The sequence below is a fragment of the Carassius auratus genome, chromosome 27 (assembly GCF_003368295.1).
Source record: "Carassius auratus strain Wakin chromosome 27, ASM336829v1, whole genome shotgun sequence".
Lineage (NCBI taxonomy): Eukaryota > Metazoa > Chordata > Actinopteri > Cypriniformes > Cyprinidae > Carassius > Carassius auratus.
Genome location: NC_039269.1, coordinates 21,471,172 through 21,593,010, shown reverse-complemented (window position 1 = coordinate 21,593,010; position 121,839 = coordinate 21,471,172). Strand labels below are relative to the sequence as shown.

Sequence of the window (121,839 nt, the reverse complement as noted above, 5' to 3'; positions counted from 1 at the left end):
TGAAAAAGATAATGTCAACACATGAGAAATTAAAGGTGCACTGTGTAATTTTTTTTTTGGTGAGGTTGCTAATTGCAACCAAAAGCACAATCCCCCGCTCACCCCTCCCTTAGAGAAGCTACGCTGACCAACACAGGTAAAGATGTCATTGATAAAGACAGCAGAGATCAATGAGATTTCTTTACAAAGGTTAATCAAGGAATTATATTTACTTAATTATTAAATAAATCAATGTTATTGTGAATGTTAGTGTACTAGTTCATCATTGTGTCAGTATTTTATTCGCAAAAACAACAAAGTGACGAAATGCGCTCTGTAGAGTAGTTTGTCCATTTAGGGCTACTGTACAAACATGATGGCGACTTTCATGTTAGGCAACCCATGGTGTATGTAGATATAAATAGCTCAATTTAAGGTAATAAAAACATAAAGGTTCTTTAAGAAAGGTCTTTATACACCTCTAAAAAAAACAAAACATAGTTAAGTATATTATATTGCATTTCTGTAAATAGATTGTTGTAAATATTACACATTACACTGTATTTTATTTACTTTAAATAGGTTTAAAAAATATTATCAGTCAAGGGTAAAATTAAAATATGGTCTTGAGATCAAGTTCAAGTCCGAGTCTGGAGTACTCAACACTGCTATCAGAGTAAAATTTTTGAAGCACTAAATATTTTTATGTTCTTGGATGTAAACCTTGTACCATTTTAGGTAGAACTGTGAATAGGTTTAATGGATCTCCAAGAAAAAAACCATTACTTCCGTGATTGTGTGTGCACATTTATATATCCTGGTGGGGATTTAAACCTGAATACACACAGACTCATGGGGACTTGTGTCTTGGTGGGGACTTAAACTGAGTGGTATGTTAAGTGTAGGGTTGGTGTAGGGTGATAGAAAATACTGTTTGTACAGTATAAAAACCATTACGCCTATGGACAGTCCCAACTAGGATAGCTGATCTGTGTGTGTGTGTGTGTGTGTGTGTGTGTGTGTTACCAATACTCAAAAACAGTATACAAACAGTAATACAATCATTAACAAACAAAAAGGATAGACAATAACAAAATAATAAAACACTTTTTTAAATGCATTAAAAACTACAAAACAAAAATGTGCGACTTACATGTCAGATAAAAATAGTTTTTTAAAGCTTTTTTGTTCTTAGACAATTGGATCAATGGAAGGTATTGCTTTTTCTTTTATTATATTTAAAGATTTAGTTTTGCTCTCCATTTCTACTGAACAGTCCTGAACATTAAACTATGTCCTGGACATTAGTATTGTATTGTAACCACAAAATATTGTTTATACATACCAAAGAATTCTGCCCATGAAAGAATATAAGGAATTTGGGGAATAACTATTCCCTTTACCTTGTAATACCCTAACTACAAGCTTAATATGCCTCTGGTGTTTCACATGAGGCTCTATTTTGAGTTTATTCCCATGGCAAGTTTTCTCATCTTGTGATTTGGAATGACTAATCTCAATAGCTCACAGTTATAGCGTTTGTCCCAGTGCACACTAATATAAAAACACTGTATCCAGAGCTATTTTTTATCTCACCTGCCCTCACATAGGGGTTATATATTTAACATACTTTTTTTGCAATAGGGCTTTCTTAAAAAATACAAAGTTATAAATACTGTAATTTTAAATATGGTTACAAATTGATACTTGTGATTTTTAGCCCAGTCATTTTTTTTTTCTGTCTATGGAATGTGGAATCCTCAATGAAACGAAATAAAAATGACTGGGCTAAAAATCACAAGTATCAATTTGTAACCATATATAAAATCATTTTATTTCATTGCGTATTATGACCATATTGCCAAACAAATATATTTATTTTTATTTTTATTTATTTTTTTAAAAAGATTTTTTTGATTTTTTTTTAAGTAAGAAAGTCCTATTGCTAAAAAAAAAAAAAAGTATGTTAAATATATAACTTTAATCATTTTACCCCTATGTGAGGGCAGGTGAGATAAAAAATAGAAAGAAAAGGCTATAAAGAAGGTAGGAAGGAATCTTAGCCTACATTCCATTTGCCTTTCTCCTCTTTTCTTTGATCTTCTTGAGAAAGAGCAAAAGTATTGTGTAAGTGTCAAGTCAATGTCACACTAGAGATCCTAAAGCTTTAAACAGGGTCAACACACTAGCTCTGTCATGAATGACTTTTCCTCCTAGTCCGAACATCATGACAATCCATCTCTTTCATCCATGGGAAAAAAAGTAGGTGGAACACAGTCCTAAAAATAAGTCACAACTAGCTAAAGAGCATTTTACAGACTAGTGCCAATGGAGAACCTATGTCCCATAAAGAACGTTTTATGTTAAAAATGTGCTGGTGATTTAAACAACCCAGACACAAATACTCTGGAGAACCTGCATTTTGAATCTATAAATGTAACAACAATATAAGAACCTTGTAGGTTAAGTCAAAAGCCCTATGCAATGAAATAGTTCTTAATAAAAGCCTGTTATAAATATGACCATATAAATAATGAATGATGTCTACTTAAATTAAATTAGTTCAATGCATTATGAAAATTTTAACTTTTTTAATTAAAACTTCTTAATCACTTCCTGTCCATATACTGTCCTATCTATTAAAAAAATCTAGAAAAAAAAAACTTTTTCTAGCCAATCTGCTGTAAAAAGACCATGTGACTAATCATTCCAAAGCCACCATTAAACCATGATAAAAACCATGTTATTGAGAAGCAAGAGTCAGAAAGGGCAAATCTTATTTCTCATGTAAAGAGGAAGTTTACATAAATGTTTTAAAGAAACACTGGCAAAGAAAATGGTCTTTTAAAAGGTCAGAGAGAGGGTGGAAAATATAAAACTAAATATGATAGGTTTTTGGCACACATATGCTATTCAGCATAAGTGGACCTCAGGGAGAAAAATGAACATTCTTTGGAAACTGTGTCATGTCAAGTTCTTCAATTGCTCTGATTCAATCAGATGTCTTCAGGATTAAACCAGGCTGTCTTGACTTAATTTCCATTTTAGATTGTAAATCAAGACCACTCTTTCAGATTTATCCACAATCAGTAAGGCACAAGGTCTTCTCCGTGATTATAGACTACATTCTGGGCTTGACTACTGTAATAAATGTTGCATACTGAAAAGTGTGAGGTCAGTATTTTGTGTAATTGACATCCTTACCAGCGCTAGCATTGCCTACGCAGCCTTCATGCAGCTAATACAATCACATCCCACCAAATGAAATTCCTCTCGGGTCACACTGTGTCAGTGTTTCCAGTCCCGTGAATGCAGAGTCTGTTCCCTCTTCTAAACTTATGATATTATTTTGGTTACTATAGCAATAAACAGTGTGGCAGTACACAACATGTCTTAATGTTCAGCTGGCATGCTGAAAAAGTCAGCTAAGTGGTCCAGGTAAGATTGTGATGGTTTGGTGCTACAGATGGACTAGATTCAGTTTAACAATAAAGCTACAGTAGTTGACCATGTAGTCCTGTTCTTTGTGCTAGATGTTTAAGCAGGCTGATACAACATAGAGACATCAGGACAACAGCGTCGCAGTGTTTCTGAAGGTTTCCTTGAGATTATATGTGCAGTTTAGGTTCCATACCATCAGAGAGACGCTGGTTGCATGGAAATAAAAGAAAATAAATCACATAATGCTTCCATAGAGTCTGTTAAAATACATTTCACAGACTTTATCATTTTAAAGTTTGGGTCATTACGTTTTTTTCATGTTTTTGAAAAAAGTATCTTAGTCTCAGCAAAGCTTGCATATATTTGTTCAAAATACACTAATATTGTGAAATATTTCTATTTAAAATAGCTTTTTTCTTTTAATAAATTTGAAAATGTCATGTGATTTTATTTGAGTGTCACGTGATCCTTCAGAACTCATTTTAATATGCTGATTTGCTTCTCAAGAAACATTTCTTATTATCATCAGTGTTGTGCTGCCTATATTTTTGTGTAGTGATACTTTTATTATTATTATTATTAACAAAGTTTAAATGAAAAACATTTGTTTGAAATATAAATCCATTCTAAAATGATAAAACATACTAAAAGCAACTTAATGTCTTGATAAATGATAAACATTTAGTGATAATGGTAAATATATATGATTAGTAGAATTTGTGTGTGTGTTATTGTGTGTCTGTGTGTGTGTGTGTGTGTGTTTGTGTGTGTGTGTGTGTGTGTGTGTGTGTGTTTGTGTGTCTGTGTGTGTGTGATTGTACTCCTTACATTATGGGGACTAGGCCTAAATACCAGTCATTTTTTATATTGTAGGGACATTTTTGGTTTCCATATAAGAAAAACAGCTTATATCATAAAAATGATCTTTTTTGAAAATCTAAATAGCAGAAAGTTTTGCGTGGGAGTAAGGGGATAGAAAATACTGAAAATACAAACCCACTGTATGTGTGTGTTTGTGTGCGTGTGTCAGGAGAATAAGGCATTATGATGTCAACATCAAATACCTAATTATCCCTGGCAGCCGTTTACAAGACTTAATGAGATTTCAATTTCGATGAGTTTCTGAAGGTAATAAATATCATTCTTGAGAACTGAAAAAAAGCCTGTCAAAGCTTTAAATAGCAGCTCAGTCAAGCCAGTCAGTAAAGACTGATGAGAATAAGAGAGGAAGCTGTTTCCCATGTTTAGATGAGAGACTTTGAAGATGTGGAAGTTGATCATAGAAATTTCAACAACATCACGAAACGTTTAAACAATCTCATGTTAGTCTGTTGAGCCATCAGGAGGCTGGGAAACACATCCGGCAGTGTTTGTTTGTATATCTGAGGAAAACAAGACTTTTCTATAACAAGTCCAGGAACTGACCGCTCCTTTGAGACCTACTCTCACATGTTGCTCCACTAACGTATATAATGTTCATGAACTTGGGTAAATACAAATTCAGTATTGTGGATGAATGAACTGTTCCCCACTACTGATCTGATCGCTGGTAAAATCTTGTTAATTCTCAATTTTTGCCCAGATTTTTACTCTGATTTACAGCTGGAAGAGTCGATGCTAGTTGCCTAATGTTAAAATATGCTCCGATTTTAAAAGTCGTGTTGTATATTCCAGTCTTTATTGGTCTACAGTGCATTGGTGTTGCACATTACCTGCAAACTTGACTTTATAAACTGGAGAGCATGAGTTCTCCAATAATGCTATGTCAGGTCAGGGGTATGTCAGGTCATCTGCATTCTCCATCATTTCAGAGTATTTCCCATTAGATAATAATCATTTCAAGACCAGCTAATTGCAGGTTGTTGACAAGAACCACCCATTAATTTCTCGCCTTAACAAAAGGCTTCATCGTGTAGACTTTTTTTGGGCTGAAATATGAGAGCTTAAATGGACCGGGGTGAAGACTCTCATGATGATAACAGGGAGCGCATGCTGATGAAGAATAAGAAGGACTCTTGTGGAGCAGGATCTTTTGTTCAGGACCAAAGACTTCTGAAGACGTTTTGTCTGATCTGTGCCCCTGATTTGTTGCATTGTTTCAGGGAGAAGTATGAATGCCTTAAGGCAGCTCTGCAAGGTCTCTGAAGGGACAGGATGGGGTTTAAAAGCCCCCTGGTGAAAGTCAAACAAGGCTTTTGCCTCCCAGGTGGTCCTTCGTGGATGTTATTCTTCAGTACTTTAAGTAGGTCTCTCAGGAGTTTGCTCAGTGTGGAACATGAATTCTTCATCTTCACAGTCTTTTGTCCCTAAGTCTGTACTCTTGTCTTAAAAAGCACCAGGGAATAATGAGGAAATCATTTTAGCTTAAAAATGGTGGAAAGACAATTGGATTGATAGGACTGTTTACATATCCTTGGTTATTTGTTCTTGCATGTTGACAGTAATATTAACGTTCATAAATCAAAATGGGAGATGTAAAAGGTGAACACAAACGTTAAGCTTGCTAAATCTGATCATGGTGCCCCAGTATTTTCTGAATATTATATTAATATCAGTTAACAGTCCTCAAATTTACCTGGAAGTTAATTATTTTTAAACCATTGGTTCCCATTCCAGTGGATTTTTGGTTGTAGTTTTATTTACGAGATTTATAGATAGATAGATAGATAGATAGATAGATAGATAGATAGATAGATAGATAGATAGATAGATAGATAGATAGATAGATAGATAGATAGATAGATAGATAGATAGATAGATAGATAGATAGATAGACTGCTGATAAGTTTTGCCATCTACAAAACATCTAGAAATATATTAAAATAGAAAACATTTATTTTAACAGAAAAACGGAAATAATACTTCACTATAAAATTTCTTTCTTTCTTTCTTTTGAATGCAAGAAAACTTCGTGTTTTTTACAAGAATACAACATAATTCAAATTTCGTCTCAATAAATAACAGTACAACATAAGAGAATTCGTAGGCAACCCCGGCTTGTGCTGTAACTCACAGCCAATGACGATAAAAAGAGACAAAAAAAAAAACATACTTGTTGAGGGATTGAACAGCCGAGCTGTTTATGGGGTCACTGCACTAAAACGGATTTGAAAGAGTGGAGATCGTCGTTTCTCAGAGATTTTTCGGGGTCGGATTTCAGCAGTCTGTAGCGCTGTTTAGTGCTGAGACTGAGGCAGTCTTTGTTCAGTCAGTCTGAAGTGAGAGACTGGAGAGTCAGTCAGGAGGAGAGAAGTGAGAGAGGACACACAGACAACACTCTGGAGGAAGTGTTGATATCCACGTTTTATATTCCGCTAATCTTATGCCCAGACTGCTGAGGAAAATGAAACTTTGGTAAGTGAATGGGATGAACAGATAATTCATCATGCCATCAGTTATTCATATGTTGTAGTGTATCTGAGTTTTACATCACTGCATTGGTTTAGGCTCCTGTCGTGGCTCGTCGGTGCGCATCTCGCCTTGATTTATCGCTCATCTGCGCTTCATGTGATGGAAGGTAGGTGAATGCTTTTAAATATTTAAAACACTTTTAAGTCAACTATTATTATTGTATTGACATGATGTACGCCACAGGGTTGTACTGAAATGCAAAACGAATTTTGCAAAACTATTTAAAAAGTGAGTAGCCTACAGTACAGTTATATTAGGAGCTATTTCGATGATGTGACCCATACAATATAATTATAACTTTAATTGATCCTGTACAGTTGGTATTTTGGTTGATTTAGTCACATTCAATACCACATTTTACTTAAATTTAAACAGGTTTTTTTTTTTTTTTTTTTTTTTTTTTTTTTTACAATATCTTCTCTAAATTTTATTGACAAAGTAGTTGTATGTGTGAATGGGGAAATATTAGTGCCATTATGCTAGATGTTTACAGGAAAAGCAGCAAATCTGACACCTGTATAAATATATATATTTACCAATGGGCATTTATATGTTGTAAAGAATATGACAGAGTTGTATACAGGTAAGATGATGACTGACGTGTACTGTATGTATGCCACCATGCATGCTTGATTTGATATATTGCTGATTTATAAAAATGAAACCACCCTTTCTTATTCTTTAATGAAGGGCTTTACTTGTAGATCTCATGATCACTTATGGTCACTTGGCAAACTTCTAATTTGATTAAGATAATCTTAAAATACCTTGGAGATGAATAACTTTATTGATGTGATTTCAATTTAGATGCTTTTATCCAAAGCGACTTACAGATGAGGACAGTGGAAGCAATCAAAAACAACAAAAACAGCAATGATATATAAGTGCTATAACAAGTCTCAAATTAGGTTAACAACAGATGAAAAAATAGATGTCTATTTCAGGTATTTGTCCAATATTCAAATGATATTATAAAGCAAAATTTTCAGTTATTTTATTTTTGGTATAAAGTTGGTCTTTTTGATTGTTTAACCCAAAATTACATTTTTGATAAGTGGACGAGTAGAAGAGATGCACTGTGAAATTCGAATGTTCTCTCCTCCAGGCCTAGACATTGTGATTATCTAAACACTGTCTTTGTATTATGAGTTTTGTGTGTAGGTTTAAAGGAACTTTGTGTGTCAGTCCTAAGGAATCGCTTGCAGAGGTTATAGTGCATCTGTTCTACCAACCATTGAACAGCATCCTTATAAAGAGCAAAGTGTGTCTGCTTGTCATCAGGTGTGATCTGGCTGCCTAGAGATTCAGAATTAGGTGACATGCAGTAAACATCATGTTGTGTGATGAGCCCAGTGTTGTCGTTCATTGTTTGTGGGCACCAGCAGAACAGATCGGAGCGGGCAGGCGACCTCTCTTTTAGAAATAATGTTGTGTCTGCTTACATTGCTGTGCAAAGTTTGGAATAGTTTCACGGCCTGCATTTTTCAACACAATTATGTGCTCAGACGTCTTGAGTGGCCAACAATTGAAGGATAAACTGTTCAAATAAAGTCAATCCTTCATATCCTTTCTCTGCTGGTTAGTTAATGAGCTCACTGTCTTTAAAAGGCAATCATCCAAATAGCAAGACAGCCATGTAACTTGAGATGCTCTCCACTGACCTGAAGAGCTCCATCAGTCCAACTTTGTATCTTGTTTTGTGAACACTCATTGGTTGGTCATATTAGTCCATATCATCAACTGGCTGTAATGTTTACAGCTTTTAATGTAAAAAGTATAATTAGTATACGCTGCTGTTAAAAAGTATTTTTATATTACATGTTTCAGGATTCTTTGATGAACAGGAAGATCAAAAGAACAGCATTTCCTTGTTAAATTTGAGCAATTAATTGTATAAATGAATATATATATATATATATATATATATATATATATATATATATATATACATAGAGAGAGCGAGAGAGAGAGATAAATTTATATATAAAATATATAAATATGATATGATCTGGAAAAAAAAGTATATTCAAATAAGCTGCTTATCGTACAATTATTTTGTGAGTGAAAGTAAGTGAACGCTAAGATGCTGTTCAGGATTTTATTCAGGTTTATTTGACCTATTTCTCTTCCCATCTGGTTATGCTGAATAGTGTTTAGCTCTCCTCTTCTGGCAGCCTTTATCCGAAACCTATTTAGTTCTTGTTCAAAAACAAAGAAGTTTGTCTCATTGTAGCCTATGGGCTGATCAATGCCATTTGCCTTATAATGAAAGTGTTAAAAGTAGTTATATAGTAGTAATATAATATTTGTTAGGAACTGTCTACCTTTTTTTAGTTATACTGATAGCCAAATACTGTTTTCTCTTTACCTTTGAAATAACACTGATGTCCCTTAAAGATAAGTTGAGTTGTTTCATATTCTGTATTTATAAAATTGGGAGAGACTTTGAATATCTAATGTGTTGTGTTTGAAGCTCAGCTTCAGAACTGAATCTGTCTGAGGAGCGATCAGACACTCTGAAGGCTCCATCAGCGATCTGAGTGACACATAAACAGATCTCTAGACATTTTCCCACTAATTACCATATTCTTTTCAGCATGAGAGTTGCATCTTTTAGGGAGATTATTGAAGTGAAAGCTGGTTCAGCTGCTGCAGTGATTCATTTCTGCACTGCTCATTGCTCATACGTTACTTTATCTTGTTACTGATTTTATAAGCGGTGCAAAAATGGTCATTTGTATGTTGGGGGGGGGGGCGAGTTGTGCGTGATTTTCTTTGTATTTGATGCACTAATTTATGGATTCATTTTTTCTGCGGTTGTCACTATATTTCTGAATTCTTCATATTGGGAGGAAGGAACCCCCAAAAACCAATTAATGTTCAGCATTAATCAAATTCAGCTTTAATCAAATGCTAACGTTAGTCTAATACCTTCAAGCTCTTCCCTGCTGTGAGAACACCTGTCTGGGAACTCTACATTTAACAAAGCCGTCATATTGAAAGTGTCATTTTTACTCAAGTGGAAAGTGAAATATAATTTTTAGTTTTATTGTTTATCTACCATTTTTGACTGATATGTGATCATTGTTGTGGTCTGTGGCTTATGCATTTCAAGCTTTGCTCTGTGGGCTCCGTTTTTTTCCTCAAAATAAAAATCTCTGGTTAGATCCTTCTTAACACAACATTGCAGTTGACCAGATCACCTAAGATGAGTTAGTTGCATCTGTCCTTTGTTTCATTCATCAAGTCAGATACTGTAATATGCTGAAAAGCACATTGACCTTAAATGTGACATCATCGTTGTACAGGAAGTTCTGCTCCACCGTTTTTCTGATATACAATACATCCATTTAGGCCTTACAGTGATATATTACACACATTGGAAAATCCAATAGCATGGAAAAAACACATCAGCCCCTCCAGCCCCCCAGACCAGACCAGGGTCACACTGAGTTTGAGAATGGTCTGAATGGACAGCCGTTGTCCACTGTTGTGTTTTCGTTCTGTGTCACCTAACTAGTAACTAGGGCTTGTCAACAGTGTGCTTGATTACCTAATTTCTACAGACAGTCAGTCCTGGACACACTATAATCACCATGAAAAGAAAGGTATGCATGTTAGTGTGAGTTTCTAAGTGTGTTTGTATATAAAGTCACAATAAGGAGTACATTCAGTAGCACCAAGTAAATAAATAATTTAATTAGTCTAAATAAGCAGGCGGTGGTATATTCTTTAGTTGTTTGAGTCTAATAATAATGTGATTTTGCAAGTGTGTTTGTAGGTTTAGTCACAGTGGGGAGCAGAATTGCTACAAATACAGTATATATATTTGAAGCAATTCTGTAGCATATACAATTTGTAGCATATACAATTATATATAATTTTTTATTATTATGATATATTTTCATTAATAATTATTATATGTTTGTTTATCTATAAAAATAATTCTTGTTTAATTAAAATTAATTTTTTTAGATTCTGCCTTATACTATTTATTTATTTTGTGTAGATGATGTTACTGTTATTAATAATAATTATTATTTGCTAATTCAAGAATCGTTATTTATTTATATATGTATTTATATAAAGGTTTTCCTCTAACCATATATTGTCTGTCTGTCTGTCTGAAGCCTTAAGTTAAGAGCATTGTTCAAGGGCACAATTGCTTGGTTCTTGAAAGTAACCCTCCACAGCACCCACAAGTATGTTTCTCTATAGTCAGTACTCTGCTCCTCTAATGATGTTAATTCAGTTGGTTGTGAAATCTCATTGGATTTTTCTTTACTCTCACAATAAACCACAAATATCCAAAGTCAGGCACATTTAAACCAACTGTAATATTAAAGGTCATTGCACACTGAGTCCAAAATTTTTGTCTGAAATTTTCGTACGTTAAAAAATAAATACCTTACAATGTGTCAATCACGTTTACACGCTGCCTCTCAAACTTTTGAAAATTCAGATCAGGTTAAATTTTCTGCGTTTTTGCATCTGTAGCAAGCCTTTTGATAGTAAAGGATGATGAATACTAAAAAACGCATACAGACCTTAACTTGGTGTTTTGCAAATGTTATTGACAGTTATACATTTCACATTTGACAAAACGTTTGGTCATGTAATGATGTGCACTCGCTTCTAAAACCTGTTTAAGCCTGGTATTAACATCAGTCTTGGTCAGTCACAAACCCTGTTTCCCATATCAAAACATTATGTTAATTTACTATGGTTTATTTAACATTATTTTAAATCCACAATCACCCCAAAAAACCTTTCGTGGAGCACTTGTACTCTTTCTCTGAAGATTCTTTGCCTAGCTGTCCTCCATGCAGTTTGTAATTACTTTTGGGAGTCTCCTCTTCCATTGTCAGTCAACTGTGACCTCCAGGTGGGTGATTGAATGATTGAGGCTGGACAGAACATGGGGGCCTGGACATTCCTATCATTCTCCGCCCAGGAGTCAAGCCTATCACAGACCCTCAGGGACTCTGCATTACAATGAGCATTGTAAACTCCCTAAAACATTACCTGCAGACTTCACCAGCACTTATGAGAAGTAGTTATAACATATAGTATGTCCCGCTGTTGCCACATTCATGCTGAACTCCTGTTCATATTCAGATAATTGTGTAAAAGCTGTGATGTTTTGATGTTATACCAACAGTTAGTTCTATAGCCGTTCATTAAAGTTATTTATTTCATGGTGAAAATTAAGCAGTCAAATGTAATACAAATAGGCACTGTAAAGATGGATAAAACTGAACATTTCCTGCCCTCTACACACTGCAGAAAGCTGTGCATACTTTCATATCTATCAGAAGAAAAAAGCGGGTGGGGGCTTATGCCATAAAGAAAACATGTTACACAGAAGCAGCATTGAGTATGAGCTTCTCTCTGCTCTTATAGGTGTGTGAGGAGGTTATAATGACCTGAGTAAGAGCAAACACTAAGCTACTGTCTACTCGGACACAGCTCCTCCCTCCCACCCAACTGCTCAATCTGATTGGCTCAAAAAATTTACTTTCTGTGATGTCACACACTGCTTTATGTCATATTACCAAAGAAAACATCCACAAATACATATGGCTGCAAGCCATAGATTACTAGGCCACCAAAATATTTGGCAAGATCTCGCTTTGGTGTGGAGGTGACCGTGTTGCTGGGGTCTAGTTACCTGTGTACCTAATAAAAGGTTCATCTTATATCAAATGATTTAGGTGAAGTAGTTTGCTCAAGGCAATGGGCTCTGGATATTTGGAGGAATTTACTGTAACTGTAATAGATGGGTGGATGTATTGGCTACTTGTTTCCACTACAGTTCATGCTTAAATTTTCCTGTGCTCTGTTTTATGTATATTTACCACATACATACAGTGTCCCCAGAAATTAGTTGTATAAATGTTTTTTTTTTTTTTTTTTTTTTTTGCAAAAGTGCACTTTACAGACAGTGTCCAGTGGTGTAAAATGCATGAACTAGTCTTACAACTTAGACTATCTATCTATCTATCTATCTATCTATCTATCTATCTATCTATCTATCTATCTATCTATCTATCTATCTATCTATCTATCTATCTATCTATCTATCTATCTATCTATCTATCTTTGTTCTTTAAGACTGGTCGTAAATATTTAAAGTCAGTTACATTAAAACATAGATTTGTCTAATTTAAATGACAAAGGCAAAAGTATTTTGGATTGTGCATCATGTTCTTAGTTAATGTCATAATCTACACCCATAATTACTCTCTATGTTAACTTGAGAAGAACCAATTTAATACTTCCATTAAAAATCACCTTGACCAGTTGCTTAAATTCATTGCAAAAATGTTTCAGAAAAGTTAAGTTAATTGTAAGAAAAAATATATACCAAAAAGGATTTGCAAATAGTGGTTTGTTATGCATAACATTTAGCAATTTGAAATGTGACTATAGGTTCACACACTCAAAAAAATGACTCTTTGGCTGAACATGATTCTTTCATGGACAGTGGTTCCACATGTTTGTACCATGTTATTTGGACATGAATAAATCAAGTTATAAGGACTTGTCTACCTTTAGTTGAGTTTACTCAGTTTGCTTTAGTTCATCCTACATGAAATATCTGAGTAGAGATAATATGTTTACATCATGTAGAACCACTGTCCATGCAAGTTTAGCCAAAGTGTTATAAAAACATTAGCAAGTAAGATATAACTTTTCTTTACACATGATGTTAATTGTTTGCAGTTTAAGGATGTTACTATGTGTACATCATACACTAGCACTCTCATTAAAGTTGTTTTTTTTATTAAGTATTTTAGACGTTCTTTTAACCAGGTCCTCAACCCAACCACAAGCTCCACACTTCACCACAATGGTAACTCGCACAAAATACACCAATATAAAGTCTTTTAAAATGCCCACATAATAGAGCATTATACATGAAAAAGTCTCCTTATTATCACATTTTATTAAAAACTGCATAAAATAACACTTTATTTCAACATTTTCTCTCCCCATATCCAGTCCTGTGCAAAGCATGATGGGAAGTGTAAAACTTATTTTGAGGGACTTGATTGAAACATGTTCTTTCAAAATGAAAACATTATGTTAAACCAACGAGAGACAGTTTTAAGTCAGTTTAACATGACACAATCATGTTGAAATGAAAAATAGCCAAAATGGCATTAATTCAACATGAATTGTTCAGGTAAAGTGAACAAAACTAAAAATGCATTTTTTTGAGTGCATAAATTTGAGGTAACTGTACAGAATAAGCATTTATTATAATTTAGCCAGATTTGTATAATGAAGTCTTGTTTTTGTATTCTGTACCTCACAAGCAGCCAGCTCACAAAGTTTGCTTTCCTGAGTTGTAACTGTGGGGTTTCTGCTTTGAAATGTTTGAAGATGAAGATGTAAACAACTAATCAGACTACAGGCTACAAAATATTGTCTGACATCAAGTATGCTACTGCCCTTGAGTAACAGCCCATGGAGTCACTAAAAAAAGGAAAAAGCTGACAAGTGCGGACATTACTGAAGAGCCTTTGGAGTGTGATTTTGATTTAATGTGGCTAAGCACTGTTTTTGTTCACCCACGAAGCCTCCTTCATTTTGCTAATTGATTACTGAAGCCTGGCTACTGTCAGCTCCTGTTCTCTCACTCGGGCTGATGCTAATCCCTCAGTACTAAAGCCCTCACACGAACTCACAACCAATCAGTCGACCACCACACAGATAGTAAAGTCAGTGTAGTGCTCAAACTCATAATATGAGTATTTCAACAGTTTACAAAGAAAGATGTTTTGATTTAAAATTAGCAACAAAGTTTTAGCATGTTGGCTAATCACTTTGTTTACATGTCTTTGCTGGATTTGTGTTGGTGGGGTCCACAAAATAATTTTTGTTGTTGTTGTTGTTTGTCGTTTTTTGTCGTTTTAGTGAGTCTGTTTGAGTGAACAAATGGTAGATTTTTCATTGTGGTAGAGTTTCTGTAACTCACCACTAGGGAGAGCTGGATGATCACTGTAAAATCACAAGTCCTGACACACGTAGTTAGTTAGACTGTTGAAAGGGTTAACATTTTAATCCATTTACCGAATTCTCACAAAATTAGATTTTAGAATCCGTAGTTATTATTTTAAATTTTTTTTTGTTTGTTTTATTAATCAAAATCGCAATGTCTAAGTACTACTTTAAGTGCTCTGAGAGGTTGAATAATTCAATAATTGACTTTTAGACTTTTTTTCTGTATAATACTGGCTTTTTTGGTCAGAGAAACCAAGTGGAAATCAGGTGTCTAGCCTTTATTTTTGAGTCTAGCTCTTAATTCAGGCTTTGGCATTTAGAGGACAGTACTGTCTAATTGCTTTATAAGGCATAATGCCCTTGGGTGGAGGCCATGGCTGCTAATTGAGATTTTCAATAGACAAGAAATCCACAGTATTGCACAACTGATGGATTTTGACAATAAACCAATTATGAATGTTGCTGGGGTACAGAAAAGGGAGTAATGTGGTCAGTTGGATGGGAACATCATCTCTCCTGCTTAACCTTTGGGCCTCAAAGATCTCCTGAACCTAAAACAACAGGATAACAGTTTAGGCTCCTTTTTGTTTACACGAGACTCTATAGCAAGTTGACCCTCTGTCTTCCTTATTTTTTTACCTTTGCACTCTTAAAACTCTTATTTTCAGGGTACTGTAAGAGTTATACTTTAAAGCGCCCACACACAGTAGGAAGTCAAGTGCTTACGGGATGAACAGGAATGTATACAGGCATCCAATTGGTAAATGAAGCAGCATATATTCAGTGTATTTAATGGCTAAAGGGCATTTACAGCAAGTAACAGATATTGAATAAGATGTTTAAAAAAAACATCTTCTAGTTTGACAGATTGAATGCAAAATTAGTAGGACTGTTATTTTGAGTGGGAATGTAACTTTTGGTGCTTCTGTTCTATGTAAAACACAGCCTTTCTTCTCCCAATAAGCCTGTTGTAAATTAAACGCTAAACAATCTGCAACAATCATACTCGAGCACACACTGTCACTCTATGGATCAGAACAGACTCTCTTTGTCAGTATATTGATAATCACTGAGCTGTGGAGTCTTGGCTGATGAATCTGGCTCAGCATTTCTATGCCCTGATTTTTCCCTGTGCTTGCAGAGCACAAACTCCTAGTTTTCCCATGTTCCTGAACATGGAGGCCATCCAGAATATAGTCGGCCCTCTGAGAGTTTTCTGGTAACTCCATAACGTAGGCTAATGTTTTGAAAGTACTTTACTGCTTATAAGTTTGGGGTCATTTGGGGATTATTGTTATTGTTTGTTTTATTGTTTTGTTTTGAAAGAAATAATGCTTTTTTTTTCAGCAAGGGTGCATTAAATTGACCAAAAGTGGCATTAAAGCCATTTATGGCATTACAAACAGTGTTGGTGCTAATGCATTACAAGTAATGTGAGTTACATAATTACCTTTTTCAACTAGTAAAGTAACCCGTTTCTTTTAATTTACAGGAAAATATCTAAGTTTCTTTTTCAGATAAGTAACCATTTATTGACTGACAGCTCTCCTGTCCCCCCACTGAGATAAATCAGGAATAAGTGTTGTGTGTGCTCTGTAAACATTGTTACTGTATTTCTACACTATGAATATGCATTTGCTCATCTCAATCGCACAAAAACAGATCCAGTATTTCTTAAAATTAAAAAAAAATGTGAAAAGCAAACTCTCTATAATATTATGCATTATTATGCATTATTAATGATTATAATGATTAAACGTTAACACAAAAATTCTAAATGTATTTAATCCCATTTTATTTACCTTTGGTGTCTTTGTTGCTGACCTTCAATGAATTCAAGAAAACTAATAAGCAAAAATGACTTTAGATAAACATAACATTTGTGTTTTTTTTTTTGTTGTTGTTGTTTTTTTGTGATTGAGAGGAATGCAATAAACTTTTTTCTTTTGCATCCTATTCTTCATGCATTCCAGAATGGAAGCACAACTGAAAGGTTTGTTTGAGCTTTTTGAATTCCATCAGCCGGAGGCTTATTCATGTCAGTTTTTGATGTAAAAGGGCTTTTATATTTGCCAAAAAAAAAAAAATCTTTATATCAATGCCAGATAAGAATGCCAGATGAGAAAAAAAGTAACATCAAAGTAACATAAAGCATTATTTTCCATTAAAAGTAACTACCACAATTAGTTACTTTTCTAGGGAATAACACAATAGCTCAATGCATATCTTTTAAAAGTAACTTTGCCTTATTACAACACTGATTGCAAAAGATTCATATTTCAAATTAATGCTGCTCAGTGAAACTTTCTCTGTCAAATAATGCTGAAAAAAATGTAAAGGTTTCCACAATTATACTGAGCAGCAACTTTTTTTATTATTATTTGGTAGTAGTAAGAAATGTTTATGAACACCAAATCAGTATGTTAAAATTATTTCTGAAGGATCTTATGACTGAAGTAATGGCTGCTGAAAATTCAGCTTTGTCATCATGGGAATGAATTACATTTGAAAATGTATTGTAACAGAAAGCATAACAATGTAAATAAGATTTCAAAACAGTACAGTTGTTACAGTATTTCTCATCAATAAATGCAGCCTTTGGTGAGCATAAGAGGCATTTTTCAAAAACATTACAAAATCTTACTGACCCCAAACTTTTGCAGTTTGCAGATTTTTGATCCTTCTACTATGCTGATTTGGTGCTCATGCAGCGCTTTTTTTATATAATATCAATGCAGAAAACACTTGTGCTGTTTAATATATTTCTGGAAACTGAGATACTATTTCCAGTATTCTTGATGAATAGAAAGAACAGCATTTATTTGAAATATAATTTATCTGTAATAACTTTACTGTCATTTTTGATCAATTAAATGCATTCTTGCTAAAAAAACATTTAATTTCAGCATCACTTTTACACCTTGCATTGCTGATCTATTACTGTATATTACTTTTCTATCTGTCTGAATTTGAACCAGAACTGATTTGTAGTTGCACTGAAAATGCATCTAGCATCCTTATGCCTTCTTATGGAAATGTGCTGCTCATTGTGTCTTTACTTTGGCTGTACATGTCCTTATAAGCTGAAGAAAAACATTCAGCATGCTTTAAAACTTCATAGCTGCATGCTGTTGTAAAATCAATGCTTTGAATCCTTGTCAGAGGTGGTAACTGGTGGAGGGTATTTAAGAAGGGGGCCGAGGTTGGGGTCAGAGGCTGTGCATTCTCCCTCTGTGTGAGCTCGACAATCCCATTATGATCGGATATTTGGCTGCCCTGCTGAATACCAAAGTCTGCGTGGTGCGTGGGGTAGAGAGGGGGTCCTAGGGGGTACAGAGAGGAGACGTGCAGGAGGAGCGACATAGCGTGTTCTGACGGTATTGCAACAGAGGACGACGTGCGCTTAGCAGCATGGCGGCCCCGGTGCTGTCGCTGACCTTTCTGGTGCTCCTGAGCCTGGTCAATGTCTCCTCTCAGATCCAGTGGTTCAAGTTTCTATGGAAGCCAGAGACGACCTCACCTGCTCCTGCTGTCACTACACCTGCACCCACCACTACAGCACCAGAGGAGAGCACAGCCCCTGTCTTCCCAGCCTCCCCTCCTCAGCCCACTGAGGGATCCAGCAAAGCCAGGGCTAAGAAACCTCTCAGAATGTGGAAGAGTGGTGAGTGTGGGTCAGAATGAGGGATGAGGGAAAGTAGGAGGTTTTGAATTTAATGTCATCATTGCCATCACAGAAATAAATTACATTTTAAAATACATTGTAAAAGAAAACAGTTATTTTAAATTCAAATACGATTTCACAAGATTAATGTTTTTACTGTATTTCTGATTAAATAAATGCAGTCTTGGCGAGTATACGAGACATTTGTTTAAAAATCTTACTGACCCCACACTTTTTTTTTAAGGTTCAGCATGTTGAGTGTCATGATCCTTCAGAAATCATTATAATAAGCTGATTTGGTGTTGTCAATGTTGAAAACAAATAAAAGTTTGAGTATTTTTACTTTGCAATATTTGTGCAATCTGACTTAATTTAGTAACTGAATTTACCATGCTTTTAAAGTGAATGTGACTCAGAAACATCTAGGAAAATAATATAACAGATATCATGTACACATTTTATATACATAATTACTAATGCGGCACTCATCCGATCACAGAGACTTCAATACTTGGTACACAATACACAATGACCGTAACTGTGGTTCATTTGTGAGTATGTGCCGTTTTGAGTAGAAAATAAACTCTAGATGTAACAAAATTGCAAGTTACTAAACCTAACAACAAAAGCAATGGTAAAACAGTGTACATACAGCTGGAAAACGGGGTGGGAAATCAACCGTTTTAATTATTCATACTCCAGTGCATGATGGGAACATTAGTATCAGAAAGGTTGAGTAGGTCTTACTTAATTTTATAATGTTTATATTCATGCTTAAACTTCTACAAACTTTAATTGAGTACCAATATAGAATTTACTTTGTTTTTTTAGTTTTTTTATTGTTTTTATTATTATTATTGGCTGAACTAAATTTTTCATATAGCGTGTTTAAAGTGTTTACTTCACCACAGAATCATTTTTATCAGTGAGTACAGTAAGTTGACATGTAGTTGCAAAGCTTCTTGTCAGCAGAATGTCCAAAGTGAACTACAAAACTGTTTTGCCATATGTTTTTCCAGCAGGAGAGATTTACATATGTAAGATGTGTATAGTTACCATCTTACTTACTTTAATTTATCTAAATGTCATTTGGGTTTTATCTTTGTGTTCGGATCACTGAGATTATGGTTCACCCATGAAGCCAGCCGATATTAAAGTGCTGCTTAACTGAATTGTTTCTAATTGTGCTATGCCATTGTTTGAAAGAGATCAGCCTGGTGGTGTTCGGTGAGCCCACTTTTCTCTGAGAATAATGCTTAATCCCTATCACATGATATTATAATAATAGGATTAGGAGCAGGGACATTTGGGGTCACTGATGGAGCATCAATTGCAGGTCCACCTGCTGATTACAGGCAGAAATATTGTGAAATTAACCCTGGGATCCAAATGTGTTCTTTATCCACATCTCATTCATCCCATTATTTCATGCAGTCACTGAAGTAAATGTCTCTTGAGTGCATATGAATGTGATATGAGTGTTGGTCAGAATGAGAGGATGAAAATATGGCAAAAAGCCATTTTCATTGGTGAAGACACAAACATCATCACTGACTGTTAATGTATTTAGTTTCTTTTTTAATGAACTAACTGGAGAGAGGTATTTTACACGTTTGCACTTTACTGTTTTTCTCTTCATGATATTTGAATGTGATGACACTCTGTGCAGTATATTGTAGTAATTTATTTTTCTAATCTTAAAAAATTTAGTTGTTTTGCACTACTGTGTATTTTCAGCACAAACTTCTGTGACCTGTAATTAATTTTATATGAAGAGAATGTTCTCTCTCGGCTGTAATGAATGTTTGGCTGAGTTATGAAACACTGTTGTCAGAAAGACAGAGAATTTGCTAGAAGCCCTGAAGCCATGTAGAGCAGTTTATTTGGCATTTTACCTCATTATTATCATTATGAATCATGTCAGGTTTAAACAGCAAACATTTCTGAATGTTGTCAATTTGAGGACCCTTTGACATTGACTTTGACATGAACTAATAATACTATCATACTAAGATAAATTCCTAGATTTTAGCTCTTGTAAAAGTAAAAATGTATTTCACAATATTTGCAAAGAGACTGTATGATAATACCTTATTGAAATATATAGGATTAGTTCACCCAAAAAGGAAAATTAGCTCATAAATTAATATCCCTCAAGTCATCCGAGGTCTATATGACTTTGTTCTTTCAGATGAATCCAGTCAGAGTTATATTAAAAACTTTCTAGCTGTTTAATAGCACTCAGCCAGTGTTGCAGTGCATCAATCCAAAAGAAGTTAAATAAAAAGTGCCCATACTTAGTGCTCCGGGGGGTGAACAAAGTCCTCCTGTGGTGAATCGATGCATTTTAAGAAAAATAACCATATTCAAAAAGTAATAATAAATTTAATCTAGCTTGTGCTCACTGTTGTAAAAGGAAGCAGTTCTGGACAGATGACGTATGGAGGTTGGTGTTGTGCAGAAGTAACAAATGCGGAAGAGAAGGGCAGAGATCGAAACAAAACAACAATCACTAATTAGAAGCACAAAATGAGGATTTGTAAAGAAGAATGTCAGAGGATTTCGATATAAGCCAAGAGAAGACTGCTACTTTAAATTAATTATTACATTTTAAATATGGATATTTTTCTTTCAAAAATGCATAATTATTTTTCCAAAAATTGATTTGAATGTAAACAGCGCTAGTCCAGGCAGATGGACTGTTCTGACGATTCTTTTCACACTTATTTGGACCTTGACAGTGTAACTTACTTAGCAGTCTATGGGACAGTCTCAAGCCTCCCTGTTTTAATCCAAAATATTGTGTTCCGAAGACGAACAAAGCTTTTACGAGTTTGGAACAATATGGGGGTATGTGATTAATGGAAAATTTTAAGTTGAACTCTATTTTATTTTTTTATTTTTTTGGAGCACAGTTTCTTTAATAAACATTAATTGAAACAATGGATTATTTATGTTTTATATTCATTTTATATACGTTTCTGATCTTCATTGCAACACAGAAAGTTTTTAGACTTTATGCTCATGTATTGTTAGGAGAGAAATGTTTTAATAAATGTTGGAAGGGATTTATATTGTCCTTCATTTGAATGATTCCCCCCGTTACTGTTTTTTTTTTTTTTTTTAGAGCGAGGGTCCAGGGGTCACCTAGTCCTGACTGAACTAGTTGGTGTTCCTCTTCCTCCATCTGTGTCCTTCATCACTGGCTATGAGGGTTTCCCTGCTTACAGTTTTGGGCCTAATGCTAATGTAGGTCGACTGACCCAATCCTTTGTACCTGAGCCCTTCTTCATGGACTTTGCCATTATTGTGACCGTCAAGCCCTCCAACTCTCGAGGTGGGGTTCTGTTTGCCATCACAGATCCCTCCCAGAGGATTGTCCACTTGGGCTTGGCACTGACGCCTGTGGAGGATAAGACCCAGAGGATTGTACTGTATTACAGTGAATCAGGGCTTGCAGACACCATGGAAGTGGCTTCCTTTAAAGTGCCTGATATGACACAGCAGTGGAACCGCTTTACGCTGACGGTTGAGCATGAGGAGGTTCGGCTTTATATGGATTGTGAGGAGTACCACAGCGCCCCCCTGAAGAGAAGCCAGCAGCCCCTCAGCTTTGAGCAAGGCTCGGGAATCTTCGTGGCAAATGCGGGCAGCACTGGCCTGGAGAGATTTGTGGTAGGTCACTATTTAAAAAAAATTATATCTCAAATATTCATATTTTCCTAATTGGCTTTATCATTATTCAAAGTTTAAACACCTCACAAAAGAGAAGAGCTGAAACCATATTGAAATGTATCATATTTTTATTCATATTTTCCTTATCCATAGTGTTAATTTATTGATGAGATGATTTGTTCCCTTTAACTAGGTCCCTCTCTACGTCTTGTCGGTGACCTATGAATTGGGATCTTGCTTAGAAAGACCAATCTACATTGAGAGTAAACTAAATAAGCCAATGGACATTGGCATGCGATGATTGCAACCAGCTGCTGCTGATCATCACAGTGTGAGCATAAAAAGGCAGCAGGAGCAAAACACATACCAGCTTTTTCACTTCAAAGGCGAGAAATCACATCGTTGTGCTCCTGCCTACTCTACTGAGAGAAGAAGACTGAGCGAGTTCAGCATGCTCTTTGGAGCACTTGGTGTTGGCGGTACGGTGCTTTAGAGGTGGTGGTTTTCCCTTGTCGAGTTGGTTGCACACATCAGGCAGCACTACATCAGAGGGAGAGGGAGAGAGAGATGTTAAGGGTTCGCTGGGCATGCCCACATGTGGTCCTCTGCTAGATGGATGGCCGAGTCCAGTGACGTGGGACGGTGGCACTGGACCCACTCGGCTGTTTTCTTCGGTAGCCGAACGATGAATTGCTCCAGCACCACGTGGTCGATGAGGTGTTCCACGTCACTCCCCTCGGCCAGTAGCCACTTGCGGCAGGAGTCCCGGAGCTGATGGGCCATCGCGAAGGGCCGACTGGATTCCCCCAGGTCCAGGGAACGGAACCGCTGGCGATGCTGCTCTGGGGTCCGGCCGACCTGCTGAATGATGGCCCTCTTTAGGTCGTCGAAGACGTCGAAGAGGTTCGCCACCGGTCGCTATTGTGCGACCAAATGGGACTCGCCCGAGAGCAGGGGGATCATACGGACTTGCCATTGGATCGCGGGGCCAGCCGTGCGCTTCCGCTGATTTTTCAAACAGTTCTAGGAATACTTCTGGGTTGTCTTGTGGTCCCATCTTGTGTAGGAGTAAGTGAGCAGGATCCGCGGGCAGTCCCGTGGCCTCAGCGCGAACCTCCCAGTCGATCCAGCTCCGGAACCTCTCGCGGTCCTCCTGCTGGGCTTGAAGGATGACGTGGAATCGCCACTCCTGATCAGTTCTCAAGTCCAGCAGCGCCAGGTGTTGCTTCTGATGTAGGGTCGCGAGGGATGAAATGACGTCCGCAAATGGCATAGAGGAGGGACTCTGCATAGCGGCGGCACTCCTTCTTCCTTTTCTGGGTTTCGGCACCAGTGTAGTAACTTCGTGAGAGGAAAGGAAGAGGACAAAGGGGTCGGCTGGACTGCTGATGAATTTATTAACTCAAACTTTATAAACACCGATGGTGACTTTTAGTTCCGTTTCCGGTTTGCGTCAGCAGTCGGTCTCTCTCTCGACTGCTTCTGTCTCTCCTGGCGTTTTATACTCTCTCCGTGCCAATTACTGAAACAAGAGACAGGTGTTGATAGTTTTTGCCCAAACCACTCACTTAATGCTCGTCTCCTGATTCTCTCTCCCGCTGCAGACTTCGCTAAACCAAGCCCATTTTCGAATAATTTTCCCAGTGTTATCGAATCTCACTGAGTGGGTAGTGCTATGACAACAGTGACTAGTCTTCTTGGGGAACCTAATTTGTCAGTCAAAAATGTGACATTGAAAGTGACTGACTGAAATGGAATGTCTCTGATGCAGGGAATGAAGACACCACCTCAGCTCCTCAGCAAAAAACCTGGAATGCATTGCACCTGCTGCCTTTTTATGCTCACACTGTGATCTGCAGCAGCTGGATGCAATCATTGCATTCCAATGTCCATTGGCTTGTTTAGTTTACACTCAAAGTAGAATGATCTCGGTAAGCAAGATCCCAATTGGTCAGTCACTGATGTGACATCAATGTTCCCTCCTTCAAGGAAGTTAAGTCAAGTCAATTTGAGCTTTATTGTCATTCTTCTACATGTGTGGACATAGAGTGGAACGAAATGTCTTGCCTCACAGCACCACGGTGCTACATACATACAGACATACAGCAATTTAGTAAAACAGCATACACTTATACACAACTAACCTACTGACAGATTTTGACTATAAATATACTGTATATAAATGTTTACCTAATTAAAAAATACAGGGTTACATATGTAACTAAGACGATTTTATGTGTGCCTGGGGCCTTGAACATATGCCCCTTTAGTAAATTGACTGGCTCACACTGAAATTCACATCCACCTTGACAGCTCTAGCATTTATCATTGATGAATGATTAAAATTTGCTCAAGGTTATTCACAGCTACCTGGATAAAAGAAAGAGTGAACAAGTAAAAACTGTTCAAAAGGGGCAATGTGCTTAGATTGCCTTTACTATAATCTAACGCTTAAAGTGATTGTTTAGAAACATTAATAATCATAGTAAATGTAATCTTTAGAACATTTGGTTAAATATCAGTTTATCATACTATTCATTATAATGTTGTGACAGCTAAATTCACTTTTTGATTTTAGAGTTTTATTTTTATATTTGTTGAATGTTATATTTTATTTAGAAAAAATAGTACAGAATTATTCAACTATATACATACTTTATTGAGTATTATACATACTTTATTCAATAAATAAAAAATGAAATAAAAAGTCTGGTTTAGTACTTAAGAAAAATGCAAAGTTAGGAAACAAAATGTCAAAACTTGTGAGATAAGAAGTCATAATTATGACAAATACATTTCAATCAATTGTTGGTGCATAGGCTACCGATTTTGTCTTGTGTGTTGGTGTGAAGTGTTTAGGGTTGCTTGTTGTCATGGAGAAGACCTTAGGAAGGTTGAATCTTTTGCGTTAAGTGGCATAATGCTAGAAGGGCCTCCTTCAAGGATAGATAAGCAACTAACAATGAAACTCTCACATACAGTATTCTACACATACAGGGTCGCCATGATTTTACTAAGTAAGACATGTTCCTCGATCAGCATCTTTTGATGATCCTGGAACAACATTATTGTCCAAAAATATAGACTTAACTCAATCTCTAGCCCTAAACCTAACCCTACCCATAATTTATTCCTAAAATCAGTGGGCAATTTTAGCTTATTAATTATAGCTTCTACATCTTAGATGTAAAGCGCCTAACCCTGGTTGTAAGCCTAAAACAGATATTTCCTGAAAAGTTATCCCACAATTCTGATTCATTGATTAGAATGATTTTCCAGGATCAATTAGGATGTTGATATAGGAAAATGTTGTACTTGGTGAAATCATGCTCACCACACATACAGAGAGAAATAATGCTACTTATAGACCTGGCTAAAATCCCAAAGGTTCCAGGTTCAGACTTGCAATTACTGTTGTATTCTCTTATAGAGAGTCAGTTTTTTTGTTGAGCTTTTGTTCTTTCACGTCTCCCTTCAGCGGTAATACTGATGAAAGTTATTGTGTTAATATGTGTTATCTGTAATGGTTCTAATTGAGTTTTGTTTGTCATTGTTTTATGGTTGTTTGGATTAGGACATTTCTTAATGCCTTTAATAATGAAAGCAGCTGATGGCCTTCATAAATCCCAGCTGTACGTGAATGAAAGCATGGCTAAAAGAACCCATTAAATCCTAATGAGTAAAACAGGAGGTGCTTCATCTGAAAGCCTGCTGATAATTGTACACAATTTATTACCTTCCCTTAAGCATTTCTGGCACATCACTGAGCGCTGGAAGAATCTGTGCTGCTGTACTCCTGAACGCTGTCTACTGCTGTTAGAATGAAAATAACAGAACAGATCTCCTCCTGACAGTAGTTTCCAGCTCCTGGCAGCACTTGTTTATGAACATGATTGCGGTGTGATTAACCACTTGGCATTCTGCAAATATACACAGCAATCTTCTACAGGAACAATTTGATTTTGTTTTAAATGGCTGAACAACTAAACTTTTTTTCTCTTACTCTTTCTATCTCATTCTGTCAGGGGTCTATTCAACAGCTGGTAATAAAACCGGACCCTAGGGCAGCGGAAGAGCAGTGTGAGGAGGATGACCCCAGCGTGAGTGCATTTTCATTATTCTCTGTCTTGCTTGTGTTGTCTGTCTCAGAGTATTATTACACTGTCCTTGGCTGTTTTATAGAAGCAAATTTGTCATAGGAGATTAAAAGCAAAAAGTATGTTTGGGTATGGTTGTTGTATGGCTGGCACTCCCTCTTGTGGTGGAGTCGCTCCTGACACTCGTGATGCTTTGCAATTGCAGGCCTCCGGGGACAGAAGTGGTGATGGTGATTATGATGATGAAGAAGAACATGGGAGACATGAAGTAATCAGTCAGACAAATGTGAGGGAAGACAAAGAAAAGGTTTGACCAGAGCATTGCACTCATTACATTACATTTCTATTAACCTGATTAAATTAAATAAAAAAAAAATATATATATATCTATCAACCCAGTTACATAGTTTTGCCATGAAAATGTGTCTAATTTTTTTAAAATGTGCCTTTTATTAAAGCCATACATTATCCAGGACCATTACAGATTATAGTGGAGTGAAGTGACGTGACATACAGCCAAAAATATTAGTGTTATACTGATATCTATCTATCTATCTATCTATCTATCTATCTATCTATCTATCTATCTATCTATCTATCTATCTATCTATCTATCTATTATTCATCAAACAATGCTGAAAAAGTCTCCACAATAATTAAGCAGCACAACTGTTTTCAAAATTTATAATAATCAGAAATGTTTCTTAAGCAGTAAATTATCATATTACAATGTTTTCTGAAGGATCATGTGAAGACTGAAGTACTGTATGTCGTCTCAGGAATAAACAGTTTTAAAACAGTACTGATGCCAAACACTTGACTGGTAGTGTATGAATAACTTTATAATGCATGTTTTCTGATCTTGAATAAATTTTTGACAGTTTTTTACGCATATGAACAAATGCATAACATTCACAAATGAATAGATTAGCATGAAAGTAGAAGTAATTTTCATATTTGTTTTTCTCATTATGTGTGTGTGTTTGTAGTCAATGTAATTATTTCTTTGTTGACATTATTGCTCATTTATATATGCCAAACAGGAACAAAGCGATTGATTCTCCCTCTATAGGGAGTTGTGTTTAGTTACAGTATTCAGAGGAATCAAAAGGGTTTAAATAGTTTAAATGTAAAGAGAGGCATTTTTAAATGCTAAAGTGGTAAATCATCCAAGAATGTCTGTATGTTTTGCTTTCTTGCTTGGAATACAGCAATATTTCTGCAGAATGCTCCTTCTAATGGAGTTGCTGCGCTCCAAAAAATACTCTATATATAACACACTGAAGCAATATGATAGCATTGCATTCAAATATATATTCAAACATGGCTCTCTAAAACATGTAATGGAAGGGGTGACATTAATACCCACTGGTCACAAGAGACATAAAAACCAGTTGCAAAGCTACTGTGATGTAATTCATTAAAATGCATGTATATTTTTTTTAAAACAAGTGTTCAGAATTAAAACTACAATATTATTAAAAGATCGAAATTATTAAATAAGTTATTGCAATGATGTTCAGATAGCAATGTGTAAAGCATTACATTTCAGTGTTACTTTAAATATCAGATGGCAGTTCTAGAAAAAAGAATTAGGGCACAAGAGTTCAGTTGACGAACAAATTTGAGAAGTTTTTTAAACCACAGAAACAAATAAAAAATACTAAATAGATTCAGATGTGTAGTTTATATTATTATAGCTAATATGCTGTAAGAATGTTGATGTGTATTGCTTGTAGACACATAGACCCACCTATCCTTTCCAAGCTCCGCCCACTGTGTCCCCTGACATGGACGAAGGGGAGTTTTCAGGACATGTGACCCCTACAGACGAAAGGCTGCTTACAGGTGGAGGTACATTCTTTAATTAAGACCCCCCCAAAAATGCTTTATATGACCTATTTCGTGAACGTTGATTATCGAGATTGTAGTATTTCAGCAATTTAATATTAATATTGGTTTTAGGGACTTACAAAACAGATGAAACAGGGGAGAGTACAGGAGATGTAAGTTTTACACTTTATTTCCTGTTGTAAAAAAAAAAGCATACTTATTTTTGAAATAACTGACTTCTGCTCTTGCAGTATGGTTAAAAAGATGTAATAGTCCTGCATACTCAATTATAGATAATATTACTTCTTGGACTGTATCAGGGTTCTGGCCAGAGGCAAAAAGGGGAGCGTGGAGAACCAGGACCTACAGGCCCACCGGGACCCCCCGGCCCTCCTGGACCATCTCTCCCACCCACACATTCAGGACAGCCTGAACAGAGAGGTCCTCAAGGTCCAATGGGTCCACCAGGAAGACAAGGCAGACCAGGGAAAGATGGACAACCTGTATGATTATTTCCTCATGATGATTCTTTTGTCTTTAAACATAGTACCATTGACCATTTCATGTCCCAGCAGTATTGACTGTGTGAACTAGATTTTTTTTTTATCTCTTGCCTATGTTTTGCAGGGACTCAAAGGTGAAGAAGGAAAACCAGTGAGTAATACTTTGCTTACATATGGACAGTTTTAAAATGCTGGTATGTGTACAGATGAAGGACAGTACATTCAGTACAGTGTTGCACACATTTTAGTTGATGCATCAACATTATTGTGCACATATTACAATTGTCAATTTGATAATTGTTTTTGGCAGAACTCAAAATAAGCAATATATTTGATTATTTAGAATTATAAGAACAAAAAGTTTAGGTAGCACTTTATTTTACAGTACTTCACTTATCTGTACTTACATTGTACTTCCTGTGGGTTAGGGTTAGGCTTACGGTTAAGTTCAGGGTTACCTACAGTTATTACCCAGTTATTGTAATTACTACAAAAAGTACATAGTATGTACAGGCTACATGTTCACGCAGAACAAGACTGTAATAATGTGCTACCAAAAATGACCTTAGCAGTGCTCAGAACACACAGGTTCCTTTTTTGGTCTTCTTACTCTACATTCAATTGATGAAAAGTAAGACTTGATTCCTGCAATTTGTGAACCAAATCAAATTAAATTTGTATAAAAAAAAAAACGTAAGAAACCAATTGTAGGGAAAAAAATGGTACTTCTGTACTTTTTTTTTCATTTACACTACTTTTGTATTCAAACAGCTTTGTGTTATAATATCTTAGTATTCACACCCCATTTTATGTCTAATTTGCAGAATTTGAGTTTAATCCACATTATTTTTAAGAGCAAGCATTGGCCATTTAAAACTTGAATGCAGAGAACTGCACGGGTCCGATTTTGTAAATCCGCACCCGCTCGTACCCGCAGTGCTTAAAACCGCATCCGACCAGTTTTCCGACAGCAACACTAATTAAAATCCGCACCCGACCCGACCTGCTCAAAATAGAACCGAAAACCAACCCGCACTGAAATCAAATCAGTTAAGCCAATCACATTAGACACACTTTTTTTGAATTTTATTACCAGGTCATACAGAAGTTGTTTTTGGAAAACTCTTTTTAAAAGATATTCGTTTTTTTTTTTACATTTTATCTTAATTTTGATGAATGTTTTATCAATCAATTGCCCGTATTTCATAAATAAGAAGCAAATATATAGCAGACAATGTAATAACCTTAGTGTCATTGACAGAATTACTAAAAAATATTTTGCTACCTAAAAGTTAAATATTTTTTGTGTCACGCATGCATATGCATGTCTATTTCCCTAATATTAAATATAAAACGCATGTGGACTGATATTTTTCCAATGTCTGGACTCCTTTATTAATGGAGTGTATAAACAGACGTTTTAATATAGCCTATTGGTATTAAATCCATTTTCTGAGAATTTATATTTCACGTTTTTACTGCAAATGTCGAAATACGTGCTCTTTGGTCCATCAGTGCTTGAGTCACTGATCACATTAGAATAAAATATCTCATAATAAAATACAAAATTGACTGATTTATGAATGTATATGCATACAGTAGTTCTCATCAGTCGGAAATACAGATAAACGCTTCCATTTTTTGCATTTTTGATCCTGAAAGAAAACAGAACAACAAAAGAGCAAATCATACCACCGTCTGAGGTTGTGCTTCAAGTCGAACGCACCCATTTTTAAATCGTTCACAGCTGAGCTTCGCGAGAGGCGGATCTGCTCCAGAGCGTGCATGTGAATGAGCTGCACAAAGTCATTTTCAGAATCAACCACTACCAGTTTTTTTGTTACAAGTACCAAAACAGTCTGTTATGCTGCTTGATGTTTCAGACAGGTATTTGTTATATTATTTCAATTATCACAATCTTAAACACACTTGTTTTTAGCCCTTTACTGCACTTTGTTATTCTATTAGTTATTACTGTACCTACAGAAGCTAAAGAATCAGATTCAGAAGAAACCGTTTACTTTCAAGTTGAAAATAAGGAGGGTAGAATGTAATAGAATTTCACGGCTTCATGTTTAGGTCTGTCTCCATTGATCTTAATACAATGTCTCTTTAATGCAGGGGCAGAAAGGACCTCCAGGACCTCCAGGATTGCCTGGAGAATCTGGAGTCAAAGGAGAAAAGGTGAGGGATAATGCAGTTGAGCTGCCTCCCAAACGTGTGATTATCCACAGTGCCTCAATTCAGCAAGAACTTTTTTTCAAGCTCAAAAGCAAAAGCTTGTATTACATCCTATTGAACTCTTTTAGGGTGATCCTGGGGTTGGTCTGCCTGGTCCACAAGGGCCTCCCGGACCACCGGGGCCATCCAAACCAATTAAAGTTCCAGTAAGTATATTGCACAAACTGTGTGGCTTTAAGTATTATTTCATATTGGAGGAAAATGCATTTGTTTCCAAAGCATGTGATTTGTAACTGCACTGTTTCTCTAGATGATGTCTTTGGCTAAGGTTAAAGTAGGGGGAAATTAATATTGGGCTCAATATACAGCCACTGCATCACACACTTAAAACAATACATTGGACACACACACACACACACACACAAACACATAAAAAACACACATCAATAAAACACTTCTATACAAATTAATTTTAACACTATTTAGTGACTCCATTGCTGATGGAATGAATGAATTCCTGAACCTCTTAAGTCTGCACTTCAGGATTCTTAATCTCTTTTCCAATGGTGAACTTTCAAATTCTGGATTCAAAATGTGTTTTGTATTGTTTAGAATCTTATATGTCTCTCTTAAGCAATGATTTTTCATGCAAAGTCTGGAGATAAGAATGTTCCTTTATAACCACGATCTTCATGACTACTGTAAATCTGATGTATTAAGATGTCAAGTCACATTTATTTATAAAGCAGTTTATACAATACAGCTTCATAGTGATAAACAGGAAAATAACGGGACTGATGTTGCAGTGTGAGATAAATTCAGATTCTGCTGTAAAGCATCTCTGAAAAGAGAGTAGTCATTATTAATCTTGAGTTCAAGGTTGGTTCAGTTATGGAAGATCAATAACCGTGTCGGTGGTCCAAAATTTGTCAGTTATGAAACTAATGTAATTCAGCTCAGACTGTCCATGCTGTGCACTCTGTTTAGTAAGAACATGTCTCAATTTTTAATGACAGTATGGATTTGATGCTCTCGGCTCTGGATTTGAAGATGTTGACATGGATACAGAACGTCTTAGAGTGAGTAAATCTGCCCGTGTTTTGACAATAATCTTAAAGTACACACTATATTTAACGGCATTAAAAATTCAAGTTGTCAATGAATGTCACTATAAATGATAATGGCATTTCCTAGGGTCCACCTGGTCCTCCAGGGCCTCCAGGGAAACCTGGCCCGCCTGGGCCTAATGGGGCTTTGCTGCCTGGACCACCAGGTGCCCCTGGCAAGGATGGCAGAGATGGGCAACCTGGACTTCGTGTGAGTATGGTCTCTCTTCAGTTAAATCAGCTGCTGGAGAGAGACTCAGTTTACATTTCATACATTTCACCTGCTTCTCCTGTTGACCCTGTCATTTCATATTGCATAACATAACTTGAAATGAAGCCACATAAAACTATAAGTAACTCAGACCAGCAGATAAATGATTAATTCCCCATCAAGCACTTGCTAAGGTTTCCCAGTGTTGCTAAGTGATGGTTGTATCACGGCTTTTAAGCTGATGTTGTGTTGTCTTCCTTCCTTCTCTCGATTACCCAGCTATTTGAGGACTGGTTTAGTGGGTCTGGCACTGACTCTGGGTTTGGCTCAGGTTTTGGTAAAGGACAGGCATTGCCCTGGTTCGTTCAGGTCACTGAACCAGTAGGTTGGAAAAGACAGCATTTTCTCTCCAACAATATCTGCTTGTCGACATTTACCTGAATGCAAACTAAGTTATTTTATTTTATTTTTTTTTCAAATACATGCAATGGAATTCTTTACCATTCATACTTTACCCCTGACATTTAGCCTATCGTGGGTTGTTAAATACTTTAGAAGCTGTTAGATATCTTTTTTGATGGGGTTCAGTTCATGTGGGAAGTACAGATTTAATAGTAGCGGAATAATGAGGTATACAAACTAACATCAAAGGTATTTCTCAGTAAAACTGTAACAGTTTTTGCAGTTTGAAAGAAAAACAACAGCAGTACAGAAAGTGACGTGACATACAACCAAGTATGGTGATCCATACTCATAATTCATGCTCTGCATTTAACCCATCAACAGTGCATACACACAGCAGTGAACACACACCCAGAGCAGTGGGCAGCCATTTATGCTGTTGGTGGTTCAGTGCCTTGCTCAAGGGTTATTTTCCAGACCGAGACTTGAACCCACAACCTTAGGGTTAGGAGTCAAACTCTCTAACCACTAGGCCACGACTTGCATTTCAGGACAGCTTGAAACTGTGCTGCCTTTTTCTGAATGTTGGAGAAAATCTGTCTTTTTATTTTGAACTGTCTGCTTGTACTAACATTAATGGCGATTTTATTATGTTTAGACATAACATAATTATATACTGGGATTAGACAAATTAATGTGAATGCCCATTATTATAGGGGTTAATATAATTAGCAACTATCTTTTGTTTTTTGTTTTTTTTTTGTTTTTTCCTTGTCTCTTTTCTAGTTTGTATCTCACCAAAGAAGTTTTGTTCAGAAGTAAAAGGGTGAAATGGACTTTTCAGACATTCAGCTAGAACAAAATCATGGAAGCTTGTTTAGCAAGCGCATTTGTATCCTAGCTTTTTTTTTTTTTTTTGGTGTTTTTTTTTTTTTTTTTGGTGTTTTAAGAGCTAGAGTCTTTTTTATTAAGACGCAGTGCACAAAGCATGGCAAGACTTCATCCATGAAGAAGAAATGTGGGTGAAAACTGAAAGTGAATAACAGGGACATGTAAGCACTGAAGAGGATTGGTCTAAAAAGACCAAAGTGACAGCAAGCTTCAGTATTCAGCCTTTTCCACAACTTCACAAAGCCAGCATCCATGAAAGAGCTGCAATTGCTGAAACTTTAATCACAGATACCAATGCGAAAATGCAAAAAAAAAAAAAAAATCAACAACAACAACAACAACTTTAAATAACTTGTCATAAAATTTTTAATCTGCACGGGCCAGACAAATCACCTGACTTGACTTTTATCAATCCACTGTGAGCAGTTTAGGAGAGAAAAGTGAGAAGCATATTCCATCCTTCAAGATCTCTAAAGCAACTGGCAGTTGACATGTTTTTATAGACAATATTCAGCTAGAGACTATTTTGCTAATGGTGGTAAAACACCATAATAATGAAATATTGCCTATTTCCCATTACTGTTCATATTAAGTTTGTCCAACCCATGTATATAAACATATCACAACACATAGAAAACTTGCATACTACTTGTAATTTAATGTAGTTTGTCTGTATAGACGCTGACTTTTATGATGTGTTATGGTATTGAAACATGTCAGAAGCAAGTATTTTAATGTGTTTGACATTTAAAGGCGCCTCCTGGTCAGGATGGCTTAACTGGACAACAGGGACCCAAAGGAGCAAAGGTACAAAAATGATCTTATCTTGAAGAAAGAACTCTCTCAATTTCATATATATATATATGAAATATATATATATATTATACATATATATATATATATATATTATAATATATATATATTATACATATATATATTGTTATTCTTAAAAATGCTGATTTTCTTTCACAGGGTGAACAAGGAATAAGAGGGCCCTCTGGACCTAAGGTATCATGTTTATAACTGCACATTTATGATGCATAATGGTAGGGTCACCTTTAACATTGTTTGACAAATTTTTCTTGGACGGAATCCAGGCATTTGAACAGAAATCTATGTAAATCAGGCATATCAAATGAGGAATTTCACACAGAATTTGCAACAGAACTAATGCAAATTGTGTGCTTTTATTTTGTTTGTTTGCTTCATTCTTCTTATTAAGGGTGAAAATGGTGACCCTGGCCTTGTCGGTCCTATGGGACCGAGGGGTGTACCTGGTCCCCCTGGCATTCCTGGCCCTCCTGGCCCACCAGGACCTTTAAGCAATAACTTCATGGTGGACACTTTGAAGGTCTGAAAAAAAGTATTTTTCTGTTTTTAGAGACTCATTGGTGGCTAACCACCTTTTTGGGATTTAAAGGCAGGACGTTATGGTCAGCAAGAGAATATGCTAAGGATTCATCTGAAACATAATGGTACATGGATAATCAGATCTCAAATGTTTCTTCAAAACCTATACATAAATACAGGTCAGGTTTGCCCAGGCTTGTAGATCCTGTACTTAGTAAAAGATTATTAGGAAATTTGCTCCAAATCAAAGGCCAAAGCAAAACAGTCTAAATTCACATGATACAAACAGGACAATTCAAGGGTAACATTCAAGTTTTCCAATTTATTCTTGGTTGTGAAATATTTCATTTTCAAAGTGGATCATTTTAGTTTAAAAGGAAATCAAATCCTAAAAGGGGTCATATGACGTTGCTAAAAAGAAAATTATTTTGTAATGTAATGTTTATGTGGTTTAAGGGGGGAAAAAACCCATTATTCTCCACATAATATACATTATTGTTTCTCCTCTATGCCCCGCCTTACTGAAATATGTTGATTTTTACAAAGCTCATTGTTCTGTAAAGCTAGGTGTATGCTGATTAGCCAGCTATCCAGTGCGTTGTGATTGGCCCAATTCCTCAAGTGTCTGACGGAAGTCTTACGCCCCTTAACATATTGTGATGCTATGTGTCCTGGCAAGACAAGACAAAACCAATAAAACCAATAACAAATGAGGCATTTGTTGCATCCAGTGGGGACATAATTACTGATTATAATGACATATACTGTCTGTTTACGTGGTGCATATATTGATGTGTAAACATAAAACCATATCTGGAGAAACAAGAAACAACAAGCGCTATTTTACACTGCTCAAAACTTGGGTTTGAATAATCAGTGGCAAATCCTTTAAATATGAAAATGTACTTATAGTCTGTGAGTCAGAAGCGCCAGACTGTACTTGCAAAATTGAAACTGCCCCACTTCATAAAAAAAAGAAACTGGCATTGTAGGCTACTCTCACAGGAAACAGCCCTCATCCTCCGTAAAATGTGCTGAATATTTGAATATTTGAATATGTTCTGTAACAGTGTTGTAAATACAACTTAACCACTGATTTCTAGCTGTGTCCTGTTTTGGAAGGTCAAGCAAAGTAGTTTAGTATTCACTACGAAACACGAAGCATCTCCAAAATATGGCTGCAACCGCGAGAATAAAATGTACGCCTTCATTCTTTACGTGAACATTTGGGCGGTGTTATGCAAATCTTCCCACATTGTGATGTAGACATGTGGGGGTGTGTTTAAATGAGATGTTTAGGTAGGAGTGGTTGACTATCTCCTTGCAATCTTACAGATCTTCTTTATGCAACAAGAGCTTGTAACACTCCAAAGAGAAAGACCCCTTTAAATGAGAACTGTATTGGTTTTGAGATGATATTGATTCTTTGAGGTAGAAACTCTTTTAACATTATTTTTCAGGGTCAGCACACCATTTTATCCATTCAGAGTCATTATTTTCTCTTAAGCTTTTGAGTGGGTCTTGCTTCTCTATTTATTATTCTAAGGACAGGGGATGTTTTATTCCGACAGGATTTGGAGGGTTCTGGTGAAAGCAGATTGTTTCTCGGAGCTGGAATTTCGAAAGGTTATCATGTAAGTGTACAAAAGCATTACTACTATTATGTCATCCTCAAATTCTATTCACATATCAAGGTCCTAACCGTAATTTCCTTGAATGAGTTCATTTTCTTTGTGCAAACAAAATTTGTTTGTTGAATGGACCTAAACTGAGTTTTTTTTAAGGGGCCTCCTGGTAACCCTGGCCCACCAGGACCTCAGGTGTGTTTATCCTCAAAAATTTTAAGTATGAATTTTATTGTATTTAGTCATTTCATTATATAGAAAAAAGTAGTATTAGAATACAATTAATTTATGGCCAAACTGCTTATATTTCTATTGATTGATTAATTAATTAATTAATTCATACATTCATTCATTCCAGTTTAATGGTTAGGTGTGTTTGTGTGTGGGTAAATTAACAATATATTATATTTTAGTAATATGCCTGTTCTGTTGTTTTTTTTTTTTGTAGGGACCTCCTGGTACTGATGGAGCCCCCGGTTTGTCTGTAAAGGTTTGTCAAATTCCACTATAGTCACGCTAAATAGTTAAATATATACCTTCTAAACTCAAAATGAGTTTTATATCACAATTTTATAACAAATTTTATAGGAAGTGATCCACTGCTGGTTTAATTGTCTGTCATGTTGATGTCTGTAAAATAAATCTGACTGGCTCCTCAGTGATAGAACGTATGAATTTGGATGAAGATACCTTCATGTTCTAGGTGAAAGTTTGTGATTCCACAATGCTCTTCTCAGATGATCAGTCATGTGTTGCTTGGACAATTAATACAATCATATTTAATTAAATAATAGGAAAATAAAATAAAATGTAAGTATCACTTATTTAAATATCCTATTTTAATATAGGAAAGTGGATACACTGTTGGTTTAAATTGTTTTCTGTCATGCATTTCTATCTCAAAATGATAGCTGTCTTTTTTTAAATGTAGAAATGAGTAGAAATAAGTTAATGCATCCTATTATTTATATAAGACCTGGCTAGGCTCATATTTTTTATTTATTTTATTAAAACATATTTTTTATTGGGGGAAAAAAAGACATGGATGATAAAATGAAAATAATCAGGAGAAAATAAATTTGTATTTATATCTGTTGCTGCCATAATAAATGCCTATTTCAAATGTGGTTTACAGTATTTTCATTTCAGTAATGAAGGTGTCTATTTTTAAAACACATTCAAATTCTCACGTTTAACTATATGGTGCTTGTCAGTGGTCAAAAAGGATTTACAAAATGACTTCTGGTTTCCAATGAAAAACATTTACCGTCCGAATAGGAATGAATATGTTTCCCGATCCATGTCTCTTCTCTATCCAGGGTGAACCAGGATCGCCAGGACAGGATGGAATACCAGGATTAGCTGGTTTACCAGGTGCCAGGGTCAGTCTTTGGTTTCTTGCATTCTTGAAGTACTCTGAAAAAAGATTATACTGTATACTCCATGTTTCATAATGGTTTGAACAACTGATGAAATTCTGAATACTAAATAAGTATTTTAGCAAGTGATGGGTAAATTTTTATGCAGCGTGCAAATTATCAAAAATGACTTTAGTAGCTGTGGCACAATAAATGTTTAATGTTTTTGCTGTTGTCACCTTACTGTAAACAGGGGCCAAAGGGGGACAAGGGCAATCCAGGAGAGAAGGTATTGCATCGTTTATCTAAGAATATTTTGAGCAGTAATGTGTAGTTAGGAATAATGTGATGAATAATGCATGATGGCATTCATCTCAAGCTGAAAGCACACTGTATGAAACTAATTTCACTTTGTGTGTAGAATATGCTGTAAACTGCTGTATTAATTGTGACTTAGGGTGAGCGAGGTCGTGATGGACTGAGCATAACAGGGCCTCCTGGTCCCCCTGGCCCACCTGGACCGACCATTAACTTCCAGGATGTAAGTATAAAGTCTGGTAACCTACTTTGTTGCTATGTTTTGCTTGAGAGGCAAAAAACATAATGATTTTTTCCTCCAGTTCCTTCTTAATGATACTGCAGCCAAGTTGAACCTCACTAAGATCAGAGGACCTCCAGGCCCTATGGTACGTAAAGCAACTCACTGTTTTCCCCTGAAAAGTTTTCTAAGATGCAGCATGTTTAACATGGATAGTTCAAACGTCAGCTTTTAATCTAAATTGTGCAAGAAATGTGTCAAGGAGCAATCACAGCTCTAAGGATAAGGAAATCTTCAAGATCTTTCCCAGCCCTCAGCACAATGCTGCTAAGTCTGGCATTTCCACATGATCTGGAATGGGTTTGTTCTTTGATCATGCATCGCATCCATGTCATTGCTGATGATTTTTTGCTTGCTTCTGTATGTATGTGTGTGTGTGTGTGTGTGTGTGTGTGTGTGTGTGTGTGTGTGTGTGTGTGTGTGTGTGTGTTGTGCATGTTGCAGGGCCCTGAAGGCTTGCCTGGCAAAGCAGGATTCCCTGTAAGAATATCATTCATTTTCTGTCTACTTTATTCATTAAAACTATTTCAAGATGATCTACTGATGTTAAAGTTGTGAAGTTCATGAAGCTGTTGCTGAGTGGTCCTACGGAGTTTGCTTGACCATTGTTTTATTTAAAAGACAGACACTCTGAATAACCAAGTAAAATAAAAATGAAAAATCTTGGTTTTGCAATACTGTGAAGCAATAACATTTGCAGTCCCAATATGCATAGGTATGCAATCAATCAAGAAATGGTCAGGCAACCAAGTTGTAGACCACCTGAGATGGATTAACGTAGCTTCATAGTGGTTTTACTAGGTTCAGTCTCATCATATGATCTATCTGTGTATGAATTTGCCAGTTTACCTTTCAGTGTCATTAAATAATAATCCATAATTTGGTGGTTGGAACATTCTTCTTTCCTCAAAATTCTATGGTAAAAAAAAAAATCTTAAATGAAGATTCCACTTTCAATGAAAGTTCAATCATTTCCTTTGTTTCATCGATACACTCACAATGGCAGTGAATAAAATGTTTGGAGTATTAAAAAGCAGAAATATGAAGCTACTAAACCTATAGAAGCACTTATCAATTATTCTGCATTCCATCTGTAATGAGTTGTATAGATGGTTTACAGTGTTGTGTTGATGTGGCAATGAAAAGTGGATATAAACCGAATGAATAAATGAATCCATTTTGCTAATTAGCCCCATTCACATCCATTGTAAGTACCTTACTGTAACCTTGAGTTTTGCTTCTTTTTTTTTAAACAGAAAGAATAAAATTTTTCTGGTAATTAAAATTGCCTCTGGCTAAGCTGAACTTATTCTTTTAAATTCGTTTTATTGATTTTGTGTAGAGCTTTTAATGGGCTTACTCTGGTGTTTGGGTTTATAAAATGGCAAACAAACCGTTATAACAGGGGAAGTAACTTGACTGAATGTTTTAATGCTCAGGGCCCAAGAGGACCAAAAGGTGAAATTGGGTTTCCTGGCATTCAAGGACCTCCAGGACTGAAGGTATGGGTTTAAAACGTGATCAGAAATAACCTGTTGCAAATAATGCAGCACAAATTCTGCCATCATTGCCTCACAACTGATATGACAAATTTCCTAATGAGGGCTCATTTTATTTTCAAGTATTCATAAATCTGAATGCTGTCTTTACCACTGTAATTTAGCTGTCACATCTGATTACTTAATGTAAAGGTGCTCTAAGCTATTTTGAATAGCACACATAAAATGTTCTTTCCAACTCAGAGATCACTGAAATAGGTCTCCTGAGGACTAAGTCTGTGACAGCCCAGAGACACTGCCAAAGAGAGTCCCACGCTCTCCCTTATGTGTTCAGGCTGGCAGAACCTAGTTAAATAGCTGAAATTGCTTACTGCACCTTGCTTACAGGAAGTAGATGTTTCACCCATTGCATATACAGTATATGACATACTACATTAGAGCTACTTGGTCGAGATTGCCATAAAGCAATGTACATTTCATGGAATATCATTTGTTGTATTGTCTGATAGGGAGAAAAGGGGGAGCCAGGTGTATCTATAGCTGCTGATGGCTCTGTAATAACAGGCCTGAAAGGACCCAGAGGACCGAAGGGAATGAAGGTTGAACCAACTACTTTTGATCTTGAACTTTTTGTTGTTCCTTAATGGTCTGACATTGACATCGTTGTACTTTGCAGGGAGACATCGGCCCTTCTGGACGGCCTGGGATATTGGTAAGAAGGGGGGGGGGGGCATTCCCCCGGTGGGAAAAAAAAAGACCATCATCCCTACTAACCATTCTCTTTAGATTAATGATGTTGTGTATTATGTAATATTTATTGTGCAAATTAAAGGTTAAAATCTCTACTTATGATAATTTGCAAGCTAAATAATGGTGATTGGCAAATCAGAAATCGGTACTGTTGTCAGGGAATAAGATCTCGAAATCCAGTTGCAAGTGAAGTGCAATTTATTTGTATCAAACCGTAAACATAAAGCCAAACAAATGGTCAGATGTAATCACGCAGGTGAGCATGTCTCAGAGGCACGGAGACTGTGAGGCACTAACACGGTCCAACACAGACAGAGAAATCCAGCAACAACTCCGTAGTATCCACAACGGTAGATAATCCAAGGCAGGAAGTGAAGCAGGAAACACAGACAATGGGGAAACACACAGAAATGACAGGCATGAAAAAACAACGGTCTAACAACATGCACTGCAAACGCAAGACAGATAAAGGCAGGAGAAAATGCACTACAGATGCTGCCACGATGACAACAACATGCAGACAAGCAGGAATGAACACACATACCCATGAACCGTGAAAACTGTAACAAGCTAAAGCAAGTTTCCATCATTTTTCATGCAAAATGGTTCAAGCGCAACTTTTAATGTTCTTTAAATAGAAGACAACAGACGGTATTATTTTTCCTTGATTAGAATTTAAACACATTCCACTGACATGATGTCATTGTGCTGTATGTGTGACGATAGGAGATCTGGCGAGAACCGACTTTGCAAAAAACAAACAAAAACATATCTTGAGAGTCCAGGGCCTGTTTTACTAAGGAGGTTCAACCAACTCTGAGTTTAAACTTAAACTCTGAGTTGACTTACCCTGAAATGGGAAACTCTGGGTTTTCGGTTACAGAACAGCTGAAATGAGTTGGTTTAATCAACTCTACATTGACTGACTCTGAGGTAAGCGTGTGCTATAAACATCGCAACTATAAAAAGCCATTATCAATGGAGCGCCGATATTACGATTCACCATGGCAACAGCTCCCGCCAAAAAGCCGTCTGCATACTTCAAACTCGATACAGATGTAATTCTTATCAGTGTTATAATATCACAGGTGAAAACTGCCAGAACGTTAGATTAATGAACTGATACCTAATCATTTTATGGTATCTCATGGGCAAAAAAAAATATATATAAAAAATAATAATATTAATAATATTTTAAATGCATTTTTCTTATTTTACAAATGATCTGCCAATAGAGTAAGAAAAATAAGGCAGTGGCTATTTACACTAAGTGGAATTAATATACTTTCTTAGTGATAGATCCTATTTACATTAGGCTAAGTGAAAAGTAGCTCTAGATGCTATTTACAGAAAAAATGTAGTGAAAATCGTGATATATTCTATTTACCATGTAAAAGTAGCAGTTCTTTGCAACAGGCTAAGTGTAAACAATAATTAGATGATAGTTATACTGTATACTGGCAGATACATGTGCACCTCAGTATTGTTATACATTAACAGGATGCAATAATAACAGATTGTAAGTTATTATATTTATTACAATTATTATTATATTATACACTCGTTAGGCACTTTACTTCCACTTTTAGACCATTTTGTTCATTTTTATTGAAAATAAATTCTAATGTAACATGTGATGGGAAAAGTGAGAAGAATGAGCTCGGCAAAAGCCGGACTCTAACCCAATCAATAGTGTTACAAGGCTATTTTCCGTGCCCAAAACATTACTGCCTACACCATTGAAGCCGTTATTCACATGTGTCATTTTTTAACCTTATGTATCAATGGAGGGCGAGCTACAGTAGATTTGCACTTAGTAATAGACACTCAGAATAATTTTGTTTCCATTTGCATTAAGATTATTTTTATTACCACACTGGCATATAATTTTACTTAAGTAAAATGCACTTAATTTAGATCCCCCCCAGGAAATAAGACTAAGTATCTTATATCATTTTCTTCATCAATCAATCTTTATTTTTATTCTTTATATGTGTAATTTGGGGGGGGGGGGGGTTAAAAGAATGGTCTTTTTCCAACGTGCATTAATGAAGTGTTTAAAAAAGGGGAGGTGACCGAAAGAAACTCTGGGTTTATCCAAGAAAACCTGAACCCCAGAAGTGTTCCCTGCGCGATGAAGCCCATTAGAAAGCAGTTAGAATGCCTTGTAATTCAAGCAATGAAAGAAAAAATAGCCATGTATGAGTTTTTTTGTTTTATATTAACTGAACAAGCAAAGTATTTTTCTCAATATTAGCACATAAATATGCCAATAATTTTATACAACAGTGTAGAGCAACAAGGTGTTTTTATTCCTTGAATTAATCTGTTTTTGAACGAATCATTTGAACCAGTTATTCAGCGGTCCATTCACTTCATTCAACATGAATCAGCCGTTTTGAACGAATAGTCTGATTCGAATTATTCAATAAATAATTTATTAAAACAAGGATTTGCTGCCAACTACGGGTGGTTTTATTGTCACCTTATTTATCCATGACAGTCTTAAACCAGCCAAGGTGCCAGCACAAAGCACATCCAGCAAAATATTGTTTAATTAGCAGTACTGACCCGAATTCCTCAATTTCAGGCCCCAGAATGGGGGGGGCTTAAAAATAATAGTTGTTTAATAAGGCAAATTTTTCATTAAATAAAAACCTTTTTAGACAAATTTTGTGATGATTATTTAAACAAACCCTAACCTTTTTTTTTACAGTTCAACCGATGAGAATATGTATGTTTATCTTTAATCTTTAGGGGCCGATTGGACCACCTGGGCAAAAGGGAGAATATGGACTTCCTGGTCGACCGGTAAAAAATAAATAAAACAATGTGTCTGTTTATTTACAGTCTCACTATCTCATGCTTATTTCCATTAACTCCCTTAAATTTATTTCAGGGCAGGGCTGGAATAGCTGGAAGGAAAGGGGACAAGGGAGATTCCAGTGGCCCCCCTGTAAGTTTTTTTTTTTTTTCTTTGTGACATGATGCTTCCATTATGTTTCATGTCTTCATCTAATTAGATAAAATGGCTTACCTGTATTCAAGGGTCCGCCGGGACCACCTGGACCTCCAGGGCCACCAGGACGAGTAATTGGTCTCAATGGAGTAAGTTTATCTTCTTAACAGATTTGCAGCATATGGAAATTAAATTGAGCATCAAAGTGTCCTTTAACCTATGATGCAATTTTCACAAAAGTCATGAAATAATTCTGCTCTAAAGACAGTTTTCCCAGTTCCTCCTAGACCACACTGCAAAATACCAGTAAGTTAATGAGTGAAATTCTCTTATTGGTGGTTTGGCTTCGGGTGCGGCGCATGTCCTTCTGGCTCAGCTCCTCCCCTAATACACTAGCCCCGCCTACATTGCTTTCTAAGGTGCTTTTGGATTGGGTTCATGGTCTTAAAAACAGCATAGAAAAGTTTGATTTGAAAACAGATCTAAATTAAATTTTACTAAAGGGAATATTTTATTTATTTTTATATCTGAATAATGCCTGCGTTATGCTTTTATTTGCAAATTAAGGAATGTGTGTCCATGGTTTTTAACCCAGTATCTCATCTCATCTGAGGCACTCTCCTAAGCTCACCAAAGCATGTTGCATGAGCTCTAACATTTGTTGGGCTCAGCAGTGTAGCATCATGGTATTATGGTATTTTTCATGGTGTGTACGTTTTAAAATGCCACACTAACATAACCGTTTACTCCTGAATATGCTGACATTAGCCAGCCTGGATTAATTTCCTTTTTAATATTTCGTATCATCACTTCTGTTATGTCCAAAATATTGTCAAATTTTATAAAAATAAATAATTTGTCTTACAGGTCAACAACAACAATTCACAACAAGGTATAAGTAGCAGATCTAAAATATAGCAGCTTTTTCAACTATTTTTTTTACATAATATTTTATATTTCATTATATTTTTCCAATTGAAACAGGCAGTGGAAGAGCATCATTAGGAGTCAAAGGGGACAAGGGTGATGTGGGAAATCCTGGGTTGCCAGGAACTGCAGGTATAATAAAAATGCCTTATTTTGGGAAATTACCTATAAAACTGCATTGTAATTGATTATGTAATTGACTGTGAAACTATAATTGATTGATTAAATTACCTAATTTAATGTTGGTTTTTAAGGTTCTTAATGGTTTTGCACTTAGCATATTTAAGGAGTACATAAATCAAATAACAGGAAGGAACATGATTGTTATATACCACTGATAAGAAGTACTTTTAGCCTGTTTTCTTTTGCCTTAAAGGAACCCGTGGAATAGACTCATGTCACAATTAAAATGTATAAAATTATCATTGTGGTTTATCTTTCTTTTTTTTTTTTTTTCACCAATGTGCCGTCGGACTACAGATTAAAATTGGTCACTCTGGCTAGATCTGGCACATTTTGCATTGATTTTTGTGTATTATGAATATAAACAAATTTGCATTACGTGTTTATATGGCACTGACAGACAGTCCAGTGACTAAACCTGAACAATGATCTTTGTTTTCTTTCTTCACAGTGCCTTTGTTTCCTCATGGTCATGTGGTAAGCACTTGTTCAGTATCTCACATATAATTGAAAAATACCTTAAGCATTTGTGTAGATTCTGTAATCACACTTAAAACTTAAAATGGACAAAAATTTGCACAAACTCTTGTTTAATGGTGCATTCATGCTATGCCACAATCAGAGCTGTCCTCTGAGCTGTTGACAGTGTTGAGTGTGTGTCTCTTAAGGGTGCTAAAGGTGATGATGGCTACAAGGGGCAAAAGGGAGAAAAAGGGGATCCTGGTTTGCCTGGCTCACCGGGGCTGCCTGGGAGGCCAGGCCTTGTGGTGAGTCATCTGAAAAAAGACATAAACTGAGACTATCCTTCTTATGATACAGTACATTTTATTAAGTGAAAGTGTGTCTTTTCACATTCCAGCCCCAATGTGACGCTTTGTGTTTTAGGGACCGAAAGGTGACTCTATTGTTGGTCCTCCTGGAGACACTGGTCCCTCGGGCCCTCCAGGACTGCCTGGCTATGGAATTCCAGGACCACAGGGGCCACCAGGACCTCCTGGACCACCAGGCACTCCATCTGCATATGGCTCTGGTAACAACAAATAACTACTTTATCATGACTGCAAAAATATAACTTTTCGTAACTTTAAATGGTTAGGCAGAGCGCATTCTTAAACAGAGTCATTTTGAGGAACTTTATAAGGGCTTAAAACTTCTTATCGACAACTTAATAATGCACCAAAATTCTGTTTTAAAATGAACAGTTCCAGTCCTTGATTCTGATTGGTTGAGCCGTGGTCAAAGCTGTTGTAAATTACACTAAAAAAATACACCTTTGTTTACTTCTGTGTCTTGCCCGGACACCGCTTTGTTGAAACCACAACTGTTTCTGAGGATCTATATTGTCTGGTGGAAGAATACTGTTTTTATTTATATTATTACACATTATTTGCTTGGTTTTGTTCTGTGAAACCTTATTATGTATATGGAATAACCATTTTATAAAAGCAATAAGCCCAGTGAAGCCATGGTTTAGAGTGAATTTATAACAGCTAAGGGGATTTTATAATGCCCCCTAGGTGTTATAAATTCACTGTAAACCATGGCCTCTTGGGGCTTATTGCTTTATTTCACTTGTTTCTGTCTCAGCTGCAAGTCTCCCTGGACCTCCAGGTCCTCAAGGACCGCCTGGTGCTCCTGGCAATGGAAACCCTGTAAGTTAAAAGGGACGAAACTCAGCAAGCTCATAAAAGGATAAATGCGCCTTGCATTTTTTTTATTTGTCTAGTTAATGACTGCTTACTTTGCCACCCAGGTGAGAACATATAAAAACATTCAGACCTTGATAAGAGAGACCAATCAGGCTGCGGAAGGGACTCTGGCATATGTTATAGACAAGAGTGAACTGTATATCAGGGTACGAGGGGGCTGGAAGAAAGTAGAGGTATCTACTCTTTACATTTCTCTTAAAAACCAAATTAAAAGAGCAACTTAGCTCCTTGTTGTCTGCCTATTCAAATGTTTTCTGATGTGTAACTGTGTTGTTAGCTAGGAGAGCTAATCCCAGTTCCTCAAGACAGTTCCTCGTCTGCTTTGTCACAAGGCCTGAGCAGACCCAGCGACCGCAGTGTACCTAGAGTTACTAGCCAGGTTCGTTATGAGTCATACATATACTGCAGTCTGGATATGTACCAATATTCAAATTTTGGGATATACCGATAAACTGGTCATTATTACACAGATAACTAATACACAGCTGATAATAAAATCCTATGCTATTTTAAAATCAGTCATTTTAAATGGTACAAGTGAGTTTAGGCATTGCAACAGTTTAATATACAGTATAAAGAAAATTTACATTTTAAATTCAGTGCTATTTTAGTATAATTTGTATATTATCATTGCATTAATAAATGTTTTGAATTAGCTCTTATTTTTGTAATTTGAGTTTTATTCTAATTTTGGTTTATTGTTATTTTTTAATGCTATTTTGTCATTTTTATTAGGTTTTTATTCTGTTTAGCTTTAAATGATTTCAGTTATTTTTTTCTTCATCTAATATTTACATTTTAACTTGTTTGTATTAGTTTTCTTTTAAGTTAATAATATACATTCTGTTCGAGATTTGCTGAAGATTAAATATATTGTTTTTAAATTAACTTTTTAAGTAAACTTCAAGGAAATGATTATAGAAAGGTTAATCAAACTGATTAAATATTGAATATCGTAATCATAAATGACAAAATATCTGTCCGATATCTGGTACCGATATCCCCAGTATGGTCTTAAAATCTTTGTTCGTTTACTGCCATTCATCAAAACCAAGAGAATTGTTACAGTATTCTAGAATCAAACTCTAATTTCATTTAGAATGTTGTATACTGTATCTTAATATCTGATGTGAATATCTAATGTTTATGTCAGGAGTTGAAGAGCTTACAGCCGGACTACCATGTTTTTCTACAGAATTCGCACTCAGTGCCAGCAGTAAGGGTTGCTTATAACCTTGTTGCTTTCTAAATAATTGATATGAAAAAGTGAGCGCTTTGACATGATCTTTGACCTTTGATCTTCTCAGTTGCACCTGGTGGCACTCAATGCCCCACTCAGAGGGGACATGCATGGAATCCGAGGGGCAGATTATCAGTGTTTCCAGCAAGCCCGTGCCAGGGGCCTGACATCCACTTACAGAGCTTTCCTCTCCTCTCACCTACAAGACATTTCCAGCATCGTCAGGAAAGGGGACCGCTTCAGCTTGCCAGTGGTGAACCTTAAAGTATGTAAAGGAGCTTGCCTGCAACAGTAGATTTTAATCAAGTGTTTTTGGTCAGTGAGCTCTCAATACATGTAGTTTGCCTAGGTTTAGCTGTCTAAATTTAGCTTCTTGTGTTTCCCTCTCTAGGGAGATGTGCTTTTCAGCAGCTGGATGGCTATGTTCTCTGGCGACGGGGCTGTTTTTGATCCACTTACACCGATTTATTCCTTTGATGGACAAAATGTCATGACAGATGAAGCTTGGTAAATAGCTTTTTTCCTTTGTGTGTTAAATTAATTTGTCTGCTAACACTTTGAGTAAGGTTCTAAATGCTACAGTATTAATTAGGTACATTTCAATGAACAATCAAAGAATATGTCACAGCAGTTATTAATCTTAGTCACCCTATTTTCTGAAAATTAAGCACTAGGTCAATGTCACATTGGTGTATAAGTCACATTTTAATGTCACATTTGGAAATAATGTAAATGTAAATTTCAGTGTTATATTTACTGCCGTTATTTTTAGATACGAATTCAAAAATGTAACTTATATTCTGAAAAATATACACATCTACATTTCTACATATATTTTAACCAGAGCAGGGCAAGTTAAAGTGTTATTAACGAGTTAATGCATTAATTGATTAAAGCTGATAATTAACTTTCTCTGCACAGTGGAGTGCATTGTTTTGTTAACTTTGTGGTTTATTATTTTGAGTCATATGGGACGCAGTAATACACGGCCCTCTCACAATATATTGTTTTACACATCTATCTCTGTAGTCCATTAATCGCAGAAAATCATGTGATTAATCACGATTTTAAAACAATTAATCGGTGCCCAACACTAATTTTAACATTTCAAGTTATCTAAATTAATGTTATTTCTTATATTATGAACAAATGTGAATTAATAAATTGCATGTTACTAGGCCTCAGAAACTGGAAAAATGTGACTTATATTCTGAAAAATACACATTTCTACATTTCTATATATTTTAACCTTTCAAGTTATCTACATTAATATTATTTCTTATAATATGAACAAGCATGAATTAATAAATTGTATATTACTCTGACTCAACACCTCAGAAACTGGAAACAATTTATACATTTCTACATTTCTACAGTACATCGATTTTAACCTTTCAGGTTAATCAAATTTAATATTATTTCTTATATTATTAACAAACCTGAATTAACATATGGTATGTTATTATGACTCAAGGCCTCATAAAGTGGTGTGGCACGGCTCGAATAACGCGGGCATCCGAATGACAACTAGCTACTGTGAGGCCTGGCGGACGGGTGACATGGCGGTGACGGGACAGGTGTCTCTTCTGCAGACCGGCAGACTGCTGGGGCAACACACGCGTAGCTGCTCAAACCACTTCATTGTGCTTTGCATTGAGAACAGCTACATCCAGAACCCTGGAAAGAACTAGACAGCTGACAATTTTAAAGTAAAGTAATGCAGATGTAGCGAGCTGCAGTGGCTGGGATAATATCCAATCTACTCTTTTATTAGGGAGAGAGCTCCTATGAGAAGTTACAAGCCAGGGGAAATGGCACTGCAATCATGTTGTTTCACTTCTTCTCTGAGCATGATGTAAATATGTATAAATCACCCACTGATACTGTTCAATCAACGACCCACCGAGTTCTATTAGAATACCAAAGAATACCTCACCCAGACATCAACAAGCAAGAGTAGATCTATTGTATGAATTCACTGCATTGCTCTGTGCCTTCTCAGATGACATTAGCCCCTCCTCACAATAACTAATACAGAGGTTTTGTGTGTGTGTGTGTGTGTGTTTGTGTGTGTGTTACTGTGTGTTTAATGTATTAACTACCAATTTGTAAACACAAATGTTGATAGATAAAAGATGCTTATTTTTAATCAGATTAAATGCCAATATTTAGACATCTGTATTTGGATATGCTGTGTTCATATGAGGGAGTTTCGGAAGTTTTTAAATGCACTGTATTAATAATTTCTTGTTTTGTTTTAGTTTTCACACCCACAAAGCTCCTTTTCGTGAACTTGCATTTACACTAGTATTTAAGAAAGGCAAAAAGTCTAATTTGTTATGTAAAAGCAGCACATAAAACTAAAAACGTACAGAGGCCACAACCACATTATAACTCTTCACTGTTTAATCTTTCTATGACATTTAGAAAGACGTACTAGAAAGTCAGTAACAGCGTTGTTTATCTTCTAGTATGAAACAGTAATAAAGAATTCCCCTTTTTTATTATTTGAATGGTGCTCAGTGAATAAATGTTTTGTTTTATACAGTAAGTGTGCTTGTCTTTTGTTATTGTAGTTTAGAACAATACACACAAACATTTAGAAAGGATTAGAAACTATATATATATATATATATATATATATATATAGACACATTGTGGAGATTTTCTTAAGATTCAATGTACCTGTCTCTTCTCAAAGTAAATAGGACTATGTACAACATTCAAACGTTTTGGGTCTGCACAATTTTTTCAATATTTTTGAAAGAAATCTCTCATGTTCACAAGGCTGAATGTTTCTGATCAGAAATACAGTAAGAATGTGAAATATTGTTACAATTTAAAATAACTGTTTTCTATATGAATATATTTAAAAATGTAATGTATTCCTGTGTTGGTAAAGCTGTATTTTCAGCAGCAATTACTCCAGTCTTCAGGGTCACATAATCTGTCACGAATCATTCTAATGTTGAATTTTTGTGGATTCTTTGATGAATAGAAATTTCTATAGCATTATATGTCTACTGACACTTTAATCAATTTAAAGCTTAATAAATGCATTGATTTCTTTTAAAACTAAATCTTACTGAACCCCCACTTTTGGTAGATATCAGGTCACAAGGGGGCAGAGTGGAGATGCATAAAGCAGGATATGTGGTTGAAGAAAAAACTAAATGTACAGTATAATGATTTTAACAAGATTTAGTGCAAAGCTTGACACAGATAATATTTTACGGTTACTTTTTGCAATGCAGCCTCACTTCCAAGTTTATCTAAAATGCATCTAAACAACTTTTAACGTAGTCTTAATAATAAATCATCATTGGCCTCTTTCTTTTGCATCACATCATGTCATTACCTCTGTTTTGTACATCAGCAGCACAGTCTAATACAGATAGTTCAATTCCACTCTGACCAACAGGAAAGAGACGTTTGCTGCAGTCCACTAACTGCAGATAATAGCTTCTCATCAATCTCTTCCTTCAGGCTGTGTGTCTGGCCTGGCTCATTTCACTCAGAGGTCATATAGTTCTTTCACTTCTGGCCATATAGAGACTCAGTATGTTGACAATAATGATTCAAACCCTTTTTATTTCCTATTTTATGTGTCATGGAAGCACAAATGTTGAATCTAAAGCAGCACATGCATCACAAAAAAATGCATTTAGACTGTGAATGCTGCACAGAGACACCCTAAGGGCTTTCATACAGGAAATATAATTGCATGTTATTATATTATGTAAATGTGGAGACCAAAACCATCTAAGGGATGTTGTTGTTTTCTCAGCTGCGTAGCCTATGTACAATTCCTTCCATGATTATGTCATGATCTCTCTGATCACAAGAACTGCATTTGGGACGATAAGATCAATTTCCAAACAACATTCACGGGACAGATTCGCAGTAGTTTTGAAGCACAGCTGAACTCCCCTGCTGAACTGAGGAAGGGTGAACTTGTGGGTGGGGCATATTTCTCCGCGCTGACCAATCAGAACGCTCTCTTTTTCGAAGCAAAGACCTGACTACATGAATGTGTGAGAAAAAACTGACCAGTCCTAAAGAATGATCTCTACCACGATGGACGTGGGAACATTACTTAGTCGCTCGATATTGCTGGCTTTACTCATACTTACGGTGACCCAGGAGGCGCGAGGTAAGTCTTGGGACTGTAACACCTCGTAGTTTCCCCTCGTTTTACATTTCTCAAGTTCTATTCGTTTCCTTTTTTCAGAATACTAGTTCACTAGGTGTGTTCAAATATGGCGCAGGTCATAGGAAGGTGCGCTGGCATGAGAGTTTATTGATTTTCGTGCTGTGACATCGGTCACATCCACAACAGTTAGCGAGCGGTATCTGACGGGGAGATGAGATGGAGTGGCTCGCGCATGCAATCGGAGCACCGCGCGAGGTTTGGATATCGCGACACAGTATTCTATTTACCATACTTCAAAGCTCCCGTTAATTTATAACAACCTGTAGATCAAATGTTCAGTCATCTGAAACTGTTGACTAGATTTGCTTTCATTCTCGATCAGCAGTTTACCTTCAGTCAGTTTCCATTAAACATCTGTTTCGCACGTGTTTTGTGGCGATAGACGTTTTTCATAATATGACGTTTAAAAACTCCCTGTCGACTCATTTATCAATTCAAAATGTTTTAGGGCAAAGCCCAGACAGGTTCTTATTAATTTCCGATACGCACGAGTGACATCAAAGTCTGCATTTCAATGCATCTGCCATCAAGTTACAGGGCTCTCAAGTTTTGAACTGAGTTCAGAGTGAGATTTTGCCCGCGGTCGCGATGTCGGCAGGGGTTTGATGGGGACGGGTGTCTGATCTCATAAATGACACATATTCTTACAAATAAAATAATATTTATTTAATTCAGCATTTATTTGTGTGTGTGTGTGAGAGAGAGAGAGAGAAAAAATGGTCAGTGCTGTTTATAGTAGGTGTTGGTAGCTGGTTTTGAGGCCAGGGGTTGGTGGCTCCCATTTGAATCACTGTGGTTCCAGGCCAGCCATTTTTCACAGTTCCATCAAGTGCTAAACTGTTCCTGGTTTTGGTCTTGTTTAATCCCACCATGGAGAAAACCCTCTCAGCATAGGTATTTGAATGAGCAAGCACTAACACTAATGCAGCTATTTTAGAAATCCTCCCTGCTTATGTCCCTCACACCTTGATGGACACAGGAGTTATCTTGTCTGCAGACTAAGCACCAGTAAAAAGAGCTGGTGGTTCCCATTGTGATGAATGGCGATCGGGTTGACCACTCCTTCTTAAAGGAACACCTACAGGTGGCTGCTCTACATAACCCTCTCTTTTTCCCTGTTTCCAGTGGGTTCTCCACTGTTTCCTCTATGGTCCTCCACAGTCTCTTCCATGCACCCATCCTCTACTGGCACCCTAACTCCCTCCCCTACTGTATTCTCCACTGCCTCCTCCTCTGACCTAGCCACCTTTTTAGGGAGCTGGGCCCGCATTCATAAAGATTCTAAGAATCCTCTCAGAAAACTCTTAATTTAGCTTAAAAACTTTTACGTAGGAGTCTTAGCTTAAAAGCGATTCGGGACCGATCTGAGAGCAACTCTGAGTAAGGAAAAGACAAAAACGTTTATCTTAGTGAGGAGGCGGGGTTGAACCGGTTGCTATGTATGACACAATCTTTTGAAGACTCTGATTGGCTGGTTGTCCAAGAAGGAAAAAAAAAGAGTGATTTTAAGTATAGGGTCTATTCTAATCCTCACTTTAAATTTACATGCGTAATTTTTCCTATTTGACCGTTCTCTCTCTCTCTCTCTCTCACACACACACACACACACACACACACACACATTATATGTGTGTATATGAATTCTATTTTTTTATTTACCATGCTTTTAATTTCCTATAAGGTATTTGATTGGCTTAGAATGATAAAAATTGTTCCACTCTTTCCAATTACAGTGATTGCCGTCCTATGTAAGTGGCGGTTTGAGTGTTGGTTTTAATGTATCAAACATGGAATCAAAGCCAAGAAGAGCGAGAAAGCCAATCTGGACAGAGGAACAGTGTTTACTGTTAGCCCAGTTAGTGGATGAACACAAGGCCATTCTTAAAGGAAAATTCAGACACAGCAAGGGACAAGAAGCAGACATGGGAGCGTATAGGACAAACTATTAACGGTTCATTCCCCCTGCTTGTGTTCACCTATAAGCCTGCTATATTCATAAATGCAGTTTTTAGAGCCTGCAAGGTGGGAATCTCCAGTGGAAACTAAATGAACTGTGACACAATAAGATGTTCTGAAAGTGCTGTAATTGTTTGTGTGATCACTCTGCTTACAGAAGGTTGTGACAGACCCAAATCATCACTATTGCATTGTTGCATGTTCCCAGTTGCCAAATATCGTAATGTAGTGATTACTTTAATTTATATATTAAATTATATTATATTAAATTATTATATAATCTATACCGTCTTATTAACTCATTGTCATCCATTGTCTGCAACACATTTCTTCTGCCTCTTCATCTTTCTGCCATTTTCTCCTCTGCTAAAGAAACTCTTAAGCCTCTTAAAAGTCCTCGTCTGTGCTCATAACAAATTTTACCTTAAGACCTCTTTTAAGGGATAAGATGCTTTCTGAATTAATTTTTTCTTTACTAGGATTTTTTTCTTTAATTTTAAAAGTAAACGCCCACATTTCTAAGAATTTTCTTAGAATTTTGTCACTAGGAACTACTTTTTGCATTAAGATTCTTTATGAATACGGGCCCAGATCTTTTAGAACAAAGCATGAAAGATTGCTCCTTTGCCTCTTCCCTGACATCTTTGAAATAGACGAATGCAATAATCAATATTATACATTGGATAAAATATAATGAAATAGCCTAGGCAAAACGTTTTGAAAATGGGGACCAGGATGAGGTGCAGTAAAAATAAAAGGAAAGAAAAATTTTTTTTTTTTAAACTATTATGGATACTGCCATACAAGTATTATGGATAGGCCTATTATAGAAGTCTCTTATATAAAACTGTCAGAGTAGCCCCGCATCCTCTTCAACGTGTAACTTTGGCAATAAAAAAATAATAGTGGGCTAATAATAGGCACAAAAGCTACGGCCGACCACGTATAATGGCCAAAATTGCGTGCGTGTCGGGGTCATAATAACCATCAGACCAAAACATATCTTAGACTGTTTTTAAAAAATGTTAAATTAATATATTGATAAAAAAAAACATATAGTGAAAATCTGTGTCATTGTCTTGACAAGTCTGTAACCGTAACGTTACCTACTTCAGCGAGCGTCTGGATCTGTGTTGCGCACGAGCCTGTAAAAATCTTACCCGGATACAGCAATGCTATTTTCTGATTGGCTGATCGGTAGCTATATTTTTTTTATTCGATTAGCAGGTGCGTGTCAGGGCCTTCGGGGAACTCACTTGATTCCTCTACGTTACCTGTTTCACTGTTTAAAAAAATAGCGCCGCAACTTGGTGGGCGTTGTCCTCGTAATGTCTCTGCGTGAGAAATACAAGGTGTGGCGTGTGAGCGTGTGAACGGGTTGAAATGCGTGAGTCTCACGCCCAATGCGTGAGACTTGAGAGCCCTGAGTTATATGGACTGATAGTAAACCTGTTTTACATGTTTACTTGAGGTGTAATAACATATCGGACTATTTCTGTACCTTACCAATATCACAGGGTATTCTTAACATGCGATACAGAACATCAGTTCTGAGATAGCTGATATATTCCATCCATTATTTTTTGTTAAGTACATTTAATATGATTGAACGTCTATGGATGCAACAGTTTGTTTGATTAGAGGCGTTTTCTCAGTACACGCATCTGTCGTGGATACAAATGACACTTCATGCAATTTCAAATCCTCACAGCAATGATTTCAAGGAAAACAACAAGTCCCATTGAGATAATTTGGTGATATATGACGAGATAACATGACGAGGCTTGTTTGTATTTTGACTAGAAAAGCAGCTACATTACTTTTTACACAAACAAATGCCTTTTATGTTTTTCACTCATTAAGAGCATACGTTTTTTCATTGTTTAATGGCATTTCAATTATTCATGTGCATTCAGCTATCAAGCCAAAGCACAGCTTTCTTATTGTCATTCAGATTGTACCTAAATACAAATTAAATTATTGCTTAATGACATTTTTGAATGTAAAATGTGCCAAAAAGCTTAAAGGGTAAGTTCACCCTTAAGTTCAGACCTCAAAGCATCTTAGGTGTATATGACTTTCTTCTTTCAGACGAATCCAATCTGAGTTACATTAAAAATTATCCTTGCACTTCCCAGCTTTAGAATGGGAGTAGGTGGGTGTTTTTTGTTTTCCCAAAGTGCAGAAGAGAGAACAAAACAAAATGCTGGTCACGAGTAAGAAGTACAAAACAAGGATTTGTAAAGAAAACTTTCAATATAAGCCAAGAGGAAACTGGTTTTCTTTTGCTAAAGTAAGGAAATGTTGCTTCCTTTGCTCCTGTAAACAAACTTGTGAGACTAGCATATTATCACAGGCTTGTGCACTGTGCATACAGTACATCCCACATAACAGGGCTCCAGACTGTTTTTACTAGGAGCACTGAAACCTTTTAGGATCACAAGCAGAAAATTTAGGGGCATACCTTAAATCAGCTTGCAATGCAATCATTCACATATTTTCCCCATTTTAACTGTATTACTGATAAGTTATTTGATATCTTTAATATAATGTATATATAAAATGACTATTGTTTTTTTTTCGTGATTGTTTAATTTAGAAATATAAAGGAAAAAGTATAAATGAATGACTAATAAGCCAATAACTGCTCCTCTGCTGCCATCTACAGGTTATAATGGTGATTTCAGGTATTTTTTTAATTTTACGTTAAAGGTCCCATTTTTCATGCTTTTTTGAAGCATTGACAATCTTAGTGCGAATCCGGCATTAAACTGATTGAGATTGAGGGTGCGGTCCTCAGCAAAATGTGCTGCACATAGTTTTACATGTGGATTATAATTTTCGGGAACCGAGTTAAACAAAAATTGTAACCATTGATCTCGAAGTACAGCGTCCCTGGGAAGCCCAAACAAAGGTGATTGGACTCCAAGATGAAAATAACAGCATTTCGACGACATGGGGACAAACACATACGCAATTGTTCCTCTTCTCCGTCGGAACGCACCAAGACCACACCCCCTTTTTTGTGTATTCATGTGGGCGGAGGTTAGTCAAAAAACTGTTTAAGTGACGTCACTGCAGGAACTACGGGGATCTAGTCCAAACGGGTCGTTCGTTGTAGGCAAATTTTGGTCATCCCATTGAACATAACGTTCAAGTTAGATCATTTAGTACTGTTATCATTTGTGTGAAATGCTTTTAAGTCATTGAAAATTGATTGCATTTCTCTCTCAAAAGGCTGTACAAAACCTGAAATGATAATAATAATGTAATAATGTAATAACATTCAACTATTTCTGCCACAACACCATGGTTACAGTAAGTGTTACTGCTTATGGTTTTTTACGTCAGCGCTGTATGATCTGTTTATAACAGAGATTCTGTGCAGAATGTGAATGCATCTCACTAGATCTCACAGCAACCTTTATTCATTGTGCTGCAAATTCAAACACTTTTCACTTGAACTTTTTTTTAATCTTCTCTTTTGCATCTAAGTGATGCTGCGACCTGCCGCTGCCAAGATTTGTGCTAGCTTTCTCTCTCTATTGGCATTGGGGGTGGAACGATACAGAAATGTTGCGGTTCGGTACGTACCTCTGTTCGGGGTCACGGTTCGATACGATTTCAATACAACAGAAAAATATATATACTACGATCAGTTTCTTTTCATTTATTTCAAATATACAGTAGTAAAAATAATAATAATAATTCCACCTAGATGTGAAAGTACTAATATTATTATGTCATGTTAAATATATAATCTGCAGTACATATATACATACAAGAAATACATTCTTGAAATATATTTGATTTAGTTTACAGATAAACAAGGGGGGAAAAAAACTATTTATGCTGAGTTTCAGTTCAATTCTGTGACAGGCTTAATTTGTTCACAGAAAGAACACTCAAATGGCAGAAAGCCACATCCTAATTGTTTTCTTTATTTTACAAAAGCACAGAATTTTGTTTTAATTGTGAGTGTACAAAAATAAAAGCAGACCTTTATACAGTGATGCATTATTAATAAGACAATAAGTGTTTAAAGTTGATTCCGATGGTATAAGGAAACAGTTGAAGTGATTGCGTTGGCACGCACGCATGCATGCACACAGACACACACACAGACACAGAAAACACATCAGTTCCAGCATTGCTAACTTGACAGCACAGTTGGTACTTTATCGAAATAAAATACAGTGAACCGAACATCAGCACGCACGCCTCTGTGTCACCATTGGAACTGAAGTACAAAGCCTATAATTTACATAATAAATAAAAGTTTAGCATTCAGATAGTAAATATAGAAACATTAAATATTTGGATTTGTGCCGAATGAGATAAGTAGGATACATGAGCACAAAGCTCCTTTTCTCAAACAGTTGAATGCATAAGCCTTTAAAGTATACTCCTTTGCCAGTCTGTGAGAAACGCATTCAGAATCAATGTATCTCTTTGATACAAATTAAAATGTATTGTCTTTGTCTATTTATGTGTCATGTGTAATCATTATAAAGTACATGATGGACCACATTAAATCACACACATCTAAAGATTTGTCTTTGTGAGAGACCCTGTTATGAAAGCTGCATTCATATCTGCTCTGGAAGATTATGTTCTAACAACACTACATGAATGGGTTTTGATTACCCCAAACCCATAGGCGGTCTGAAACACATGAGCCACATCGTAGTTCTATTGCTGCTCTCTTGTACCTCAATTATATTTGAGAGCCAGTGAGTTTTTATTCCTGTTTAAACATTGAAAGATACATTGATGTAAAAAGGGTCCCCTTAATAAAATTCAATCACAAGTGGTCTAATACACATGTACCAAATGTAAGCAGTAATGTATGGTGTTAAAATGATGCCTAAAAGATTTGCATGTGCATGGTAAGATTTGTGAAAGTGTACACAAGCGTAAATACATTTTGCATTCGCAAGTGTATATTTGTAAAATTGTAAATCACGTTTCTAGTGCAAGAAAAAAAGATTTACACTTTTACTGTGTTTTTTTTTGTAAGTGTAGTTCATGTATTATGAAACTGCAACCTTATGCTTAGGCAAAATAGATATGATCTTTAATCTTCTGACTTCCATTTTTCCACACTTACACTTTTGGGACTGTTGTTTCGCCCAAATACAGCTAAAAGCATTGTTAGCCAGCATTTTGCAAGCGAAAACATTCGTATCCAGAACTGGAAAACGGACTGACCATGTAAAATCAGTGTGTGTGTGTGTGTGTGTGTGTGTAAAAAATAAACTGTTGCAAATGACTAAATTACTTCTTGTGTGCATGGGGCAAAATGCTCCCCAAATAACCTGATGTATTTATGCAACTTTGCACTTGCACTTTTGGCACGATTCTCTCACTGATTTCAGATGTGCAAGCGTGAGTGGGAGGTGGGACATTCTTCTTGCAGCTAATCAAATGAGGCTCTTGCTGACTCTCGATTGACTCTTATCTGATTGGTTCAGTAAACACTCCAGACGCGAGAACACAAATCTTTATCTTCATTTGACTCAGCATCATTAGTATTGCCGGAATTTTATTGTTAATGCACACATATTGAAGAAGTGTATTAAATAATACAATATATTAATAAAACAAAAAAGCATGACCCTTTATAAGCTGTGATCAGATCACTCAGATGGCCTCATGTATAAAACTTTGCGTAAATTTCATCTAAGTATGCGTATGCAGTTGCAGATTTTGAATAAATGTTTTCAAATGTATAAAAATGTAGTGTATGCCACAAATTGCACAAAATACACTTCATAAATCCATGTGGGAGATTTTGTGCACAAGCTTTATTTCTTACTCCAAAATACCAGAAATTATCATATAGGGAGCTTGCAACAGCTCTTTTTGCATCACATCTGCATATAATTTTCATATGCATGTTGCCATCCATACACAGGATACTGTGTATTGATACAGTTGAAAGTTGCCTTTGCCAATTCAATTCCTCTGCTAAAAAAATATATTTTCTTAATCAGTATTTGAAAATCCATAAAACAAGACTCAAAATGGGATGAAATGTTATTTTTGAGAGATATCTTAATAGATTAGACCTTTTATTGTTCTTATACTATAGCAGATTGTTTTTCCTTTGTTAATGGAGTTTTGCTCTAAGAATGTTTAGATATGTCCTGTTAACAAAATCACTGATGCAGATTATTTGGAGTATTAAAAAGTCATTTTAGACTGAAATGTAAAAAAATTAAATGTGCACAGCATAATTCACTAGGGTCACATGGGTTATCTTTGTTATCAGGATTCGGTGGGACAGTCCTCTGTTTTCTGGGTATTTCAGTCTGGTTTTGTCCTTGCCTCTATTAGCACACCTGCATGGGACAGATCAGTGCATGGGCATCAGAGTCAATCACAAACTAATGGTCCGTTTGACTACCAAATGTGTCTGGCAGTGTCTGTCATTATACAGTCTTGCCAGGCCAACTCTCACAAGTCGAGTGCACATCAGAGACTAGTCTTTATTTAAATGTTTTCTTTAACTCTGTAATAAGATTTCTGAATTTAGAACCCACAGGAATTGAAAGTTGTAGGATCCGAGAAATCCATTAAATACACACCATCCAGACTAAAATCCCATGGGAAACATCTTACAAAACAGCACATCCATCACCAGTCTTCACTTTTTCAAACATAACATTTTAATGCCTTTTCAATTGTTTATATGAATTGCATGTAAAGTTATTTGAGCACAGATTTTTATTTGAAATGTGTGTAAATGTAAAGAACGTCTTACTCATTTTCTTTGGATTGTTTCTACACCTCCAGAGTTACCAAAATGCTTTTACATACACAAGGTCTAGAGGGTGCAGACAGTACACATATTTTTTACTCCCAAGTTTATTTGTATATTTATTCATTTTTTATATCCTTAGTGGGGGAAATAATGTATGCAGTTTTTGGTGCCCTGGGATCAGGTCTCCGGTGTAAACAAGACCTTTGTAGATACTAGAATCATTTTTGGACTGACATTAGGACAGTTGCAGTAACTCTCTAATTATATTTTCTGAGTTTCTTTATTTAGACTGAAGATTTCTGAGTCAGTCCAAGGAACTCATGTCGTGTCCTACTCATTCAGGAAATTTGACCATTTTTTCCTCTTCTTTTTTCCCAAGCCCCTCCCTCTGGGTTAGGAATTCTTTTTTGAGCTAAAGACACACCGCAGTTAAAAGATTAATGAGTAACCTCTGTGGACACTGCCACTGATGGACAGATGTGAACCTTTGCTAAGAGAAAGACATACAGTAGAGAGCCGAGGTTGGTTTGTGGTTTACAGAGAGATCCGTGCATGCCTGAGCATATTCTCTCATGTGGAAATAGCAGAGGGTCAACGTGGATGTTTAAAGAGCAGGTTATTGACTTTAGACAACAGAAAATAAACTGAAATTGAATTCCCAGGAAACATTTCAGTCAACAAATTAACAGCCAATGATTAACAACCAATACATGTGCTCCCTCAGATTTTTGAGCCAAGTGGATATTGAATGCAGCTTCCAAAAGACAAAAATAATTGTGTATATTTGATACAATCACACCGGTGTGATTATAACGCTTCAGCATGTCATACCAGCTGCAAAAGTCAAATCTGCGTTCGCTGGCTGACACTGAACCAGAGACAGACGCGTTTTTACAGCACTGTGCATTAACCAATCACACACAATGCTGTTGAGCTTATGAATGCAATGACCAATCAGATGTGTTTTCTTCATTCACTGACTGTCTGAATAGACTACCTCTTTCTGGCCAAATCTCTTGTCAGAAACGAGAAAGTGCAAATTTGTGTACAAATCTGTAGGATATTAATTTCATAGTGTAAACAGCTTCAGTGATTTTAATGGGGAGTTTTCGAGAGTGCTTGAACTAGAATGTCAGTGAAAATGTTCTTTGATAAAATGTAAATGTTCTTTTGCTCACTTTCTGTACAACGAGAGTGTTATGATTAGTAGCCTAACTCGAAATGTTTTTATTCCCATTAACTTGTTAAATTCACATTAAATATGAACTCAGTCTTATTAAAAATATGTTATGGCATGTCACCCATATGTTAAGTAAATATACAGGTTTTTTATGTGTAGTTAATAGATTACATTATTAGGTTACTTTGACCATTGCCTAATAGATCACCATAATCTTTAAAAGTGAGAATCAAGATATTTCATAAAAATTCAGTTAATGCGTTTGGGAATGTTTTTAATAAAAAAAAAATAATAATAAAAGTGCCGTTGTGGCTGCCGTGTGTCACATTTTCTAAGTAGTATTTTTTTCTGCCCATTTTATGATCGCATTCCTCCAGTCATTGTTTGTTTTGGTTATGTGGTAGAGGATCGAATGTCCGTTTGTTGTGGTAATCTAAATTAAGTTGGTGGCGGTGTGCTGCTGGCCACAGTGTCTTTCTGAGTGTGACTCACAGCAGGCGACTGGCTTGGACGCAGCCTCCTCTGTGTAATGTTCTCCAAACTTGGCAGCTTAGGATGTCTGACTCCGTCCTCCAGACAAGCTCAATGTGCGTATGACTAAGGAAATGTGTTTAGAGCTTTAAACTGTCCTCTGATACTACAAAGCAAAATTTAGTAATTACCACGTTAAAGTAAAGCATATCTGAGTTTTTAATAATAAAACTTTAAATTATTACACACCTTGCTGAAAAAAAATTGCTTAAAGAGGTCATGTACTATAAAAACATCCTGTAAGTTTCAGAACTCAAAATGTTTTTATTGGTCTTAAAACAGCTCATATTGAAGCCAGTCTGGCAAAATTACTATGATTTGTACTGCTTATCGCAGAAGAAAATGTATGCCTGCTTCTACATCGCTGCATGTTTTTAGCCCCGCCCACTGATTCACGCATGTAGTGTAAACAAGAGAGGTGGACGCGGGTCTACACAGAAACCAAACAATCTATATTGGATCTGACATTAATGTTGCACCACACAAGTGTAAGTAACTATTTTTATTATATGGTCACTGTTGCTTTGTCTCTTATTACAGATGGTTTGATATGTACTGAGTATTTATGCTTTTGACCTAAGTCTCCTCGGCGTCCATCTACGAAGGATGTATGCAATCAAACATACATAACTGTTAGCCAGTCATAGTGGCGGACGTGTACTTCAGGGTCTACAATCTGCCATGTCTATTCAAACAGAGGGTTCTGATGAGGGCAATTATAAACAGGACAGAAAATATCCTGTTCTAAATTATGATGTTTTTTGATGTATCAAACCATCAGGAACATGTCCCCTTTAAACCAGCCTTACTAGAGATGAAGAAGATCTTTGCACGAACCCGATGGGACCCGACGCGTTCGGGCTTAATTTATATCATCTTACGCGGGCTCGGTCTTGCGCTCCAGTTTGCGAGGTAAACGAGCGGTCATGTGATGTGTTTCGATTAGCGCGAGAAAGATGCGAAAATGTAGCCTTATGCTGAGTAGGTGAAACGGAGGCTTGCCTCTGGCGATTATGTTTTGGTTGCACAAGCAACTAAAGAAAAGTCTGAGGTGTTGAAATGTTTTGACCGTGTTAATAATGAGTATAATGAGCCAGTGGGTTATATTGCTGGACGCACCATAAGTGAGTGCAGGAACGTGCTGAAGCCATCTACTGTGGATTCAATAATTTTCCTCCACAAAAACATGTAAGCTTATCCTAATCTCTGTGAGTAAAGGTTTTTCAAATGATAACTCAATATTCATTGAGTCTTAAATGACTTATTTTATTTCTTTATTCCTACTTCCAAGGGGTCTAGTCTACAAATCTGATCAGATCTTTCCAGTCATTCAAAACAAAAGCATGTTTGAATTTAGTATTAAGTAGGCCGCTAATAGAAATGCCAGCTTACTCGTTTATTACTCATTGCACTGACATGGATGTGGTCTAGTCTGTGCTGTCTGGACATACCCACTTCCTTTTTTCTAGCCTGAAGAATTTCCAGTGTTACTCCAGTGAGTAAAGAGACACCCAGCCATAACATGAGCTCTTCATCTTGTGTTGTCTTTTAGTAAATTTGAATAATCATCACTGCTGATCCAATGAACAGAGTGAAAATAGGGCAGACCAGATATTACAAATATAAGATATGATATTAAACATTTTAATAAATTACATACATACATTAATATACAAATTTGATCATGCTTCATTTCTGTGGTACATTGAGGTGAGGTGGCTGTATGGGTGGAGGCTCTGAGTGCGTAATGGGATTTTTAAAGGTAACTGAAAGCAGTGGGTTCAGCAATGTGCTGTAACTAGTTGCTAAGAGACAGAAGTAATTATTTCCCTTTTTTCTGTGGATGCGTTGTATGGAGATGGACAAAAAACTATTTAATGTCATGGGTTTATCAGTAACAAGTAAACCCAATATAATTTTTTGAAATTGGTTACACTTACAACTTCATTCAGAGGAATGACTGTGACTACTCGCAGCATATACTGCATACATAATGAGCCCAGTGGGCACAGAGTGAAACACTTTGTTCGACTTTCTGCTCCTTATCTCTTCTCTGAGGGAATCATTTAATTGGAACTTTGCTTGATGTAAAATCTCTAAGTTAGAAACATTACATGGGTTTTTTGCAGTAAGGTCAACAAAACTGCTTTGTCAGATGAGGTGCGATTTAGATTTTTATTTTTAATTAGGCAAACTGGTACTTCCTTGTAAGACTTGTGTGTGTGTGTGTGAGAGAGATTGATGTCCTTCACAAATAAGGCTAGTAGACTTTTTTTTTTTTTACTAAAACTAAACAGCGTGTATATATTTTTTTCAAATTGAAATATTTTCTTGAGAATGTTTGTTCTGTGACTTGCTGTAGTAAACATGCCAAATACTGCTGTTTCTGTGTCAATACCAGTATCTTCTCAGAACTTTAAGAGTTCAAGTTTGATTTAAAGGGATTTAAAGGGATGGAATATTACTTTAATATTTTTATATATTAATATTAAATAATACAGAAAAACTAATTTAATTTCTACATTAAATAATTTCCACAAAGTCCACAATGGTCATGTAAAACAACACACTTTTTCCTGAACAAAAGTTACCCATTTCGGAGCATGACTCTATAAATGAAAATGAGCTATTTCTTTTAGTGCCGAGTGCGGGACCTGAGCAGTATGACATCATTGATAATTGGGACTGTTTAGCTTTTTTTGGGGATTAAAAAAAAGAGTGAATGCATTTTTAAGGTGGTTGTGTCCACAAACTGCTCAGACTTATTTGCAAACACTATGTAAAAGTAAAAATTTAGCATCTGATGTCCCCTTTAAGAGGCGGGGCATAAACTTTTTGAACAGGATGATTTGGGATAAATTCTGCTTATTTTGTCTTTTTGGAAAATGTTAGTTTCTTCTATGGCTTCTGAAGGGCAGTACTAAATGGACAAATATGATATTGCAAAAACGTAATTAACAAAATCGGTTACAAGTAGGGACAACAATGAAGGGAGTCACTAACAAAGTTCACAGACTTTTTCCACAGCACTGTGAATGTTAAATGGGATGTGTTAAAGACAAGAAAGATCATAACTGTATGTTGTTAGCTTGAGCACATTGTGTTTTATGACCAGTTTATGCAGATAAACCACTAATCCTTTTCTTACCACTGTAACTTAATTGTTTATGTGGTAACTGTCCCTTTAGAGTTTCTATGTCCATTGGATATTTTCCTATCTCTCTTAAATGCCAGTCTGTGTCTATTTTTCCATTTCATGAAATTTTAGGATGGTGGTCCAATTACCACTGATGTATTTGTATTCTCTCCTGCTGTTTTTCTTTCTAAACATGCTATTATCTGCATCTCGATTCTTTTTAGCAAGCAGAAGAGATATTGTCAACAAAATTGCACTGTAATAAACCAAAAGGTTTATAAACACTAGAGAAGTGCAAGATATTCCTAAAAACATTGAGAACACGACTCTCTCAAGGATAATCTACAGGTGGATTTTCTTTTTTAATAAAAAGGTTATTACAAGGTACGGTTCAAGTTAGTTTAATGACATGACCTTCGGTAAAAATGATTAATTTCAACATTAACCAGAGACCACATTTGTCATAATAGTGAACATCATATGAAATACACCAATGAGGAACGTACATTCTTACATTCTCATGAATAAAACAGCAGGCGTCAAAGATGACACTAGATGTTAATACTGTATACAGCCTATGCAAAGACTTTAACATTGATTTTTAACTGCATTTGTCTCAAGAGACCATTGTGCTTTTATCCAGCTCGGCCTGTGATTTTTATCTACATGGTCTTTGTTGCCCTGGGTTAAGGAACTTATCAGCCATTTTAGAGGCATGGAAAATTGCATCAAGAGATAAAGTTGATGAAAGCAACAGTCTATGGGGAAGTGCGAAAGAGGAGGGATATATATGTGATATGATTCAAGCCAGTCTCTAAATGTAATGTTAGTTCTCTGACTGTTCTACAATGCAAACTGTAAAAATCAAAATCTCTTATTGTTTACTTACCCTCAAGTCCAAACAGCATTGGACCCCATTGACTTCTTCTGTGTGAACAAAAATAAATAAATAAACTGAGATTTCTCCACAAAAGAAAGTCATACAGGTTTGGAACAACAAACCGTGAAACAAACCAAACCCAACGGTTCACCCCTACTGTATGCATATATTCTCCCTGAAATCATGTGTTTTCCTTTAAAGAAAAGAGGTTTATTGCATCTCTCAGCTTATTTCAGTCTGAATTCACACACTGGTTTAATTGAGGCCTGTGGCTGCTCGAGGTTTGGCCGCTGCTGTCTCTGCAGGTTTGTGTCCTTGAATCTCCACAGCACTAGGCTTCAGACGGCGTCTGGGAGCTACGCTGACCGTCTTTTCTTCCTGTGTAACCCGGTTAACAGGACATGCTCAGTGATTTGAACTGATGTTGAGTTTAGGTCATGTTTACAGTTTGGCAACATCGATTTGTGTAGGCAACAACGTATATTAATTGAATACATTGCTAAATGTGGTTTCAAACTTTAGATGTGCAAGCTGCACCATTAGCAATTCTGGATAACTTGTGTCTGTACTGATTTAGCTCTTTGTGTAGTTGATAATGGAAAACGTTCTTTGGAAGTTTTGATAATGGCATGATAGATTTTATGAAAAACTGCAGTTGGCAGCCTAACTATTTAGAACATTTTTCTATTTATTATGCCCAATGTTTTTATGACCTTGTGTTGAGTTTGAAATGTAATATTTTATTGGCATGACAAACAATGTACAATCTTACTGAATTATTGAGAGACTTGAAAAAAAATAAATAAAATAAATGAAATATCTGTACTTCAAAAGATTAATTGATCACAGTATAGAACTGTATATTTGAGTGAATGAGGTGACAAGTGACCAGTCCCAGTGTTATGTTAAACATTCAACTTCACTTTTGCTCAAATGTTTAGGGTTGGTAAGATTTTTCTGTGTTTTTGAAAGAAGTCTCTTATGCTTAAGAACATAATTTCTTTGATCATGCCCCCGCCCACGACGATTTTTACAAAGCTCATCGTTCTGAAAAGCAAGGTGTACGCTAATTGGCCAGCTATCCAGTGCGTTCTGATTGGCTGTATGCCTCAAGTGCGTGCACTCAATCGCTGTAGCGCCTGGAGCCACCATGCTAGCCTTTAGCTTAGCACCATTCATTCCTTAGGATCCAAACAGGAATTAATTTAGAAGCTACCAAACACTTCCATGTTTTACCTATTTAAAGATGGTTACATGAGTAGTTACACAAGTAAGTATGGTAACACAAAATAAACGAAGGGATTCTTATCATTAGGAATTCATTCCTAACTAAGCTAAATGACAGCATATTGGTGCCACGTGCTCCAGTGATTGGGTGCACACACTGAGATCAGAGAGGTACGTATTCTTTTAAGTTGAGGGAAGAACATAGTGGAATATGGAAAAATGGTGGCGTTTTCCTTTAACAAGATAACTATTTAAATGTCTCCTAAACTAGGATCTCTTTATCTCTCTTTTCTGAATCAGGATTGCTGTGCTATTGTGAGCGATGTGTAAATCGGACATGCAACACAACTGGCCTGTGTTTTGCTGTCATTGCAAAGTCTGCCGGACAATTTGTGGCCCAGGAGAGTCAGTGCATTCAGCTGGATGATCTATACCCACGGGACAGGCCTTTCCAATGCGCCCCCTCCAACAACGGCAAACATCCGTTTTGCTGTGACACACACATGTGCAACAAGAACCCAAAGGTCAACCCAGGTGAGAGAACAATATGATCTTCAAAGATTGAGTCTCTATAACTTCATACTTGAATTATAGTGTGTGTTGCAGTATAATGCTTTTATAATGTCTTCAGATCTGGTGTCTCGTTGACTGTACAATGCTTGATTCAAATTTGTTTTTTTTTTTTGTTTTTTTTTTACCTTGAGCTCACAGATGCAAGACCCAATGTGTCAATACATTTTCCATGTCACTTGAATGAAAGATGCAGACCTTGGAGTGCACACTGGCTCTTGCGTCACAGATAGAGACATTTGGTAAAGAATATATAGCTCTCATGCTCTCCACTTCGCAATGATGATAGAGACATAAGTGCTTTGCTCTTTCAAGCCAGCTCTGTTGCTTAATTTGTTTCATTAGTTTGAGCCATGTTTCGATTAAAATCAATTGTGATTTGAAACTTAGCCTGCAGTAGTGCACCAGAGATGAATGACCGAATTACTAATATGTGACGCTGGACAACAAAACCAGTCTTAAGTTGCTGGGGTATATTTTTAGCAATAGCCAAAAAAACATTGTGTGGACCAAAATTGTAGGTTTTTCTTTTATGCCAAAAATCATTAGTGTAACGGGGCTGACGAGATGGGAGACATGCAGATCCATGTGCAAGCTTTTATTGGACATAGGCATGGTCATAACAAGCATGGGTCAAACAATGGCAAACAGGTATATAGAGGGCAAGACAAGAATAATCCTAGGACAAGCGAACAATATCCAGAGAAGTAGACAACAGGTGCAATCCAGTAACCAGAGCAAACATGTCAAATCACGAGAAGGAGGGCAGAGCAAGGAAAAGACTAGACTATGAAAACTATAAACTGACACAAGACTATGAAAACAAGAAACTAAAACAAGACAATCAATACAAACACGGAATGGCTTGGAATCACCGCTATCGCAATGAGAAGAATATATGCAGAACAATGCAGTGTTGTGTTCTTTTCTCATCCCAGATATGTAACATTGCAAGTTGTAAGGAGATTTTGTCTCTTATAGCCCAACTTTTTGCTCTTTCAGTTGCATAAATTGTGCATTTACATTCCATCTCCGTTATCACGAAACCCAAAACAGACAACAAAAACAGCTCCGATCATGGTGTTCTCCATTCACCTGTTGTTGACATATGTAAATTACGCAAATTAAAGATGCAGCTGTAAGCTGCCTCAATGGTCCTGTCCCAAAGGGCACCTCCGCTGTCTTCCTCTGAGTCCACACTTTCGTGACGTAATGCCACTTTGACTGTCGAGTAGAAGTTTGCTGTGGCGCTCGCTTCAGTGCGGGCTTGGCAGAAGTGCGTATTGAGGGCCCATAGCAGCCACAAAGGGGACGAAAGCACTATTCTGGAAGCTAAAATGATAAATGGGACACCCTTCAGTCTTGTGGAATTAACGGACACATATATGCGGCAGCCATTGTAAGTCTGCAAAACTAAAAGTGCACATGAAGTGTTCCATTTGGGACAGGGCCAAAGTTCCTGCTCCCGGTGTGAATGCAAGCAGGAAAATGGCCAGAGGGAGAAATATTTTCTCAAGGAACCACCCTGCTGGAGAGTCCCAGAACTAAGTTCCTAGAACTATGCGATGCAAAAGTCAAAAGAACATCTTTTAAAGTCTCTATCTTGTGGTGCCTATTAAAATGTAGCAAGGTTAATTTTTTTTTTTCGTGTGTGTGTGTGTGTGTATTGTCTAGAAAATGGTTTGAGTGGGACCAGTGCTGTAGTGTGAGCGATAGCTTTTATTACAAGGTAGATATTTTGTTGCATCGTGTTTAACAGCAATAATCAAAAAGCCTTCCTTTGTCCCAGAAAATATTTGAAGGCCCTTGTATGTAAGTAGATATGTCTGGAACTTAATACTTTTATTAAAAACTAAAATATGTCAATCCCGTATATCTTCTCCTTGATTGGGAACCACAAGTTTGCAGTCTACAAAGCATGTGTTTTGCTTCTTCCGGTTTCAGAGTTGCCTGATGCTGAAATTGACACTCTGAGTCCCATAGCCTTGGCCGCGGTTATTGCCATCCCCATCTGCGTGCTGAGCTTCATGCTGGTGCTTCTCTTCTACATGTGCCATAATCGCTTCACCATCCACCATCGTGTGCCAAGTGAGGAAGACCCCACTAAGGACCACCCGTTCCTCGCTGACGGCACCACACTGAAGGACCTCATCTATGACATGACCACTTCTGGATCAGGCTCAGGTATTTTACAGACCATACTATTAATAACATCTTGTTGTTCCCCTGTTATCTAAGATTTGGGCTGACCATTTTTCTATGTCACTTACTATGCAAAGATTCTCATATGTGTTCACAGGTTGTTTTGTTGTAATACCCGTCATAAACCCCAAAGTACGCTCAAGCCAATTTCATTTTCCATAACTTTGTTTTCAAAGCCCCTTGGGAACAATTGAGGATGTGTAAATTGACAGTTTAATGCTTTCTGTGTGCTATGAGCCTCAAGCCAAGCTAGTAATTTGGAATGACTAAAGCCTTTATCTTTAGTCAAGGATTTGAGTCCAGAAGCTGTGATGATTTTGTTTTGTACAAGCCAAGAAACACTGTACATTTGGCAGTGCGTCAGATGGAATATTTGTTTTTTAGCTTCTGGATGACTATCATGATCTCATATCAAACATTGTGTGTTGTATATTTCAAAGGTTCAAGGTTTGGCTGCTCTGTATGGCTCTGTTACCCCCCTACTGGCAGGGGCCGTAATTACACCACTATAGGGGCAAAAAGCATCTTTCTCCTCGTACAAGTAGACATTGTTGTGTATTCTGAAAAAAAATAATTACCAAGCAGTGTATGAAGTATGATTTGTCAGACTGAAATGGAATTACCTCACTGCCGTTTCTTGTCTTCTATAGGTTTGCCACTGCTAGTGCAGAGGACCATTGCCAGGACCATCATCCTCCAGGAGAGCATAGGGAAGGGCCGTTTTGGAGAGGTGTGGAGGGGCCGTTGGCGTGGAGAGGAGGTGGCAGTGAAGATCTTCTCCTCCAGAGAGGAGCGCTCTTGGTTCCGTGAGGCGGAAATCTACCAGACTGTCATGCTTCGTCATGAGAACATCCTGGGCTTCATTGCTGCAGACAACAAAGGTCAGACACCGCTGAAAGCAGTTCAGTTCCATTAAGTTGAACTTTGCTTTCCAATGTGTGTGTGTGTTTAGGTGGGTAGTGTTACACATCTCTATTTGTGGCGCCTTCAGTCAATTCTACAATATATAGTGATTTTAACAGTCAGGGGATCTAAAAGGATAACATGGAATTTTAAAAAGTTGTGATTTCCAGGCCTGGAAAAGTTGTGCAGTTAATTATTTCTAAAAATCATGTAAAATTTTCTGTACAATTTTCTATAAAAATATTTGTAGCATTGATTTCAATTATTATTAGTCTTTATTTTTTAGGTAATTTTTTTAATACTTCATATGCGCAAAAAGAAAAAAAAAAGACTTTATTCAACAAATTATTTTCTTCCATGCCTTTTTTCGACATGCATTCACGAGTAACACATTTAAGTTTTGTTTTCTTTGCACGCAAAAATTTCTCATGAATTCATAAAATATGATATGATTAAACCACTGACGTCTCATGGCATCACATTTTAACAATGTCTTTACCACCTTTCTGGGCCTCGAATGTGGTAGTTGCATTGCTGTATATGAAGGTTCAGAAAGTTCTCGGATTTCATCAAAAATATCTTAATTTGTGTTTTGAAGATGAACGAAGGTCTTATGGGTTTGGAATGACATGAAGGTTCGTAAATAATGAAATCATAAATAATTGTCGGGTGAACTAATCCTTTAAAAGTATTTGTTAAACTCCCTTAACAGTAATTAGAAACAATGGAAGATAATGAAAAAAGTCACTTAAATGTTTTGGTCAAATGGACCAGAAAAGTGTTAAGACTACCTGCTTAGCCAATTAAAAGGATAGTTCACCCAAAAACTACAATTCTGTCAGCATTTTCTCATCCCTCAAGTTCTTCTAAACCTGTATGAATTTATAACATAAAAAAATGAAAAGATATTTAAAAAAATATGGGTAAACAAACAGGTACAGTAGTGGTAGCCATTGACTTCCATACAGTAGTACAGAAAAGAATACAAAGGAAGTCAGAGGCTACTGTCAACTGTTTGGTTCCAAACATTCTTTAGAATAACTCTGTGTTCAACAGAAGAAAGATTTCATACATGATTGGAACAACATGAGCGTGAGTAAACGATGAAAGAAATGTCATTTTTGAGTGAACTGTCCTTTATATCAGTGATGGCTGTATCCATTCACAAATCTGATAGTTTTGCTAGTAAATAATAAGCATCTTTAAGCAACTTTAATCAAATAATAATTCGTAACCATTTTAGTTATGCCATTTATGCAATTAAAAGCATCAAAAAAGCCACGCAAAAAAGTATTCAGCCAAATTCTTGAAAATATTTTCCTATAAAGAAACTTAAAAGCTGCCAGATGTTGATAGAAGTTAAAAGCACATGTGCTTACACTCTCTTATCCCTCAAAGCGCAGAGCATTCAGTGGTTTCTCTCTCTGTGCATCTTAGATAACGGCACGTGGACTCAGCTCTGGCTGGTTTCTGATTACCATGAGCACGGCTCGCTCTTTGACTACCTGAACAGGTACACGGTCACAGTAGAGGGCATGATCAAGCTGTCTCTCTCCACCGCCAGTGGTCTGGTTCATCTACATATGGAGATTGTAGGCACTCAGGGTGAGTATCAATACACAGATCACTTTTCTTTTATCCTTCCTGAAACATAGCCATATTTACATAAAAATGCACAGATTTTAATAGAAATACTCTGTTCTAACACAAGTTCCCACAAAAATAATTGTGATGTTTTAAATGCAGTCAAGTAGATGGAAATAAAGGGACCAACAAAATGTATTGCTGTTAAAGAAAACTCCAGATGAAAGAGACCGCCCACAATCAAATAGAAGTCGTGTTTCATCCTGTACTGTTTTATGTTTAACCCTCAGGTAAGCCTGCAATTGCCCATCGTGATCTGAAATCCAAAAACATCTTAGTGAAGAAGAATGGTACCTGCTGCATTGCTGACCTTGGAATGGCTGTGCGCCACGACTCAGCCACAGACACAATTGATATTGCACCCAACCATAGAGTGGGCACTAAAAGGTCAGTAATTCGTCACTCTGCAGCATTCACAGCGACATGTCTCGATCCAGTCGACAGACACACGCTCTCCCACATTTGTATTCCATTGCACAGCGATACGGCTCCTAACTAGAGTGTTTGCTTGAGCTGAGGGCTTTGTGTTCCTGGGAATATTGATTTTGTGAAACACCCAATGATTACAGCTTGTGTGTGATCTGAAAGAGAGGGAGTCAGGCGCTAATGTGAGCCGTTTCGTATGAAAGCACTTTGCGCCTGTTTGTTGCTCTCACACCTTCTTCCCTGTCTACTCTGGATTGTTCTGTGAAGTAGAGGGTAAGAAAAGTCCAGAAATAAAAAAGGAAGTGACATAACAAGCACCCTTTATCCCTTTACCCACTCACAACTAAATAGAAGCTGTTGTAGACAGGTCAATAAGGTTTTTTTTTTTGCTACATTTGTTCAAAATGCAATTAAAACTTGATTACACATAATCTATGATAAACCTTCAATGACAAAACAATAAATTTCTTGGAAAAGAAGACCTTATTTAAGCAGTATGCTTTAAATATTAATATAATAAATATTTTTTGATTTTATTTATTATTATCTTTTGATTTCTTTTATGTAAAGTTATATATTTGTATTTATTTTTTGGTTTATTCATATTACAAATTAATACAAAAATGACTTGTTTACAACATTCTTTAATAAAAGTATAATGAAATCTCAAAAGGAATCTAGAAAATAATGGCAAAAAACTGCTTTCCTGCTTAATATTTAGAAATGAAGAACAAAACGACATAAAATAATACATAAATATATCATAAATATACAGTATCATGACTGTTTTTCAAGGTCATATATATATATATATATATATATATATATATATATATATATATATATATATATATATATATATATATATAGTAACACTTTGACTATTGCTAGCATATTTGATGTTTATTAGCATTCGAAAGCACATATTAATGCCTTATTCTGCATGATCATATTTTAGATCAGCCAGGGATCCAGACTTTTACCAAAAATATAAATTTGCGAGTGACATTTTTGCTGAGATTGCCACTGGCAGCTATATAAATTTACATGTTATGATTTAAAACTTCAATTTAATGCCTTTTCCCCTGATTGTTTGGTGACCACAATTTTTATGTTGGTATAACAGAACTGAGACAATGTTCATCAAAGTTTAGTGGAAAAACAGTTTCATCTCTTCTGAAAACCAGCGCTGGCGACACATCAGTTGTGGCATCACGCGAACCCTTCATATCATTTTCTTTACTTTTATAGTATGAAATAAATATGAATGGACATCAAAAGCTAGGCTGTTTTATAATATAGCATAGAGTACAACATACTGAAATGTCTTTGTTCATTCATTGTTTCAGACCGTGGAAAATGTGTAAAAATTTAATTATGGCAAATAACAATCCATTTACCACAGAATAACCATTAGGTGTCCATAAACTCATTAGTCACCTAGAAGAAAAAAAAAGCTATAAAGAGAAGCATTTTGCTAAATATGCGCTAAATTATGCGCTTTATTTTTACTTAACCTGTGGTGTGCATGATAGAGATAAAATTCAACACCTCCTATAAAATAGCATTTTACTAATAAAAAACAGACTGGAAGTTTGAAAAACATGTGACAACATTTAAAGGATGCATTGATGAGGAGCGCAAACTACACTCAATGGCCAAGTGATGCTGACATAGTTATGGTAAAGTAAATTCTCTGTAATAAACAATTCTTTGTGACTATATATAGTTTAGTTTACAGACATTCAGTTTCCACTTTAAGTGAACATTATTTTTCTAGACATCTACAAGATGGAATAAAATGCTGATAAGGACAAGAAAAGATGATACATAAATATGACATTATGACTGAAATGTTCAAGTGTTTAAAAAAATAATCATGTTTATTCTGTGGCACCTATTAAAATAATTCGGTACCTAATTTTGTTTCTCATAGGAGCCAATGGCTACTTAATTTATTTATTTTTTGTCTGGAGCCCTGGTTAAACAAGATAAATGCTGTGTGCTCAATTTCATGATATGTGTGCTATTAATTGCAATTAATCACACAAAAATGGCGTGATTCATCCAAATAAAATTTTTATCTACTTAAATACTCATTTTCATACCTATATACACATATATTTAAAGTAATAGACACATTTAAGAGGTCTGATAAAAAACATCCTGCAAGTTTCAGAACTCAAAAGTTTCTCATTAGTCTAAAAACAGCTTCTACCGAAACTTTGAGAGTGGAAGCACACTTCTCGGACCCCCTCAACAGGCCTGAGATCTTGAGATGTGTGCTGTGAAGGACAGTGCTGTAGGGACGCTACTCCTCCTGTGGTTACCACAAGAGTGTGTCACATCGAATCTACTGCTAGAAGCTCTCAGCGGTGCACCCATTCTCTTCTATACCCCCTGGACACTACATGCACACACACAAACACACACTTACCTTGACTACTGCTAAGTGTGACAGACTGTGACACCCACACACCGACATTCATATATTCCCGTATACAACTCCCACTACCATGTCCTGTTTTGATGATAACGGAATGTGATTTTTGAATGTCAAAGTGCTTCCTCACAGTCTTCTGTCCCCCTAGGACTCACTTGAGTGATGTCGTCTAGCTCCGTCTTAATGGTTTTCAAAGGAAGCCTGTGTTTTAGGCCACTGTACAACCCACAATACACCCACAGCAGCTGAACCGTTAAAGCTCCGCCTTCAGCATGCCTACCTTAGCAACTGTTGCCATCTGCCATATTATCCAACAAGTTTATATGTTTATATTTTATATGGCCCCCCTAGAAATTATTTTGAGTAAAATATCTCTTGAAGTATATTACCATTGATATTTTTTTTACAAATGAACACACCAGGGTGACTAGGAGCATCAAATTGTCCAGCCATGATTTCCTGTTCCACAGGATTATAAATATGAAGAACACAAAGGCCCAATAGCCCTTAATCATCCATCGCAAGGAGTAAAACCAAATAATATTGTTCTGATGTGCAGAACAAGATTATTGAGCTTCACAAAATAGAAAGTGACTGTAAGAAAAGAGCTAAAGCATTGAAAATCCCTATTTCCACTATCATTACAATAAATAAGGGGTTCCAATCAACTAAAGATGTTACAAATCTACCTGGAAGAGGACGTGTGTCTATATCATCCTGATGCAGGCCGAGGAGGAGAGTTTGAGTCGCTAAAGACTCTCCAAAGATCACAGCTGGAGAATTGCAGAGATTAGTTGAGCCTTGGAGTAAAAAAAAATAATCAAACAACCCCTACATCACCACATGTTGTTCAGGAGGGTTTCAAGAAAAATGATCCAAACTCCAAACTCCAGCATGTTCAGTTTCAGACACGACTGGAACTTCAAATGCCACTGGCTTCTATGGTCAGACGAAACTAAAAAAAGAGTTTTTCAGCAGCAAACCCACCAGATGGGTTTAGTTCAAACAGGGATAAAAAGTACCCCATGTCTAGGGTTAAATATACTGCTGGATCTTTAATGTTGTGGGCCAGTTTTTCTGCCGGAGGTCCTGGACATCTTGTTCAGATACATTGCATCATGGATTCTATCGAACACCAAAAGATCAAAAATCTAAACCTGACTGCCTCTGTTAGAAATCGCATAATGTGTCTGTGGTTGGATGTTACAACAGGAAAACAAACATCAAAATCAACACAAAAATGGGTCACTGTGCACAAAATGAACTGCCATGGCCGTCCCAGTCCTCTGACCTGAACCCTGTAGAAAATGAGTGTGGTGAACTGAAGAGAAGAAGCACCAACATGGAGCTGTGAATCTGACGGATCTGGAGAGATTCTGGATGAAGGAATGATCTCTGATCTCTTGTCAGATGTTCTCTAAACTCTTCAGGCATTGTAGTAGAAAACTCAGAGCTGTTATCTTAGGGAATGGACATTGTAATAATTGGCTGTCAATAATTTTGGCCAACATGAACTTGTTGAAAGATCAAAAGGATTTTTGAAAAAATGCAGATTTATTTTCACAGCCATCTTTTTTCTTTTTCTTTTCTTTTTTGCTGAAACTATCTCTTGTAACCACTATCTAATGAGATTTATCTCTCTATTCATTTGACTGTAATACTTAATTTTCTTGATTATGTTTCCCAGAAAATTGTTGCATATTTCACCAAAAGTCACGCTTCACAGAAAATGTGTAGTTCATTCCTGCAGGTTTTGTAAAGTTTGTGAAAATGAGCAAGTGCAGAAATCGAGTTAAGGGTGTAAATAATATTCTAATATCATCTGTCATGTTCACAGGTATATGGCCCCTGAGGTGCTGGATGACACTATTAACATGAAGCACTTCGAGTCTTTTAAAAGGGCAGACATCTATGCCTTGGGTCTGGTGTTTTGGGAAATTGCTCGCAGGTGTTCAATTGGAGGTACGACGCTGTGATAAATTATGATAATGACTGGATTTTTTTTTTAATGTAGTTTAATTTAAAAACAATTGCATTACAACATTTCTCGTTATTATTATTATCTGATTAGAATATAATTCATGTGTAATATGTTATATTGTATTATAATTAGAGCTGTCAAATGATTAATCGCATCCAAAATAAGTTTTTGTTTACATAATATGTGTGCATACTGTGTATATTATGTATAAATAAATACATATATTTGAGAATTTTTTTGTATATATTACATATATTTATATATAATATATAATATAAGAATAAAAATGTATATACATTTCAATATTTTTTAAATATATACAAATGTGTGTGTATTTATATGTACACAATAAATATACACAGCACACACACATATATTATGTAAACAAACTCTTTTATTTTGAATGCGATTAATTGTTTGACATCACTAATTATAATTCATCCCAGATTGATTTCAGGTTTTTGGATTTACTTTCTGTTACATATTAGATACAATACTCTTTTATTATAACAGTGTATATAAATATGCTCTTGTGGGCTACATTCTCTGTTCAGGCATCCATGAGGACTACCAGCTGCCCTACTATGACCTTGTACCATCTGATCCATCAATAGAGGACATGAAGCAGGTAGTGTGTGACCAAAAGCTTCGTGCCAACATCCCTAACAGGTGGCAGAGCTGCGAGGTGAGTGCTTCTTCAGCTTTATTCCTTTTTCTGTGGATGGTTTTGTTTGTAGATGATCTATTTGCCCCAAAGTGCCCATTTTCATCTTGTTGATCCATATTAAATTGCTTTTCCTCTGATTTCTTTCAAGCATTTGTTCTACACAATCATCTTAATTGGAGGTGGCACTCTGTTTTCACTCTATCTTGAAGCGTTTTTCACTGCTGTGAAAGGGAAGATTCGATTACATCCAATTTGCAGTCGTAAAAAGCCTCTAATCTAACTAAGCGTCTGCAGAGCTATCACAGCTTGCAAATGTAAAAGACACATTTCATGATAGCGCTGCCCAATATTAAAAGGCTGTTTTCTGATTTTCACATTTTGTGAGTGTTTTTTTGGGTGGGGGAGCAGATGCAGAGCTACAAGCTTATTAGATCAGACCTAAAATGACATGCTGGATTAAATACTGGGACCCGTGCTGTGAAAAAAATGTTTGGTCCCTATCTGATCATCTTAATTGTTATCAAATGTTTACATTGAATGTCATCAGACCTTCAACCAACCCACTTTTTTTATTGTTTATATATTTTGAAAAAAAAAATCCTTTAAATTTTATAGGCTTTTGTGATTTTTATTAGTTTTTATTTCCTTTTAGCTTTAATTTGGTTTTATTTCAGGTTTTATCATTTTAGTACTCCAGTTTAAACTAATTTAACTTAGCTGCCAAGGCAACGTTTATAATTTCCAGCAAGTTTTTCATCTAATTCTTATCTTGTTTCAGATTGATTTCAGTTAATAAAAACCTAGTTTTAGTTTAAGGGGACATATTATTAAGTCTCAGGTGTCCCTGCAATGCGTCTGTGAAGTCACAGCTCAAAATACCATACTGATCATTTATTATACCATTGAATTACCCTTTTAGGTGCAAAAACATGTTGTTTTTGAGTGTGTCTCTTTAAATGCAAATGAACTGCTAACCCTCTTCCTGAAGAGGGCGGAGCCTTTACAGCTCATGCTTCAGATATTCGAAATGGATCGATACCAACTGTTTGTGTTCCAACTTCATATCCAAAACATGCAAGTACCGCACTGAATTTTTGTGAAAGTTTTTAAATGGCCTTTCTGAAAGTGCTTGTTAGCTCACTGTACGGCTAATATGCTAAAGCTACCATTGCCTCTAACTGTATTCAGAGACTAGAGCTATGTCGTTACTTACTTTAAAGAAGCAATTAAGGTGTTTATGAATTATACAGATGGTAAGCTTTTTTGTGTTCAAAATTAAAATAACAACATGGCACTTGTGTTAACAAGCACATTCAGAAAGGTGATTTGAAAACATGAACAAAATAGAAAGTGAGGTTCTTGTGTGTGCTGAATATGGAGTTGGACCACGACAGTTGGTATTGATCCATTTCTGAGAATCAACTTCTGTGCAAGTCCTGCATTTTAATGGCATCGTTTGCAAAGCAGGGTCTATGCTAGGGCAGATTGTGCCCAGTCATGGACAGGTCTTGTCCCCATAAATATGTATAGGTAGATTACCTATTAGCGGCTGTTTCTATGGGTCGATACGTAAGCTGTCCACCATATCGGAGGACATATCGAGAGCAACATTCATGAGCAAGTTGCTGGTGCGTCTGCACTGCAACTGTATTTATATGCATGTATGAATATTTATATCTTCAGTAGACTTGAGTTAGTAAACAGGACAAAGCCATTAGCTAACAAGGAAAAGGCACTTTAGTTTAAAAACCTTTAATATTGAGTTCATATATTAAAAACACAAACCAATACATTCTTACATATGAAAAAAGTTAAAAGTATCGTTTACATAAGCTGTGGATACACATCAGTGTGCAAATACCTCATAAAAGTCAATTTTGCATAATAGGTCTGCTTTAACAGTAACAACACTGAAATTAATGCATAAATGTGACCCTTTGAGAATGAAAAAACAGTACATTTGTCATTTATGAAGAAAGTTCTATTACACCCTGTGTGGAAAAGGTAATTACCCCACAGAGTTAATAATTGTTTACGCTTCCATTAGCTGCAGTAACACGCTTCTTGTAGTTAGTGCTCAACACATACATTGATGTTTATATTTGACCATTTGGGAGCGTGCCTGAAACCCCAAGTATATTTTACTTTTCCTTGTTCTGTTCCGTCTTTAAGCTTACTAAAAGCTCCTTAGGGAACAGTCATGATCCACATATACACTCTTATATGACTGGCACTTTTCATGGTTTCACTGATTCTGATTTTAGGGAGCACACCGATTTACAGTAAAGGAACTTAATGCGGCACAATGATCAGTTTAGCTTGATTAGCATTTTCAGAATTTCGAGAATTAAAATGTTAGAATTAACTGCAATTAAAATTTGATTCATGGCGTGATAGCCTAGTGGGCAAGTACACCGAAATATAATGCTGTTGAGTTACACACGTTCACAGTTCGAATCTTTGATTGAGGACCTTTCCCGATCCGCACCTCCACCCCCAACTCTCTCTCTCTTCCTGCTTTGCTTCTTGTTGTATCATAATAAAAGCAAAACACCAAAAGTAAATCTTTAATATATATACAAGAAATTAAAAAAAATATATATATATTTTTTAAATTTCTAACTAGTCAGCTCGAAAATTTAACTACAACATGATTTAACCCTTTAAATGCCACCTCCAATTTTTAAATATAGAAGTGAAAGTGCACTAATCAGACTTAAGTAATTATAATTCATGGACTCTTTGGAATACAGACCTAATGTTGGACTCTTTTTAAAGAAGGAAATCTGCAGATTATTGCAGAAGTGAATTGCTCATCTCAAAATATGTTAAAATATTATTTGATTTCCTCAGAAAAAAAAGAAGGAAGCACTTAATTCAGCAGAGATAATAAACATGAGTAAGTCTCTTATTATTTATTTATATACTTGTACTAGTTTTCACATAACGTGTAAACATTTTACTAGTTAGACTTTTTCCAAATTATAATTCCTGACTAAATGTATAATCAAGTGAAACATTATGAAGTTTCAATAACAATTGAAATACTATACCATTTAAAAGCTTGATCTAAATAATATAAATGTAACAAATAAATGTAACTGTAACATATGTAACAGACAAAGCTGTTCTTTCAATTTATCCCCCCGAAAAAACAATATAAAAAAAAAATATATAAAATAAAATAAAAATATTCTCCACTCTTTTCAACATTAATAATAATCTATTGATATGAGCACAGAGATGTTTAGTTCTCTGGTGACAAGAAAAGTCATGATTGCCTCCAAAGGCAGCATTTGTTACAAAGAGACTTTCACTGATTCACTACTTAAAAAAGCCAAATCTGCAACCTTTAACACATTAAAAAATGCAAAAGTTTAAACACTATGCATGAAAAAAGTTTGTTTTTAGCAAACTCATTTTGATATTGATAACTGCTGATTTTGCACATTTATTTAATGTTTTGATTTATTAATTTAGAAAGAATGTCCTCAGTTTACTCTTATTTCTGAGAATATTTTCAGGTGGAAGAAGTTTCCATGGGCTATGCCTTCTGTACAAAATGTTCGGAGTGATTGCAGTAATTGTATAACATTTATGGTCTACTTGTATATGTTATGGAGTAACTAATAAATCTTAATTGGCGAAAGGATATTTTGAGTATAATACGTATTATAGTGTTAGGTATCTCATAGGTTTCTCACAGGTGTGTGTGCAATGGTGGAGCATATAATGGCGGTGTGTTGTCAGGTTCTAGTACTCATAAAATTTCTTCAAGATTAGCAGGTATGCCATCTCCAACTTTGAGAATGATTACAATATAAAATCATCAGATCACCTACTCCTACTTTAGAGGAACTTTATTTTCATGTTTCTGAAGTAGACTTGCTTTGGTTTGCAAGGATGAATGCTGTGCCCAGTCAAAAAAATATAATTAATTACCCTTTTTTTGACTTTGGATGTGACTTACATGTTGCTGATTGCTCATCGTTTTTGTTAAATACTGACAGTGTAATTAAGATGACACTCTGACATTCAGTCCTGATGAGACCCAAAGAACCTGCGCGCCTCGCTCTTTCTAAGTGCTGATTCACATGAATTTCCTTCTGAAGGTTCATCTGTTTCTAAAGCTTGTCAAACTGAGAGTTCACCTGAGTTAAAGTTTGTTTGGAGCGTTTTCTGTGTGCGCAGGTGTGTTTAATAGAAAGAGCTGTCTAGACGTTAATGTGTGATAAAAAGGACGAGAGAAGGCCATAGCAGATGCTTCATGCTCTCCGCATTAAAGACACAACTGAATGTCTAGCATTTTCAAAAGCAGCTATATACAATGTTTTTCAGATGATAAAAAAGAAAGAAAGAAAGAGATGGTTCTTTAAAGATGGTTCTTTGTGGAACCAAAAATGATTCTTCTGTGGCATCACTTGAAGAACCTATATTTTTAAGAGTGTATAGGGTCATAAAATTGACAAGCGAGACAATGGCTCTTGAATTAAAGAGTTTGAGGAGCCAAATGACTTGAGTTGAGAAATTACAACATTGCTTTATAAAGAGGGTTGTTCAGAAGTGCTTTAGTTCATTGAGGTCATAGCTTCTTACTTTAGCTTTTACCTAAAGTGACTGCTATGTTGAAGGGACATTTTGTTTTATTCAGTATGAAAATGTAATTTACATCAACTAGAGTGCTTTTTTAGTTGTATTTAGAATAGTGGTGTCAAACAATTAATCGCATCCAAAATAAGCGTGTTCTGTGTATATTTATTATTTACATATATATATATATATATATATATATATATATATATATGTATATATATATATATATATATATATATATATATATATATATATATACGTCTATATTTATATTCACATAATTTATATTATAAATATATTTCATATCTAAAAATACACATTTTCTGAATGATATACATTCATGTGTTTGTATTTATATATACATGATAAATGTATAGAATACACATACATATATTATGTAAAGTAAAACTTTTATTTTGGATGTGATTAATCGTTTGAAAGCATTAATTTAGAATAATTTTGTTCCAGTTTCATGCTGTCACTGTATTGATTGTAAGTGTATTTTTGTCATATAAATATCACTGTTTTGTAATACGTTTGTCAGTTGGAACATAAAAAATATTTATGCCTGCTGGAAAAAGGTTAAATATGTTGTTTAGCGTATGGTTCCAACACATTTCCCTTACAATCAATTCAACCTCATGTTAACCAATAATACATGTTTGTAGTGCCATTATTAATTTTTTTACAACAAAACTATGGTGATAATATAAACATTTTTATTTATATACTATTATCGCATTTAATAATATTTTAAATTAGACTTCAAATTTTATATTTTTAGTGATTTCTTTCAATTTCGTTATTCTAATGTGCTTTCGCCATTTTTAGTAGTTTTTCTATTTTTTCATTCTATTAAAATTTTGATCATTTTAGTACTTCAGCTTATTTTATTTTAATTAGCTTTATTCAGTTACCAAGGCAATTTTATTTTCTTATTTGAATGTTTATATTAATTCCAGCTTTATATCAATTGACAAAAATAACTGTTTATATAGTTTGCGTATTCGTTATCAGTACTCTCGTGAATATTTATCTTTAAAAACATGCAGTCATATCAACAACAGTAAATAGGCTGATGTAAATTTCAAAATTGTAATTATAGTAACAATTCCCAGTTCATTTTGATGTCACAATCACAAAAAAAATTATTTTTGCGATGACTTGCTCACTCAAGACAAATTCTTTTTCAATGCATATGGACGCACACAAAGATTACCCAGCTTTCACCAATGCCAAATGATGAAATGATTGGTAACTGCAATATATATATGGCCGGTAAAGCTCAGTAGTTTTAGCAGTCATTCTCTCTGTGCATGTACGCAAGAGATGCAAAAGAAGATTAGGGAATGTGTTTAGCATAGTAATTATACCTGTGATAGCATCTGTCTCCTCCTGCCTGCAGGCCCTGCGTGTGATGGCAAAGATCATGAGGGAATGCTGGTATGCCAACGGAGGTGCTCGCCTCACGGCGCTCCGTGTGAAAAAGTCTCTATCCCAGCTCAGTCAACAAGAAGGAATCAAGATCTAAAGCACAACTCTCATCATCTTTACACTGCCTGTCCTCTCCCTCCACGCATCTAGAGAGGACAGCGCGTGACCTACATCCGGTCTGGAGGTTTACTTCAATCAGGAATATCGAGGGACCAGAAAGGATTGGTGCTGTTTCACTGTTGTAAGACCATGAACAGATACCTCCTCATCATGCAAGAGCACCTCAGATAAACTTTACCAGCCATGCTTCATCTGGTGAGTCACCAAACAACAACCACAGATGGCCATTCGGTGTCATTGATGTGCTTTTCAAACTGGACTTGAGCCTTTTGGACTTGTTTCTGTATATAGCCTGTTGTCTGTAGATGTACATATCTGATTTGCTTGTATGCTCGTATATTCACGTCTAGATTAACACAGAAACAAATACTGTACATAATGACACGCTGCAGTGTTTGTCCCAGGAAGTGCCACTGCTCTGAATCAGTCCTGTTTACCATATTTGGTAAAAAAAAAAAAAAAAGGTATCTTTGTAGGTGCCAAGTCACTACGTCTCTTTACAACCGACATTGGATTTACACCAAGCACTTGTTTGCAAACAACTCATCAGTTGAAGAAAACACTGAAAGTAAAAAATGCTGATTGCTGTCGCAGCAACTCCAAAGAGTCACCTGATTATGTGGAAGTGGTTTCATAATGTGGATTGCGACTTCACCGTACTCTCTTTCCAGAGACCAAGAGCGAGCCTGAAGGGACCAGCCAGAAAACTGGGTTAGTCATCAAAAGCCATTTGTACAAAGGCCGCCTTAGCTACAGCACATCTATGTAACTGTAATAAGAATGTGTATGATTTAATGCATATTTGAATGGACGGTGCTTGGTTGCAATTCGATTATATTTTTCTGTAGCATTTACAGTTTTCATTCATGCACGTTCAGGGTTAGTTAACCCAAAAATGTCAATGATTGCTTACCCTCATAAGACCCATAACACCTTCGTTCCTCTTCAGAACACAAATTAAGACATTTTAGATGAAAACCAAGAGCTTTCTGTACATGCATAGACAGCAAGGGTCCTGCCACAATCAAGGCACGTAAGGACATCGTTGGACATGTGGTTCCATTAGTGGTTCCATAATTTAATAAAGAATATTTCTGTGTGCAAAGAAAACAAATGATGACTTTATTCAAGGATTTCTTCTCTTCTGGGACAGTCTTCTACCATTATCGACACATGCGCATTGTTTACCTCTGCTTATGAACAAGGTGAGGTGCGCGTCAGCAGCAACACGCGCATGCGTCGATAATGGCGGAGGACTGTCCCGACTGATGTGACGTGAACCGTTTTAACAATGTCCTTACTGCATTTCTGTGGTTTAATCGTGGTAGGACCCTTGCTGTCAGGGTCAGAGAGCTCTCAGATTTCATCAAAAATATCTTAATTTGTGTTCTGAAGATGAACAAAGCATAAGGAGTAATTATTGACTGAATCTTTCGGTGAACTATCTCTTTAAGAAAACATGGATATATGTAGCTCAGAAAGACACTAACTATGACCTATCTAATGTATTTAGCTCTGTGTATATAACCTGTACATGTTCCTCTGATTGACTTATCCAGTTTTGCGGTAAATGCTGTTTTTATGGAGCCGGATTCATTCAGATCAGCATATTGATTGTGTCCTCCTGCATATAGTTAAGCACTAGTCTTTGAGCCGCGTGAATCTCGTGGATGTATCATGTAACTCTGTGTGTCTGTATTTGGTCAAGCTAAGCAATAAGTGCTCCTTTAATTATTATTATTATTTTTTTCATTGCTGGAAGGTACGAGTGCTAAAAGTCAATGAATGTGATCTCAAAACTTTTTAGACAGTCAGTAGACATTTGAAAGAAATCTGTTATTATTTGGACAGCCAGATATAAAACCGAAAAACATCTTCTGGGGTGTTTTTAACAGTCCAGTCAGGAGGAAATCTCTGTGTACCAAAGACACTGTTTGAAGATGAGGATCTGAAGATGTTAACCAGGCTACTTTAAAGGGATCCTTCACCCAGAAATGAAAATTGTCATCAATTACTCACCCTCATGTAATTTCAAACTAATAAGATGTAAATACTTAAAGACTAACAATAAGACATATTACGATCTTTTTAATGAAATCTGAGAGATTCCAGTGCCTCCTTTGAAAGTCCATGAAACCAAAAGTTGAAAGGGTTAATGACCAGATTTAAAAGAAATGCATTGTGTTGTTCTTCATATTTTGAAGACATGAATTATGAGCATTTTTTACAAAGTCATTGAGCTTTGTGAAGTGTCATAGTTGCAGCAAAATGGACTAAATAGAATTTAGTTTTAATAAACATATCCTTATTTGTGTCAAAGATGAATAATTGATGACAGATTTTTTTCATAACTCCCCATCACTCTGGATTTCTGTTAAAAACACAATGCCAACAACCACCAGCAGCCTTCAGAACATTAGTCAAAGAATGAAACAAATGTCTAGATATTCACAACCTCACCAGCTCAGACATTTTCTAAAGAATCAGTTTTCTTAGTGTTTTGTTGTTGTTGTTGTTGTTGTTGTTTGTGGTCATTTACTTCAACTAAAGAGTCAGTTTACACATTTTATATACAGCGAGTGAAATAAGTATTAAACACATCACCATTTTTCTCAGTAAATATATTTCTAAAAGTGACATGAAAGATGTTGGTAACAATCCAAGTAATTCATCCATACAAAGGAAGCAAAGCATATAAATTCAGAAATTAAGTTCTGTGTAATGACCCAGGGGGAAAGTAATGAGCGCATGGAGAAAGGGAGGTGCAAAATGCATCGAAAGCCAAAAAACCAGCAGAAATCTACAGTATCAGTAATTAGAAAGCAATTTCCATTCAGTATTTTCAATTTGAGCTTAAAAGGGGGTCACACTACAATAGCACCAAACTGTTCTGCCACCCACAGTGGCATGAACTCGATGAATGAACGAGTTCCTGCTCAGAAAGGCAGGAAATGATGTGGGATGCAGCCAGGAACACTTACACTATGATATGCAATCTCACTGTGTTCTCCAGTGCATGATGCGAAACAAGTGCCTCGGTTTTATAAAGATTTCTGCAAAGTCACAAATGATTGGTGTTTCCAGTCCCCGAAAACCAGAATGAATCTGTATTTGCAACTATCTTCTGCATTTTAAACGTCATACCTTTGTTCTTCTTTGTTCATTCCAGGGTTATGGTTCATCAGCAGACAAATTTTGTTATTCACAGTCAGTTTCCTTTGTGTTTTAGTCATTCCAGACAGTCATTCTAGCCTTTTTATATCAAGTCCCTACTCTGTGGTTGGTGTAAATGCAGTGTGGGATTTTGATGACATTGAAGCTTCTAACAAGAGCTGGAACATCATTTAAAAAAAAAAACAGTGCAAAACAAAAAAAAAAACTCATGTCAGAGCATACCTCTTTGGACAAATATGATCATTTACCTCAGTGTACATAAGGGTTTGTTCATTTAGACGCGACGTTGATTTGTAAAAAGTGCTTGCAATGAGAAATGTTTGTATGTTTTATTTGTTTCATTGAAGAAATTGCAGATGATGATCGTATTCCAGTGCTCTAACTAATGTTTGAAACGCTTGGCAATCTCTGTAAATGCGAAAGATGTTTGAGTCTTATGTTATCATTTAGAGTGGAGCGTTCGCCAGACTGATCGAGGAAGTGTCCGATAAATCACTGTTAATGGATGAAGAGATGAACGCTCAAATGGTACTGAATATCTCTTTCTGTTTTTCAGTGTTAAACTTGTACATTTGAAATTCATAAATAGGTACTTATTTTACGTTGGATAATTTGGTGTGTTTTGAATGCTTCAGTGCACCACGTTGTCTCTTCAGTGTTCTTGTATGTACAGTATATCTGTAGTTTTATTTCAACAACTGAAAAGGGGAACAAATGATTTCCAAAGATGCCGATTTGGATTATGCATAAAAGCCCACATAGAAAAAGTCAGTACTTTTATTCAGCAAGGCTCCCTTAAACTGATCAATCTTTAATTTTTTTTAACACGAAATCTTATTGAAATATATGCAGCTATTTTAGACTTTAGAATCTTGAAAGGTTTATCAAGTGCCAAATCAGCATATTAAAATGATTTCTGAAGGATAATGTGGGGTTCACTGGCTGCTGCAAGTCTACGAACTCATTTGTTCTTTCTTTCACTATTTGTTAAAAGTCCACCTGCTGCTTTTTTCACAGCCATGGGCTTAATATACAGATGTGTTTTTAAAAAAATCTTACTCGTAATTTTCAGGCCGAGTGTGTTCAAATAGGGGTTTTCAAGGACCAGTGTGAATAAATCTGAATTTAAATTCAAGGAGACAAGGTAGTCTGTGCATGACCTGACGTTTTATTCACCTCTGAAACGAGGCGATTTGATCATTATGAAGCTCGAACACTCTCGTGCAGTGTAAGGTTCATTCATTCTTGAAGTAAGGTGAAAGAATAAATAAAAAAATGATTGGTTATTGCAAAGCAGTGTAGGCCTATTTGATTTCTCAGCCAATTAAAAGTAAGAGATAAGAAAAATAAAACTTGGTATTATATTTGATATTTCTTTCCCCCTCACTTCTGAATTGATGGCTACGCCCCTGACCTTCAACACAATACAACAATCAGGTGAAGGGAAGATTCAGGAGCAGAACAGATGGATCTCACGGCCAAAAGAAACAGCAGGTTTTATCCTTGAGAACACTGCTTCACATACCGTGCTTACACTTGGTTACAGTGTACACTTACATGACACTTCTTGAAAATTGTTCTTTGCAAACTTAAAAAAAAAAATATATATATATATATATATATATATATATATATATAATCTAATTAACTTGAATGAAGTATTACAGTTGTAGTGACAAGCAGGTACTGTAAGCAAGAATCAGACAAAGTGCTGAATACAAAACTTCCCTTGGTTGCTTCATCTAGAACATTTGTAGATTGAAAACACATTTCACGTCGTGTCTGTTCTCGGAGCCCACTTTACATTTATTGTTCGCTGTGTTTGTTTAGAAAGTGAAGAGACTGAACTCATCCACATTCTGGACCGTGGACAACTCTGCACTCGGTTGTGCTCAAATTTTTTATGAAGTCTGCATTATAAATAAGTGAGAGGACCCGATGGTCAAACAAAGGTTGCACTGTCTGCTTCAGAGGGCACAAGTGATGCGACCTGCAGGAAATGTGGTTCGAAGCACGTTTCATACTTTCTTCACTCCCATGCATCTGAAGATACATGTCTGTACTGAAAAGCAACCTGTATGCTTGAACTCTTGGGCCACAGAGTTTAAGAACATGACATCCTTGTCCTTTTTTTATGATTCAATGGAAGCTATCAGGGACAAATTGGATGAGATGGTTTCTTTATTTTTCGTTTAGTGGCATTCACAAGGCCTTTCCATGAGTTACTGAATTATTGTTGTGAAAGAACATATTTTAATATTTATGTCACGACTGAAAAGTTGAATATGGACAGGGCTGCCATGCTTGATCTCACCTCAGAAGAGACTCTCTCTCACTGCTGCTACAAAATGCACAGCTGCGTTAAGGAATGATTTTTTCAAGCATAACTTCAGTAATGTCGAGAGGCTGAAAAATGCAGCTCTCGATCAAATACAATCTCAGATCTGATCCTTCAGGACATTGTTCACATGCAGAATTTTTCTTTAGCTTTTTGTTTTACCTTGAACACCCTCAGGTATTTTTGTAAATCTTTCCTGGACCCAGTAGGGCAGTATTCAGAACTGCTCTGTATATAACGGTCTGACAGACTCAAGGTTTGACTTCGATTACTTGAAGAGAATGAAAATTCGTGTTATGTCCTTTTCCAAACAAGGCCAACTGAGGAACAAATGATGACTTCACGACGATTTTCCTCAACGCACAGCGGGCAAGTGCTAGTAATGCTTAGAAGTGAATAAACTGGAGAGTGTTGCTTTACAGCGCCACCTTGTGGTGGTAACGAGCGGTTACCAATGCAACGTAAACAAAAATGTTGACATGAATGACATGAATAAAGATAGAAAATAGGTTGAAAATAATAATAGTTATATATGAAATAAATTATTTATATTAAGTTATAATATTGTACGTATTTTTATGAATAGTATGTATTAATAATACTTATGATTAGTTAATACTTATAATTAGTTAATGCATTAATAATATTATGTTATTAATATTATTTCTAAAAAATACCAATGTATCGAACAAAGCTGTTCCATACCTTTTTCTAAATATGTACTTTATGAATGAGCCAAGCAGCCAACCAAACTATATATCTGCTAAACCACTGAATAAATTAACAACAAAAAAATAAATAAATTGGACAACAGAGGACTGGAATTTGGTTTAAGCAAAGCATGGATCCATCCTGTCTTGTATCAATGGTTCAGGCTGGTGCTGGTGGTGAAGAAATGGAGGATATTTTCTTGTTTCAGTTTCAGCCTCTATAAAAATATGTAAAACAGGCAGAGATAAAAATAAGTTTTAAAATTTTTTAAAACTTTATTAGGGTTATGGGTGATGATGAGTGGGATATAAAAAATGCATGCAGTGTATTTCAATCAATAACATTTTAATAAGCATTCAGGCCCTTTATATGGAACAAATACACATATTTATCAATGTCAGAACACTCTGTTTCTGTATCAAAATAAATCTCTTTAGAAGTGAACGATATAAAAGTATAAAATATAAAGTAGTTTGTTGAGTCTATTGTTACTATTGTTAAACTGATCTGCTCTGCCTTTAATGTGAAAGCTATTGTTTAACCCGTTATGCCTATAAACATATTCTTAAGTCCTGACATTGAAAACTAAGCGCACTTTTACTGGAGCCACAGATGAGGAACCTCAAACCTCCAGCAGTCTTGTGTACTGAGAAAAACTTCTTGTTTTTGTACTTGTACTTGTTCTCCTGCAGTCATGCCTGAGTTGTTGAGCTTCTTCTGTTTCTTTCACCTCACAGATAGAGTCAGAAAAAGTCACTGTGCTAAGGGTCTGTTTATTTCTTCTGCGAGTCCTGCATGACCTGCTCATAGGAAGGAGGGGGCTGTCTGTAGTGGGACGGAACGGCTGAATACACTGCAGTCACGTGACCAGGGTGGGTCTGCACTTGGTAGACGGTGGAAATGACTGCAGTCTCTGAGTCTCCATAATTGTGAAAGCCAGCCTGATGCAATCCTACCCACACACAGAAACAGTACACACACAGCGGGTGAGACCACGTGAATGCTGTATGTCATTTATGCATGGCGAAGGCGTAGGGCGAGATTACCTGGTGATATGATGGGCTGTCTGGTGAAGGCCACGTTAAACTCCGGTCTGTCGGGAGGAGGGTAAGGGTGGACACGTCTGCGAATGAAGTACCCAGTACTGCAGCAGCACAAAATGCCAATTATCAGCAGCAGCCTACAGACCAATTAAAAACAGCCCTTAAAATCACTTTAATTCCAATCCAGGTCAGCACAGTTACTCAGCATCGCCTCACAGTGAGAATATTATATGCAAACTTGCATAGGACAAACGGTTTGGGAAATAAACTGATGTTAAAGTCCACCCTTTGAGCCAAGTACAACTTGAATGAAAAATTAATAATACTGACCAGAAATACCATATTCTCTGAACAGAAAGAGCTCGAACACAGCATTGTGTGCCACAGCAGTCTTCATATGTCTTGCATCTAGGACAGACATAATCGTCCTTCAGAAATTCAGGGTCAGCAAGGAAGGATGTGGTAAATTTATCAGAAGCGTCAGTGAAGACTTTTTTTGATGGTACAAAAGTTGTCTATTTTGAATAAATTCTGTTCTTTTGAACTTTCTATTCATCAACGCATCACGAAAAATAAAAGCATCAAAGTTTCCATAAAAATGTTTAGCAGCTCAACTGTTTTCAACATTGATAACAACACGAAATGTTTCTTGAGCGCCGAATCAGTATGTTCGAATTTCTGAAAGATCATGTGACTCTAAGGTCTGGAGTAATAGCTGCTGAAAATTCAGCTTTGTCATCACAGGAATAAATGAATGCTTTAAAATATGTTAATTTAAATTTTAAAACCAGTTCATGATATTACTGTTTTTACTGTATTTTTAATCAAATAAAAGCAGCCTTAGTGAGCATAAGAGACTTTTTAAAAAATCAAGATTAAAAAAAAAAGGATTAATTTAGCTACAATTAAAAAAAGAAGTCTTATATCCCAATAAGGCAAGTGACCACCATCTACAGATTTATAGTTAGTTTGACATTTTCAATCAGATAATATTTTAAGATAAAGCCTAGTATTTGTTAATGCACAAATGCCTTGTGAGTAAAAGCAAAGTTGATGATGAATGTGTTCATTTGAATGAAATGTGATTAAGAAGGGTGACGTACTGTCTGCTGCGGCTGCAGGAGAATTCATCTGTGCTTTTGGTGTGAAGACGAAATTGTTCGTACCTCACCTCCTGTGGCGTATGTCAGTGGCTGGCTGTACGGGAGTGCTTGTGATTAATTACTCTTATTGAAACCATTAAAAGGGGGGAAAGTTTCCTAGCTAAGGAATTCTCTTTTTTTCCTCTGTGCATTTGAATGAATCCTTTAACCGCTGTTCTGTTGAAACTATTAAGAGTAGCGTGGAAAGGTGTAAGCTTAGGAAAGATCAGGGTAGCTAGTCTGGGACCTATAGTTTTCTAGCTTCTAGTTTCTTCTTTAAATACACAACGGCCCAGTTTAATTCTATTTTATCTACTATACTTACACAAAGTACACAGGGTAATCTCCTTCAAAGTACCAACAGTACTTTTTTTCAGCAACTGTCTGCAAATGAAGAGATGGTTTTATGAATAAAGTCTCATATGCATGAAAGAACAAGGCAATAAACATGTAAGCTTGAAACTTAGAAATTTATTCTGAAAAGAGGAAGAAACAGCAACATTGGTTGATGTCAGATAAATTGAGACTGCACTTGTGTCGCCGCTCTTCTTTCTTGTTTTTCTTGTCTGGCCAGTTGATGCATGTCAAATACTTTCGAGACTACTGTTTAAAATAGTTTCCAGTAATTAAAAACAGAAAGTACTGAAAATATTGATCTATTTTACCTCACATCACCCTGTTTATGCTGCACCACTGCACAAATAGAAAATAAAAACAAGTGGCAAAATGGCAAACCTTTTTCATTTCGTGTTCTTTGAAATGAAACCATATCTCCCCTGGACCACAAAACGAGTCACAAGGTGCTGGGACATTTTTGTAGCAATAGCCAACAAAACATTGTAAGGGTCAAAATTGTAGATTTTCCTTTTATGGCAAAAAAAAAAAAAGATATCAAGTAAAGATCATGTTCAGTTAAGATATCTTGTACATTTCCTACAGTAAATATATCAAAACTTAATTTTTGATTTGTAATATGCATTGCTAAGCCTCCATTTGTACAATTTTTAAGGCGATTTTCTCAATTCGAGATTTTCAAATAGTATCTCAGCCAAATATTGTCCCCTTTCTAACAAACCATACATCAATGGAAAAATGTATTTATTCAGCATTCTGATGATGAATAAATCTAAATTAAAAACAAAAACAAAACAAAAAACTGACCCTTATGACTAGTTTTGTAGTCCAGGGTCACATACTATGACAATGGTGTTTTTATTATTTTGTGACAGTTGAAGACTAGCCTACATCTGATATCATGGAAAATAAACTACAAAGAGCTTCTTGTCTGAGTCCTGGAAAAGAACAATAAACAATGCTGTGTGCTAGATGGTCAGTGTGTATGTGTGTGGAAAATATTATACATTTTTGTCAGAGACTGACGGTGCAGATGCATGACGACAAAATGTGAATTATAAATAGAAACAATATCAAAGTTTTGTACAAAACTAACATGTTTTTGTAAACTAAATTCAAATGAAAACAACATACTTCTAAATAAAAATGTAAAAAGTAGTAAAATGCTGTGTTACTCACCTCAACAAATAAAAGTGTGATGAGGAGGCCGCGTAACTGTGGCATTCTGTATCCGGCCTCACAGCGCGAGATCAGCCTGCTGTAACTGTTTAAGACCCGTGAGAGAGGGTCAGACACAGGCAGAGGTCACTGAAGCTGCTCGACAGGGCTGATGCTCGTTTTTTTAAACGGTGGGTTGTTGGTCCACATGTCCTGGACTGAAACATATTATTAAACTCTCATGCAGCGCTCGTGCTGTGGCTCTCCGACATCCTCTAAACTCCCCATTATACAGTGAGGAGGATGACATCACATGACTTCACATCACAAAGACACGTTTGTGCAGCTCGAGTCTCTTTTACTGATTTAATCGGTGTTGGACAGTTTTCACAAGTATCCTACCTCACGATTGTACACAGCTAGTCATTCATCCAAAAACTGCTAACTATTATTGTTTTGGAACCCGCGTTTCCTTTAGAGCTCTTCGGGTAGTGAATTACTTCACTTTATTTTACAGTCCTGTTCCTCGTGTAACGTTACATACTATGTACTTATTATATTAATTACAATAACTATGTGATAACTAGATACTAACCCTGAACCTACTCCTAAACCTAGCCCATTAAGTTACCTTGTATTACCAGAACTTTCTTATATAAATAATACTAAAAGTACACTATAAGTACATGTAAATACACGTACTGTAAAATAAAGTGCAACCGCTCTTCCTTTCACAATACCATTGTTATGTGAAAACTAAAATAGCCACTTACAGCCACAGCTTACCTCATGAAAGTTAGCCAGAATGTGTGATTTATTTGCTTAACAACACTCTTGGTTACATTATTAAAGTGACAGTTGACCTAAAAATCATACTATAATTTACTCTGCCTTGAGTGATTTCAAATCTGATTTCTTCTGTGGATATGTTCAGAAAAGTCTGCACACAGCGAAGGGAACGGTCACCAAAACTTTGCTCATTTTGATACCATCGTTCTTCAGAATATCTTCATTTCCACAGAAGAAATAATCATACAGGTTTGGAACTTGGAGGGGCATGAGGGTGAGTAAATGATGACAAATTTCATTTTGTGGTGAACTATCCCCTTTGATATTTACTTTATGTAACCTACATCAAAGTACAGGCTACAACACAAAACAGTCAGCACTAACAATTTATATTTCAGATCTTTTATTGCTGTAGATTTTTCCAGTGTTTTTCAATCTGACATTTTCCCAGGAACCCAAAGAATACAGTTTGCGTATACAGTAGACCATTTTCTGTTTACTTAAATATCATGTTGCGCATCAGTAGCATTAAAATAAAAAAATATTCAGTGGTGTTCACACTTGGAAGAACAGGTATCCTATACATTTTTCATAATTAAATAAAGATTTTAGGTGCTACTTCCAACTTTTTGTAGGATTTAAAACTTGATACCCTATACATTTTTTCCTAAACATTCAAATTTAAAACATTTCCTCAACCATGTGACCATTATCATGTCAATGCAGAGATGTCATCAGGAATCTCTTCGCTTGTACATATAAAGACTTTGTTCATGGCTAAAACTCTTTTAAAAATAATGACAAAGAACTTAAGCTCAAAAACCTATGGTATTATTTAGCTCTCCCAACATCAAAACAGCAAAAATTAAGTCCCGTGTATGACACTATTCTTAAATGTGGCATAGATGATATCAGATATAAATATTAACAGAAATTCCATTGGCATTTATGCAATACCTCTATTTGCATAGATGAATAAATTACGTGAAAAGCACATTTTACTGTGGCAACATTTCTCTAGTGTTAACTTTCCTCAACAAAACTTGAAACATAAATATTACACTTTACATCCTGAAGTACACATAAATTAATATGAATGAAGACTAAGTAGCAAAGATTTCAATTAAATATTTTGGTTGAAAATTTCTAAAATCACATCAAAATAATTTCCAAAATCTAATTAGCCAGGAAGATTGTAGTGTGCTAAACTAAACAAATACAAAGCCCTTGCCCAGTACTAAATATCTGTACTTTGTTAAAACATTCCCACCAACACAAAATAAAACCCAAATAGGTTACAAAATATGTAACAAAGTAAGCCAAAAATGTATGCTTTTTCTAGACAAAATTATTGATTTTGTCACAGTGTTCTAAAGATCCTTTGTGTGTTTTTTTCATTAGCTCTATGTATTTATCCTACACTGTGTTCAGTTTAACACAGCAATACATGAGTGTTTGTGTCATAGCTAAATAAATGCTACAAATATATTTCAAACAGTCAATTAAATAAAGATTTTAGGTGCTACTTTCAACTTTTTGTAGGAATTAAAACTTGTAGAGGAATCTAAGTAGTTTTAATTAATCAAGCTATATAAACAGGTTTCAATTTAGTAACACAACATTATCTTCTAAATTAAGATTTACACAATTTAAAACAATGCCCTACATACATTCCAGTGACCTACAATCAGCATGACTACTAGACGCAAAATAAAACGTAAATTGCACGCAACCATTTAAAAAAAAAACACACTCAATACCAATTCGCCAACACCTGATTCTAACAGTAACAAAGCCATTAAAAACACACACCTGATGATTGTTGAGCAACTGCAAAAAGGTAGTACTTGGTAGTGACTACTGAGGAGCAGCTTCATCTTTGACATGTGCACAATGGGAATCAAAAGACATCAAGTCTGCTGTGCCCTCAGACAAGCTGCTCTTCAGAGACTGTGGCACATCAGAAAACACTTGACTGACACCATCAGTTTCTGAGGGGAAAGGTGACGACTCGTTTGACTGCACGGGATATTCTGCAGGTGGGGCAGATGACTCCGGATGAAGGGCGGCGGGGTCAATGTGCAGGGAAGAGATGTCTATAAGAGGCACAGAAGAGTCGAGAGATGGGATTGAAGAATTCATCAAAGAGGCCACGTCTGTGGGCATGCTATGATCAAGAGGCAGATTTGGGAAAAGAGGGTGTGGGAGAGAAAGAGGAGGAGAAACATCTGAAGGTGGTGCCACAGAACTGAAATCCACAGCAGGATACTCCTCTGTATTTTGCTCCTCAGGGTTATGACGAGGAACCTCACTGTCTTGAAGCTCCTCTGCAAAAGAGACATTTTGCACATTTTACCACCTAGACTTGGACTTGGACAGATTGAATTCTGTTCATCTGAATTTAGCAAGGTGGCCTCACCGACACCCGATACGTCAATGTCCTCTCGGACAGCTAGGGATGTGTTTGTCATGTCAATGGAAGAAGCAGATAGGTCCAGTCGGTCTGCCACCTCCGAATTCATCATTGCCACTTCTGACTGTTCCGAGAAACCTGGAGGAACCATTGCTTTGATAAATTACAATGTCTTTTCATGATTGTTGTTCTAGATGTAGCACATATTTTGATGCCTTACCAGGATCCATGACTCTTTGAATGGGAGGTGGCAGTGGGGTATCAAGATCTAAGCCACTCATTGACTGACTAGATGCCATTAAGGACACCTGAAGATATACATTTCAGTTATGTTGTTGTACATATCTACCAAAAACACAAACCATAGTTGAATATTCTGTCATCATTTACAATCCCTCATGTCGTTTTAAACCTGCTTGCATTTCTTTCTTCTAGGGCAGCACAATTAATCAAAATACAACTGAGATCACAAAAAAAAAAAATGTAGATAAAAAAAGACAAATATTAGCACTAATATTATAGTTGCAAAAGTAATATTTCTTATTTTGTTTATAATTTATCTATATTGATATATACTGAACAAAATTATAAATGCAACAGTTTTGTTTTTGCCCCACATTTTTCATAAGCTGAATTCAAAGATCTAAGATCTATTGTGGCTAGCCTAAGGCACACCTGTGCAATAATCATGCTGTCTAATCAGCATCTTGATATGCCACACCTGTGAGGAGGATGGATTATCTCTGCAAAGGAGAAGTGCTCACTAACACAGATTTAGACAGATTTGTGAACAATATTTGAAAGAAAAAGGCCTTTTGTGTACATAGAAAAAGTCTTAGATCTTTGAATTCAGCTCATTAAAAAATAGGTCAAAAACAAAAGTGTTGTGTTTATAATTTTGTTCAGTGTATAATCCTAACATTTGGGACAAATTGTGCTGTCTGACAAACAAGCACAGAAGACCTGTTTTTTTTGTTTTTGTTTTTTTTGTTATCAGGGAAAAAGGTTATTTTTTTCCCCAAATTGTGAAGCCCTGATATCACAGTAAAATAATAACCTCTGTAAATCCATTTGTAGGAGGTTCTTGCTCTGGTGTTCCTGCCAAAGGAGAAGATTTTGGACTGACTCTTTCAGACTCTGGGCTGTCAGGTCGTGCTGGGATTCGGTGCAGGTAGCCATATCCAATGCCACAGCCAAGGCTACAAAGGCAAAATCATTATCATGAAATGCACACAAGCTCTGGAGGAGGCAGTTGTGTGAGTTGTTTCCTCATAATAATGGTTGATTCAGATCTTCTATAACGGAGTTATTACCTGCCTTCTCCCCCCCAGGCACCATTTGGTGTGACAACCACCTCCCTGCATTTATCGGTCTCTGTATTGTAGACCAGCAGCTTCAATGGTTTTCCCTCATGGGCTTCAATCAGAGAGAAGAAATCCTCTGACTGTTGGGAAATCAAAACATTGCTTGATTGTGAATAACTTACATGCACAGATTTGTTTGCTCCCGAATCGCAATCAAGCATTCATTAAATAATTCACATCTTACATCTTGGATAACCTGGTCAGCTCCAACAATGAAATCTGAATGTTCCTGGAGTCCGGCCAATGCTGCTGGTGAATTTGGATCCACATCCTAAAACCAAAGCAATCAAAATAATTACACACAGAGAATAAAGAGAACAGTCCAACAAGCCAAAGTACTTTAAGAATGCAAGGATCACTTACGAGAACATGCCAAACATTTTCATTGGCTCCTTGAAAGGTACAGAAGCGGACACTTGCTCCCAGAAGTCCTTGACCACCCCACATGTTGCTGGGAACCACTTCCACTTCTCGGATCCTCATGGTCTTTGTGCTATACACTTCCATCTTCACCGGTTTCTCCACATTAGCCTTGAGAAGGTCCTTGAGCATATCATTCTCCTGGTTCTGGTTCAGATAGCACGTGACCCATTAGAATCAAAGAAACTGTGACCACATTTACATGCACATTAAAACCAAGTCTTTAATCCAAGACATGAACTTTCATCATCTCTTTGGAAAATATGGGAGATAAATTGTATATCCTGAATAAAATGTTCACATGACCACCCAAAAATCAGATATAATGCTGTCTTACACAGATTTCTTGAAAGTGGAAAAATGGTTTAAGGTTATGACAACTGGTTTCAATCATGTTTACACAATTCATGCATATTTGGAATATCACCATAGTCCAATATTCAAGAACATGCTTGTCCATTTCAGGGACTATTTGAATGTCACTGACCACTTAAAACTAGTTAAATAATCTTATTTTAAATAGTTGTAGGATTTATTAGCTAATACACAAACACTACCGGATTGCGGTGTTAAATCCTACACAGTGTAGATTAACTAGAGATGGAGCTTAAATATACATAAAATAAAATAAACCGTGAACAGATGTCATTTTGCCTGGACAAAGAATTACTTGTAGGGCATTTGAAAATGTTTACATGAAGTCTGCATAATCAAACATTTTATGAAAACATAAGAATTATGTATTAATAATAATTAATAATTAATTAGGACATTCTTGACATGTAAATCTAATTATTTGTTGCTTATTACTCGTGTGACATAGACCAATCTTTGTATTAAATGTTCAAGATTACAAGAATAACCAACAATGGTTTTATAAATACAAACTTACAAGACGATTATTGCCAATGGATATGATGAAATCGAAAAAGGGCTCCAAACCAGCTTTCACCGCCGGTGAATCCTCTTGAATCTGTAAAGGAATAAAAGTTAATCACTGCAGAGAACAAAATCCAATCAGATTTAGAATTTCAGATTCCTTTTTTTATTTTTATTTTTTACCTCAAATGCATTTCAATTCATACTTATTTATGTTGTACACGTTGTGTATCCTGGGAAGTTTAATAACGTCCATCGAATGTGTCTCTGAGAATATAGCTGCGTCCGAAATGACGCACTAAACACTATGCACTTATACACTATGTACGTATGCACTATGAATTATACACGGTTATTTTGTAATTAATAAACGGAGTCTGATAGCCCCTCCCCCTTAACTATGTTATTGCGGCAGTTGAATGTATGAAGTGTTCAACATTCCACACTTCGTTTTTTCTTGTCATTTAAGCGCATCTTCAGGTTATTTAAAGTGCACTTTTTTGTTATTTCCAGTATTAACACACTACTCGCACTATTTATATTACGAAACGTCATAGAATAGTCCATAAGCACGCGATTTGGGACGCACCTTATGAGTTTATTCAGTGACGTGGCGGTTATATAGCTAAATCCAGAGCTGTTGGATTAACGTGACTGAACACGACATTGTTCCAAAACTGTAAGAAATCACAAATACTAAAATAAATAAGTCTTTTTCGGAGTTTTCATATTTACAGTACAAAAGTACATGTACGTTAACGTTAATAACAATTTCCTTACAGTTGCCGTTGCCACTTTGCAAGCATCATTTTAAAACACTGAAAAGTCTTCCACAGATGTTAATAGCATAGACAAATATACTAAATCTGACACAGTTGGTTATTTACCAGAACATTTCAGCACGAACATGAACGTTTTCTCTAAGTGCATATCTGTCAAAGCCTAAAGTAATGCGGACATGAGAACTTCATGTAAAACACAGCTAGCAAGCAAAGCTAACAAAGTCACCAAAATTAAGGTTATTTACTCCATGGACATGATATCCTTCTGTTCCCCCCTCAGGTCCACCACTGCTCAGTGTTAAACCCATTGCTCTTAAGGGTTTCGATGTTTTTCAATGTTTTGTTTAGCGTTCCGAAATCAACGACACAGACACATCGTGGCCATGTTGTCCGTCGAAGCAGGGGAGAGCAATGGAACATGATGAAAACGATCAAAGGATTTTTCCCCAGTGTTTTTATAAGTATGGTTTTTATACAGTCTATGGATTTTTCTACCTCGGTACGTTATGTTTTTATATTTGTAAAAATAATAATTATAAAAAACATTATTTACTGATGAAGAGTTAGTTTAATACATTTTTAAATGGTAATGAAGCTTTTAGTTTATGAATTATAAATATAAAATCTTACATACAAACTCTCCAAGACTTTTGGCAACAGTTGAAATTGACATATAACTCATCATGATACTTCACACCGAGAGGTTTTTAACTGTATTTACACTGTGATCGTGAATAGTTACTATATTAAAATATACAAAATATACTAGGATTTTTTCCCCAGTGTTTTTATAAGTATGGTATTATACAGTCTATGGATTTTTCTACCTCGGTACGTTATTTTTTTATATTTGTCGGCTAAAACATTCTCAATTTAGCAAAAATAAATTGTGTGGCTAAACTGCATAATAATTATAAAAAATATGTAATATAATTAAATACAGTGTATTTAAATTTTTATTATTCACACATCCTAAATAATTCATAATTGTAGTACTATTATTTCTAATGACTTGTTTTGACAAAGCAACCAAAACTTTAGCAAATTAAGTCATGTATATTCACACAAGTTTAACTTCGACCTCCATGTTCAACAATTAATTCGATTTTGTATATATATATATATATATATATATATATATAATTGATCAGTTTGTCTTTCAATGTTTCAATTATTTTTAGACTTCTTGAAGCAAGCTTTACTGAGGCCCTCCTGTGGGGCTTCCAGAACAGCCAGTCATTTTCAAAGTATCAGTGTGAAGATTTATCAAACCTCAAATTAAAGTTAGTTTTTGGAAGAATAAACAATACCTACATAAAACCCAATACTGTAATTCGTCGAGTGTCCGTTTCTTCCAGGTAAATCAGTATTTCTCACTGGTTTTGTGAAATCAGTTTTAATGAGATGAGTTATTCCACAGAAGAAGAAACAAAAGCTGGACACATTTCAAATGTCCAAAAACATTCACTGAAGTAAATACAAAGCAGGCATACCACTCAAGCGAATGCAGCATTCATTTTTCTGTATTACAAGTAATTCCTTAAATAAAAATAAATGTCCTTCTAAATGAAAAGGCATGATGGCTCTTGAAAAGACAAATATGAAATATGATAATGAAATATTGACATTTATAAAAACACTGTAACAAATGCATTTACTGTGCTACACAAAAATAAAAATGTTGATTCACAAACATGATCATTTAAAGCAAAACAAAACTGATAAATAAATATGAATGGGCGTTTATAAGTAAACATTTAACAGTAAAACATTATTTACTGATGAAGAGTTAGTTTGATACCTTATTAAATGGTAATGAAGCTTTTAGTTTATGAATTATAAATATAAAATCTTACACACAAACTCTCCAAGACTTTTGGCAACAGTTGAAATTGACATATTACTCCTCATGATACTTCACACCGAGAGGTTTTTAACTGTATTTACACTGTGATCGTGAATAGTTACTATATTAAAATATACAAAATATACTAGGACTATATTCATGTCCTCCACCATTTTTTTTATACTGTACAATTGCAAATTAACAATGCTCATTTGGCTTTAAAACATCAGTAAAGAAATACTGAGCTGCTCTGATCACTATTAAGAAATTCCTACGAGAGACTCCAGAAGACTGACTCCTGAGTCCTCAAATAGAGCAGGACTGGGACAGCGGGGGAACTGGAGCACTTTAAAATGATTGTGGCTTGGACCGTACTCATGGAAAGTGTCAAAAAAGACCAGATCAGAGTCTGAAGACAGACTGAGGTCCATGTAACAGTTCATAGTGTGATCCGGAGATGCAGAAGGAGTATTAGGGATATCAAATGGATCGTCAATGCATTCCATGCTGGCCTGATTAGCATTTTCATCCAGATACTCCAGTTTAGATTTACTGGTGTTGCTTTCCTTTGTGGATGTGCCACCAGTGGCTTCAGTGGACAGATTATAATCTGTAATGTATGGACATCCTTCTCCATCAGAATCAGAAAAACGGAGTATGTGAGTGAGTCCTCTGCCATCCATATCCAGTGTGGGTCGCTCTGAGGAAGGCCTTCCGTCCGTCTCAGAGTCCAGGCTCAGAGAAGAAGAGCAGGAAGTGTCAGTCATGTCACTGCTCCAGCTGTTGTCCCCCTGCCTGCAGAGCTCTGAACACAGGAGGAATGAGGGAGAGTGGTTTTCTACAGGAAATGTAATGGCTCTGTTCCTCGCTGCTGATTGTTGTTCAGTGGAGATCAGTCTGTTGTCATCGTGGAGCCTCTTTTCCAGCTCCAGCTTCATGTGTGTGTGGATGTAGTGGCTCCGTACACGACTGGAGTTGAATACGATTCGGCCGGCGGGATTCCCACAGCATTCTTTTGAACATCCACAGGGAAAGTTGGAGCGATCCATCTGTTGACAGATGAAAAAACACAATACTTCTTATAATACAGTTCTTATAATACAGCTGTTGCTGGCCATAGGAAAGAACATTCATGAAATCTATTCAAGATCTCAATGAGATTAGGAGTAATAGAGACTTCAGTTTTTTTTCTCTTGAGAATATGACCCCAGTAAACTCACAAGCGATCACAAAATTGTTCTCAAATACACTACCATTCAAAGGTTCAGCGTAGGTAAGTATTTTTTGAAAGAAATTAATAGTTTTATTTAGCTAGGGTGCATAAAATTTATAAAAAGAGGTCGTATTTATAATATTATACAATTATATTTCAAATAAGTGCTGCTTTTTCTTTAAAGGATACATTGAAGAATCCTGAAAAAAAGTATCGTGGTTTTCTTAAAAATGTTAAGCATTTTTTGATACACTTTATTTTCATTTTTAAACTGTAATAATATTTTACAATATGACTTTTAACTTTATTTTTGATTGAGAAATGCAACCTTTGTGAGCTTCAAATTCCACTGAATGTCTGCAAGGCAGTGCAGAATATTTTGAGCAATAATATGTCCAAGATCATTATTACAACTGCACCACCATGAATATAAATATACAGTCAGGTCCATAAATATTGGGACATCGACACAATTCTAATCTTTTTGGCTCTATACGCCACCACAATGGATTTGAAATGAAAGGAACAAGATGTGCTTTAACTGCAGACTTTCAGCTTTAATTTGAGGGTATTTACATCCAAATCAGGTGAACGGTGTAGGAATTACAACAGTTTGTATATGTACATCCCACTTTTTAAGGGACCAAAAGTAATGGGACAGATTAACAATCATAAATCAAACTTTAATTTTTTAATACTTGGTTGCAAATCCTTTGCAGTCAATTACAGCCTGAAGTCTGGAGATCAATTAGACATCAGCGTACGCTGGGTTTCATCCCTGGTGATGCTCTGCCAGGCCTCTACTGCAACTGTCTTCAGTTCCTGCTTGTTCTTGGGGCATTTTCCCTTCAGTTTTTTCTTCAGCAAGTGAAATGCATGCTCAATCGGATTTAGGTCAGGTGATTGACTTGGCCATTGCATAACATTCCACTTCTTTCCCTTAAAATCATCTTGTTCGTTTCATTTCAAATCCATTGTGGTGGCGTATAGAGCCAAAAAGATTAGAATTGTGTCGATGTCCCAATATTTATGGACCTGACTGTATATACATAGAAAAAAAAAACAGTAATTCATGCATTTCTTATTACTTGGCACTTGATGCCAGCCTGGCTGCAGGCACATGTCTCCGGCTCACAGAAGCCCTGGCAGTGACATCCACAGTCTTCCCTCCACCGCCGCAGCTCCTGCAGCTGTCTCTTCTCCTCCCGGTCGATGCGCACCACTCCTGCTGCTCTCAATAACGCACGCCTCCGCTTGGAAGAGCAGGGACGGAGGGATCCCATATCTTTCAGCTTCGCGCTACTGAGATCGGTATCCTCATCTGGGATATCGTTCACTGTCAACCTGGCTGCTTCTGACGCTGTGAGAGTCCCACTGATGATCAGCTATAAAAAAGAAGATATTGTAAGCCACAAATAAAATAAAACAAGCCACAAATAAAACTCCAAACAAAATAACCAACTCACCTTCTGTTTCAATGCCTCCAGCTTCTCCTCTTGGTGTTGCTCGCGTAGCCTCTCCATTCGCAAGCGCTGCTGCTCCTCGGCGTGCTCCTCCAGGGTGAACTGCTGGCGGGCAGTGTGCCACCTAACCATGCCCAGTGTGCAGCCGCCATGACTGGGCACACTGCTGAAACCCTGACAGCGCTGGAAAAGGAACACTGTGACCAGGCCAAACCGAACACTGCCTTTGGATTGAGTAAGTTTCGTCTTCTTCAGGATGGATGAAACTAAGAGCAAGGATATCATATGGATCAATTATCATCTCACTCCACTGACTTCCAGTGGCTTCTTGAATCAAAATGTAAGGCTTTGACACTGGATGTCAGGAGTGCCACTGCATAGAATGACCCTTTGGTTAATGCAGGACAGCAGATGTGATTTTGCATGACAATGTGGGACACTTGCATGACAGAGATAAATTTACTTATATAAGACTATTTAAATACTGATTTACATTAGTGGAAAGTCTTTACGCTGTGATGTTGAATGATAACATGCTTTAAATCGTCAATAAGCTTCGATAATTGAGAACATCACTTTGATCGACACTAAATTTACCATGTTCCCTATGGGACCTATTCAATCAATACAATATAATAAATATAATAAACTAAATAACATACTAGCAGGTAAAATCTAATTTTATACTGAAATACATTTCAACTAGAGTGTGTTTTTTCTTGTATGTGTCTAGAAGCCCTGGATGGTTAACCTGTATTTAAAGAGTTAGTTCACCCAAAAATAAAATTCTGTCATTAATTACTTACTCTCATGGCATTCTAAACCCATAAGTCCCTCGTAGGGAGTTTAACAATAATTTTACGACGCCATGAGAATACTTTCTGTGCAAATAAAAATAAAATAAAAAAAGAACAATTCTTCTCCTCTGGGTCCCATCCTTCGCCGTTATCAAAGAACCACAACACATGAGCTACACCTTGTTTATGAGCAGAGGAATGCATGCGATTCATTGTGATACTCTCGATAAGCTTCGTAAAATTACAGTTGAACCACTGATGTCACATGGACTATTTTGACAATGTTCTTACTATGTTTTTGGGCCTGTGAACATTTCAGTTGCATTACCATTTATGGAGGGTCAGAAAGCTCATGGATTTCCCCAAAATATCTTAATTTAAGCAACATGTCTGAAGATGGATGATAGCTGGACAGCACAGGCCTTGAGGTAGGATTGAGAGACAAAGTTTGAGCCTTTGGCTTTCCTTATCTTCTGCTTCCTGAAGACTTTGCATACAAGATGAACAAAGGTCAAACAGGTTTGCAACGGCATGAGGGTAAGAGTAATTAATGACAGAAGTTTCTTTCTTTCTTTCTTTCTTACTAACCCTTTAACCTTTATCAGGAGTTCCCTTTTCAAATCCACTCTGGTCCCTTTACAGTCACTATCAGAGGAGGAAAAAAAACTTCTCTGCGAATCCATGGATTGGTTATTTTCCACTCTAGAACAGCTTTTCCACACATGACAGCTGTGCATATGGATTTTAAAATGCCAGCTTATTTTATTCTTTTTTATTGTAATATTGTAATTTCAGAGAAGAAAATGATTACAGACATAAATATGAAAAATCATTTTCTAATCTAGTTGTCTAATAAACCTGACACTGTATATTATGCATACTGTCTTTGTGACAAATTGCATTTGTTCCTCTTTGTAAGTTGCTCTGGATGAAAACATATCAATATAAATGTGTTTATTTTATGGTTATTGTTTCCACTAGAGGGCAGCTGAGTCAGATTTGTTAAGAAGTATCCTGAACTCAACACTAGAGAGGCCTAATGAGACATGAAGGGAATTACAACAGAGGTCTTGTCATTTTTCATATGCAGTATTAAAAGGGGGGAAAAAAACTTTCTTCAAGGGTGCAAAATTTAGAAACATTCAGTGCCATTACTTATTTAATTTATGTGCTTGCTTTTTTTGCAATAGCAGCTTCTCTCTCTCTATAAATGAGGATAATGGCCTGAGGTCAGACTTCAGATGTTTGCGCAGTAGTAGCCCTTAGTAAATCAGCTTTATTTGCAGCACTTTACATACTATGAATCATGCGAATCAAAAATGAAAAACACACAGGCATGTCCAGGCACATAGACAGACAATATTATCTCATAGTACAACCTGCAAAAGTAAACACTTACACAACAGATATGCTCTGTCCTGGTCAAGATGGTGTAACTGATTATAGCTTAATAATTGTTGAGCTTACATTGAGGTTTGTGGTTTTAAAATGACTTGGGGTGACTGTGCACAACTTCTCCTGATAAACAATGTTACAACTGTCGTTTTCTCTTCTTATCTAGTGCTCTGCACAATAACACTGAGGTTAGATAACAAGACCCCTCCTTATGTGTGTTTAAAAACACAAGTGTGCTGCTTTGCATGATTTGAAAAATGCATTGTGCTACTATGGTGCTATGCATGACTTACTTGGCATTCGATGGCTTGAAGAGAAAGAGCCAACAGGCACAAAGTCCATGCTATCACTTTGGGGGCTGTCTTCATCAGAGTCCCAATCAGAGTGTGATGAGGGGGATGAGGAGGAGTAAATGGCATCTTCATCTGGGAAACCATATTTCCTCTTTAAACCCCCACGCTGTGATGTAGCCATGGTGATCTGTCAAATTATATAGGAAAAATATAAGCAAATGCATCGATGGAAAATGATTGTGATAATGAGAAAAACAATTTTTATTTAGTTTATGTGCCAAGTTCTTAGAAATTAATTCAGTGTATTCATGTTCGTTTTTGTATAAATATATATTTAATTATTCTAAAAAATAGCAATATATATAATAACAAGCTGTAACATGTTACACTTTAACTACATTTTGAATGTACAAATCTCAGGTTACAAATCTTTATCATTTTATATATAAATATATATATATATATATATGTATATATATATTTTTTTTTTAAGGGGAATTTATTATTTTTAATTTTGTGAAACCTGTTTTGAAATATATAATAGTTATTAAAATATATATTTTAGGGTATATATAGATTTTTTTACAAAAATCGAAAATTAGTAATACATATAACTAATAAATTAATATAATTTATGAGTGCACTACATGACATGATTTGGCAGAAAGATGGTTTTCATAATTGTAAAAAGTAGTGAAAAAAAATGCAATAATAAAAGATTATACCAAACTACATAAAGATAAAGATACAACTCTTGTAATAACATATTTTTTTATTAAGATACCTGAACAGTTTTCTGTCCCTATTAAAATGAAATTAAAATCAGAAGTTAAAAAAGTTAAAGTACTTTATATATAAATAGCATTTAAATGTATTTTTGAATGCATTTTTTAATTAATTACTGGGTTATTACTGGTGCACCAAGTCTGAAATTAGTATTTGTGGAGATTCAGTAACCATTAGCATACAAATCCTAACTAGCAGCAACTGTACACCTCTCTCTTGTTCAGGCTAGTACCGAAGATTCACATCTTCACTTTGGGCAAAAGCCTGTTTAACAGGTTCCCCAGTGAGAAAAAAACTTAACTTGAACTACTACTGCATCACAAGCCCATGGAGCTTTCTCAGGGAAATCATCATTGTTATTAATCATATTACGCAAAGTGAATGCAAACACAGAAGTGTGCATTATAAAAGCAACGATAAGTCTTGAGGGAATCAATGGTTCCTTCTATCTCCCTCCGGAGTCATTAACATTCCTCAGATGTTTGGAGTTCTTCAAGAACAAAATGTTAAGACATTCAGCACAGCTTAACGTCCCAAACGGGCTAAACTGCATGACCAAATTTGTAACTTGATACTTGTTTTTATTGCAGAATCCTCCAAAAGTACGATAGCAAATGCCAAGCTCCATTTCAAAGCTTATGAAAGCACTTACAAGTACACGCTGAGTGCAAAAAGAAACAAAAGAGGAAACCATAGCACAAATCGTATATTCTACTGAAGTTTTTCTGCTTTAGTGGGTGTGCGCTGGAAAGAAATCACATGCTAGCACATACACACATACACACAGAGAACTCTGTGTACCTTGGATGACAGAACAACACTACCTCACACCGCAGGACGGAGCAATCTGCATCACAGATCACCTGGTTCTTGTTCCAAGTGCATCTAGTCAAGCCCAACCCACACAAATGGCTCATATGCCAAGAACACTATTTGCCCCTGTGCACACTGCCTGTATCCTGGACAACCTTAACTCTCTCTCACCTCTTTTCACACAGGTCTGGCTTTCTTTGGACAGTGTTGTGTAAACACCTGCACTGTCATCCCAGATGCCACCAAGTCAACTGTGTAAAAGGTTATTGCTTCATGAGATAGATTGCACTTTGTGTTGCACATAATAGTAAAAGTGTTTGAGGCATGTAAATCAAGCTTCAACAGAAATGCAGAATCGGTGCAGTGACACATGTGATTTATGACTTCCTCTAGCTGTGACAAAGTGATAGTGATCTCTTAAAAGTGTGCAGAGACCAGACTTCAAGTTCATTCAATTATTCATTGCATCCTTTGTGTACAGTATGTGACGTGGGAATGTTTATGCAGGGTAGTGAATGTGTAAGACAGGAGGGCAGCTGATTACAAGAACAGAGGCCTAACATACGATAACAACTGAACAAAAAACACTGAAAGCCAAACACTTGGCAGTGTCAACTGGCCAGACTACAACTATGCAAATGAGCATGCGAATGTTAGAATGTAAACAGAAGGAGGAGGTGGAGCTCGCAGACTGTGAAAGGGGAAAGCAGACAGATGTCAGGTGGAAAAATAGGTTATCACTCTGGTCGACAGCAGACAAAACCAACTAGACTTTTTCTCACCTTTTCCATGCAGTTTAAGTGATGACTTAAAGCAGCATGTATTTTTCAAATAGTGTGAATACAAGTAAAGTGGACAGATTCTTTTCTTCTTTTTTTTACATTTTATTACTGGTGCTGCTAGCTACAGTGTCGTTCAATACAAGCTAATAGCCTACTGTATATTATTGAGGCAATATAGATGATGATAGCTTATTAAACAAAACAAAACAAAAAAGTAGTCAAACCCACTATAACTTGGATTAGCCTTGTAAGCATCTTTCTCTTAAATCATCCATGAGGATTTATTTCCATGACACTGCAGGTGCATACTTTCTGTCAAGCCAATCATTATCTTTCATATAACCCTAAACTGTGCACTATGCTTTTCAAACATCACACATTTTAAAACATATTTTAGCAAAATTCTAACAAAAGCTCCGTTTTATTTTAATGATGATTCGTGTATCAAGTTAATACAAACTTTTATTTTACTTGTATTAAGTCTAACAGGGTATATACAGCAATCCTTAAGTTAAATTTACTACTTTTTAATACCTTTTTCACTACCTTCAGAATATTTTTTAAAACCATCACGACACTGAATTGCAAGTGTTAATCAGCGACCTTTCTATTATTTACACAGATTTTGACATATATAACATACAAAAAATAATAGATTTAGAGACTGATGTTGACAGCATATTGCACATTTATTTCACTTAGTAAATAAAAATAAAACAAATACCATAAAATGTGCAATGGAGAAAATGGATAGACCGAACAATAAGCCTGCCTGTTAGTGTTGTCACGGTACCAATATTTCAGTATTCGGTACCGATACCAGTGAAAATCCACGGTTCTCGGTACCAATTTCGGTACCAAAGCAAAACACAAAAATTTGCTAATAAAAAAAAAAAAAACTTTTTAGCACTAAAAATAAAACCAATGCCATTCTTTATACTTATTTAGAATTGTGTTTAAAGTTTTTCTACAAGTTATATAATTATGAAAAACAGTAAACAAGTTTCACCCAAATTTAATTTGTCTTTTAATTTATCAAATTTAAACACATTTTATGTTTGGTAAATAAAGGGGATTTGCTATTAAAATTAAAACATGGGAGAAATATTGAGATTTTTTTTTTTTTTTAAATAAAGTTTTTTATTTGTTTGCAACAGTGGTAGCAGTATCACATACGTTTTACTAAATAATAGTAATATTTCTAGCACAATGCCCTTATGTAAAAATTTTCTTTTAGGCCTAATGAATGCATATTTGTCATTTTGAAATTTCTATTTGCCCATTAGCTCCGCCCACTACCGGAGAAACCGGTATGTCTTCTGCTTTTTCGAAAATGAATATGAATAATTCTAAATGAACTCCATTATTTTGACAGGAGAAGACAACAGATGCTGAAATTAATGCAAGCGTCATGCGCTTCAGTCTATGTAGTAAATAAACCTGCACGTCTCTGTCATTCATTAATTCACACAGAGACGCGCAGAACACGGATTCAAATTTCAAACAACTTTTGCGGCTTAACATTTACAGATACTGGTCCATATGGAGATTTGATTTGATTAATTTATGCTTTCACAAATTCCATGACTGTCCATATTAAAATGTAGGTTTCATTTACATGACTGGATTTTGAGATTCCGTACTCGTTTTCTGCTTCGCGGAAATCATAGCGTTGTATGCGTCAAGAACCGGGTTTGAACGGGACCTCGGTACTACCGGTCGTTAACCCAGCTATTAGAAAACTTGCATTTGTCCATGAAGACGACGATGGTTGTCCAGTCATTGAAGATATGCCTTGAAGCAAGTCTAAAATAAAACGTAAGCCAGCCACTTCTGTTGAGCGCGCAGTGTTCTGAGATGATGCCGAACGACCACTGAATATGACGTCAGCATGAGACGGAGACGGAAGATCTTTGATTATGTGCCCAGATATGCTAAAGCCCATATAAACGAACTAACACGAACGCAGATAGAATTTCAATCAGAATAAGACACCTGATAGTCTGGAAAAAATAATACCTAATTTGGAAAAAAATAATACCTCCGAGACCACATTTAACACTTTTAATGGCCTTAAATTTGACCATTTTGATTTATCACTTTTTAATACTTTTTAAAACCCCGCGGACACCCTGTCTAAGCAGAGTGCCTGTGTAAACAGCAAAAGCTACTTTTTCACGCACCAGCACTTTACAATTCTGCAGCTGCTGAACTTCCGTAGAGGACTTTCTCGCGGTCATGCTTTATTTATTCAGGGACGTAAATGATCACATTGCAACAAACTATAGGTTCCACGGTAACAACTGGTGATTGAAACCCTTAGCTTGTTACCTGTACTACTGAGTTCGCCTTTTGGGAGCGTTTTATGTCAAATAACGTCTTGAGAAATCTACAAGCACCTAAAACAAAAACAAACACTCACCCAGCGGTTGTGTGTCCGTGTATCATGGGTGGAAGAGACTACCATACGATGCTTGAAAAGTTATCTATCACGATAGCACCAACGTCCCCTTTCTTAGCTCTCGGTGCACGTACAGTACAGTGAGATCAGCTGTTGTTGAGTTGTGTGTGTTCGTCAGTGGAAAACTCCCCCCACACTGCCTGACGTAAACAGTAACATGAGGACAAAAACAGCAGTCGTGACGCTTGGCGCGTGCTGCACACAGACACGCTTGGGTAAAGAACAGTCAGTCACGACGGAACTGGCCAAACAAACTTGTCAATGAGGAAAACCTACCCTGAGCAGCCAACATGACGCCAAATCATTCAGCTGCCCACCACACGAGGATGTTCTGGTTGTCCTTAGCTTGGTTTGCGTGATACACCCACAAAGAGCTCCTCGTTTAGCAGCAGTATGTTTTAGAAAGGGTTCTTAGATAATACGATAATCCAGCCAAAGTCTGCTTTTGTTTTCTCTCAGTGAACCCTTGAAATTGAGGAAGTAAGTGTTCTTTGTCATGGTCTGATAAAAGTTCTTTCTGATAAAATACTGTGTGAGCAATTTGGCTTATTTTGGGAACCAACCATTAGTGAAAAGCATATGACAGTTCATATGTCAGTATTGATTTTTGGATTTGGTAAGGATTGTTGTTGAAATCAGTTTCTATTTGCGCTGAAAATTAGTGTAGTATTTACAAACAGGTTTCACTTAAAAATTGCTCGAAAATTTCTCAAAAACTGTAATTACAAAGAAACAGCAGGAAACACATTCAATTACATGAAATTTCGAAGACTGAAAAAGTACATTCTTTTAAAACAGTTTTATTTACAGCTTAGAAAATAAATGTGCAATGTAGAAGTAAATCTTAATATATTGACTACAAGTAGGCCTATTGAACATTTCAACTGTTATTGCACTGGAAAAAATCAATTTTGTTGAATAAATATTGCCCAGTATATTGGGGCATGATGTCACAAACAAAATGGTCAATAACAGCTTTTTTCAACATGAATTAAACAGTACAGAAGACATCATGAAACTCATGAAACAGAAATAAAATGCACAATATAACAAAACATCATTCCACTGACTAACAAATATTGGAATTTACAACTTGTGTAATAAATTCTACAACAATGTATCCCATTTAAAATATGATGACATGCCTGATTTTATCTTTATGAGAAATTCCCTTGTATATAAATACTAAAAACGCACACACACACACACACACACACACACATTTGCATAAATTGGACTTATAGTCTTTAGAAAATTTTAAATATGTTGTGACAACTAGCCCCAGTCTCTCTGATATGTATTTAACCTGATGATTTCTACAAATGCATTAATGGATCTTTTCCATTTTTTTTTTCTCTAATGAAGCTTGTTCCAGCTTATGCTGACAAAGAAAAGACAGCTAATGATAGAGGTCAGACAAAAGGCAGAGGAGAAAAACAAAAGACTGCTGCTCCAGCCACTCAGCCTATCACTAGAGAAACACTCCCTGGACACCAAAGAGCCTCTCCATGGCAATGACTCTGTGAAACATCCATCACAGGAGACTTCTTGGGCATCATGGTTTCAGAGGCAGATGGTAACATCTTTGTGCCTTCCTCTCACTCTTTTATTGTCTCTCCTTCTTGCACACACATGACACTGACTGTATCACCTCAATGATTTTCCATCTGTTTGGTAGTGAAACCACAGTGCACATATCACCCATCAGCCCCTCCTTCTAAGCTGGTGGTAAGACAGACATACAAAAGAACCACAGATGCTTAAAAAGCAGGTTAAAACATGTCAACAATACACTGGGGAATGAGCTTTCATATATAACACATCCATCTGCTGAAAGGTTCAATGTTTTGTATGAAATATATTGTGGTTATTATTAACTATACTGAGAACAGTGGACCACAAGTGAAATGCGATGTAGGTTAAGTTGTGTTTCTGCACAACTTATTTTTAGTGCATACCACAGACACTGCAAAACAAAAGCAAATCGATTCAAATCATGGACCATAAACTCTGTATGCAGAGTAAGAGTGCTAATGGAGAGAAGATAAGCTCACAAACTACATCTGAGAATTACACACTGGACAAAAACAGAATTTGATGATTTCTTCATCCAATGAGATGAGTCATCCAGAGCAAATGTTGTTTAATATTTCTATTATATATCTCTGGAATAATTGATTCTGATTGGTCAGTCACATCATCATGTGGTCTGATATTTCCTAAAGACGCTACACGATTTTTGTGCTGATTTTCCAACAATACACAGTTTGACAACTAGTCTGCAGATTTGAGTTGACAGATTTCGTAGAAAATCTCGTAGTGTATGATGGCCATAGACCCTGGTTTTTAAGCCTCCAACTATGATTCGATCTAGTCAGAAGAAATCAAACATGTTTGATATTTTCAGCCAATTTTAGAACACGTTGTTTCCTTTTGTCACGTGTCTCTTATAACAAAGTGCACGTTTCTGTGAGAGTTTGATGTGATCAGAATAACTGTAATGTCTGGTAGTGTGAGATCTTCAGTTGTTTAGTGCATAATGGTCAGTTTGTAATCTGTGACTATTATTACAAAGTCAGTAAGTATATGATGCCCAGAATTGTAAGTTGTGTAGTGTACTCCAGCCTTAATATTCACCATCGTCCATGTCAACACTCTATAACAGTCACAAAACTGGAGCTACTTTCATGTTTCTCATATCACTCCACAAACTCACTCTCTTGTTTCATACAAACACAGCTGCTGTGCCTCAGTTAGCAACTGCTGTACAAATAAACACAACTTATTAATATTAATTTAACTGTAATCTTGTTGCCAGGCTGATTCCTTTGTAATTTTTTCTTAGTGGAAACTTTAAAGTGGTCGAATGATGCCATTTAAATTTTTCCTTTCTCTTTAGAGGTTAAAGCTCTTGGTGCATAAAGAAGATCTGTAAAGTGGCAAAGACTAAAGTCTCAAATCCAAAGAGATATTTGTTATAAAAGTTAAGACTTGTCCACGCCCCCACATGTCTATGTCACGATGTGGACCTTTGATTCTCACTGTAGTATTGTTGCTGCCTCCATGTTTCATTGTGAAAGCGAAACTACTTTTTTGGTCTTCCAAAAGAGGACACAACTAGAAATCAGTGGTTAATTTGTATTTACAACACTGTTCAAGAACAGTTCAACCCAAATACTCGAGTGTGTGCAGCACATTTTATAGAGGACTGTTTCCTGATCCTGGGAGAGAAGACTACAATGTCGGCTGTTCTGACACAGTCTGAAAGTAAAGGATTTGCCACTGATGATTCAAACACGAGTTTTGAGCAGTGTAGAGTACACTTGTTGTTTGTCATTCCTCCGATCACAAATGCAGACATGGTTTTATGTTTCCGTGGCACAATGCAATTCAATGCAACGCGTAAAAACACAGCATAGGTCAATTTGTAATTATGTCCCCAATAGATACAACAAATGGATTGTTTGTAATGGGTTTTATTGTTTTAGTCTTGTAGCGCTGTTGTTCTGACATGCATCACAGTATGGTAAGGGGCGTAACATTTCAATAATAAATGATTTATTTTGTTTTTGTTGACTATTATCTCACAAAATAAATTCAGTTTTTTGTGTGATTTATTTTGTGATTTATCCTTTGATAATATGCAAATATTTAGATTCAATAACACACTGTTTACTTTGTGAAAATAGTCAGCTGACTGTATATTGACTGTAAAAAAAAAACTTTAAATAAAAATCATATTATTGAGCATCAACTAGCCAGCATTGTACATCATAAATGACATTCACAAACGTTTTTGATTTCTCTTATCATTAATGTCATCATCACTGAAATAATCCCAGTCATTTCTCCTGTTATATGCTACTTCATAACCATCTGTCACAAATTCATTTTTTCTAAACTGTGTTTAAACTGTGTCAACATATGCTGGTTGTTCTCAATCTATCCCCCTTCACTGAGGCAATCGGCTGTTGTGTAATAGTGAACCTACATTCCCCCCCTCAGGTTGATGCCACTAGCACTTGTGGCCCACTTTCTTTCAAGAAGTGGCCTACATACAAGGCAAACTTTACAAAGCTGTCGGCACAAAAAGCTCCAACAGTAATTTCTCACCCTTCACTGAATTCAGTCACATCCGCTCTGCTGATCTCTGCTGTCATAGTGGGAGTCTATGAAAAGTGCAGCAGACTGCTTCTGGACTTCACAACACTAAATCAACATGCAATACTGAGTTTCACATTTCCATGTTATATTTATTTATGACTTGAGGCAATGGAGAGTTAAATATCTCTAATCAAATGACTGATAAATACAGGTGGGATCTGAATACAGATTTAAATGTGAAATGCAAATCTAATAGCAGAGCCTTTGTGTTTGGGTATTAGCAGCAACAGCTATGGTTATGTTCCAGTGGTGTTTATCTATCCATCTGAATAGACAGGCTGAACTCTTCAAGACTCTTTGTTTGCACTTTTGCTTGTGTTGCCATGACAATTCAGTGCACCAGGTGTGTCCTACTCAATCTGCAGCTCTACATGGTAAGAAAAGGATAAGGAAAGCAGCTTTAATCGTTCTTATGTTTTTAAGTCATAAGTATTGTATTGAAACATGTCCCTTTCTTGTGTCAATGGTCACTTGAATTAACTATTGTGGAAGATGAAAAGTTGAATCTCTCCTCACACAGAGAGACACACACTTCTGCTCCAGTAATTCTCATTGTGCTGCAGAGGATTCTCTTGGGTTCAACCTGTGTCTAAGTATAGCTCTCTATAAAAAAGTTTGCTGTAGTGCTACACATAGGTTTGGAAATACAGTACACCTTTCTCATTTCATTCACTGAGATCAAGATCTTTGTAGAGCTGTAGACAAAGAGAAGACAATGTGCAATCCAAGACCGACAGCAAAAAAATAAAATAAATAATAATAATACAAATCAGGTTTTCAAATGCCCGAGAATGTAATGACAGTCATTAAAAAAATCGAATGTAATTCAAATGCCCTTTATTTCTTTATAAAACAGAACTGCATTTTCCTCTTTAGTTATTAATAATTATTGTGTCGCAATAGTGAGTCATAAAGCACCAGAAAGAGAGATGACCAATAACGCCATTAGGGGTTTTATTGTTATCCTCCCCCACATCATTCACTATATAAATGTGACATATTAACACATTCATCCTCTTACGTTGCTTTGACGTCACTATGGGAAAAGCGACTGTCTGAAGCGGAAGGATGTGTCCAACTAGAGCAGAAATGGAGAAATGAGGACCGAGGATGTTCAGTCGACGTGTATAAAAGAATGACAAAGCGAAAAATGAGGATGTGATTTCTTGTAAAGAAAAGCAAAGTGAAATATCATTATGAAAGTTCAGGATTAGAAAGAGCAAAAATAGGACTGATTATGCACAAAAAGAATGTGTAACAATTATAAAATAGTTAGATAAAAACACTTCGTTTATGCTCAAAGCACTAGCTAAAAGCACAAGATCTATAGATATAAAAAAAAAAAAAAATATATATATATATATATATATATATATATATATATATATTGACGTCATGTACCTATGATTCAGTAATGCAGCATCTTAAATAATTACACATTTATGGGAACGAGATCGCCATCTAGTGGTGAATAAGCGACATAATATTGGGATCCCTGTTGACTAGCACGACAGAGAGCAACAGATACGTTATGAAGAAATCATAGACGTTTGTAGAGATACATGAAGGGAGAGCGCTTGTAAGTCTTGTAAGACTGTTGGCTGTTCTGTACATTTGTTTGAACAGCATGAGTAGGCCTATTATATCTAATAGAAAATGTACAATATATAAAATTTCTGTTTTCGCACAGAAGAGGTTGCCTGTAGTCAAATTCTGTTGTACCATTCTGTTTCTGGAGCTTAGGATGTCAAAGTCCATAGATCAGCATCCAGATAAGAGCAGATCCCTCTTCAGTGCATGACCTGGAAGGTGGTGAACAATGTTAGGCATTCATTCATTCACTGTCTGTGAATAGTAAGATGATGGCCAGAGCACACATGACCTCAGTTAAGTGCATACTAACCTTTACATTGTTCAAGTGTTTTGTCTAGACTAACATCGAACAGACAGCCATGACTTGAAACCCTCTTGTTGATGAGCTAATGAGTTTACATTTGAATATCAGTATGCTAACATGCAAGGAAGCTGTCATCAGATTATAACCATTTTTCTTTTAATGCTCTACTTATTAGTAAACATAATTATCAGTACTGTAAACGCAATGTATACAAGTTCCATTTTATGCCTTTATTTTACCTTCATGTCAGATTTGGTGAGAAATAAGTGAGTTTTCCGGACACCAGAGGTCAGGCTGTAAATGAGGGACTTTGTCCTGTGTGACAGGAGTGTCTTGTGAGTGATGCTCCAGTTCACACTGCAGAGCGAAACAGAAGGAAATGAGGAGCGCAAGACTGATCACTCAAGGTAACTCTCTAGCTAAAGATCTATTGTTGGAATATTTTGTCAGTTCGGTTTTTTTTTTTAGGGGGGAGGTACTTAAAGTCATATTTAGGCTCATAAATAGGCAAATTACCCAAATTTAGTCTAATGAACATTTAGTCATATTAAATGAACTGCAGTAACTGTATAGTGTTTTGATTCTGATTGATGTTTTAGAATATTTCTTCTATTCACTTTAATTTTATTCCTGTGTACATGATTTTTTTTAAAATCTGAACTTGTTTTGCTATTTGTGCGTATTTTGTTAAAACTGCACAATACAGCAAAGCTTTCAATGTGTAATGTAACGAAGCATATGAATGATAAACATTAACTGAGTCAGATGAGAGAAGGGCTGACAAGAAGGTGGATCATGTGACCAAAGTCATTTACACACTGGTTTACTGGTGCGGTGTTAAACTGGATTAACAATTAATTTCAAGATCTATTTATATATTTTAAAATATTTTCCTTTTTTGTGTTTATTGTTATATTTATCTACCACAGCTGTTTGAATTAAATTAGGAAATAAATGTAAAAATAATAAGAGTATGATCTTTTTATTTGTCTTCATCCTGTAACCTACGGTGTTTAACAATTGTTTTTTTGAAAAGAAAATACAAACAAATAATTGAAAATTATTGTTTATATACATTTACATTTAAGTAAAGAAAAAATCGAAGATGTGTCGTTGTATTATTAGAAATTAATGCTATATTAAATGCTTGGTCAGTGTCGTTGTGGGTTTTGGTTCTTTTGCTGTTATGGGTTATAAAGACCTTTGAAATACTGAAATCGTTTGGCTTAACAATATGGACATATAATGCAGTCAAGACCTGCCTGGAACTACTTTAGCCATGGCTTTCGCTGAAAATAACTGCTCACACATTCTTCAACCAATCAGATTCAAGCATTCAACGGCCCCCGTAGCATAAAAAATGTAAATTCAAAGTTCAAATAACTGTTTTGTGTTTGATTTCCTTACTGATTTATTTTCTCCACTAAGATGAGCTTAACCTTGAGAAGAAGCCAATCTCTTAAGAGCCTCTCTGGAGGTCATAGTTCATGGTTTTGGGACAGAAGGACACCTGTTTCTCAGCTTGTTGAAAGGTAAATATGCAGACTACCATGTTCTATGTACAATATTCCACCTGTTCCTTGGAGTTTATTTCCTAAACTGGTTGTTTTGTTAGGTATGAGAGCTGTGTGGATCTCACAGATATTGACAGAGAAGAGGCATATTCCAAGGTTAAATCTCTTTGATTGATTGTATAATAAGTGGAATAGCAATACTCTCAATCAATTGCGGCATACATAGATCTCTGTATCCCACAGTCATCCGGCCTGAGAAGATCAAACCATGAAGAGAATAAAGTTGAAAATCTCTGGAGGAGATACGAATCCCTCAGTGGGACAAATAACACTTTGTCCAGAAGTATTTCAATGGACATGCTGCCCCAGCCAGACCTGGTGGGCCCTAAAGCTCAGAGGGTCTTGTCTGAGTCAAAGAAGTATGCAAGCAGCCCTCGGCTCAACGTCACACCACAGACCAAAAGCAGCCCAATGAGTCCCAGTACCTCACAGTGGAGGGAGGCACCGACGGGGTGGGAGAAAGTCTATTCTGGTGCCACTACTGTCACCAGCGCCAAAAAGGACAAGGCTCATCAGGTGTGTGTAACAGTCACGTCATGTTTTATTCCTGTCTTTGTTTTTAAAACATGGACGATCTTGACTTAAGAAAGCAATATGTATGCTTTTTTCCTAATTTCATCGCTAAATTATGTGTTCAGCCCAGGGTTAGTTAAAACTAAAACTAAATCTATTCAAAACATTTTTGTTAATTGACATAAATCTGAAATAAAATGAAAAGGATTGATGTAAATTGAAACTATTAAAAAAAAGGAAACTAATGTTTAAGTTGAAGCACTGAAATTAACTGGAAATAAAAATTTAAACTGAACTATATAATAATAAAGTAAAAGCACATTAAAAAAATAGTGTACACATTTTTACAAAATGAAGATTAACATATAAAAAGAAAAGCTAATTCAATTAGTATATAAACAATACTTAACTGTTTCAGAGTCTATTCAATAGGAGCTGACACACTTTAAAATAGAGATACAAAATATGCTAATCTTCTAATATTATTTTTTTATTATTTTTAGTAATATTATTTTTATTATCATAAATAACTATTATTATTTATACTCTGTCATAAGAAGTCAAACAGGGTTTGGATTCAGTTCAATATGAATTCACATGTTTTTAATAATAACAAAAAATAAAATAAAATAAAAAATAAATCAACATAGCCTTAATAATAACACTGTTTATTTTATATTAAAAATCTATTGTTAACCTGTCCTAACCTGTCTAAAATAGGATAAAACAATAAGTAATTATATTACTATTATTATAATAAATATGAAAATAACTTAATACATTTTATATTTTTTATATAAT

General features: G+C 36.0%; 6 protein-coding genes across 12 annotated transcripts in view; 3 read left to right on the top strand and 3 right to left on the bottom strand.

The window, feature by feature from the left end:
- Nucleotides 1–6,531: 6,531 nt before the first annotated feature.
- On the top strand, nucleotides 6,532–50,153 carry LOC113045878 (collagen alpha-1(XVIII) chain). Of its 5 annotated transcripts, none has more exons than XM_026206594.1 (43): nucleotides 6,532–6,774; nucleotides 6,867–6,937; nucleotides 21,633–22,180; nucleotides 26,206–26,280; nucleotides 26,483–26,563; nucleotides 28,017–28,131; nucleotides 28,243–28,283; nucleotides 28,431–28,613; nucleotides 28,738–28,764; nucleotides 30,735–30,797; nucleotides 30,923–31,000; nucleotides 31,811–31,873; nucleotides 31,989–32,111; nucleotides 34,158–34,211; nucleotides 34,377–34,412; nucleotides 34,627–34,755; nucleotides 36,326–36,388; nucleotides 36,539–36,574; nucleotides 36,828–36,869; nucleotides 37,699–37,761; nucleotides 37,991–38,026; nucleotides 38,195–38,278; nucleotides 38,358–38,423; nucleotides 38,780–38,815; nucleotides 39,775–39,837; nucleotides 40,344–40,433; nucleotides 40,511–40,546; nucleotides 43,342–43,395; nucleotides 43,484–43,540; nucleotides 43,633–43,692; nucleotides 43,808–43,849; nucleotides 44,411–44,435; nucleotides 44,528–44,602; nucleotides 45,105–45,130; nucleotides 45,322–45,420; nucleotides 45,539–45,683; nucleotides 46,241–46,305; nucleotides 46,407–46,535; nucleotides 46,640–46,741; nucleotides 47,516–47,578; nucleotides 47,670–47,867; nucleotides 47,994–48,109; nucleotides 49,077–50,153. In XM_026206594.1, exons 1-43 carry the CDS (start codon nucleotides 6,743–6,745, stop codon nucleotides 49,291–49,293), a joined length of 3,807 nt encoding a protein of 1,268 aa, XP_026062379.1. In that variant the 5' UTR covers nucleotides 6,532–6,742; the 3' UTR covers nucleotides 49,294–50,153. The 5 variants fall into 5 exon arrangements, with proteins under 5 accessions (XP_026062379.1, XP_026062378.1, XP_026062377.1 ...); XM_026206593.1 differs by having other exon boundaries at nucleotides 26,483–26,584; nucleotides 28,017–28,125; XM_026206592.1 differs by having other exon boundaries at nucleotides 6,533–6,774; nucleotides 26,483–26,584.
- A 1,467-nt stretch (nucleotides 50,154–51,620) lies between these two features.
- Nucleotides 51,621–88,941, top strand: LOC113045877 (TGF-beta receptor type-1-like). The gene is made up of 9 exons (XM_026206591.1): nucleotides 51,621–51,755; nucleotides 67,792–68,025; nucleotides 70,006–70,245; nucleotides 70,914–71,144; nucleotides 72,604–72,771; nucleotides 73,041–73,197; nucleotides 77,517–77,641; nucleotides 78,215–78,345; nucleotides 84,326–88,941. Exons 1-9 carry the CDS (start codon nucleotides 51,665–51,667, stop codon nucleotides 84,449–84,451), a joined length of 1,503 nt encoding a protein of 500 aa, XP_026062376.1. The 5' UTR covers nucleotides 51,621–51,664; the 3' UTR covers nucleotides 84,452–88,941.
- Nucleotides 88,942–91,454: 2,513 nt separating this feature from the next.
- Nucleotides 91,455–94,682, bottom strand: vopp1a (VOPP1 WW domain binding protein a). 2 transcript variants are annotated; one of them, XM_026206589.1, is made up of 5 exons: nucleotides 94,416–94,682; nucleotides 93,208–93,266; nucleotides 92,071–92,148; nucleotides 91,744–91,877; nucleotides 91,455–91,649 (listed from the first exon to the last, which is right to left on the bottom strand). In XM_026206589.1, exons 1-5 carry the CDS (start codon nucleotides 94,458–94,460, stop codon nucleotides 91,471–91,473), a joined length of 495 nt encoding a protein of 164 aa, XP_026062374.1. In that variant the 5' UTR covers nucleotides 94,461–94,682; the 3' UTR covers nucleotides 91,455–91,470. The 2 variants fall into 2 exon arrangements, with proteins under 2 accessions (XP_026062374.1, XP_026062375.1); XM_026206590.1 differs by lacking the exon at nucleotides 92,071–92,148.
- Nucleotides 94,683–95,569: 887 nt separating this feature from the next.
- On the bottom strand, nucleotides 95,570–101,463 carry LOC113045875 (Golgi reassembly-stacking protein 1-like). The gene is made up of 9 exons (XM_026206588.1): nucleotides 101,287–101,463; nucleotides 100,273–100,353; nucleotides 99,324–99,527; nucleotides 99,145–99,231; nucleotides 98,910–99,040; nucleotides 98,654–98,795; nucleotides 97,817–97,904; nucleotides 97,603–97,734; nucleotides 95,570–97,510 (listed from the first exon to the last, which is right to left on the bottom strand). The coding sequence occupies exons 1-9, from the start codon at nucleotides 101,347–101,349 to the stop codon at nucleotides 97,041–97,043; spliced, it is 1,398 nt and encodes a 465-aa protein (XP_026062373.1). The 5' UTR covers nucleotides 101,350–101,463; the 3' UTR covers nucleotides 95,570–97,040.
- Nucleotides 101,464–102,421: 958 nt separating this feature from the next.
- On the bottom strand, nucleotides 102,422–113,030 carry csrnp1a (cysteine-serine-rich nuclear protein 1a). The gene is made up of 5 exons (XM_026206587.1): nucleotides 112,852–113,030; nucleotides 108,049–108,235; nucleotides 105,567–105,829; nucleotides 105,189–105,485; nucleotides 102,422–103,936 (listed from the first exon to the last, which is right to left on the bottom strand). The coding sequence occupies exons 1-5, from the start codon at nucleotides 112,894–112,896 to the stop codon at nucleotides 103,148–103,150; spliced, it is 1,581 nt and encodes a 526-aa protein (XP_026062372.1). The 5' UTR covers nucleotides 112,897–113,030; the 3' UTR covers nucleotides 102,422–103,147.
- Nucleotides 113,031–119,200: 6,170 nt separating this feature from the next.
- Nucleotides 119,201–121,839, top strand: part of LOC113045872 (xin actin-binding repeat-containing protein 1-like) — a 23,851-nt gene continuing 21,212 nt past the window's right edge. Inside the window, exons 1-4 of one of the 2 annotated variants that reach the window (XM_026206582.1) lie at nucleotides 119,201–119,358; nucleotides 120,380–120,483; nucleotides 120,567–120,621; nucleotides 120,709–121,041. In XM_026206582.1, the coding sequence (XP_026062367.1) occupies nucleotides 120,380–120,483; nucleotides 120,567–120,621; nucleotides 120,709–121,041 (492 nt within the window). In that variant the 5' untranslated portion in view covers nucleotides 119,201–119,358. The remainder of the gene's footprint in view (nucleotides 119,359–120,379; nucleotides 120,484–120,566; nucleotides 120,622–120,708; nucleotides 121,042–121,839) is intronic. The other variant, XM_026206584.1, reaches the window with a different exon arrangement.

Excerpts from the sequence above, each read along its gene's own strand:
- LOC113045878 (XM_026206592.1), top strand. The coding sequence starts at position 6,743 with ATGCCCAGACTGCTGAGGAAAATGAAACTTTG. Across the intron at positions 34,756-36,325 it reads TCATGGTGGACACTTTGAAG|GATTTGGAGGGTTCTGGTGA; the intron begins GTCTGAAAAAAA and ends TTATTCCGACAG. Across the intron at positions 36,575-36,827 it reads CTGGCCCACCAGGACCTCAG|GGACCTCCTGGTACTGATGG; the intron begins GTGTGTTTATCC and ends TTTTTTTTGTAG.
- LOC113045877 (XM_026206591.1), top strand. The coding sequence starts at position 51,665 with ATGATCTCTACCACGATGGACGTGGGAACATTACTTAGTCGCTCGATA. Across the intron at positions 71,145-72,603 it reads CATTGCTGCAGACAACAAAG|ATAACGGCACGTGGACTCAG; the intron begins GTCAGACACCGC and ends TGTGCATCTTAG. Across the intron at positions 72,772-73,040 it reads GGAGATTGTAGGCACTCAGG|GTAAGCCTGCAATTGCCCAT; the intron begins GTGAGTATCAAT and ends TTTAACCCTCAG.
- vopp1a (XM_026206589.1), bottom strand. The coding sequence starts at position 94,460 with ATGCCACAGTTACGCGGCCTCCTCATCACACTTTTATTTGTTGAG. Across the intron at positions 93,267-94,415 it reads TCACACTTTTATTTGTTGAG|ACAGTTGCTGAAAAAAAGTA; the intron begins GTGAGTAACACA and ends CTTCATTTGCAG. Across the intron at positions 91,650-91,743 it reads ACAGCCCATCATATCACCAG|GATTGCATCAGGCTGGCTTT; the intron begins GTAATCTCGCCC and ends GTGTGTGGGTAG.
- LOC113045875 (XM_026206588.1), bottom strand. The coding sequence starts at position 101,349 with ATGGGTTTAACACTGAGCAGTGGTGGACCTGAGGGGGGAACAGAAGGA. Across the intron at positions 100,354-101,286 it reads AAGGATATCATGTCCATGGA|ATTCAAGAGGATTCACCGGC; the intron begins GTAAATAACCTT and ends ATTCCTTTACAG. Across the intron at positions 98,796-98,909 it reads GCCTGGGGGGGAGAAGGCAG|CCTTGGCTGTGGCATTGGAT; the intron begins GTAATAACTCCG and ends TTGCCTTTGTAG.
- csrnp1a (XM_026206587.1), bottom strand. The coding sequence starts at position 112,896 with ATGGTAGTCTCTTCCACCCATGATACACGGACACACAACCGCTGG. Across the intron at positions 108,236-112,851 it reads CACGGACACACAACCGCTGG|ATCACCATGGCTACATCACA; the intron begins GTGAGTGTTTGT and ends ATAATTTGACAG. Across the intron at positions 105,486-105,566 it reads TGGAGGCATTGAAACAGAAG|CTGATCATCAGTGGGACTCT; the intron begins GTGAGTTGGTTA and ends TCTTTTTTATAG.